At 40.4% G+C, this 144,179-nt stretch overlaps 2 protein-coding genes across 2 annotated transcripts; both read right to left on the bottom strand.

Moving 5' to 3' along the window:
• Nucleotides 1-43,541: 43,541 nt before the first annotated feature.
• IL22RA2 (interleukin 22 receptor subunit alpha 2) lies at nucleotides 43,542-60,327 on the bottom strand. The gene is made up of 5 exons (XM_068985487.1): nucleotides 60,267-60,327; nucleotides 56,031-56,166; nucleotides 52,899-53,077; nucleotides 44,934-45,100; nucleotides 43,542-43,691 (listed from the first exon to the last, which is right to left on the bottom strand). The coding sequence occupies exons 1-5, from the start codon at nucleotides 60,325-60,327 to the stop codon at nucleotides 43,542-43,544; spliced, it is 693 nt and encodes a 230-aa protein (XP_068841588.1).
• An 8,342-nt stretch (nucleotides 60,328-68,669) lies between these two features.
• On the bottom strand, nucleotides 68,670-92,887 carry IFNGR1 (interferon gamma receptor 1). The gene is made up of 7 exons (XM_068985206.1): nucleotides 92,763-92,887; nucleotides 80,406-80,520; nucleotides 79,585-79,748; nucleotides 78,071-78,243; nucleotides 75,948-76,134; nucleotides 71,609-71,736; nucleotides 68,670-69,702 (listed from the first exon to the last, which is right to left on the bottom strand). The coding sequence occupies exons 1-7, from the start codon at nucleotides 92,845-92,847 to the stop codon at nucleotides 69,154-69,156; spliced, it is 1,401 nt and encodes a 466-aa protein (XP_068841307.1). The 5' UTR covers nucleotides 92,848-92,887; the 3' UTR covers nucleotides 68,670-69,153.
• Between the last annotated feature and the right edge of the window lie 51,292 nt (nucleotides 92,888-144,179).

Below are 144,179 nucleotides of genomic sequence, written 5' to 3' on the forward strand. Positions count from 1 at the left end.
CAGGGAGGGAAGTATAGTTTGCGCGTCTGTGCTGTTCCTTGGTAACCCTGTCATGGAGCGCACTCACCTATGACCACAGTATTCTTGTGGAACCCCAGTGCCTGGGAGTTTAATGAAGCTCAAAGAAATACAAGATAAATGGGGGATGCTGACAGCCCTGAGAAGCCCCAGGTCTGCTAGAACCAGATCTTGCATTAAAAAGAAAGAACACAATGCTATTTTAAGAAAAAACAAAGACAAAGAATTATATCATATTCTTACCTACTCATGTTATTTCCTTGCATTACCCAAATGCATATGCTAGCAATGATAACATGGAAGCAATGGAAAGATAGGGCAACCCATAGTTCTTTTTCCTTTTGATCCTGCTTTTTCAACAGTAAACCAAGGGAAGAAATTGTTGGGCATGTACCAAGAAGCAAAGCAAAAATATTTACCTTAGTTCCAGGAAGCACATTCACTGTTCTGTAAAGAATGAGATGTGTATGTATGTACAAGCTATGAAAAATGAATTGTGCTATTTCGGTGATCCTGTCTGCAGCTTAAATGCTTTAATATTTGCACTTGAAACAGCCATTGCCCAATATAAAGGCAAATAGTAAAATACATGTCAAAATGTAAGCATTTTAATTTTTTTACTTACTAAGTAGCAAATAAAAGAACACGATGACAAGTTGAGGGAGACTTGGGAAAAAGGAAAAAACTTTACATTGTAGTATCTTTAATAGCATGTTTCTCTACTTTTTGAACAAGAGACTTTGCATTTTCATTTTGCGTTGAGCCTTGCAAATTAGGTAGCTGGCCCAGTTTCTGAATCAGTGATTTTAATCCTAAATAGAAACTCAACAAAACTGAATGCTTGTTTTCACCCAAATACATGTACAATAATGTTAATAGATTTGTTCATACTAACACTGCAAAAACAAGAAATGATCAAAAGTTTGTTAAAAATAGAACATATAAACTGTAGTATATCCATCAGTTCAGTTCAGTTCAGTTGCTCAGTCGTGTCCGACTCTTTGCAACCCCATGAATCACAGCATGCCAGGCCTCCCTGTCCATCACCAACTCCCAGAGTTCACTCAGACTCACGTCCATCGAGTTAGTGATGCCATCTGGTCATCTCATCCTCTGTCGTCCCCTTCTCCTCCTGCCCACAATTCCTCCCAGCATCAGAGTGTTTTCCAATGAGTCAACTCTTCGCATGAGGTGGCCAAAGTACTGGAGTTTCAGCTTCAGCATCATTCCTTCCAAAGAAATCCCAGGGCTGATCTCCTTTAGAATGGACTGGTTGGATCTCCTTTCCATCCAAGGGACTTTCAAGAGTCTTCTCCAACACCACAGTTCAAAAGCATCAATTCTTCGGCGCTTGGCCTTCTTCACAGTCCAACTCTTCACATCCACACTTGACCACTGGAAAAACCATAACCTTGACTAGACAGAACTTTGTTGGCAAAGTAATGTCTCTGCTTTTGAATATGCTGTCTAGGTTGGTCATAACTTTTCTTCCAAGGAGTAAGCATCTTTTAATTTCATGGCTGCAGTCACCATCTGCAGTGATTTTGGAGCCCCCCAAAATAAAGTCTGACACTATTTCCACTGTTTCCCCATCTAATTGGCATGAAGTGATGGGACCGGATGCCATGATCTTAGTTTTCTGAATGTTGAGCTTTAAGCCAACTTTTTCACTCTCCTCTTTCACTTTCATCAAGAGGCTTTTGAGTTCCTCTTCACTTTCTGCCATGAGGGTGGTGTCATCTGCATATCTGAGGTTCTTGATATTTCTCCTGGCATTCTTGATTCAAGCTTGTGTTTCTTCCTGACCAGAGTTTCCATGATGTACTCTGCATAGAAGTTAAATAAGCAGGGTGACAATATACAGCCTTGACATACTCCTTTTCTATCTGGAACCAGTCTGTTTTTCCATGTCCAGTTCTAACTGTTGCTTCCTGACCTGCATACAGATTTCTCAAGAGGCAGGTTAAGTGGTCTGGTATTCCCATCTCTTTCAGAATTTTCCACAGTTGATTGTGATCCACACAGTCAAAGGCTTAAGCATAGTCAATAAAGCAGAAATAGATGTTTTTCTGGAACTCTCTTGCTTTTTCAATGATCCAGCAGATGTTGACAATTTGATCTCTGGTTCCTATGCCTTTTCTAAAACCAGCTTGAATATCTGGAAGTTCACGGTTCACGTATTGCTGAAGCCTGGCTTGGAGAATTTTGAGCATTACTTTACTAGCATGTGAGATGAGTGCAATTGTGTGGCAGTTTGAGCATTCTTTGGCATTGCCTTTTTTTGGATTGGAATGAAAACTGACCTTTTCCAGTCCTGTGGCCACTGCTGAGTTTTCCAAATTTGCTGGCATATTGAGTGCAACACTTTCACAGCACCATCTTTCAAGATTTGAAATAGCTCAACTGGAATTCCATCACCTCCACTATCTTTGTTCGTAGTGATGCTTTCTAAAGCCCACTTGACTTCACATTCTAGGATGTCTGGCTCTAGATGAGTGATCACACCATCATGATTATCTTGGTTAGAAGATCTTTTTTGTACAGTTCTTTTGTGTATTCTTGCCACCTCTTCTTAATATCTTCTGCTTCTGTTAGGTCCATGCCATTTCTCTCCTTGATCGAGCCCATCTTTGCATGAAATGTTCCCTTGGTATCTCTAATTTTCTTGAAGAGATCTCTAGTTTTTCCCATTCTGTTCTTTTCCTCTATTTCTTTGCATTGATCGCTGGAGAAGGCTTTCTTATCTCTTCTTGCTATTCTTTGGAACTCTGGATTCAGATGCTTATATCTTTCCTTTTCTCCTTTGCTTTTCACTTCTCTTCTTTTCACAGCTATTTGTAAGGCCTCCCCAGACAGCCATTTTGCTTTTTTACATTTCTTTTCCATGGGGATGGTCTTGATCCCTGTCTCCTGTGCAATGTCACAAACCTCAGTCCATAGTTCATCAGGATTCTGTCTATCAGATCTAGGCCCTTAAATCTATTTCTCACTTCCTCTGTATAATCATAAGGGATTTGATTTAGGTCATACCTGAATGGTCTAGCGGTTTTTCCTACTTTCTTCAATTTCAGTCTGAATTTGGCAATAAGGAGTTCATGATCTGAGCCACAGTCAGCTCCTGGTCTTGTTTCTGTTGACTGTATAGAGCTTCTCCATCTTTGGCTGCAAAGAATAGAATCAATCTGATTTTGGTGTTGACCATCTGGTGATGTCCATGTGTAGAATCTTCTCTTATGTTGTTTGAAGAGGGTGTTTACTATGACCAGTGCATTTTCTTGGCAAAACTCTATGAGTCTTTACCCTGCTTCATTCTGCATTCCAAGGCCAAATTTGCCTGTTACTCCAGGTGTTTCTTGATTTCCTACTTTTGCATTCCAGTCCCCTATAATGAAAAGGACATCTTTTTTGGCTGTTAGTTCAAAAAGTCTTGTAGGTCTTCATAGAACCGTTCAACTTCAGCTTCTTCAGCGTTACTGGTTGGGGCATAGACTTGGATTACTGTGATATTGAATGGTTTGCCTTGGAAACGAAGAGAGATCATTCTGTCATTTTTGAGATCGCATCCAAGTACTGCATTTCAGACTCTTTTGTTGACCATGATGGCTACTCCATTTCTTCTGAAGGATTCCTGGCCGCAGTAGTAGATATAATGGTTATCTGAGTTAAATTCACCCATTCCAGTCCATTTTAGTTTGCTGATTCCTAGAATGTTGACGTTCACTCTTGCCATCTCTTGTTTGACCACTTCCAATTTGCCTTGATTCATGGACCTGACTTTCCAGGTTCCTATGCAATATTGCTCTTTACAGCATCGGACCTTGCTTCTATCACCAGTCACATCCATAGCTGGGTATTGTTTTTGCTTTGGCTCCACCCCTTCATTCTTTCGGGAGTTATTTCTCCACTGATCTCCAGTAGTATATTGGGCACCTACTGACCTGGGGAGTTCCTCTTTCAGTATCTTATCATTTTGCCTTTTCATACTGTTCATGGGGTTCTCGAGGCAAGAATACTGAAGTGGTTTGCTATTCCCTCCTCCAGTGGACCACATTCTGTCAGACCTCTCCACCATGACCCGCCCGTCTTTGGTTGCCCTGCGGGCATGGTTTAGTGTCATTGAGTTAGACAAGGCTGTGGTCCTAGTGTGATTAGATTTACTAGTTTTCTGTGAGTATGGTTTCAGTGTGTCTGCCCTCTGATGCCCTCTTGCAACACCTATCATCTTACTTGGGTTTCTCTCACCTTGGGCGTGGGGTATCTCTTCACGGCTGCTCCAGCAAAGCGCAGCCACTGCTCCTTACCTTGGATGAGGGGTACCTCCTCACCACCGCCCTTCCTGACCTTCAACGTGGGATGGCTCCTCTAGGCCCTCCTGTGCCCATGCAGCCACTGCTCCTTGGAAGTGGGGTTGCTCCTCTCGGCCACCACCCCTGGCCTCGGGCGTGGGGTTGCTCCTCCCAGCTGCTGCCCCTGGCCTCAGGCGCAGGGTGGCTCCATACAATGGAATATTAGACAACAGTGATTAAAAGATGGATTACAGCTATATGCAGCCCCATTAATGAACTTCACAGGTAATTATTGAACAGAAGAATCCGGATGCAAAAAGAGTACATGCTGTGTGATTTAAGAAGTTAAAACAACTGACTAAATAAGTATATAATGAGAGAAATAAAAATACTGGTCTCGTTTTGTGGGTAAGCTAGAAGGGGACAAAGACATCTGAGGAGCTGAGAATGTTTTATATCTTGATCTCAATGGTGGTTAAACTTTTACAAATGTAAAAACTCAAATATGTAAAAATTAAGCAAGCTGTACCGTTTAAGATAAGTGTAAGTGAAGTGAAATTCTCTCAGTTGTGTCTGACTCTTTGCAACCCATGAACTATACAGTCCATGGAATTCTCCAGGCCAAAATACCTGAGTGGGTAGCCTTTCCCTTCTCCAGGGGATCTTCCCAACCCAGGGATCAAACCCAGGTCTCCTGCCTTGCAGGAGGATTCTTTACCAGCTGAGCCACCAGGGAAGTCCAGATAAGTGTAAATTATACCTCAGAAAGAGGAAATAAAAAGAAAAAAGTATCTTTCCCGAAGTATCTTTATCATACTTTGTCAAATACTATAACGAACATAAAAAGCTTGCTCCACGCTGTGTGTGTGTGTGTGTGTGCACGTGTGTGTGTGTGTAAAACACCCTTAACTGGCTCTGGGAGCCCTGGGAGGTCCGAGTTATATTGTGAGTTAAACTCACTTTCAGTAAGAGACTGAATGAAGCATGTGACTCTCCACTTTCCTGACTTTTTGCCTCTCCCTTGAAATAATGATTTTAAATAGTAGCATTTGTTATTATATGACAGTGTTTTACTTTGGGTCTGAATTGGCTTTGAATTAGGATTCAAAGATTGACTGTAATTAACTGTTGTACTCTCCTGTATAAAATACGAAAGTTGAGCTTAGGCTCAGAGGCTTTTCATCTTTAAAAATAGAATTAAAATTGCTTTCATACATAATTACTTTTATCAACACCGACACCATTTTAATTTTTCTCTGTGTATAGATTTCGCACAATGGCTCCTTTTTAGTATTTGCCTTTTTCTATGTTTGGACTGTACTTCCCTTGATATGTACATGATCTGACCCTTTAATTCATGTTTCAGCTAAAATGTCCTCAGAGAGATCTTGTATGACCACAATGCAAAAATAGCAGCAATTCTCCTGTCAAAATCTATGTGCTTATCTTGTTTCATTTTTCTTTTTAGCATTTACCTCGACCAGACATTATGGGATCTTCATACGTGTGTGTATATGTTTGTGTACCTTACTGTCTGTCTTCCGCAAGAGGGAAAGGATTCCTCTTGTACTCATGGCTTGGCACCTAGTGGGTGCACAAAAAAACATTTGTTTAATGAATGACAAAGCTTATTTATTTTCAAAACAAAGAAAAAAATGTAATCTTAGAATTTTACATTTTCTCAAGGGTTGAGCATTTATTCATTTTTATGATGCAGTTTAAGACATTGCAACTCTAGGGAGAGATGAAAGCTGATTCTGAAAGTAAAAAAACCCTAGAATATGTGGGAGGATAAATATTATTGGTTAGAACCTGGTTGGTCTGAAATCATAACCTTCTTGGAATCTCAGAGGGTTGGGAGGCTTGGAAAGACAAAAGCAGAAGTCCGTCTCTGGAGTAAAGAGTGAACCCCATCTTTCACACTCAGTGTGCACCGCCCATCGGATATGCAGCCGGCCAGCCACTGGATGTCGCTGTTTCCCACGCGCTTGAGTCTGGGTGTCCCGCTGGTCTTTGTGTATGAATATGCAATGTCCTGGTTTATGACCCTGACAGAGGGCACAATGGTACCCCACTCCAGTACTCTTGCCTGGAAAATCCCATGGACGGAGGAGCCTGGTAGGCTGCAGTCCGTGGGGTCGCCAAGAGTCGAGCACGACTGAGCGACTTCACTTTCACTTTTCACTTTCATGAATTGGAGAAGGAAACGGCAACCCACTCCTGTGTTCTTGCCTGGAGAATCCCAGGGATGGGGGAGCCTGGTGGGCTGCCGTGTGCGGGGTCGCACAGAGTTGGACACGACTGAAGAGATAGCAGCAGCAGCAGCAGCAGAGGGCGCGGACTCACCTATACAGGCCTCCTCAATATGGGATCACTTACTGCTCCTACATCAAACTGATTTTCGGTTCTGAGCAGCACAGAAAGGTTTAGAAGAGATGAGCGATCTCAAGTGCTCCTCTCAGCTGTAGTCTCAGCCTCAATACAGTGCTTGGGAGAAGGACCACATCTGCCATTTATGTTTCAGTCAAGAGTCAGGACTCCTCCAGGGGCCCAGGTGTGAAAGCAAGGACTGGAAGTCATTTGGGTTTCATAGCTGGTTTACATTCCAGTCAAAGATAGCACCAATATTGTTCCATTTGAAAAAATTCAGAAATTAAAAACAAGGCTTAGTGACTAGTTTGGTGCTTCCCCGGTGGCTCAGCAGTAAAGAATCTCTGCAATGCAGGAGATGCAGGTTTTATCGCTGAGTGGGGAAGCTCCCATGGACAGAGGAGCCTGGTGGCCTATGGTTCATGGGGTCCCAAAGAGTTGGACGGGATTGAAGCAACTGAGCATACACGCACAAGCAGTTTATGTCAAAACAAGACAATTGCTCTCACTCTGAAAATACTTAACAGCACAAGGTTACGGTTTGATTCAGAAGTGCACCTTTAGTCAGTCCCAATCAGATTTTCATTCCATAGGCATTACTTGTTTGCCTCCCATACTTACTGACCCATACAAGTAGAATAAAGTAGGTGAGTTGCTATGGGCTCTTTACTCATTGCTCTCTCCCACTCCCTTTGAGCCTATGCTCACATTTATCACTCATGTCATGGTATGAATATAGGAACTCCAATTAGGAGTATTTCCTTTGAAGCATTTATTCAACTATTCAACCCATATTTATTGAGTGCCACCTTCTAAGTCCTGAGCACTGTTTTAGGAGCTGGAGACGCAGCAGTTACACAACGAGGAAAGTCCCTGTTTAGTGGAGCCCACATTCTAGTGTTCAAACGGAGATTAAAATCTTCATCCGAAAGGAAATCACCTGACTGTTTCTACAGACATCAACCAAACGAGTGGAGGTGCATCTTCCTTCTCATCACTGAGAAGGTGGTTTGATAGCTCACTGAGTAAACAAGGTTCTAGTGAAAGCCCCTACATCCCCATGGATCATCCAACAGCCTTTGAAAGCCTACTTGAACTCAGTCACTTCTGCAGTGAAGTCAGTCCCCTCCCTGGATTAATCAGGTTTTCCCTATTCCATAGTCCTGATAATGGGCTTCCCCAGAAGGCTCAGTGATTAAAGAAAAAAGAAATTGCCTGCAGTGCAGGAGCTTCAGGAGATGTGAGTTTGATCCCTGGGTTGGAAAGATCCCCTAAAGGAGGGCATGGCAACCCACTCCGATATTCTTGCCTGGAGAATCCCATGGACAGAGGAACTTGGCGGGTTACAGTCCATAGGGCTGCAAAGAGTTGGACACGACTGAAGTAACTTAGCATGCGCACATAATAGTGATGCTGTCCATGGAACCTCTCAGCTGCCTGAGCCTGTGTTCTGTCCTTCACGTTATCCCGTTCAGTTCACCCCAGTTGACTTCCACTATGTGCTACTTTTCAGTATCAGTGCTCCATGTACCACCCTTTGTGGGGTCCTCATTAACAGCTGGCCAGCAGACAACTTATCTATCACATCCCAAGTTAGGGTCTGATTCCTAGGATCATTTCTGTAACCAACTGTCTTTGGTTGGGTCCCCTGGAAAGAGCTCTGAAATAGAGATTTATGGGCAGTGTTTAATTGGTAAGAGCTTCAAGGATCAATACTGGTCAGGGAGCTAGGGAAGCACTGTTGGTGCAGTGAGATTAAACTGTGATGTAATAGTTGCAACAGGGGCTTCAGCCAGTCTGGTGAGGGGCCTTGGAACTGAGAGGAGTTGTCCTAATTGAAGGAAGAGACTGCTGGGTCTTGTAAGTAAATCACTGTGAACAGTAACTGCAGTTATGAAATTAAAAGATTCTGGCTCTTTGGAAGGAAAGCTATGACAAACCTAGACAGTGTATTAAAAAGCAGAAACATCACTTTGCCAACAAAGGTCCATATAGTCAAAGCTATGGTTTTTCCAGTAGTCACGTACAGATGTGAGAGTTGGACCATGAAGAAGGCTGAGTGCTAAAGAATCGATGCCTTCGAACTATGGTTTGAAGAAGGCTCTTAAGAGTCCCTTGACATCAAAGAGATTAAAGCAGTCAATCCAAAAGGAAATTAACCCTGAATATTCATTGGAAGGACTTAAGCTGAAGCTCAATACTTTGGCCACCTGATGCAAAGAGCCAACTCATTAGAAAAGACCCTGATGCTGGGAAAGATTGGAGACAGGAGGAGAGGGGGACGACAGAGGATGAGGTGGTTGAATAACATTACCAACTTAATGAACAAGAATTTGAGCAAACTCCAGGAGACAGTGGAGGACAGAGAAGCCTGGTGTGCTACAGTCCATGGGGTCACGAAGAATTGCACATGACTTAGTGACTGAAAAATAAGTGATCATGTGTGTATTAATTGCAGTAATAAAATGAAAACTAGACAAGCACCCCCCAAATATTTCCAAGGTAGTGTTCCTACTATGAATTACTTTACTATTTTTTAAGTTGCTAAACTATTTTACATTAACTTTGAAAAACAAGAACTTAATAACTGTCTTATAAGTTTATATGTGTATACTATCCATAGGTTTCTGCAAATAAGAATAGGTTTTTTAAATAAATCATTTCATAGCTCTCCAAAACCCTCCTTAATCCTATATTATGTGTTCTATAATTTAAAAAAAATTGTATTTGTTTATTTTTGGCTGTGCTGGGTCTTTGTTGCTGCATGTGGGCTTTCTCTAGTAGCAGCAAGTGGGGGCTACTCTTCGTTGCGATGCACAGACTTGTTGTGGTGGCCTCTCTGGTTGCAGAGTAGCAGCACTAGGTGCTTGGGCTTCAGTAGTTTCAGGACACAGGCTCAGGAGTCGTGACTTGCTGGCTCTAGAGTGTGTAAGTTTCAATAGTTGTGATGCACAGGCTTAGTTGCTCCGAGGCATGTGGAATCTTCCTGGACCAGGAATCGAACCTTTGTCCCCTGTGTGGACAGGCAAAATTTTAACCACTGGGCCACCAGGAAGTCTTTATAATTCTTAATTAGGTATTATTTATTTCTAGCGTCCTGTAGACCAAACCATATTAATACAACATGAAATAAATGTCACCTAGGTAGCGATGATTTTTTTTGTCTATTTGTCGAATAATCTCTAAAATCCTTAGATTATTGTATTTTGGTCTTAGAATCTGCTCACTGTTTTGACCTTTTTCCTCATATGATTTCAGCTATCCCAATATTCATTCTAGAGTGATTAGCACAGGACTAGAAGTAAAATAACCTGCATTCTAGAATGAGCTTGTTTTCTCATATGTGAAACAAAATTAATGCTTATATCATACTTTGCTGTGAGATGGATTAAGAAAAGCTGTGTAGAAGTGCACTGAAAGCCATAAATACTTTAAAAATAAAAATATCATTACTAAAAAGAGAAAAATATAAGAAGAAAGAAACATGGAAGACATTCATTGGCTGTGTGCTGAGTTCCAGGCACTTAACACAGGTTACTTCATAACTGTGCTGTGCGGTAGGTATTGTTATCCCTGTTTTAGCGATAAGGAAACTGAGGCAGAGAGAGGTTAAATAACTGCTTGATGCTGTTGACTTGTAAGTGTCTGAGTCATGACTCACACCGAGCATTTTGGATTCCAGACTAGGCCTTGTTTTCACTGCTCCAAAGCTGACTCTCAATTAGTTTTGTACAATCCATAGGGATCAGTTTACTACAGTCAACCTCAGTATCCATGAGGGGATTGGTCAGGACCCTCCTGGATATCAAAACCATGATGCTCAAGGGACTTCCCTGGCAGTCCAGTGGTTAAGAATCTGGGCTTCCGCTGCAGCGGCTCGAGTTTGATCTTTGGTCAGGGAACTAAGATCCTGCATGCCTCAAGGTGTGGCCAAAAATAAACAAACAGATCATGATGCTCAATTCCCTTATATAAAATGGCATGGTATTTACAAGTAAGCTGTGCACACCTTCTGAATACTTTAAATCATTTCTAGATTACTATGATACCTAATACAATATACATGCTATGCAAAGTGTTGCCAGTGTGGCAAATTCAAGTATTGCTTTTTGGAATTTCTGGAATTTTTTCCCAAATATTTTTCATCAGCAGTTGGTTGAATTCTGTGGATTTGGAAACTGTGGCTAATGAAGGGGTCAATCGTATTGTGAATTTTCCCATTTACTCCCCATGCTGTCTCTTTCCTCATCTCTGGTAGTGTCCCCTAGCATCTCAGGGAGGCATGCATGCTTAATTGCTCAGTCTGACTCTTTGTGACCCTTTGGACTATAGCCTGCCAGGCTCTTCTGTCCATGGGATTTTTCAGGCAAGGATACTGGAGTGGGTTGACATTTTCCCCCTCCAGGGGATCTTCCCAACCCAGGGATGGAACCTCCACCTCCTGTGTTTCATCAGTTGCAGGCGGATACTTTACCGGCTGAGCCATCGGGGAAGCCCCCTTAAGGAGGCAATGGATTATAATCAAAACTTCTTGGTTTTGGCAGTTCAGTTTACCTTATTTCCCATGTTTGTTTTAGATTAAGAAATCTGAACATCATGAAAATACATGCTATCATGGCAACTTACAGATGTAACACAAATCTAAACATCGTAAAAATGCATGCTATCTTAGCAACTTATGCATGGTTTTATATATATAATGTCAGTCCCTAAAAGGAAGAAATTGCTCTGAGGATGCATCTCACAGGTCAGTTCCAGAAGGTCAGGAGGTGCAAATGAGCTGAGCTGTTGATTCAGTTGAGGCAGTTTTGATGAGCGCATGCTTGCATGTGGGTCTATAATGTGGTTCATCTCCATAAAATTCCAAGCTTTATGGGTTTGAAAGCATTAACTCATGTCTTAGAAACATCCCACATAGATTATTATAATTCTTGGTGTGTTGCCTGACCATCTGCTTACCTACAGGAATTACAATCAGATGGAATGGCCCCGTTCAAATCTAGCTCAGGAAAGAAATACGACAATACCTGAGTCCTTTTCTGTTTTGTTGAAGCAGCACTATTTTCTTATACTCTGCCCAGCATAATAATAAAAGTATGTTAATTTGTGATTTTTCTTGCTTCAAATTGATCACAGCAGGAAAACAGTTATAGTTTCCGTGCTCTGTGGTTCTGTGAGAATAAGTCAGTGATCTCGCGCAGCAAGCCTGTAAGTTAATGATACTTAAATGCTTGCTGCCTTGTATCCTGTCAGGTCGTCTCCTCAATCTCAGTTTGTAGATTTAGCTAAATCACAGGAAAAATACACTGTAGCTCTGTTGGGTAACCTAGTTACGGTCTGAATGAAAGAGAGGGAAAGTGACCAGATTCCCTTTATTTTTCCTTCTTCCTTGATAATCAAATATTAATTTTTAAGTCATCTTGTTAGCTGAATGCTAACTGACAGGAAACACCCAGGGTGGTCCAGTAAAGAGCTTGTATGACCTTAAGAATGTCATGATTCTTAAGACCATAATGAGGTTTCTGTAATAATCATCATGTCAAATATTAATTTCTTAGTTGCCTATGAACAGCACAAAAATACCAAATTTCAACATTGCTCATCTCATTTCTCTCTTCATATAACCTCATATGACCATGTGACTCTATTCAGGTATAAAATCCAGGAGGAGTCCATTGCATATAAGAACTGTATATTTTTCCTTCTCTGAAAATATGAGTGTACAGTTATAAAGACTGATTAGAATACAGTACACACAGAAATAGTGTCACCATACAATGCCTATGTGGGTTAATGATCTCCTAATTATCTTCCATTTCATGACCACACATTACATCCTAAACAAACCTATGGGGCCACTAGAAGACAAGGCATCCATAGTCAGTCTGGGAAAATAGCTGAACCTCAGAAAGATCCCTCCTTCCTTTCTCTCTTTCTTCCTCCCTCCACTTCTTCCCTCCCTCCCTCCTTGCTTCCTCTCCCAACTTCCACACTTATTTTATTGCTTCATTCTAAGTGCTGCCACTGCCCTGGTCTGAGGACACACAGATGAGCAATAGACATTGCACTTTCCCTCAGGAAGAGCCCATTCTAGTGAATGAGATAAACAGTAAACATAATTTCACCATGAACTTGGGGATTGCTCTCTTGGTAAGTCCTATGTCTAAAAATTCCTGGATGCTGTGGGGGAAAATACAAAAGTACAACTTTTTATTAGTACTTTTCTTTCTTTTTTTCAATTGAAATACAACTGACATGGAACATTGTAGTTTCAGGAGAGTAATGTAATGATTCGATATTTGTATATATTGCAAAAGGACCACAATAAGTCTAGATAAGAATCATACCACGCACGATGTTTTCTGAAGTGAGATTATCTCCATTGCTGTTTTGCTGTCAGCAAGAAGCATTTGGCAACTCAACAGGTCAAAACTTTTCTACTCTCCTTTCTGTTTCTTGACCAGTTTCAACAATGGCCTTTTGGTATCTTGAGCGAATGCAGTTTTACAGGAAAATAGTTATAGTTCTAATGCTTTTGCTTAGTCAAAAACCATTATATTCCCTGCTACCCAAAATGACATTAAAAAATCATTTTTTAGGTTTTTATTCTAGTTATCTTAGACATATTCCTATACTGTTCTGCTTAGGTGTATGTAATTTTTCAAGTGCAGTTAACTTCCAACTAAAGACAGAGGACTGATTTTTATGGAAGCCAAAGAACTTCGAAGAGTTTTGTCCTTAAAACAATGGTGACAGGCGACCAGGGTGGGCTGCAGGGAGAACTGGAGAAGAGAATCATGGTGCTCAGAAAGGGTCTGAAAAAGTAGGGAATGAGTTGAACAAACCTCAGGGCCCAGAGTTATGTGTGATTCTGTTACTCTATAAAGTTTGGTTTTGAAGTATAGCTATAGTATTTATTATCAGTTAGTTTATCTCCCGCTTGTTTTATTTATAGAACTTTTCCCAAAATGTGTCTGTGAATACTTATTCCATGGACTGTTAACAAATGTTACATGGAAAAAAGCCACAAAATACACAAAATTATCCATGGTCAGAAAAGGCTCTTTACTGCCAGACTTCTCAGAAATTTTAAAATCTAAGGCACATTATGAATCACCAAGAGAGGAATCATAAGCAATATATATTCAACTTTATTTGATAAGCAACCTCTTTTTTTATAGAACATCTTGTAACTATTGCTTGGAATGAAGTTTGGGAAACAGGCTTAGAATTACTTTCTAAATTAATTTATTCTCTTAAGGGTAGCAATGAATGTGAGGAAAATGTTTCATCACACATAAAAAATTAGAGAATAAAATGGCTCTGGGATTAAAGTATTCCTATGACAATTCACAAAATGGCTAATTCACATGGGCAAAATAATTGAGAATTGACAGTTACTACAATATTATTTAATTTCACAACAGAATGGTGAAAATGAACACCAGTGTAGTTTACATATATGTGTGAAATTTGACAATAGCAATCTGTTCCTAGGTACTTCAGAGTCAATTATGTAGAGCTTCCCAAGTGGTTCAGTGTGTAAAGAATCTGCCTGCAATGCAGGAGATGCAGGTTTGATCCCTGGGTTGGGAAGATCCCCTGGAAGAGAGCATGGAGAATCCCTTGGACAGAGGAGTCTGGAGGGCTACAGTCCATGGGGTCACAAAGAATTGGAAATGACTGAAGCAACCAAGCGCACACATCCATGTAGAGTTAGAATAATTTTTATTTCATTTTTTCAGTCTACCAGAGTGGATTTTTCAAGTTTCACCCATTTGATGTAAACATCAATAGTCTGTAGCATTTCCATCCTTCTTTTGCTAGAAATGAATTTTCTGGTTTAGGATATGGCTTCACTGGAGATGAATAAAAGTGAAATCTAACTGAATGCTGCATGATTTCATAACTCTGTAAAAGCATATCGACCGCTTTGAATTGGTCTATGAGGATCTCTTCCTGTTTGTTTCAATATCAGTTTTCTCAATTACTCTAGCGTCTGCGTTCAGTGGGACCTTGTGGTGTCTCTTTGGGATTCTAACACATGCTATAGAACTCAGTGCCCAATTCCATTTCCTGATTACTTGATAGAAGTAAAAAGTACAGTTGTGCTTTTTGTTCCTGTGGCATCTGAAAAAGAAATGTGCTCTTTTCTGGAATTAGATTGTTTAATCTATCTTTTTTATTGAAAATCATCCTTTAAGTTATTGGCCATATAGTGAAACACTTTACTTAACAGATAAAGTAGAAACATATTTCAGATGGGTGGAACGGTGTTTATTTGAAATTTAAAAAAGGGCGGGGGAGGTCGAGAACAAGATGGCAGAGGAGTAGGTGGACCTGAAGTCCATCTCTCTGCACAGATACATCAGGAATACACCTTCAGACACAGAAGTGCATGCAGAACACCAGCTGAGAGTGGACAGGAGTACCTGACTATGGAAAAGAAAATATAGAACCATGCAAAACTTGGTGTGATGGAGGAAGTAGGGGGAAAAACGGGAGTGTTAGTAGGACTGGACCTGCCCTTGGTGGGTGGGGGAACTGAAGCAGGGGTCCAATCCCCACATCGGGACAACTGTTTGAATCAGAGTTGAAACCTTTAAGGCTGAGAGCGAAACAGCTGATCTGTGACAGCCTAAATGAAATGAGACTCAGACAGTCCTTGCCACAGCCATACATACCCCGGACAGGAACGCTGGTCCCCTGGAAGGCACAGTGGTTGGGAGCTGGAGTTTAGGGAGCAATCCCAGGTTGAGGGCTGCTGTGGACTGCAGAGAGACAGATTGAGGGGATGTGAGGGAGGAGATCAAGGTGGGAAATGCCGGTGGAGGAAAGCCAGGCAGCTATGGAAGCAAGGCAGTACTGCTGAATCACATCTAGGGGATGGAGCCATCACCATAGTCTCTCTCTCCCCACACACCAACATCAGCAGCTGAACAATAGAGAGGCTGGCCCAGCAAACACATGATGCCCTGAACTACAGAGTAGGACCCCACCCAGGGGATTCCTTTAAGTGACTGATGTGCCAGACTAAGAGTAGGACCCCAGCCAGGGTGTTCCTTTAAGTGACTGATGTGCCAGACTAAGAGTAGGACCCCAGCCAGGGGGGCCCCCTCTATGTGCCTGATGCACTGAACAACAGAGAAGGACCCCAGGCCAGGGAGCCTCTAAGTGCCTGTACGGGCAGAACTACAGAGAAAGACTGGCCAAAGAGGCCTTCTGATTGCCAGCTACAAGAGGCCTGAGAAAAGACTGATAGGGCCATAACTCCTGCAGGGGGCAGTCTGTGTCCCGGCACACTTGGCGCCACCATGGTCCCTGCAAGCCAAGCAGCCGTGCCACGTTCATGCTCAACTCTCAGTGGGGCAGAGCTGCCACAGGCAAAAAAATTCTTGCCTCCATGCATGCAAGACTTTGGTCGTGTTCAACTCTTTGTGACCCTGTGGACTGTGGCCTGCCAGGCTTCTCTGTCAGGGAGGGAGGTTCTCCAGGCAAGAATACTGGAGGGTATTGGCCAATACTGGTTGCCATACCCTTCTAGAGCACTTTATTTCCTGCTGCACTAGCCGACAACCCCCTGAGTACCTGGTGCTGCCAGAACCCCTGTGACCCAAGCAGCTGCACCACCTCCACACCTGGCCCTCACAGGGTCAAACACAAGTCCTCCAGGGTAGCCTCAGGAGCAAACCCCAGTGGATGACCCCCATGCAGAGGTGGAAATAAAACCACAATTGAAACCCAGGGGCAGTGTGGCTAAGGAAGAAGACCCAAAACTTTCCCACCAGCTGTACAAGCTGCAGATTAAATCCACACAATCAACTAGGCAGACTCTGTGTCTATGGAATATATAAAAGGCCACTGAGAGGTCCCACAAAAGAAAACACACTAATTCTGATAGCTGTGGAGATTGGAGGCAAGAACACACAGGAGTAGGACAAGATTAGAATCTGAGCTGCCTCCACAGCAGGTCCAGAGATCAGCACAGTGTTGGAGGGCATCCTAGGGAGGTGAGGTGGACTGTGACTCCCAGCGAGGGAAAGGACTCTGAGAGCAGTGACTCAAGAAAAACATTTATTATTCTTAGTTTTTGACTTGTTCTGTAGATTCTTTTGGATTTTCTTTTTCTCTTTCCTCCTCCCGCCACCCCGTTGTAGTTGTCAATTTTATTGATACTAAGAAATTCAATTAAGTGAGCTTTTTTCTCAGTCACATTTTTTATTGTTGTTATAAACCTCTGCCTCTATGTTGGGCTTTTGCAGTTCTGTGGAGTTTTCCTTTTTTTTTCCTTCTGTTTTTTTCTTTTCTCTTTTTTATAATTTTAATTTTTTAAAACCTATTATATTTTTTCTATATTTGTTCCTTTGTTTGCCTTTCCTACTGTTCTTTTCCTCTTGCAGTTAATATTAAATGTATATACATCTTCTTCATCTACCTATATTTAACTTTGCATATCTATTCTTTCTTTTTTCCTTTCCTGTCAATATATTTGTTAGTTTTGTTTTCATTGCTTTATTCCCCACTTTGCACCTTGCTTTAGTTTTGTTTTTTTTTGTGCTTTAGTTAGCTTTGTTCTTAACTGGTAGATATAAGTTTTGACTTCTTTTGTTTTCCAGGTCAGTCTCCTGTACTTTATTTTTGTTGGACTGTTTTGACTTTGCTCATGGGTATACATATGTGTGTGTGTGTGTATGCCATTATTTTAATTATTATTTGTCTGATTTTGTAACTGCCATTTGTTTGGGGTTCATCTTTGGTTTCTCGTTTTTGGATATTTGTTTTAGTCTCACTCAATGCCATAACAAATCACTTGTGGAATCTTCATTCCTGACCAGAGATCAAGCCCTGAGCCTTTGGAGTGGGAGCTCTGACTCCAAGACCATAGACTACCACAGAACTAACTAACCGTAGGGAGTATCAAATAGTGAGAACTCACACAAAGGAAGCCACTTGAATACAAGACCTGGCATCATCCAACCATCAGTAGCACCCTGTGCAAACAAGCAAACAAACAAAACAAAAACTCAGCACAAATTTCACCCTATATGAAGCTTACACAAACCACTGGACCAACCTTAGGAGAGCAGAAACCAAAAGGAAGAAAGAATTCAACCTTATTCAAGGAAAGAATTCAACACTTCTTGAAGTCTGGGAAAAGGAGACCTCAAACACAATACAATAAAAAAATAATGAAAAGGCAAAGAAATACTACACAAATGAAGGAACAAACTAGAAACACAGAAACTCAAATAAATGAAGAGAAAATAGGCAAACTACCTGAAAAAGAATTCAGAATAATGATAGTAAAGATGATCAAAAACCTTGAAAACAAAATGGAGAAAATGCAAGAATCAATCAATAAAGATCTAGAAGAATTAGAGAATAAACATACAGAGACAAACAACACAATTACTGAAATTAAGAATATTCTAGAAGGAATCAATATCAAATTATATGAAGCAGAAGAATGAATCAGTGAGCTGAAAGATAAAATGGAGGAAATAACTTCTGAAGAGCAGAATAAAGTAAAAGAAATGAAAAGAACTGAGGACAGTCTCAGAGACCTCTGGGACAATATCAAATGCACCAACATTTGAATTATAGGGGTCCCAGAAGAAGAAGAGAAAAAGAAAGGGTATGAGAAAAATTTTGAAGCGATTATAGTTGAAAATTTCCCCAACATGGAAAAGGAAATAGTCAATCAAGTCCAAGAGGCACAAAGAGTCCCATACAGGATGAACCCAAGGAGAAACATACCAAGACACATACTAATCAAACTAACAAAGACTAAACGCAAAGAAAGAATATTAAAAGCAGCAAGAGAAAAGCAACAAGTAACATATAAGGGAAACCCCATACAATTAACAGCTGATCTTTCACCAGAAACTCTGCAGGCCAGAAGGGAATGGCAGGATATATTTAAAGTACTGAAAGGGAAAAATCTACAACCAAGATTACTATACCTGGCAAAGATCTCATTCAAAATTAATGGATAAATGAAAAGCTTTTCAGACAAGCAAAAGTTAAGCGAATTCAATACCACCAAACCAACTTTACAACAAATGTTAAGGGGGCTTATATAGTCAAGAAATACAAGAGCAGAAAAAGGATCTAAAAATTCAACCCCGAACAATTAAGAAAATGGCAATAAAAACATATATATCGATAATTATTTTAAATGTAAATGGACTAAATGCTCTAACCAAAGACACAGACTGGCTGAATGGATACAAAAACAAGATGCATATATACGCTGTCTACAACAAATCCACTTCAGACCTAAAGACACATATAGACGGAAAGTGACAGGATGGAAAAATATATTCCATGCAAATGGAAAGCAAAAGAAAGCTGGAGTAGCGATCCTCATATCAGACAAAATAGACCTTAAAATAAAGAAGATTACAAGAGATAAGGAAGGACACTACACAATGATCAAGGGATCAGTCCAAGAGGAAGACATAACAATTGTAACTATCTATGAACCCAACATAGGAGCACCTCAATACATAAGACAAACACTAACAGACATAAAAGGAGAAATTGACAGAAACACAAAAATAGTAGGAGACTTGAACACCCCACTCACACCAGTGGACAGAAAATTAATAAGGAAACACAAGTCTTACATGATACATTAAATGAGATGGATCTCATTGATATCTTCAGGACATTCCATCCAAATGCAGAAGAATACACCTTCTTCTCAAGTGCACATGGAACATTCTCCAGAATAGACCACATCTTGGGTCACAAATCAAACTTCAGTAAATTTAAGAAAATTGAAATCGTATCAAGCATCTTCTCTGACCACAACTCTATGAGACTAGATATCAATTACAAGAAAAAAAAAACTGTAAAAAACACAACCAAATGGAGATTAAATACCATGTTTCTAAATAACCAACAGGTTACTGAAGAAATCAAAAGAGAAATAAAAAAATTTCTAGAAATAAATGACAATGAAAACATGACAACTCAAAACCTGTGGGATGCAGTGAAAGCTGTTCTAAGAGGGAAGTTTATAGCAATACAATCCTACCTCAAGAACCAGAAAACATCGAATAGACAGCCTAAGTTTACACCTAAAACAACTGGAAAAAGAAGAAGAAAAAAAACCCCCAAAATTAGTAGAAGGAAAGAAATCATAAAGATCCAAGTGGGAATAAATGAAAAAGAAATGAAAGAAACAATAGTAAAGATTAATAAAACTAAAAGCTGTTTCTTTGAGAAGACAAACAAAATTGACAAGACATTAGCCAGATTCATCAAGAAAAAAAGAGAGATAAATCAACTCAACAAAATTAGAAATGAAAAAGGAGCTGTTACAACAGACAATGCAGAAATACAAAGGATTATAAGAGACTATTACAAACAACTACATGACAATAAAATGGATAACCTGGAAGAAATGGACAGATTCTTAGAAAAGTTCAGTCTTCCAAGACTGAATGAGGAAGAAACAGAAATTATGAACAACCCAATTACAAGCACTGAAATTGAAGCTGTGATCAAAAATCTCCACAAAAAACAAAAGCTCAGGACCAGATGGCTTCACAGGAGAATTCTATCAAATATTTAGAGAAGAACTAATGCCTGTCCTTCTAAAACTCTTTCAAAAAATTGCAGAGGAAAGAACGCTTCAAACTCATTCTACCAGGCCACCATCACCCTGATACCAAACCAGACAAACACAACACCCAAAAAAAGAAAGCTACAGGCCAATATCAGTGATGAATATAGATGCAAAAAATCCTCAATGAAATTTTAGCAAACAGAATTCAGCAATGCATCAAAAAGCTCATACACCATAATCAAGTTGGGTTTATTCCCGGGATGGAAGTATTCTTCAGTACGAGCAAATCAATCAATGTAATACACCATATTAATGAATTAAAAGATAAAAACCATATGATAATCTCAATAAATACAGAAAAATCCTTTGGAGAAATTCAGCACCTATTTATGATTAAAACTCTTCAAAAAATAGGCATAGAAAGAAACTACCTCAACATCAGTTCAGTTCAGTTCAGTCGCTCAGTTGAGTCCGACTCTTGGCGATCCCATGAATCGCAGCACACCAGGCCTCCCTGTTCATCACCATCTCCCGGAGTTCACTCAGATTCACGTCCATCGAGTCAGTGATGCCATCCAGCCATCTCATCCTCTGTCATCCCCTTCTCCTCCTGCCCCCAATCCCTCCCAGCATCAAAGTCTTTTCCAATGAGTCAACTCTTCCCATGAGGTGGCCAAAGTACTGGAGCTTCAGCTTTAGCATCATTCCTTCCAAAGAAATCCCAGGGCTGATCTCCTTCAGAATGGACTGGTTGGATCTCCTTGCAGTCCAAGGGACTCTCAAGAGTCTTCTCCAACACCACAGTTCAAAAGCATCAATTCTTTTTTTATTTTTTATTTTTATTTTTTTAAATTTTAAAATCTTTAATTCTTACATGTGTTCCCAAACATGAACCCCCCTCCCACCTCCCTCCCCATAACATCTCAGTGGGTCATCCCCATGCACCAACCCCCAGCATGCTGTATCCTGCGTCAGACATAGACTGGCGATTCAATTCTTACATGATAGTATACATGATAGAATGCCATTCTCCCAAATCATCCCACCCTCTCCCTCTCCCTCTGAGTCCAAAAGTCCGTTATACACAGCTGTGTCTTTTTTCCTGTCTTGCATTCAGGGTTGTCATTGCCATCTTTCTAAACGCATCAATTCTTTGGCACTCAGCCTTCTTCACAGTCCAACTCTCACATCCATACATGACTACTGGAAAAATCATAGCCTTGACTAGACGGACCTTAGTTGGCAAAGTAATGTCTCTGCTTTTGAATATGCTATCTAGGTTGGTCATAACTTTTCTTCCAAGGAGTAAGTGTCTTTTAATTTCATGGCTGCAGTCACCATCTGCAGTGATTTTGGAGCCCCTAAAAATAAAGTCTGACACTGTTTCCACTGTTTCCCCATCTATTTGCCATGAAGTGATGGGACCAGATGCCATGATCTTAGTTTTCTAAATTTTGAGCTTTAAGCCAACTTCTTCACTCTCCTCTTTCACTTTCATCAAGAGGCTTTTGAGTTCCTCTTCACTTTCTGCCATAAGGGTGGTGTCATCTGCATATCTGAGGTTCTTGATATTTCTCCCGGCAATCTTGATTCAAGCTTGTGTTTCTTCCAATCCAGCGTTTCTCATGATGTACTCTGCATATAAGTTAAATAAGCAGGGTGACAATATACAGCCTTGACATACTCCTTTTTATATTTGGAACCAGTCTGTTGTTCCATGTCCAGATCTAACTGTTGCTACCTGACCTGCATACAGATTTCTCAAGAGGCAGGTCAGGTGGTCTGGTATTTCCATCTCTCTCAGAATTTTCCACAGTTTATTGTGATCCACACAGTCAAAGGCTTTGGCATAGTCAATAAAGCAGAAGTAGATGTTTTTCTGGAACTCTCTTGCTTTTTCCATGATCCAGCAGAGGTTGGCAATTTGATCTCTGGTTCCTCTGCCTTTTCTAAAACCAGCTTGAACATCAGGAAGTTCACAGTTCACGTATTGCTGTAGCCTGGCTTGGAGAATTTTGAGCATTACTTTACTAGCATGTGAGATGAGTGCAATTGTGCGGTAGTTTGAGCATTCTTTGGCATTGCCTTTCTTTGGGATTGGAATGAAAACTGACCTTTTCCAGTCTTGTGGCCACTGCTGAGTTTTCCAAATTTGCTGGCATATTGAGTGTAGCACTTTCACAGCATCATCTTTCAGGATTTGAAATAGCTCAACTGGAATTCCATCACCTCCACTAGCTTTGTCCGTAGTGATGCTTTCTAAGGCCCACTTGACTTCACATAAAGGCCATATATAATAAGCCTACAGCAAGCATTATTCTCAATGATGAAAAACTAAAAGCACTCTTCCTAATATCAGGAACAAGACAAGGGTGTCCACTTTCACCACTATTATTCAACATAGTTCTGGAAGTCCTAGCTACAGCAACCAGAGAAGAAAAAGAAATAAAAGCAATCCAGAGCAGAAAAGAAGTAAAGCTCCCACTGCTTGCGGATGATTGATACTGTCCATGGAAAACCTTAATGATAGTATCAGAAAATTACTAGAGCTAATCAGTGAATTTAGCAAAGTTGCAGGATACAAAATCAATACACAGAAATCACTTGCATTGCTATATACTAGCAATAAAAAATAAAAAAGAAATTAAGGAATCAATCCGATTCACCACTGCAACAAAATGAATTAAATATCTAGGAATAAACTTACTTAAGGAGACAAAAGAACTGTATACCAAAATTATAAGACACTGATGAATGAAATCAAAGATGACGTAAACAGATGGAGAGATATTCCCTGTTCCTGGGTAGGAAGAATCAGGATTGTGAAAATGGCTACACTACCAAACTCAATCTACAGATTCAATGTGATCCCTATCAAATTACCAATGGTGTTTTTCACAGAACTAGAACAAAAAATTTCACAATTCATATGGAAACACAAAAGACCCCAAATAGCCAAAGCAGTCTTGAGAAAGAAGAATGGAACTGGAGGAATCAACCTTCCTGACTTCAGATTATCCTACAAAGCTCCAGTCATCAAGACAGTATGATGCTGGCACAAAAACAGAAATATAGACCAATGGAACAAGATAGAAAGCCCAGAAATAAACCTATGGGTACCTTATTTTTGACAAATGAGGCAAGAATATACACTGGGGTGAAGACAGCCTCTTCAATAAATGATGCTGGGAAAACTGGACAGCAACATGTAAAAGAATGAAATTAGAACACTTCCTAACACCATACACAAAGATAAACTTAAAATGGATTAAAGACCTAAATGTAAGACCAGAAACTATAAAACTCTTAGAGGAAAACAGAGGCAGAACACTCGATGACATAAAGCAAGATCCTCTATGACCCACCTCCTAGAGTAATGGAGATAAAAACAAAAGTAAACAAGTGGAACCTGGTTAAACTTAAAAGCTTTTGCACAGCAAAGGAAACTATAAGCAAGGTGAAAAGACAATCCTCAGAATGGGAGAAAACAATAGCAAATGAAATACCTGACAAAGGATTCATTTCCAAAATAATACAAGCAGCTCATACAACTCAAGACCAGAAAAACAAACAACCCAAATCAAAAAGTGGTAAATAGACCTAAACAGACATTTCTCCAAAGAAGACTTACAGATGGCTAACAAACACGTGAAAAGATGCTCAACATCGCTCATTATTAGAGAAATGCAAGTCAAAACTACAATGGGATATCACCTCACACTGGTCAGAATGGCCCTCATCACAAAGTCTACAAACAATAAATGCTGGAGAAGGTGTGGAGAAAAGGGAATGCTCTTGCACTGTTGGTGGGAATGTAAATTGACACAGCCACTATGGAAGAAGGTATGGAGAGTCCTTAGAAAACTAGGAATAAAACCACCATATGACCCAGCGATCCCACTCCTAGGCATATACCCTGAGGAAACCAAATTTGAAAGAGACACATGTATTCCATTGTTCATTGCAGCACTATTTACAATAGCTAGAGCATGGAAGCAACCTGGATGTCCATCAACAGATGAATTGATAAAGAAGTTGTGGTATATATACACAGTGGAATATTACCCAGCCACAAAAAGGAATGCGTTTGAGTCTATTCCAGTGAGGTGGATGAACCTACAACCGATTATACAGAGTGAAGTAAATCAGAAAGAGAAAGATAAATATAGTATTCTAATGCATATATCGGCTTCCCTGGTGGCTCAGACGGTAAAGCGTCTGCCTACAATGTGGGAGACCCAGGTTCGATCCCTGAGTTGGGAAGATCCACTGGAGAAGGAAATGGCAATCCACTCCAGTACTATTGCCCGGAAAATCCCATGGACAGAGGAGCCTGGTAGGCTACAGTCCATGATCAGTGAAGGCAATGGCAACCCACTCTGGTACTCTTGCCTGGAAAATCCCATGAACGAAGGAGCCTGTAGGCTGCAGTTCATGGGATCGCTAAGAGTGGGACATGAAGTGAGCGACTTCACTTTCACTTTTCACTTGCATGCATTGGAGAAGGAGATGGCAACCCACTCCAGTATTCTTACCTGGAGAATCCCAGGGACGGTGGAGCCTGGTGGGCTGCCGTCTATGGAGTCGCACAGAGTCAGACACGACTGAGGATACTTAGCAGCAGCAGCAATGCATATATACGGAATCTAGAAAGATGGTACTGAAGAATTCATTTACAGCACAATAATGGAAAAACAGACAGAAAATAGACTTATGGACATGGGGAGAGGGGAGGAGAGGATGAGACGTATGAGAAGAGTACCATGGAAACTTACACTACCATACGTAAAATAGATAGCCAATGGGAATTTTCTGTATGGCTCAGGAAACTCAAACAGGGGTCTGTATCAACCTAGAGGGGTGGGATAGAGAGGGAGATGGGTGGGTTCAAAAGAGAGGGGATATATGTATACCTATGACTGATTCATGTTGAGGTTTGACAGAAAACAGCAAAATTCTGTAAAGCAAGTATCCTTCAATAAAAAATAAGTAAATTAAAAAAAAGGAGGAAGTGTTCCCAGCTCATACTTTAGAGTGAAGTTTGGATATTTCTGAGGTGGTAAAATTGAGGGTAATGGGTTTTGATTTAGATATCTCAATTTAAAAGTATACCACATGTGTTCAAATAGAAATTTAAAAAAAAATTAAAATGCCCTCCATTGCTGTCCTGCAAATAAATTCATCAGCACCATCTTTCTAGAGTCCATATATATGTGTTTGTATGCGATATTTATCTTCTTCTTTCTGACTTGCTTCACCCTGTATAATAGGCTCTAGATTCATCCAGTTCATTAGAACTGACTCAAATGCACTCCTTTTTATGGCTGAGTAATATTCTATTGTATATATGTGCCACAGCTTCTGTAAAGCTATTACCCTTCAGATTAAAAAAAAAATAATTTAGATGCCCTAAAATCTCGGTCATAAAGTGCTCCAGAATAGTAAGTTGTTAAAAAGCATTTGCAAATAATGCGGCATTGTCTTAACATTAAATAACAATGCAAGCCAAGTGGATTTTTTGATTACCTTTGTTCTAGGATGTCCTTAGATATGATAATCTGATTGTTAATCCACACTTTCTCCTTGTCAGATTGGATTTCACAGTCAGTTCGAAAGTGGGATTTCATCTTTTAATTTATTTATTTAAAAAATTGTCTATTATTTGTTAACTGAGCTATCCTGATAGCTCAGTTGGTAAAGAATCCGCCTGCAATGGAGGATACCCTGGTTCGATTCCTGGGTCGGGAAGATCCCCTGGAGAAGGGATAGGCTACCCACTCCAGTATTCTTGGGCTTCACTGTGGCCCAGCTAGTAAAGAATCTGCCTGCAATGGAGGAAACCTGGGTTCGATCCCTGGGTTGGGAAGATCCCCTGGAGAAGGGAAAGGTACCCACTCCAGTATTCTGGCCTGGAGAATTCCATGGAATGTATAGTCCATGGGGTTGCAAAAAGTCGGACACGACTGAGTGACTTTCACATTCACATTATTAGAGTATAATTATGATTATAATATACTGAATTTTAAGGTGTAAAGAAAGTCAGGCATTTATTCAACAATGATTGATCATTATATATCTTACATACCATAGTCTATGCATGGATCTTCATGCTGTCCAGAGACTTAGTATAATTCACTGCAAAAAAAAAAAAAAATTGGGAAAAATCAACAATAACTCAAAAACTTGTCAAAATACTTGTATCAAATTCTTAAAAACAAAACAGTTTGGACTTACTCAAGAGTCTAAAGAATCCAAAGTTAAAAACTGGGTCATACATGGCCTTGGACCTGTAAAGTGTGAGGACCAGCTTGCAAGAGTTGATTGTCCTCATCTCTTTCCAGCTCCTAGTTTAGTAATGTCAACTTGAAATGAGCCATGACAGAAATAATTACACCATACAAACTGGCAAGTTGTACAAACTGGGGACTTTTGTCCCCAGAAAACTGGTTTTGAGACATTTACCTGTACACTGCTGAATGTATGTTACTTGCTGACTGAAGTAATTTATAACCAGATCTGTGCTTATTCTAGTAAAAAAAAAAAAAAAGAAGAGGATAAAATTAGAAATCAATAGGAGAAGTAAAAGTGGTGAATTCCAAAAATTGTGGAAATTGAAAAACATGCTCTTAAATAAGCAATGGGTTAAAGAAGTAATCACAAAGTAAATTATAAAATACTTAGAGATGAATAAAAATGAAAATAAAATATACCAAAACTTATGAAACACAGCAAAAGCAATTGAGTGCTAAGGATAAATCTTATAGCTATAATCGCTGACATTAAAAAACAAGAAAGATCTCAATTCAACAATGTAACTTTACAGCTTAAAGAGCTAGAAAAAGATGAGCAAACTAGAACACACCGCAGTACAATGACAACCACTTTCCCAACGATGACACAGAGCACAGGATATATGTTACTCAGGGACCTCTCTTGCAGCTGCTGTTTGAGACCTGAAAAGCAGCTGGGTTTAACTTAAAGGTGGCACTTTGAAGTATGGCCACAGGAGGTCAGTAGTGTGCTGTGGGTCCACCAAGAAGCCAAAAAAAAAAAAAAAAAAAAAAATTGAGCCTTCTCTACTCTCTTTAATCCATAAATTCCTTACTCTAAACTAGGAGTATCTATTCCTTTCATACTTTCAGATAGATAGATAGATAGATTAGCTTTAATAAAGCTTTGCAGCTTATAAAATAGCATAGGCACTAATCTCTTCTTAAAGATTCATGTACTGTGATACCAGTGTGTTGAAGAAATGGTGTTTCATTAAACCTGTGTTTGATTAAGGGTGTTACCACCTATGTCACATTTAGATCACCACTTTTCAAGGAAAACACATGCTGTATTTGTATAACCGAATCACTTTCCTGTACACCTGAATCTAACACTACATTGTAAATCAACTATAGCCCAATAAAAAAATACACTCAAACACATATATTGTTAGAATTAGAGTATGCATAATTTCAGATTTCTTTGATATTTGGGACAGCAGTTCAGTACCTTGGATCTCATCCTTATGGATAAGTGATCTTATCTGTGCCTCAACTTCTTACCTTTAAAATGGGGATAATACAGTTACTGTCATAGTTGAATGAGACTATGTTGGTGAAGTAACCATCATTAAGCCCTAAGATTTGTGGTTCTGGATGGCCAGAGCCCTTTCTGTTTGGGGAGAATGCAAAGGTGGATGCAAGACAGGGCTTGCCCTACGCCAGTGAAAGCCACAGGGAGGCAGATCCATTTTCTACTCTTGACCCCTGACTGTTAGTGCATGGGTGGTGGCCAAAGGGTGGCCGTGAGGCTGGGGGCATGGCAGCAAGGACCCAGGATGAGCAGAGTTCAGAAGGACGTGGGCTGGGCTTTGCGGACCTTGTGTGTATCTGTGCTCAGCGGTGTCCGACTCTTTGTGACCCCACGGACTGTAGCTCGCCAGGCTCCTCTGTCCAAGGTATTCTTTAGACAGGAATACTGGGGTGGGTTCCATTTTCTCCTCCAGGGGATCTTCCTGACCCAGGGGTCGAACCTGTGTCTCTTGCCTCTCCTGCATTGGCAGGTGAATTCTTACCACTGAACCACCTGGGAAACCCTTAGTTTCTGCCTGAGCACAGTTCTCCTAACAGTTCCGGGAACTATCTATATCCTTGGAACAAAGTCCTGTTTACTTCAAATTAGAAAATCTGCTGCTGTTTGCAACCAAAAGCACTGAATAGTGTAAGTTTCAACTTTAATTTGAGAGTAAATATGCAAAATTAATAGTTAAAGAAAGATTCTGATTGGTGGATTGTTGAGTTATTCCTGAGTTTTATTTCACAAAATAATTGACAATTGTGAAAGAAAAGCTAGATAACACAAAAGATGCCTGTTTTTTGGATATACCAATGTAAAATATATTTTCTAGCCACAGAAAGCAGAGTTTCAGCCATCCTGTCGTTGTCAGCCAAGAAGATTGTCTAAGACATAGGGTCACAGATGTAGAAAACAAACATTTGTTCCCCAGGGGGAAAAGGTTGGGGGGCGGTGGGGGGAGAGGGATAAATTGGGAAATTGGGATTGACATATACACGCTACTGTATCTAAATTAACTAACCGATAAAAACCTACAGTATAGCGCGGTGAACGCTACACAGTTTCTGTAATGGCATACATGGGAAAAGAATATAAAAAAGAGTGGATATGTATATTATATAACTGATTCACTTTGCCATACACTTGAAACTAATATGACATTGTAAATCAATTATACGCCAGTACAAATTGATTAAGGAGAAAAAAAGAAGATTGCGGATGGCTGCGGGCGCTTATCATCCTGGGCTGCCTGGATGAGTTAGCTGGGTCCTGGGTAGCTTATCTTTCTTCCAGCTCAGGATGGTGTATCCCAGCTCTGTTTCTCAAGGAATCAGCAATTTCCTCTCATTCCCTCACCCCCACTAGACCTTGAAGAGACTGAATGGAAATACCTCTGAAATCCATTAATAAGAGGACAGTAGAAACATAGTGCACACTTGTGTGTTGTAGACGTGCCTCAGTATTAAAACACAGATTCCTGGACAGAAATCACATAAGGATATAGAAAGGCCGCTAGCCATTGTACCGGAAGGTGTTTGCCCTTCAAATAAAGCTGAGGGTCATTTGTTCAGTTTTTGAAGTTAAATGTCATGCAGTTTTGAAATTTTCATTGTGATTTGAAGCCAGTAACTAAAAACAAGCCAACAAAACAAAATAAACCCCAAACTACTGCTCTTTATCTCTCCAAACAGTTCTTATTCTCTCACATCACACTCACCAGGACAGTTTTCTTGACAGGAACTTCTGTTTCCTTTCTTCCTTCCTCTCTCTCTTTCTTTCTATTTTTCTTTCTTGTGATGAATATAAGATGTTTCATTTTAAAGCACTCTTTAAAGGAGAGAGGTGAAATTTTCCCTCTCTGTCCTTGGCTGCCCACCCTCTCCACGCTTGTCTTGGGAATGAAGTCAGAGAGGATGATACCATAAATGTCTGATGATTTTAAAATAGGTTTAACATAGGTTCCCCTTAAGAGGGGAAGACATTTGGATCACCTGTATTCTAGGTTGATGATAAAACTATCTTATAAAATTGGTTAATTATGCTGGGTTTCAACTATTTACTGTGCTGGAAACAAGGGCCTGCAAGGAGGTCCAAGGGGAAGAAATTGGTGATGAAGGAGGCCTTGACTTACAGCTTTTACTAGCAGTAAAATCTGAAGCCTTGAAAAATCTCAATAGTGCCCAATTACATAAAACCAAGTTAATATTTCTTACATTATCAATATTTAAAAGCCACTTGGTGGACCATGTTGGGACACCTATATTTTGTAGTTTGTAAGGAAACAACTGTGGTCACATTTATAGTATTCCATTGGATAATGTGCTTCCAATTCAAGATGTGCAGTTTCTCACTGGTCATGTTTACAGACGTGTTTGCATTCAGTTCAGTTCAGTTCAGTTGCTCAGTTGTGTCTGACTCTCTGCAACCCCATGGACTGCAGCACGCTAGGCTTCCCTGTTCATCACCAATTCCTGGAGCTTGCTCAAACTCATGTCCATCGAGATGGTATATCCAGAAAGTGAAAGTGAAAGTGAAAGTGAAAGTGAAGTCACTTGGTTGTGTCCGACTCTTTGTGACCCATGGACTGTAGCCCCCCAAGCTCCTCCGTCATGGGATTCTCCAGGCAAGAATACTGGAGTGGGTTGCTATTTCCTTCTCCAGGGGATCTTCCTGACCCAGGGATCGGACCCAGGTCTCCCACATTGCAGGCAAACGCTTTAACCTCTGCACCGCCCAGAGTGTCCCCTAAAAGTTAAAATGAAATCTTGGAAGAAAAGAGGCAACTCATTTTCCTCACCTCCTTCTCTTTTTAAAAACCTTCTCTTTGAATTTAGTGTTTTTGCATGATGATTATTTCCCTCTAATAGTTAAATATTTTTGAAAATTACTCTGAAGTCTTCAGTGACTCCTTTCTGTATCAGAGACACATTTTGCAGCAGCCCCTTCTCTTACTCACTGTAACGATCTGACCTCCATACTGACATACATCTCAGATATGATCAGAGGGATGCTATCTTTCAAAAATAAACCAAAGAGAAATGTAGTTAGAAAAATCTAATTAAGAGAATCCATTTAACATTGTGATGTAATAGAAACAAATTTCTTTTCTTGCCTTACTGTTATTTACAAGTTACTTGAAGCCATTTTCAGACACCTCTGTTTGCTGCAAGCATAGGTAACAGTTGGTAACGTTTATAGCATTCCGTTTAATAATATACTTCAGAGTCCAGATTTAGGATTTCAGATCTGTATTTTATAGGCATATGTGCCTCCAGATATCAGAAGACTTTGAAGTTGGATAAAATCATAAAAAAGAAAGCATATCATTCTACCACAAATTTTTTTTAACTTTTTTTTTGCAAGTCAAATATTACTATTAGTATGATGGCTCTTTTTTATATTGCTTTAATTTTGAATACTCTTAAGATCTTAAACCATTCTCCTTCCTACGAAAGTCATTCTTAGCAGTTTCTTTCCATACCTACCCCATAATACAAAAATGCAACCCTGAAAACAAATTTGTTTTGAAAACAACTTTTAATGTGAAATACTGTTGAATTTTATGATGTCTTATTGAATTCTCCAGTTTTTTTATTTTTTAATTTTACTTTATTTTACTTCACAATACTGTATTGGTTTTGTCATACATCAACATGAATCCGCCACGGGTGTACATGAGTTCCCAATCCTGAACCCCCCTCCCACCTCCTTCCCCATACCATCTCTCTGGGTCAACCCAGTGCACCAGTCCCAAGCATCCTGTATCCTGCATCGAACCTAGACTGGCGATTCATTTCTTACGGTGACATTATACATGTTTCAATGCCATTCTCCCAAATCATCCCACCCTCTCCCTCTCCCACAGGGTCCAAAATCTGTTCTATACATCTGTGTCTCTTTTGCTGTCTCGCATACAGGGTTATTGTTACCATCTTTCTAAATCCCATATATATGTGTTGCTGCTAAGTCACTTCAGTCATGTCCGACTCTATGCGACCCCATAGACAGCAGCCCACCAGGCTCCCCCGTCCCTCGGATTCTCCAGAAGAACACTGGAGTGGGTTGCCATTTCCTTCTCCAATGAATGAAAGTGAAAAGTGAAAGTGAAGTCACTCTGTCATGTCCGACCCTTAGTGATCCCATGGACTGCAGCCCACCAGGCTCCTCCATCCATGGGATTTTCCAGGCAAAAGTACTGGAGTGGGGTGCCATTGCCTTCTCTGATATATATGTGTTAGTATACTGTATTGGTGTTTTTCTTTCTGGCTTACTTCACTCTTTGTAATAGGCTCCAGTTTCATCCACCTCATTAGAACTGATTCAAATGTACCACAGCTTTCTTATCCATTCATCTGCTGATGGACATCTAGGTTGCTTCCATATCCTGGCTATTATAAACAGTGCTTCAGTGAACATTGGGGTACATGTGTCTCTTTCAATTCTGGTTTCCTCAGTGTGTATGCCCAGCAGTGGGATTGCTGGGTCATAGGCAGTTCTATTTCCAGTTTTTTAAGGAATCTCCACACTGTTCTCCATAGTGGCTGTACTAGTTTGCATTCCCACCAACAGTGTAAGAGGGTTCCCTTTTTTCCACACCCTCTCCAGCATTTATTGCTTGTAGACTTTTGGATGGTAGCCATTCTGACTGGTGTGAAGTGGTACCTCATTGTGGTCTTGATTTGCGTTTCTCTGATAATGAGTGATGTTGAGCATCTTTTCATGTGTTTGTTAGCCATCCGTATGTCTTCTTTGGAGAAATGTCTATTTAGTTCTTTGGCCCATTTTTTGATCGGGTCATTTATTTTTCTGGAATTGAGCTGCATGAGTTGCTCATATATTTTTGAGATTAGTTGTTTGTCAGTTGCTTCATTTGCTATTATTTTCTCCCATTCCAAAGGCTGTCTTTTCACCTTGCTTATAGTTTCCTTTGTTGTGCATAAGCTTTTAATTTTAATTAGATCCCATTCTCCAGTTTTTGAGCAGAATGTGTTGGGAAAAGCATGGTCTGTGGATTCTGACCCATCTTTTGCTCAAACAGTATTTCAGTTAGATACCCCTGCACTTAACCTCAGTGAGCTTTGCTTTACTCTTTCATGAAGTGGGTAAAACAATGCCAACTTACAGAGTTGTTTCAAGGATTAAATGAGAATGACTGTAATAGCTAATATTCATAAAGGAATTTCTACATGCCAGAAACAGTGGGGGAGGAAAACCGTTTCCTCTTAGGTTCTGTGTCTGGGGACCTGTGAATGTAACTGAGAAAGACAGATTAACAAGAGAGAAGGAATACACACTTATTAATATTTTACATGCACAGGAATTCACAGGAAAGAAGTGAAACTCAAAGGAGGGGTTAGACTTGGGAGCTCATGTAACATTTTGACAACCAAAAGAGGGTTTGGATTTCAAGGGACTATAAATTGTGGGGAAGTAACTAGGAAATATTTGGGGGAACTAGTGGAAGACACAGGTTATTTTAGTAAAGTTTGTTTATGCAGAGTCATCTTGGTTTTGACTCTCTCTCATAATAAAGGTCACTTTCCTCATTCTGGAATAGGAGTGTTGGGAGAACTTAAACTACCTTCACAAACGGAAATTTATGCCTGCATGCAGGCAAGTAAGGGGAAGGCAGAGAACTCTTCCTTTTTCTGTTGAGTCTTAATTTCCTTTAGCTTAAAATAAACTTTATGCCAAATTGGCTTATTTGTGGATGACATATCCTGATTCCTTTCAGTACTGTGCAGAGGGCTTTATGCAGATCAAGTGTCCTTGGAAAAGGTGCCACATTAATTAGGGCAGAGAAATATGAATGTCCCTTCCTATGTCATTACAAATTCTCCTAAGAGTGACTTTCGATTAGAACATAATAGTCTAAAGGACACTTCCTAATGTACTTTGCCATTTCCCTATTGTTGAAGAGCATTCAGATGGTTTCTGCTCTTTGTTTTGCTATTAAACACTGCAGTGAATATCACTGTGCCTGGATTTGTATCTGCATTTTGGAATTTTCACCCTTAGTATGAGGCCCCAAAATAAAATTAATGCGTCAAAGGATTCTAACGCTTTGAAGCCAATTTGCTTTCCAGATTGATTTGCCCTATTTATTGATCTAATTCCATCCTTGCTATTGTAATTTAATCTTTTTCTAGTTGATAGGTGCAGAATGGTACTTTGTTTCAACTGAAGTTTTTAACATTACTAATGAATTGGGCAATAAAAATTTACTGAAAACCTGTGTTTTCTCTGTTAAGAACTGTTTATTTATGTCTTTTTCCTATGTATCTGTTGCTTTGGTGTTTTCCTCGTTGATTCCAGGACTTCTTCATATGTTAAGATTATTAACTCGTTTTTCATTATCTGTTACAAAAAGATGCTGTTTGACTTTAATTCAGTTTGTGCTAAATGTGGTGATTGAGAAAATTTAAAGTTTAATGGAGTAAAATCTATCAGTCTGTTTCTATCGTAACTTATTCCCTTGTTTTTATGATCTAAAAGTCTTTACCTTCCAGAGATCAGAAAAAAATTGTTAAAATGTATTCTTCTAAGTTTATTTTTGGCTTAAGTTTTTTCCATTTAATTTTTTGGTCAATCTAGAATTTGTTTTGATGTGTGGTGTAAGGGGAAGATCAGAGTATTCTTTGGTCTGTACCATAAGACTGGGCCCACAGAACTTGGGTCCCATTAAAAATAAATGAACAAGACATCTGAAACAAGACACACAAAGCCAAGTAATCAATTAATGGATTTTTTTCTTGGAAAAAAACTGTCTTCAAAAGAAAGAAACTTAGAAAATTTTTTGTAACCCTAGGTTTAACTTAAGATTTAAAAACACAAGAAAGTCTCTTTTTTTTTTCTCTTAATTATTGAAGGCATACAAAATATTGTGCTACATTGCTTCACTCATGTCCAAGTCTTTGCGACCCTATGGACTAGAGCCTGCCAGGCTCTTCTGTCCACTGGATTCTCCAGGCAAGAATACTGGGGTGGGTTGCTATTTCCTTCTCCAACAAAACATTACTTTTACTTTATTCTAGAAAATCCATTTGAACAAACTCAGGGAGATAGTGAAGGACAGGGGAGCCTGGCATGCGGCCGCCCATAGGGTCACAAAGAGTCGGATACGACTTAGCGAAAGAACAACAAAGAAAATCTGTATCTTGGTATGTAAACACTCTGAAACTTATATCTGTATCTATATCACTTATATTTATATCTAGTCTTTATTATCCACAGACATGCGTACATTCCTCGTTTGGCCACTGCTCACCTTCTAAGGACTTGCTGGGTTAATTCTCTGCTGCCACACTGTAAGTTTGGACCTCAAGAGGGTATCCTGATTGAGACTGAAGCATATACATAAATAAATCCCCAGCCAATGCTTGATTTGAATAGATATATGGGAGTTGGGGATGGAATTGACCAGATGCTGAACCATATGATAAACACAGAGGGTCATGGTGTGGTATAAAAACTGGGCATTTATATGGTACAGCTGGCTGTGCATAATCTTCTACTAATTTATAAGGCAGGAGCATCTGGTCTCTAGCTGCTGCTCTTTCCAATTTTCTAACGGCCTTCTCCTTGAGTCTCTTGTTTAATCGAGCAGCTCCCCCCGCCCAACAAACAAGCTGCGGGAAAGAAGGGGGTGGTCACACCAGGGAAAAACAACATGGTCCTGAATATGCCTTTCAGAGAAGAAAGGCAGAAATAACTCCAGGAAGATTCTTGGTCTCATTCTAAATAAGACTTCTTTCTTGGCTGGTAGCATTTTGAACACGGTCTTTTACATGGAGCATCTTGGTTGCTATCATTGGGCAGGGTCTTCCTCTATAAGGAGAAGTTTCTCTTTGTCCCTTAATCTATTAGAGAATTTAGGTCAAATGAAAGCCTCATATTGCTTTCAACCAGAATTAGTATTAGCTTCTGTTTACTTTGAATTGACTAGCATTACTGGGGACCCTGCAGGCAGAATTGGGAAGCAGGCTCTATGACTCACTCCTCACCCTACCTCTCCCCTCAAAACATACCTTCGAGGGAATCTGCCTCCCTACTCACTGTTCTTTCCTCTGTTTTCATTTCTTCTTCCTACCTCCTGCCAGGACGAGGTGGGGTTATGGAGGTGGCATACGCTTTATTACCTACTAGACTAGGATCAGCATTCTACTCCCTATCTACCTAAACCCACTCATGTATTAGGCGATGAAGGTTTAGAATATTTTTATTTTAACAGGGACTTCCATCACTGATTTCAGAACATTCAAAGAAATGAGCATCTTCATGATGAAATTTTGTTTCCTGAGATGCATGGATCATATAGTTTAAAGAAAAGAAGCTCTTTAACTTCAAATAATGCTATTTGGGAAGAAACCCACTGGTCTAGGCTTTAGAAGAACTTCAGTCCTGATTTTGCCACTCATAGCTTTGTGATGTTGGCCGTGTCACTTAGCTTCTCTGAGTCTCTGTTTGCAGAATGTTATGGTGGGGGTAATAAGACCATCAACTCATTTTACAAGAATATCTTTTAAGATGTAAGACATTAGGCAAATATAAGTGACTAAGATTAGATCCATGGACATGTAGAGTATTAGAGCTATATATAATTTATTTAACCGTGTCCTCGACAATTCCTTCTCACCCCCTCCTTCAGCTTTAGCCATTTCTTCTGGGGCTGTATGCTGTGCTTGATGGCCCATGAGCTTCCCACCATGCCCTCATCCAACCTAACACTACCTTCACTGCTGGCACTCTGGGTTTTTATGTAGTGAACATTTTTAACTCCTCTGATCTTAAGAATCACTTGGGGTGCTCTCCTGGTGATTCTGAGTCAGAAGCTTTGTGGAGGAGTCTGCTGATCTGTATATTTAACCAAAGTCCCAGGTGATTTTTATGATCACTTGAGTCTGAGATACATGAATTCAATAAATATGAAAGTAGAAAGATGTCCTCAAGATCATTTAAGCCAGTGGTACTCAAAGAATGTCTTTCCAACCAGGAGCATCAGTATCATCAGGGACTTGTTGGAAGCATCAATTATCAACCCTCTGTTGAGTAGACACCCTGGAGGGGAACCCACTGACTTGCATTGTAACAAGCCCTCCAGAGATTCTCACATAGGCTTAAGTTCCAGACCACCAGCTTAGACCAGCCCTTTCCTGTTCTCGATCTTACAGATGAGAAATGTTGATACTCTCTTCTCTCACTTTGGGACCTTGAGTGTTGATAGAAGGACAGTACCAGAATCCCTAGAAGACTGTGAACAGGGTGGGATGACAGAAGGTAGGGAGCCACTGAGGATGGGGCATCAGCGAGTGTGGTCCTTAACTCTCTCTCTCTCTCTCCCTCCAGAGTGAGGTCTTGCCTGTGCAAATAAGGAACCATGTTTACCAAGGAGATTGCTGAAAGACACAAGCTTCTTGAGAGCCATGTCCCTGTGGTAAACCAGAGCCTGGTGTTACCAGTGACTCTCCACCGAAGAAATCCCCTGAGAACCCAGAAACCAAGGAGCCCCAGTTCCCTCCAGAGAAAGACATGCTTCACCCTTGGAGAAGTTTCAGCTCTGCTTTCGGTGGTTAGTGTCTGCTCATTCTCAGGGTGGTTGATGAATAAATTCTAATTAGTGCTGCCTAAGAGTCATCTGGAATTGTAACCTATGGGTGGACACTAATGCGGTTAGATCACACATCTTCTTACATCACAGTGGTGAGGAAGAGTGAGTGTTCAGCAGCTAGTCCACACATCCTTGGTAAGCGCAAAACCAGTGTTCTGAACTTTAGCCATTGACTACAATTTTCACAGTGTTTCCAATATTCAAGGACAATATGTTCTATTATTTAATACTTTTTATTTACTGAAATTTAGAAACTCTTTAAAAATAGTTTTGAATTTATAAAGAATTTATGAAGATAGTACAGAGGTTCCCCATATACCTACACTTAATTTCCCTTATCATTATCTGATGTTGGTAATATATACTTGTCATAATGAATGACCCAATCATGATACCTTATTATTAAAGTCCATGCTTTCTTCAGAAATCCTTCATTTTAACTTAATGTCCTTTTTTTTCTGTTTCTTGATCCCATTTAGGATATCACATTAAATTTAGTTGTCATATTATATTTGGGTTTTAACCCAGACCTATTGAACAGTGAACTGATGCAAAATGATGATATTCTGTGTCATGTTATTGCCATGGGAGTTAAAGCTCTTTGTCTCTGACCCAGGAGTCTCATGTCTAATGTCAGCATTGAAAAAATATTGACAGGCTAATTTGTTAGATTCTAATTGGAGTAAACTATCAGATCTCTTACAGTTTTTGAAAACTTGGTGTTATACAATTCAGATATTTGAAAGAATATGGACTATATTAAATTTAGAGATATCAAGAATAATTCACTTAAATTGTAAAAGCCCTCTTAAAAGTGATTGTTTAAAGGCTGCCAGATTTATAAACAGAGTATTAAGGTTTATAAGTTGAACTGAGAAACAAAGAATAATAAGGGATTTGAATTTGTCATTCTCATAAATCAAGTATTAATTGAAAACAATCCCAATATTCTCTGAATAATTTTTTTTCTGGCAAAAAAGCCATTGCTAAGGATGTCATAAAACTCATGTTTTATATCATAAAACTCATGTGTGGGCTTAGTCACTCAGTCATGTTCAACTCTGAGGCCCCATGGGCTGTAGCCTGCCAGGCTTCCCTGTCCATGAAATTTTCCAGGCAAGAATACTGGGGTGGATTGCCATTTTCTACTCTAGGGAATCTTCTGGACCCAGGGATAGAACCAGTATCTTCTGTATCTCCTGCTTTACAGGCAGATTCTTTACCACTAATGCCACCTGGGAAGCTCCATAGACTCATACAAATAATCCCAAGCTTGATCTTGGGTTACTGTCCTATGAGAACCCATCCTAGAGATGAATTTATGTCATAAACTCTTACCTCAACCCTATTTTGAGAATACTCTCTAAAATTCCTCCTCCTCAAAGTGGGCATGCCCCTTTCACATTCCCAATGTCTCTCTCTCCATCCTTTTAAAGAAAATCTGGGATGGGACTTCTGGGCTTGACCACTATCCAAGGAGAACAAAACAATGCCTAGGAAATGAGACTCAGTTGGAAGAAGAAACAATTACTCTAGGAGAGCTCTCTGCTCAGAGCTGCCCACAAGCTGCTCTGTTTATCTCCATCATTGCAACTTTGTCAAGAGTGGCTTGCTCTCTCATGCTAACTTATGGAGAAGGATAGGCCACAGCTTGTACAGAATGATAAGAAAAGCTCACATTCCTGTCCTCCTCACCACTTCTCCCATGATCTCAGTGGTTCTACTCTTGTTTCGCTAAATTATCTGACAAATATGAATTGAACATCTGCCGTGCATTGGTTTTGTTCTAGAGAATGAAGAGACAGCTGTGGGAGCAAAACCAAGCCAAACAAAATGACAGTCCTAGTAGAGGAGGGAAAGACAAACACTTAACAAGATAAATAAGTAAACTACAGTGCATCAGGTGGTTTAAGTGCTGTGGGGGAAAATGAGGAATAGAGAGAATTGTAATGGGTAGTCTGCAACTTTAGATTGAATGATGAGGGAAACCTGAGTGGTAAGGCAACCTTCCAGTAAATACTTGATAGAGGTGAGGGCATGAGCCTATGGATTTCCAGCACAGCTCTCCAGGAAGCAGCTGGTATGGAGGCCATGGGGCAAGAGCATTTTCATTCGAGGGCCAAGCAGCGGAGTCAGTGTACTGGAGCAGAATGAGAATAGCTGAAATCAGGAAATGAGGTCTGAGAGGTCACGAGCTAAGGAATTAAATCATCCAGGGTCTTGGGGACCATGAGAAGAACTTTGGGTTTTTTTTAACCTTTATGAGATGGGGAGACACTGGAGGATTAGGAGCAGAAGAGTGACATGATCTCATTTACATTTAGAAGATCACCCGGCTACCCTGCTGAGACCAGATGAGAGCCAGGCAAGAGCAAAGAGGAAGACAAGCCAGGTGGCTCTAGAAATCATCCAGATGAGAAAGGCTGTTGGCCTGGAATAAGGTAGTTGTGAGAAATGTTGTATTTTGGAGTTTAGATCCAAGAGAATTTACTGACAGATCAAATATGGGATGTGACTGAAACGGGAGAAACAAAGATGGCCCCAGAGTTTTTGGCCTGAGAACAGGGCCAAAACAGGGCCCTGTAAGTAGGGCAAGATCAGTGATGAGCTTCCCTAGTGGCTCAGATGATAAAGAATCTGCCTCCAATGCAGGAGACTGGGATTCGATCCTGCGTTGGAAATATCCCCTGGAGAAGGAAATGGCAACCCACTCCAATATTCTTGCCTGGAGAATTCCATGGACAGGGGAGTCTGGCGGGCTACAGTGCATGGATTTTCAAAGAGTCGGACATGACTGAGCAACTAACACTTTCACTTTTCTTTTTCAAGATCAATGAATGCCTCAAGTCCTGCTCAACTCTGTTTGCTCCATTCTGGCTGCAACTTAGTGTGGGTCTAACAAGTCTAATTAGGATTTCATCTGACAGGCTTCACAAGTCTATCCTTCAAAAACCCAAATAATAGATATTTCAAAATGCAAAGCAAAAAAATTGAACGATTTATTGAAAGGGATATATGTATATATATATATAGTTGACTCATTTTGCTATAAGTAGAAACTAACACAACTTGGTAAAGTAACTATACTCCAATAAAAATTAATTAAAAAATATAGATTTATTCAGCCCTGAAGTCTACAGGCTCTATAGTGGGATTGTTGGCCATCTCTGGGAGGGCTCGTGCCCAGGGGCACCTCCCAGGACTGCTGCTGCTGGTGCCGCTGTTCCCGAGGTGAGTCGCTGCTGACCCATATCTCCACAGGAGACCCTCCAACATAACAGGGACTGGTTAAGTATGCTGAGCCCACTGATTGCTCCTCCCAGTCAACAGCCAGCAGAGCAGCATCAGGATTCTTCTGGAAGCTTGAGTGCTCTGTGTAAAGAAGATGTGAGTGTGGAAGAGGACAACGAAGTGCTGACTCTGTTGTATGACGTGTGTCTGGACTGTTACTTTGATCCCCAGACTGGGAAATGCTATGAGTTGGTGTAATGCCTCCTTCCAGGGCAAAGAATGGCCACTCCAGGTGGAGGAGGACAGCAGTTCTGACTCTGCTAAGTTGGCATCACAATGAGTGTCTTGGACAGGCCCATGGAATTAAAAGGAGGGTGGCTCAGTGGTAAAGAATCCACCACCACTGCAGAAGACACAAGAGGTGTGGGTTCAATCCCTGGGTCAGGTAGATCCCCTTGGAGCAGGAAATGGCAACTCACTCCAGTATTCTTGCCTGGAAAATTCCATGGACAGAGGAGCCTGGAGGGCTACACTCCAGGACGTCACAAAGAGTCAGACACGATTGAGCAACTGAGCACTGAGCAAAAGAAATGAAGTTAGTTTGTACACAATGTTCAATGTTAAGACTACCTACATTCTTTTTGTGTATGCATGTGTTTTTTATAACTGTGAAGGAATTAATACAGAGACAAGATTATAAAAAACTTTATTGATTGAAATAGTGTGATAATATATTCCTAATACAATGAAGAATATGACATATCTTTGTCACAAGGTATTTTATAGTTGGTTAAGAATGCCCAAGCCATATGCCTAAGCATGAAAGCAAAAATGAAGTATAGCAAACACGAAACAAAACTTGATTCTACCTAATAACTTTCATGAGGCAACCATAACGTTTTAAAGCCAGACGTTAGGACTATTGAACTTCAAAAACTTAAATGCTGTTGGCCATGTATAATCCTTACTCCCAATCCATCCTATTGCTGTTAGTTACCCCTCAAGAGGAAGTAAGCCCCCCAAAAAAGCATAATTCAAAAACACAGATTAAAGTAACTTTAATTTTGAGATGTATGCTCAAATTCACTTTTTATAACTATAGAAAAGCAGTAAGGGTAATTCTCTAGCTCTTTCTCTCTTACTATCTCCCTCCTTGCATTTCTGAATACTTTCTAATATTTATTATTGTCTAGGTGGCTCAGTGGTAAAGACTCTGCCTGCCAATGTAGGAGACTCAGGAGACACAGGTTCGATCCCTGGGTCAGGAAGATCCCCTGGAGTAGGAAATGGCAACCCAATCCAGTATTCTTGCCTGGAAAATTCCATGGAGAGAGGAGCCTGGAGGGCTACAGTCCAGTGGGGTTGCAAAGAGTCGGACACAACTGAACAACTGAGCATGCATGCATACATATAACTGCGTAAAACCAGAAACTCTATACTTTCATCACATTTTGAACAATGTTTTATGAGAAATTGTATAAAGATTCTCCAATTCATATTGTTTCACAAGAAAGACAACCTTAAACACATATGCAAGGCTGAGCCCAAAGTGAGGAAGGCCACTTGAGCCCAAGGTCATAGACCTTTACTCACTGGGGACATGGAGCTGTTAGAAGACTGTTGGGGGGCTTTAATGCCCCTACAGTCTCTATCAGCACCAGCTCCTTTTCCCAATAAACCCACCACCCATGCTATGCTTTCAGCTGCTACCTGGTCCCCAACCATCCCTCATGTCCCCAATCAAACTGTCATTCAAAAGATTCTTGTATGCAGAGATAATAAAGATCCCACTGGCAGGAGACCCTTCACTGGAAGGGCTGGGTAATGAGTGTGGTATAATTTAGAGTTAGTATAATTACGTTATAATTTAACTTGTTGCTGAAAATTATTATACCTGATTTTGAGAATAAGGATATAGTCTTCTCAGGCAGTATTAAAAATCAAAACAAAAACAGAAAAAAAATATTAATGTGCTGCTGCTGCTGCTGCTAAGTCACTTCAGTAGTGTCCGACTCCTAGCGACTCCATGGACTGCAGCCAACCAGGACACTCTGTCCATGGGATTTTCCAGGCAAGAATACTGGAGTGGGTTGCCATTGCCTTCTCTGAATATTAATGTGAGTATGTGCTAAATGAGGGAATTTATATTGAGTAGGCGTTCTTTGGTGTTTAGATGTTATTGTTGATAAACTATTTAGATATTAATCCGGTGATTGTGAGAAGCTTTTTAAAAATACCATTCTTATTTACATAGGGTAGAACTTTAAATAAAATATTGATTCATTAAGTAGGAATATTATACAATGGAAAATGAATGTCTTTGAAGTATATTCATATAAAATAGAAACATATGGGAAAATGCCACTTATGTGAAAGCTGAATTACCTATGTCATGTTAACTGTCAGTAGAGACTGCAAAAGAATTATATCTGGATCACTTGTTTGTAAAATTATTTTTAAAGATTTATTCAAGAATATTTTTTTTAAATGCCCACACTTCTTTGGTTCTTTAGTTTTTATTTAGCAGACTTGGAAGAATGGAGATTATGTTAGAGATGTTAGAGACAGAAGCAAACTTCTGTATTTCAGAGAGTCCTTTTTTCCTAACTCTTTAAATTCTGATGATTTTGGGGGTGGGGTGGGGAGAGGTGCTGCTTAAATTTAATTTACAAATAAAATATAAAAGAAGAAAGAACTATTAAATAAAGTCCCTGAAGTATAATGGTGAACACTGTGTTAAGAAAATATAAAAACTAACATTGTAACATTGTAAATCACCTATAATTCAATTTAAAAAAAAGAAAATATAAGAATGGCTTTCAATAAGATTCTTCAAAACAAGTCATCTCATTCTCAGAGAGCTTTGAATTGCACTCTGCAGAGTATTTCAAGGACTTTCCACGCATCTCTCTCGGCTTCTCTGACTTTTTCTGTCTAACATGGGCTGGTATATCTCAGCCACTACACAGTAACCAGTGTGAGGTGAGGTAACTTTAATTTCAACAACTCTGTGAACTCCTTCATACACCTTTTGCTCCTGCACACAAGGGGAAAAAATGAGATGATAAACAGTTTTCAGTAAGTCATTGGCTTGCTCTGTTTTTGATAAAGCTAAGTTGTTCATGACCACAGCAGTAGTGGGCTCTAGAGCTATCTCCCAGACACATCCTCCATCTCCCGAGTCCTAGTTCCCAGACTGAGAAAGGGACAGGTCACATGGCTGCGGAGGAACCACACGACTCCTTCCTGAGTGATGTCCATTGGTTGCCCCAGTGGTCAGAGTCTCTTTTTTAAGAATTTGAACTGTGCAGTGAGGAGAATGGAGTAGACTTGGAGACAACTGTAGATGTGTGACTTACTTCTCCAGTTCTCCTTCCCAGTCACTATAAAACCTGGCAGCACTTTATTTCTTGCTTCCAGCTGTCTTAAGATTGATCTTTGCTGCTGCTGCTAAGTCGCTTCAGTCGTGTCCGACTCTGTGCAACCCCATAGATGGCAGCCCACAGACTCCCCTGTCCCTGGGACTCTCCAAGCAAGAACACTGGAGTGGGTTGCCATTTCCTTCTCCAGTGCATAAAAGTGAAAAGTGAAAGTGAAGTTGCTCAGTTGTGGGGTCGCTCTTAGCAACCCCATGGACTGCAGCACACCAGGCTCCTCCGTCCATGGGATTTTCCAGGCAAGAGTACTGGAGTGGGGTGCCATTGCCTTCTCCGAAGACTGATCTTTACCTCCTAGTAAAAATCCTCCTCTCCCCTCCACTTTCCTATTTGAACCGTTTGAATGGATTTCTGTTGTTTTTATAGCCAAAGGAACCCTGTCTTAGATGGATATCAAAAAGGGGGAACATTCAGTTAACCACCAGACCAAAATAAAGGCACCAATGGGATATTATAATATCACAGCAAAATTGGCACAACTATGTAATGCTCTGATCCAAAAGCCACTTTAAAAGGTGTATAAAGATTCCATAAAAATGAATATTTGTGACCATCAAATAGAATTGAGTATTGTTAATATCAATCTTTAGATATACAGGGAAGATCAAACGGAAATCAACTGAGAGATTAAAAAGGTGCAAGCGTGCACACAATTCTGATGGTGATGGTAACCATCAACTGCTTATCAATGAGGGTGAAAGGGAGAAGGAATTAAAAAAAAGATAAGGAAAAATGAGAGGGGGTAGAGTAGCAAAAGACAGGACCTGTTCCATGGCTAGAATTTTGCTTAAATAAAATAAAAATACCAAGAAAAAATACTAAATTTATCTGTCTGAACTTACCTTTTCCAGTGAATTGTTAATTATGAAGACTCGATATACTAGCTCATAGTATTCCATTGACACATTTTCCCCCTTTTGGTCTCTGTATGGTAAGTTGGGAGCATGGAGATTTACCAACAAAGATCCATTAATGTGGGTTATATTCATGACTGGAGGATCTATTTTTGCTGAAAGAATAGGAAATTTTGACAAATCACTAAAAATGTAATATTTCACATGAACACATAATAACAAATCATTATTAAATTCAGGGATCAGGCAAAAGTTATCATGGAGGGATACTGCCAAGTCACTTCAGTCGTGTCCGACTCTGTGTAACCCCATAGACTGCAGCCCACCAGGCTCCATCGTCCCTGGGGTTCTCCAGGCAAGAACACTGGAGTGGGTTGCTATTTCCTTCTCCAATGTATAAAAGTGAAAAGTGAAAGTGAAGTTGCTCAGTCGTGTTTGACTCTTTTCCACCCCATGGACTGCAGCCTACCAGGCTCCTCGGTCCATGGGATTTTCCAGGCAAGAGTACTGGAGTGGGGTACCATTGCCTTCTCCTGGAGGGATACTGGTGACACTCAAAATATAGATATCTGAGAAGTTTCTTTGAAGATGATTTTTTATTTGCAAAGACTGATGTATTCTGAATCAGCTTTAAGAGGATATTAATCAACCACTTCCATAGCCTGCAGTGATTGTTTCAGAAAACGAACTATAAAAAGTTATTTGGGTGAATATTCTTGGTGTAAGGCAAATATTTTGTAGGCCCTTAAAGAGGTAAAATTTCAAAGCAGCATTAAAATCATTCGAAGACTTGTTTGTATAAGATTATTTCAATGGAACTATGTTATATACTATAGAGTAGCTGGAGAAGGATTGAGAGAGAATTTTTGTTTCTTGAATTTTGGTGTCAATAATCAGATGATCATTAACTAGGAAAGAAAACCAAATAAACTGTCACTTTAATTTCCCCCAGGTTAACTATTTGGGGGCAGAGTTTAAGGTCTGTTTAATTTAGCAAGTTAAATTCATTTAGTAATTTTAAATGAATTAATTCATTAATTGATTTTGTTGTTGTTTTCTTGTTTGGCATTCATCATGTGTTTTAGTTTGTAGATTTCTATCTTTTATAATTCTTGAAAATAAGCCATGATCAATAAATTTATAGAGAGATAAATTGATATAGAGATCGGGATACATATGCTTTTATTCTAGAATTTCAGTTCAATATCTGTCACTATTTCTTATTTGATTTTTCCATGTCTTAATTTCTTTTTTATTTTTCCATCTTTCTTTCTCAGTATTTTGAATGGTTTCTTCAGAGCTGTCTTCTACTCCGTTGATTTAAGAGTTGGAGACCAGTTAGCAACTGAACAAGAACAGCATTTCTAAACTGATCTTTGCGTGTGTGCGTGCTAAGTCACTTCAGTCATGTCCGACACTTTGTGACCCCATAGACTGTAGCCCACCAGGCTCCTCTCTCCATGGGATTCTCCAGGCAAGAACAGTGGAGTGGGTTGACATTTCCTTCTCCAAAACTGATCTTTAACTCCTCTTAAAATCAAATTTTTAATTTAATTGATTATATATTTTTGTTTCTATGAGTTCAATTTGAGTACTTTCCAGTCTATTTGGTCTTAGTAATATTTTGTCCTTTGATTATGTTTTTATTCTCCTCTGTTATTTCTTTAAACTTATTTATTTTATTATCTGCTTTCAATAATACGAATCCTTAAAGCATTGCTCCAGCCAAGTGCTTGTTTCTTACAAACTTGCTTGTGTTGATCTGCTTCCTTGTGTTTTTATTGTGAACACATGTTGAAAGTTGGTACTCATTTTTGTTGCTTTGGTTTGAAGTTTTAAACTTTAAATAAACTTAAAAAAATCAACCTATAAAATAGATGCAGACAAATAAATCATGACAATATGGCTAAACAAATCTTTACAGATAAACACCCCTGTACAGCTACCACCCAGATAAGAATAAGGACATTACCAGCACTCCAGAAAACTCCATGTTTTCTCCAATTACTTAACCCCAGAGAAAAACCACAATTGTCCTAGCTTTTATTTCCATGTACATTTGTTTTTGGAATCATGCAATATACACTTTTTTGTCTGTCTGGCTTGTTTCACTCTTTCACTTTTATTTGTACATATATAATTATGGGCTGAATATGCCCCACCTCAGACTCAGAGGTTGAAGTCCTATCCTTAGCACCTCAGGATATGACTGTATTTGGAGACAGGATCTTAAAAAAACACAGTGAAGATAAACTGAAGTCATATGGGTGATCCCTAATCCAGTGACTGGAATCCTTATAAGACTGAATACAGAGGGATGACCGTGCAAGGACACAGTGAGTGAGGTGGTCAAGGAGCATGGCTTCAGAAGAAACCAAACCTGTGGATACCTTGATCTTGGATGTCTAGCCTCCAGAACTGTAGGAAAATAAACTTTTGTTGTTTGAGCCACCTAGCCTGTGGTACTTGGCTATGTCTAACACATACATATCCATCCATGATGCATGTATCAGGAATTTGTTTTTTTGATTGCTGTGTGGTATTTAACTGTATGAATAACACAGTGGATGAACTGTGATGAACAGTTCATCCACTGTGTTATTCACAGATTCTTAGTTTGTTTTTAGTTTTCGGATATTCTGAGTAAAGTTTAATGAACATTCTTTTGTATGTAGTTTGGGAAACAAGCATTTTGTTGGGACTATAACTAAGGGTGAAATTTCTGGGTGATAGAGTTGATATATGTTTAACTTTTATAAATACTTACATTTTTTCCACAGTAAAGACACCATTTTTATTCCCATCAGCAGTATATGAAAGATTCTGTTTTTCACTTGACATTATTATATTTTAAAAAGTTTAATTTTGGTCATTCTAGTAAGTGTGTAGTACCAGTTAACTGTGTTTTAAAGTTGCATTTCCTGCTGACTAGTGGAATTTCATGTTTATTGGCCATTTGAATGTTCCCTTTTGTGAAAAGACTGTTCAAGTCTTTTGCCCCTTATTATTGATGTGTAAGAGTTCTTTGTACATTCTGGACATAGTCCTTTTTCAAAAACATGCATTGTGAATATTTTTTCTCTGTGGCTTGCATTTTCATCATTTTAATGTTATATTTTAATAATCAGAAGTTCATAATTTTAGTGTAGTCCAATTTATCAGTCATTTCCTTCTTCATTAGTACTTTTGGGGGTCTACCTATCTCCAAATCATAAAAATATTCTTCCATGTTATTTTACAGTGGTGGTTTAGTTGCTGAAGTTGTGTCCAACTCTTGCAAGCCCATGGACTGTAGCCCACCAGGCTCCTCTGTCCATGGGATTTCCCTGAGCCATCAGGGATTCCCATGTTATTTTATAGAAGTCAGCAAAAGTTTTCTGTAAAGGGCCAGATAATAGATATTTAGGCTTTGTGGGCCATATATGGGGCTTCCCAGCTGCCTCAGTATGTAAAGAACCTGCCTGCCAATGCAGGAGACATAAGAGATGTGGGGTCAACCTCTGGATTGGGAAGATGCCCTGGAGGAGGGCTTGGCAACCCACTCCAGTATTCTTGCCTTGAGAAACCTATAGACAGAGGAGTCTGGCGGGCTACAGTCCATAAGGTCCCAAAGAGTCAGACATGACGGAAGTGGCTGGGCACGCACACGCATACATGAGCCATATATGTCTCGTTGTAACTGCTTGACTTTACCATTGGTGAGTGAAAGTAGTCACAAACAAAGTGTAAATGAATGGGGGTGACTTTGCTCCAATAAAATGTCATTTTATAGAAACAGAAGTAGGTCAAGTTTGGCCCACAGTCTGTAGTTGCCAAGTTTTACTGTTTTCATTTCGCCATACTTGATTTTGAAAATGAGGGATGTAGGGGACCAAGATTTCTTATTTTTCCAATTGATCCAGTCTCCTTCATTAAAAAGGACAATGGTTACTCTACTGAACGGCACCATGGACATGGATCACACGACCTCATCTGTGTAGTGCTGCTTCTGAACTTGGGTCTGAGCATTTGCTTCTGCAAGGTATCCCATGGCACCGTCAGCCTGGTACAGCCTCAAAGTGGTGTTTTCTGGAACATAAGGTTGTATGCATTTGAATCTCAAAACTTTCTGAATTTAGGAAACATTTGATTCCTAACAGTCGAGACTGAAACGTACACCTTTCTTTGTTTCTCTAAAGGGCTTTTCCCTAGTCTGCACTTTTATTGAGAGTAGAGCCCTATGTGGGGGCAGGAATTTCTGGGAGTACACCCCCCACGCTGTGCTGTCTATGACATTGTCTTCTGTTCAGGGAATGGCTGTTTCCCCTCCCAGGGTCTAGTTACTACTAGTTACTAAACTGGGCAAATGTCCTCAGGGCAGGGGGACTTCACTTTGTTTCTTCTCTGGTTTCTAGCTGCTCTGTTTTGGCACCTGGGGATTTCCTTCCTTTTCTTTCATGTTCCTCTATAGAGTTAAGAGAATGTGGTATATTATATTCAGAATTTCTAAGCCTCTTAGAAAAGGGGGATTCATTTTAATTTGTAACCAAAAAATTGTTAATTCACTTTTCAATTATGTTGGAAACTTTGCCCAATTGCCTGAAGAAGGAATTCTTGTTTGTTTACGTTTTAATCAGGCAAAGTGGTTGATATTTAATTCTGTTTATGGTTTTCATGCTCCAAATTCTGGTGACCATAGACCTCCTGCCTATCACTTGAAAGATGAGAAGCATGAGTCAGTTTTGTAGGCCAGTATAGGCCTTCCTGGTAGCTCAGCTGGTAAGGAATCTGCCTGTAATGCAGGAGACCCTGGTTCAATTCCTAGGTTGGGAAGATCCCCTGGACAAGGGATAGACTACCTACTCTAGTATTCATGGGCTTCCCTTGTGACTCAGACTGTAAAGAATCTGCTTGCAATGTGGGAGATCTGGGCTTGATCCCTAGTTTAGGAAGATCCCCTGGAGGAGGGCATGGCAACCCACTCCAGTATTCTTGCCTAGAGAATCCCCATGGCAGAGGAGCCTGGTGGGCTACAGTACATGTGGTCACAAAGAGTCGGACATGACTGAGTGACTAAGCACAGCATAGCACGATATGCATAACTGATTTTCTCCTAGTAATATTTGTTCTTTCTGGCCTAAGTTATGACTGTTGAAGAATTTTCCTTGAATCATGTGCATACAGACCTCATCCTTTGAATGTATCGACTTATTATTTTAGATTCTGGTTGTTTGATGTGTTATTTGATCCTACATACAGATGAAGTACATACTGTCAAGCACTGACCTAGGAGCACCAGTGATGCTGACTTACAGACTTCCTAAGGGCTCCTGATCTGTGATTTGTGATGGAGGAATCTGTGACTCAGAGACCATTATCAGCCTTTTCACTGGACTGCGATTGTGTTACAATGGCCAATTTAAGATTACTTGACCTCACAGCACTGTTTTATTCATTGACTTCGCTCTCCTTGAGATAGTCACAAATAATGCCGTCCCCTGATTTCCTCCTATGTCTTTGGCTGTTTCTTTTCAGTCTCCTTTTAAGATTTATCCTCCCTTTCTTTAGGGTTGACTGGTTGGGTCTCCTTTCAGTCCAAGGGACTTTCAAGAGTCTTCTCCAACACCACAGTTCAAAAGCATCAATTCTTTGGCACTCAGCTTTCTTTATAGTCCAACTCTCACATCCATACATGACTACTGGAAAAACCATAGCCTTGACTAGAAGGACCTTTGTTGGCAAAGTAATGTCTCTGCTTTTTAATATGCTGTCTAGATTGGTCATAACTTGGTAATCCTTGGGGACTCAGAATACTACTTGTGAACACAAAATGGATCAAAGATTTAAATGTAAGAGCTAAACTATAAAACTCTTAGAAGAAAACTTGGGATAAGTCTTCATAGCCTTAGATTTGGCAAAGGATTCTGAGATATAATGCCAAAAGCATGAGCAACAAGAGAAAAAATAAGTGGACTGGACTTCATCAAAGTTAAATACTTGGGGCTTCAAATGATGCCATCTAGAAAGCTCAAAGAGAAAACACATAATGAGAGAACATACTTGAAAATCACATATCTGATAAGATATTGTTGTCCATAATACATAAAAAACTTCAAACTCAGTGATTAAAAACAAAGCATTCAATTTCAAAATGGGCAAAGGGTCTGAATAGACAGTTCTCCAAGGGAGATATGCCAAAGGCCAATAAACACATGAAAAGATGCTCAATATCACTAATCATCAGGGAAATGCAAATCAAAATCACATGAGAGACCACTTCATATCCACTAGGACTGCTATAATCAAAGAGTCAGATAGTGGTGCTTAGGATGTAGAGAAATAGGAATCCTCATACTCTGCTGACTGGAATGGAAAACGGTGCATCTGCTTTGGAAAACAATGCAGCATTTCCTCAAATGATTAAACAGAGTTATAAGGTGACCAAGTGATTCCACTTCCAGGTATATACCCAGGAGAATTAAAACATGTCAACCCAAAAACTTGCATATGAGTGTTCACAGGTACTCTATTCATAGTAGCATAAAGGTGGAAATAACTCAAACAAACATGCATCAACTGAGGAAAGTATAAACAAAATGCAGTGTATTCAGGTACTGCAGTGTTTTTCAGCAGCAAGAAGAAATGAAGTACTGATATACATTACAACATTAATGAATCTTGAAAACATTAAATGCTAAATGAAAAAAGCCAGTCACAAAAGATCACATATTATGTGATTCTATTCATATGAAATATGACCAATAAATGGTGCTATTTCTTCCATGGACAGAATTCACTGGTCTAGGATACAGGAAGTAAAAGATGGAGGGGCAATTCTCACTTTTAAACACAGTGAATGATTCATCAAATGGTTTGTTTCCCATACACTTGATCCTTTCCTTCTTCTGGGTTATAACAACAACAGTTTCTAAGAATTGGAAGTTAAGGCTGCCTCCTGATGGTTGGGAGATTTTTACGCCATTTAACCAACAAGGAGGAAAAGAGGTCCTTGTGTTGTCTAGGGTGACTGGTTCCAATTATCAAAGTGAAATAGAGCTGTTATAAATACATTGGGGTCAAATATGCTAGGTATCCTCAGAAGTGCTTCTTAGAACTCCTATTTTCAGAGATAAAAATTAATGTAGGCTATGTTAAACTAATAGCAGAAAGATCGAAAGGACACAAACTCCTGAAAAAATGAAAGGCTGAGGTGCTGGCTGAAAAGAAAGCAGACGTTGAGTTAATCATGAGAGGAGAAGTTATAAATATTAACTACAGCTTCATGACTAGTGGCATTGTGAGGACTATAATATCTGTATTTTTGTTCTTGTTTTGTTCTGCATATCTTTGTACATACACTTTAGACACATTTTTCTCATATATTTTGTCTACTATTTTATATGAAGTCCATTAGTTTTTTAAAAATAATTTTCATCATAAGTTATAATACATTATTCTGAGATTATGACTAAATTAGAAGGAGAACAAACATTATTGAGAATTGGATACAAGAGAGTATTTTGGATCTCTTGTTTTGGAGAGGTAACTAAAAGCCTTAATTTTCTCAATAGAAAAATTGTCTAATGTATATTTTCAAGAACGTAACCCTCATGCTTAGGAAGGGCAATATGAACCCTTTCTGCTATATAAAAATACTTTCTTTTCTAGATGGCAACATCCTGGCAGTAGGATGGAGTGTCAGCTTCGTAATCAGAGGCAGCCCATTTTGAATCCCAGCTTGGCTTATATAGGCTGTGAGACCTGGGCTATTTCCAAAGAGTCTGTCCCTTGATTTCCTGGATAGTAAACGAGAACAGTAAAACCCATCTGCTAGGGTTGTTTTGAGAATGAGATCAAATGAGATGATGGTGTGCACCTCAGCAAAGCCCAGGGCCTGGTAGCTAGCTAGCCAGGCTCCATGAGGGCTATTGAAGGTCAGGGAAAGCAAATGCAAAGAAATGCCACGGAACTCACTTTCCCACCATGGAGTGAACCGCTGTGTCATGGTCCAGCCTGAGTGGATCCCAGCCAGAGTTGTCTTCACTCTCCCATAATAAGGTTCCCATATATCTGACGTTTCATTGGTAAGGTCACAGAAGAACTCTCGAATCCCCCAGCAGTTCTCTTTATTTTTCCACTGTCTCTCTCCATACCTAGAGACAGAAGAAGACAAAATCTGAGTTCCTTTATTCCACTGGAGAAGTCTTCAGTTTTTTTTCAGTCTATTCAGTTTTCAGACTGGTTGGCATTTGTCCTCCAATATCATCAACACCCCTGTGAAAGCTGACAGTTGCTCCTAAGTCTCTTTAAATGTTTTTTTCTTTTTGTTAATAAAAGTGCTATCTTGTTGAAAGATAAATTCAAGCCTGATAAGCTTCTGTCCCTAGCATAAGGGTTTTTGAGTTTTTAGTACTTAGGCAAGCTTTTCTTCTGGTGTCTGAACCAACTTCCATTTTTGACTACGTCCTTCAGCCTCCTGGGGTTTCAGTGCTTTGTGGTTTTCCTCACTTCTCATCAGCCTGCTGTTGAGTAATGCGGCTGGTTCTGAGAAGTTGCTACCACTTTTCATCTCAGGTGATGTTTACTCAACACCTAAGGCCAATCTCTTTTTTTGACAACTGATCAGGGGTGGTAGTGAGGGTTAGCTGAGTTTTGCAATTAGAGGGTGGGAGAGAAGGAGGAGAACCCAAGAACAGAGTATAATGTGTCAAAGAGTCAGATACAGTAATTCAGCCTAACACTCTGGGATGGTGTAACAGCAAAAGGGAAGATTATTAGTCACAGATCAGAGAAAACGCAGTCAGGTGATGGTGGGAACAGAGGAGGGATTAGATGCTGGGGAGAAAAGCCCCCAAAATATTTGCTGAAGGACTTGAAATATAATTCTATAGTCATATAAGGAGGAACATTGATGGTATTTGTACTCTGCAAACTATATGTTGACAATAGTTTCATTATATCAAAAGATACCATATGGGCAGAACCAATAACATATATCGAACACAATTTAATGTTTTCTAACATTTATTGATGAGACATTGTCTTTGCTAGCTAAATTTAGCTGTAATGACTGGCTTATTTTTTTGGTGTAATACCTCATCTTTTGTCCTATTCCAGAGGGACAAATCCATGAGTATATCTATGTCTAACAGGGATATATCCATGAGTATATCTATGAGATATCTAACAGTATATCCATGAGAACTGGATAGACCCAAAGCAAAAAATTTCAAAAATATAAATCTGCATCGTGCTACTGAAAATACCACATAGGTAAGAAGGGATCCAGATATTCTGAATTTTATACAAGTCTGGGAGCTCTATTTAAGAAAAAGAATTAGAACTATGAAATTCTTCTATGGGGCCCTAAAGTCTAATCTTCATTAATTTCATGGTAAAACAACTTCTAATCCACTGTTTATATTGAACCACAAATAGGCTCATTTTGGACATGTTTATACTGCCTAAAGGGGAAGCATAAAAAGATCATCGATCCCCACTTCCTATATGCAAGGAGCATTTTCAAAATAGATGCACAAGTCTATTTCAGAAGTGGAGAAATTTTTATGATAAAGATTCATAAAGTTTATAATTGCTGCACAAAACATGTTGAAAAAAGCCACCAAGACTGAGAAACCTTTGGAGATAGTCCTTCTGAAGTTAGAGAGATTGATTAATGGAAAAATTTGACCTTGAATCTATCCCATGCTAGAGAGACAGAAATGAATTTATGGCATAAACACTGCCATTTTGGTCCATAGCTGCATCTGATCTTCTGAATTTCTAATAGAAAACCATAAAAGCTAAACAGTAATATTGCCTGCCTCGTGTTCAACTAGCATCTCAATCTATGAAAGAGAAGGAAGAGCCTCAATTCCCACCTTGTACTCCACCGCCCCACCATGTCCAGAAAAAGATGTGTGAAGGGGAACCTCTACTATCGGCAAATCAGAAACTTCTGTTCCCAGGCCTTGATCCAGGAAAGGAGTAGATTATATCTGAGTTTTTGCATGGATCCATCAGAATTAGCCTGAAGATCATGCAAGAGGAACATGCTGTGGTGTGTTCCAATTTGCGTTCATGCTTACAGGAGGCATTCCGTTTTAAAAGGACTTTTCAGAAAGCTGTGATACATATACACAATGGAGTATTACTCAGCCATTAAAAAGAATGCATTTGAATCAGTTCTAATGAGGTAGATGAAACTGGAGCCGATTATACAGAGTGAAGTAAGCCAGAAAGAAAAACATCAATACAGTATACTAACACATATATATGGAATTTAGAAAGATGGTAACGATAACCCTGAATGCGAGATAGCAAAAGAGACATAGATGTATAGAACAGTTTTTTGGACTCTCTGGGAGAGGGAGAGGGTGGGATGATTTGGGAGAATGGCATTGAAACATGTATAATATCATATAAGAAACGAATTGCCCATCTAGGTTCTATGCAGGATACAGGATGCTTGGGGCTGGTGCACTGGGATGACCCAGAGAGATGGTATGGGGAGGGAGGTGGGAGGGGGTTTCAGGACTGGGAACACGTGTACACCCGTGGAGGATTCATGTTGATGTATGGCAAAACCAATACAGTATTGTAAAGTAAAATTTAAAAAATTAATTAATTTAAAAAAATAAAAAAATTAAAAAAATAAAAGGACTTTCCTAAATAGCAAACTCACCCTAAATTTAAAAAGACTTTTAATTAAAAATGTACTTTACACACTCACTTCCACGTGTCCCACAACTTATTTTTCAACTATCAATAGCATCAGTTTAATTGAGATTGAGTACTTATTATATGCTAAACAAGTCTCTTCTAGCACTCAGTGGACAAATGTATAGTAAGAGTCAATTGTGAAGCTGAAGGCTGAGCCTGTGAGGCCTCAGTGAGGTCTCCTAGGGATGAAGTACCTCCCTCCACAGACTTCACGTCATCATGCATTTTGTGTCACCTTCAGGGGAGACACTCTCCTGCCCCTATCTCTGCTTCTTCTCAACCCTTTTGAAACTGACAAAAGCTCAGATCCTGGCACACCATCGCTTTCTAGGGCATGGAATCTCAGCAGCCATCTACTAGCTGGAGGAAACTCACACTACTTACACTTTATACTGCACAAAATAGATACTGTTGTTCCCAAGACAAGCCCGCCCAGGCTGCCAGTGCAAAATGTTGTGAAAATTTCGGGATTGAAAATGGACTCGTTGAGGTTTCAGAGACTCGTTGGCTGGCTGAGTTTCTAAAATAACAAGAAGAGAGACAAAACTGAACATTGATACAAGCACCATTGTCATTAGCCATAACTGGCAGGGTAGTAATATCTCCACTGGGATTCTTTGGAAGAGCTGCTATAAGAGCAGGTGGTAGAAGTGGAGCCCAGAAATCAACATTTTGGATCTTTGATGTGATGGATTTTGATGCATGCTAAAGTCTCAAAACAGTTGTGATCCAGACTGTAAAAACATATGTGCTAATCTCCCACATCACTCCTAAACTGGAGAGGAAGTAACAGTAGTGAGAAGATACTGTCTTTTGATCTGTCCCTGGTGGTGATGAAATATAATGACTCAGATGCCCATCTTCCTAGGAGGCCTTGTATTACCACCCCTCAAGGTTTCACCTGGGATCAGCTTGGCCTCCAGGACCTCACCCTAGCACTCATTCCTCCTTTTCTCTGGTTTTTCCTCCATCTCCAGGTCCTGCCTCATTGTCTTCTGCCTGTCTAGTTGACCTGGCTTTATTCCATGTAGGTTGCATCTACTCCTGAGTAGATCCTCTTACCTGCCTGCATCCTGGTTCCAAGTGCCCGAGCATAATTGCTCAGGTGACTGGTTTAAGCTATGGAGGGAGACTGCCTGTGCCAGGAACTTCCCTGAGAGGCATCTCATCAGGGGTCATGACAGGAATGGGCATAATTTCACACTGGCACAGTTTGTGCTTTCTTGCTCAATTAATGGGGTGTGAGAGCTCAGTCTCACCAGCCTTTAGTCCGCTGGAGATAAAAGATCTTTGACAATTTTTTTTCTGGAGTCTGAAGGAAACCAGAATATATCACCCCCAGAAATGTCTCTTTGACATAAAAATTATTTTGAGCTGAAGGCAATTGAGAAGCAGCAAATGCAGTAAAAGCTTTCTTGATCCCCTCCTTTTCTGCCTAAATGCTATGCTATGCTGTTGCTCAGTCATGTTCAACTCTGTGACCCCTGACTGTAGGCTGCCAGGCTCCTTTGTCCATGGAATTCTCCAGGCGAGAATACTGGAGTGGGTTGCCGTGCCCTCCTCCAGGGGATCTTCCCAACCCAGGGACTGAACCCAGGTCTCCTGCATTACAGGCGAATTCTTTACCCTCCGAGCCACCAGGGAAGCCAGCATATAAATTCTTCTTTTACTTTTACTGGAGACAGACTCTTACCGGCCCAAAGAAAACACTAGAAGAATCTGCAAATGAAACTTCTCCATTAGTTTCCTCCCATGTATTTACTTTCCCACAGATTGCCACCTTTGGAAGCCTAGAACTGCTCTCCTTTGTCCTGTCATATTTGCACAGGTATATCATTCCTTGCTGAAGACGCTACAGAAGCTGGGACTTTCAGACGCCATTTTGAGTTCATCTTCGTTTAAGTTCCTCACTAGTGACGTGCTGTGTATGCACTCATAAACAGTTTTTCTTTTATTAATCTTTTTGCTAGAGTCCTAGTTGACTTTTTTACTGAATAAATTTGTCATGTAACATTGTGTAAGCAAAAAAAAAAAGAAGAGAGTACCAGATGAAAACGTAAAAGAGGCAGAATTAAAGCTTTGCCTTCCTGACAGGCCCAGCGTTTCTGCTGAAGGATAGGAGATAGGCAGAAGCAGGAGTCAGGAGGCATGTCTCCCCCGCCTGTCTCTTCCTCATCTTCTATCACTTGCCCCCTGGCTTCTCCAGGGTGTCCTCCTTTCCCCTGCTCTACCATGCGGGGCGTGGCCCCATCTGAGGTCTCTGTATTGGCCCTTTCCTTTTCCTCGAATACTCTTCTCTGGATTTCCACAAGCCTCATTTCTTCACCCCCTTCAAGTCTTTGCTCAAATGTCATTCAAAGGGAAGTGAATATTTTGATGCCTATGATCTTCGCTCTGAACTTTCGAAATTTGTTATTCTCGGGGCTTCCCCGGTGGTCCAGTGGTTAAGAATCCCCCAGCCAATGCAGGGGACACAGGTTTGATCTCTGGCCTGGGAAGATGCCACATGTTGTGAGGCAACTAAGCCCGTGCACAATTACTGAGCCCACATACCCTAGAGCCCACGCCCCACAACAAGAGAAGCCATCACAATGAGACAGCAGCCCCTGCTCACTGCAGCTAGAGAAAGCCTGCAAGCAGTGAGGAAGACCCAGCACAGCCAAACATAAGTAAATAAATAAGACATGTGCTATTCTCTAATGAGTAAGGCTGCTTCCTTAGGTATTTATTTTTACCAACCAAATAGTGTCAATGCTGTTATTTGGTTTTTGTTTATTTTTTACTTTTTTGGACTTCCTTTCATCCAAAGTACAGGAACATATCTCTTGGAAAGAGTCAAATGCCATGATTGGTTTCGCTCACACAAGTCACTATCGGATCAATCATATTTAGCACATAAAAACTTTGAAAGTTTTCAGGAGTTGATAGGAAGTGATAGGCACAGTTTCCTAAAGACCCTGCCTACAGTTGATCTGCTATCCTGAAAACAAATGGTCCAGTGTCCTTTATCTCGTCTGTCTTCAGGCTTCTTCTCTCATTTTTGTAACACCGTTGGTAAGCACCATCAAAGAAAATAACAAGCCCTCTGTGCAAAACACTGCAGGTCTTTTACCTGCAAGAACTCATTGAATTTGCCCAGCTCACCTATGAAAAGGATAATATTATGGCCTTTCTCTTGCAGACCAAAATCCAAGCCTTGGGGAGGTGAAAGAGCTGGCAAAGTGGCAGACAGTGAAGCTGATTTTATACCAATGCTGTCTGGCTCCAGAGCCTGCCTCTCAGCGGCTACAGCAAACCAAGAGCAAAGCCTGGGGGGACAGGAGCCAATGGAGGAGGCAGAACAGTGAGAAGTCAAAGATAGTCCTCCCTTTTGCCCTCTTCCTCCTCTTCCTGGCTGGCATTCAGAAAACACATTTTGAACATTAACCATCTATCAGGCACTGTGCTCAGAGCTTCATCTCTTTTTTCACTCTTACAACCACCCAATAAGGTAGAGTACTTTTATTAGTACGTTTTACAGATGGGAAAACTGAGGTCTAAAGAAGTTGTGTGATTTGCCTAGGGTCGGTAAGATGCAGCACCTAAGTCATTTTGGTGGCACTTAATTCCTGTCATATTCTTTTAATTGAATCCTTGGTATTATCAAAGACCAAAGGCATAGTCTACCCAAATCCACACATTTCTGGGAAATGGAGGCTTGAGTTGTGTTTAAATTATCAGTCACTGGGCAACTGTAGAATGCTGGGAAAGCTACTTGAGCCACTGACACTGAAGGGTACACATCCGTTAACTGGGGCCCCCCATGGTTTTGCTCAGAGGTAAGCTGGGGTGACAAGATGCTCTCTGCTCTTGAAGACTTCTCCATGAATGCCAATAGCAAATTCTCACATGTTGTTTATGATCTATTCTGTGCTAGGCACGGTGCTAAGCACTTGGCATATATTATTAACTCATTTAATCCTCACAGTGACCTGCAATCCCCATTCTACAGATGGAGTAATGGAGGCAGAGGCGGTTTAAGCCAATCAGCCCAGTTTTTCTAGATAATAAAGAGATAGAGTTGAAATCCAGGTTCAGGCAGTCTGGTTTAGGAGCTCTGCACATCCCTTGAAGTTGAAAGACATGCTAAGGAGACAGAGAAGGGTGTGTATTTGTCCTGTGTGGAGTTTTTTGAACCCACTAGAGTGCCTCCTCTTTAGTAGCTACTCATGAAGTCTGCATGTATTTATCCAGGCTATAGAGGGAAACTGGGCTTCCCAGGTGGCAGGCAAAGAACCTGTCTGCCAACGCAGGAGACTCAAGAGACATGGGTTTGCTCCCTGGGTCAGGAAGATCCCCTGGAGGAGGGCATGGCAACCCACTCCAATATTCTTGCCTGGAGAATCTCCATGGACAGAGGAGCCTGGGGGGCTACAGTCCATAGGGTCACAAAGAGTCAGACACAACTGGAGCGACTTAGGTCACTGAGAAACGGACCCCATGTCTGTTCTGACCAATTTGTGACAGGAGAGAGCTGAAATCTTTACAAAGCCCAGAAGGGCGCGACTGCCATGTCTAATAGTCCCCTGGAGCAGACTCTGATGACAACACTGAGAAATTAGGAAGAAAGGAAGCACTTACCTACCACACCAGGCAGGAGGACACTGAGGAGCAAGCCTAGAAAGCAGTATTTCGGCGTCATGGTCGCGAGTGTGACTGGTCGGGTGGCCAGCGTTCACCTCAATGAGGCGACAGCGCTGGACAAGAGAGGGAACCAGAATCCTCTCACTCAAAGATCCCCTTTTGGGTTTAACCATGCTTCTTGAAGTAAATACAATTTCATCCTGTTCGTGTATTATCATTTGAGAGGAATAAGTATTAGGAATCATTTCAAAAATATTGTCAGTTAAGTCACTTTAATGTTGGGTTGGTGGGCCGGGGGCAGGCGGGGTGAAGAATTATGCAAGGTTCTTGCAGGTGAGTGGAGGAGGCCTAAACGGCATCTGGCAGAGGGGGCAGAGAGGCTGCCAGTGACTCTGAGTAACGGGCTTGGCGGTTGCAGTGATCAGGGCCCCTGGCAGTGGTTCAAGCAGGTGGGGTCTCTGGCTAGTTTTTCCTTTTCCTCCCTTCATGGGAGCTCCTCGAGTAACCTCCCGGATGTAGACCTCATACCCTCTGTCCGCCTGGCCTCTCCGCAGGACTCCCTCCCACCTCTGCGGCCATCCCAGTCCGTAACGTCCTGGGCCCCACGCAGCTCATGCTTCTTCCTTTTCCATCTGCACTCTCCATTTCCAGCAATCTAGCTGGTCAAGATTTTGAGCCCAACAAACCAAGTAAACCCTTAAAAGGAGGAAGACCAAGGACAATCATTTTGAACTACGTTAAATCTTCGTCATATCTTCTTGGAAATCTAATCAAACTAGGTCATCTGTTCTTTGCCCATGATTCGCTACATCAGTTTTCTTACCAAACTTTTTTTTTTTACTGCATGTTTTTAGCAACACTAAGATTATACATTAAAGCACAAGAAACTCAAAGATTTTTTTTTAGAGAGGCTTTTGGGGTAAAAGAAGAAATACATGCTGGTTTCTTTTTCCTCTTGGGAAGTTGAACTTTCAAGCTCTTGGTAGCATAACCCCTTCAGTTGGGAATAGTGATGGCTGCCGAGCAGTATCCATTAATTAATAATTATTAGAGTAATAAGTAAGTAAATACTTGACTCAATAACATAGTTTCTGCCCTACCATGAGATAGGCATTGTTCTCAGCATCAAGGATGAAGAAGCAAATAACATAAACATTGTCCCTACTCACCCGAAGATGAGTTTTAATGGGGGAAGTAGGCACATTCCCTAAGCAGGATAGGGGGCTTTGTGGAGACAATGCTGGGTTTTCCAGCACTTTCTGGCAAGGTCAGACTTCTGAATCCAAACTCCTTACCTCCTCCAGGTGAAGTTTCCACTGCTTCTAAGTTGACTAAGGCTTTCAAAGAAGAAACAGCAGCCTACCTCAGGTGCCCTTTGTATGAATACTTTCTGAGGGATCTTTGTCCCTTAGCATTTTCAGCATCATCCTTCATTTCCTTGCTCATGATTCACCACTGAACGCTAGACTTTTTACTCACCTTTTAGGTTTGAACCATTGATGTTCAATATCTTTAATGCCAATAACTCATGTATTAGAGCAACCAAATTGCTCCAACGAATTCAAGGTTTAATAAGTAGAGAAGCAGAGAAGGAAATTGGGGTTTCCAATGTAGTGACTTTTTGTAGGAACAAATAAGGGGAAAATGGAGGGGAGAAGGTTGGGAGAGAGCAGAGAATATACTAAGAACCAAATTTGCTCAAATATCTTTGAATGTCTGTGCTATGTTAAATTTCAGAAACTGAGCTCATCTTGTCACCCTCAGATGAGCTGTCTGATTGTCTGAGATCACAGTCTGCATAAAAGCCGACACTGCCAACCATGCCTCAAGTTAATGAAAAGATACAATTAAAATACCACCAACTGGAAAGCAGAGGAATTTGTACAGAATTATTTCAAATCAAATGAGATTGCTTTGGGAAGTAAGAAACTTAAAGACAACGGGAGACCCCTGCTTTACTCGGCTTCAGGCACGAAATGCTAGCTGCAAATTTGTTCCCTCCCCTCCCAAATCCCCCAGTCCCAGCCAGCAACCCCTTAGCAGGAAGAGGCCACCTCGACAGTGACCACGGATGCCTCTACTGTATTGGATCTGGAGAGAGCTTGCCTAAAGCCTTGCCTTGGACAGACCTGATTCTCTTCTCCTGTGGCTTCCAGCTGACCAACAATTCATCAAATTAAGGAATCTTTATTCATTATTTTTAAGAGTGATATGAGATTTTAGTTATTATTTTAGAAATACATATTGAAATATCACAGATGACATGACATAGTGTCTGGGATTTGCTTCAGAATAATCCAAGCAGTTGGGGAAGGGGGATGACCAGCGATGAGCTGAGAACTATTGAAACTGGGTACTGGGTACGAGGTAGTTCATTATACATTGAAACAATTTGTAACAAAAGAAAATAATTTTAAGTTTATCTACAAGGTGTCATCTCTGTGAAATTTCTTATAGTAATTTTAATGCCATTTTATTGATGATAATAGTATCTGATAACTATGAGGCAGTATGTTGGATCCTTTTTGAACATTACTTTAGTTAATCCTCACAACAAGCCCAGGAGTTTGGTATTATTATCCTGATTTTGCAGATGAGGAAACAGATGCTGAGGGGCAAGAGAAGCTGACCAGGCTCGATAGCATGCAGTAACACAGTGAGCAGTGAAGCCAGGTCTGCCTGCCTTCAGGATCTGAGGCTTATAAAAATCGGAAGTTGCTTTTTCTTATAATGTTGATTCCATAAAGGGATTGAATGATGTCAAAGAAGATTCAGCTATTTATTCCTTTGTTTATTCACTCAAACAAATCTTTACTGAGTATGTGCTGTGTGCCAGGCACCCGACTAGGCGTGTGGTACTGAACAAGCCAGCAGGGCCAGTCCACAGGGAGCCACTGTCATTGTCTTCAGTGCATCTTGGTAATGAAGGGCTATATGTTTCTTATTATCTTCAGAAAGGTGTTTAAAAACTGATGTTCTGCCCTATTTCAGTGGGTTTATCCAAGGGGGTCGGATGGATTGGGTTTCTGCTTCATGTCCTATCCCTCATTCTATGACTTGGTAAGCAGCAGGACATCTTTCAAACTTCAATCATGAATTACATCTCGAACAGCACTCTTCTCAACCTACAGAGAACCACATGCCTCTAGTACCCTTAACTGGGAAACTATTTGTTCTTTCTTATCCACTGGGCCCTCAATAACGCCACTGAGTAATAACCATGACCTTTAAGTACTTCTGCATTCTGGAAATAGCTGGCATGAGTTTTAAAATAGTTTATGGGCTTGAATTCAGAAAAAAAAGGAACTGCATTGTTCAAATACAGGCAATAGGCACAATGACCAATTTGATCAAGTTTAATTTTATTTTTGGACTTTGTACACTAATAGATTATTCTCAGTCTCCATTAGGAGCCCTAATAGGATTTAGGGCTTTATTAAGATAACTTTTTCTGCTCTTCTCTCATATTGTTTGGATAAAAGATGCTACCGATTTTGCTTCGATTGTTCTCGACCGAGGTTGGGTGTCATCAGTCATGATACTTAAGCGCTAGCATATGCCTGTACCTTGTTGCAACTCTGAAAGGATTCTTGGCATAGCCAGATCCCCCTCTTGATCGCAACCATGTAGGTCTCTGCTGCCATCATCTCCTTCCTGGGTTGAGGCTGTCTCCTTGCCATTCTCCCTGCCTCTGCTGCTGTCCTCTGCCTCAGGCAGATTGTTTCTCTGAAATGTCAGATCAGAGCCATTGCTCAGAATCCTCCCATGTCTTCCCATGCCTCTCAGAATAAAAATAAAAATTTTGATGCTCTCCTCTGAAGCTCTGTGTAATCTGGCCCTGCTAGATTCTAAATTCATCTGCTATAACTCTCCTATGGAGAAGGCAATGGCACCCCACTCCTGTCCTCTTGCCTGGAAAATCCCATGGACGGGAGAGCCTGGTAGGCTGCAGTCCATGGGGTCGCGAACGGTCGGACACGACTGAGCGACTTCACTTTCACTTTTCACTTTCATGCATTGGAGAAGGAAATGGCAACTCACTCCAGTGTTCTTGCCTGGAGAATCCCAGGGACGGGGGAGCCTGGTGGGCTGCCGTCTATGGGGTCGCACAGAGTCGGACACTGTGTGCAGCATAACTCTCCTCCTAACCCCAAACGCTCTGGACCTGGTGGACTTTTCTGCTGTTTGTCAAATACATCAAGCACATCCTCCACTGAGACTTATTTTTATTAGCTGTCCCTTCTGCCTGAATGCTCTTCCTGAGATGTCCAGCCTCACTCACTCACCTCCTTCATATCTTAACTTGGATATTATCTTATCAGTGAATCCCTCTGTGACCACCCACCACGGCAGCACTTCATCTGCTTCATTTTTCTCCATCACACTTTCGTTTGATGGACTGTGTTATTTTATTCTTGCTGTCTGTCTCCTCCACTAAAATACAAACTCCATGAGATCAGGAACATTGTATGTTTTATTTGCTGCTTCCCTTGGGAAGGATGCTTGGCATAGAGTAAACAGAATACGTATCTAGTGAATCAGTGAAAGGAAGTGATATAGCAGTTTTCATGAATTTGCAAGATTGAAGTTAAAGGAATAAGAAGATGCTTCTCTGTTTTGGGGGGCTTCCCTGGTGGCTCAGACAATAAAGAATCTGCCTGCAATGCAGAAGTCCTGGATTAGATCCCTGGGTGGAGAAGTTCCCCTGGAGAAGGGAATGGCAACCCACTCCAGTATTCTTGCCTGAAAAAATCCCATGGACAGAGAAGCCTGGTGGGCTACAGTCCATGGGGTTGTGACGAGTCAGACACGACTGAACGACTAACACTTTGCTTCTTATGGTCTGAGTTTTGGAGTCCTGGTGGGAGAGGGCTGAGATTCTCTGATGCCTGGGGTCACTATAGTTGTCAGACACAGAGGAAACAATGACCTTCACCGTATTATGTGGCTATGAAGCTGGACAGATTAATCTATGTGACCTGAGAACTATTTGCTTCCTGAAGGTTGGAGCGATTTCCCTGAGAAATCATCTGGGTGCTTTCCTGGGTGGGACATGGGGGAACTTGGGGGTGGCATTTCTTTAGCAATTTTCTTATAATTCTCGCATGATCATTAGTCTGCTTAGATTTTCTGTGTCTCCTAGGTTTAGTTTCTACAAATTGTATTTCTTTAGAACAGTCAGTCTCTACTTCATTCATGCTTTTAAATGTATTTGCAGAGAGTTGAGCCAATTATTCCCTTATGGTACATGCAATTTTGCCTGTTTCTGTAGCTTCCCTTTTATAATTTCCTATTCTGAGTAGTGATATTTTCTCCCTTGTTTTGTTATTTTTAGTTAGGTAAGCTAGTTATTTATCTTTACCACTCTTCAAGGAACCAGACTTTGTGATTAGTTATATATATTCTGCTTTTTGAAAATTTCATGTCTCATTCATATCTCTTTTACCTTTTAAAGTTATTTTCTTCTATATATTCTTTTTAAAATTCTTTGTGTCAGATGTTTATTGCATTTGCTTTGTTCTTTATTTGATAACAATACAAATATTTGCACTAGGAATTTATTCTGGACTGTATCCCACAGGTTCTCCCTTTGTTTCTGAAATGTGATTTTTTCCCCCCTCTATTATTAACAATTCTGTAACTTGGATTACTTTTTCTGATCCAAGCGTTTTTAAAGAGAATTAAAAATAAACTTTCCAAGTGGGAAAATTTTTTGATTTCAGTTCTCATTGCTGCTTTTTCGTGATTCCCAGGGAAGAAAAAGATGCTGATTTTGGCAACCATTTGCAACTTGGAAACCCCCTTTATTATTGCTTTGCTTTCTGGGAGGAGTGGAAGAGCAGAGAAGCAGATCAGTATTATTATTCATGAACAAAGATAAAACATGGCCAGACAATCCAACAAGAAGGACATTGAGCTTCTTAACAAAATTTAAAAATCCTCACGAACCTCAGAGTAAGCAAAGGACCTTTCCCATTTTAAAATAATGACTTCATGTACTATTTTATGATAGCATTGTGAGTAACCACCATAAGTAACGTATGCCAGTATATTCCCAGCTTCATCGAAGGCTGTTTCTGGGGGTAGGTGCCAGTTGTCAAAGAATAACACATATTCAAAGACAAGTGGAAAGGTTAGTGTCCCCCCTACCCCTTTGGTTTTGAATAATAGGAAGCTAGAGACATCAGACCACAACAGAAAAATCCTGGACTTTGGAGACAAGTGACACTTGAGTTTGAGTCTCTCAAAATGAGTTTCTCTGAGCTTCATTCACCAGTGTAGTCCCCAGCCAGGTGCTCAAAGGCCTGGAGGATGCCATTTTTTATCCCCCTCCACCAAATGCTCAGAAAAACCCAGAGCACTAATTTTTGATTTCTGGAGTCTCTGGACTTTTAGGCATCCTAAATTCCCCAAAGTCAGGGTCCCACGTTATACTGCAGAGGTGACCTGCCTTCCCTGACATCTTGTCCTTTCCTCAGCCTAAGAGGCTACCACAGAGGTTCCTGCCCAGGGTCATGCTGGGCTCCTGGCTTCCTGACTCCTTCACCTCCGAGCTGCAACCCACCCCCACTCCCAGCTGCACTGGTCCCAGGGCTGCTGTCCTCCAGGTTTTATTGGCTTCTGAGTGCCTACTGTGCTGTGTTCCCAAGATACACCTCTGTGATTTCTAGTTTACCTAACAACTTTTAGCAACTTCCCTGTGCCCCAGTTTCTTTACTTGGAAGAAACGTAGAATACTTTTCACATCAGGTCACTTGGGGATCAGTAAGAAATTTGCCAGACATCTGCTTAGAGCAGAGACTTGATAAATATCAGCCCTTCCTGCAGGCTGGGGGAGTCTGAGAGAGAGCTGTTGCAGTTTTCCAAACATTCAGGCAGGAGTCAAGGGGGATTCCTGCTGTGTGAAACAAAGGATCCCTACAGATCTAGAGACTGAGTCATATCTTGTTCCATGTAACCCTGCAAGACACTGGGAATGATGGAAAAGAACAGTTCTATAGATGGCACAACACAGGTGGAAATGTTGAGGTAAAATCAGTTCACTGAGTTTGATTCCCTGTTACAAAACATGGAAATTGGTGCTCTTAAAAAAATATAAAAGAGACTTCCCTGGTGGTGCAGTGGATAAGAATCTGACTGCTAATGCAGGGTACATGGGTTCGATCCCTGGTCTGGGAAGATCCCACTTGCTATGGAGTAATAAAGCTGATGCACCGCAACCATCGAGCCCAAGCTCTAGAGCTTGAGAGCTGCAACTACTGTGCCTATATGCCACAAATACTGAGGCCTGTATGCCTAGAGCCCAAGCTTCACGAGAGAAGCCACAGCAATGAGAAGCACTGCAATTGAGAGTAGCCCCTGCTCGCCTCAAGCAGATAAAGCTGGAGTACAGCAGAAAAGATGCAGCACAGCAAAAATAAACAAAAATTATAAAAAAGAAGAGTTGTTTTGTAACATGTCTAGCTTATCATCTGACTTTAATCCCACACCTTTATTCCAGATTTTAACTCAGTTCTTGCTTGCAAGAATTTGTGGTTCTGCAAGTTTTCAGATTTTTCTGGAATCACAAAAACAGACTTCTCTCTACACACACACACACACACACACACACACACACACACATACATACATACACACTCTTTATGGCAAAAGGAGTAAAACTGACATGGACATAATCATAAGCCAAATAGAAGTGACTGTGTAGACAATTCATTCATCAGTAAGTATTTACTGAACACTTGCTGTGTTCAGTAACACTTGCCAGGCACTGTCCTAAAGTCTGGAAATATTACAGGGGATTAGAAAAGTTCTTCCTCTGAGAGAGCTGATATCCTAGCATCTACATGTGGAGGCAGACACATGACTGCTTCCTCAGGCAAGGATCAGTGCCGTAAAGATGAAGCAGGGGGCAGGGGGAGAGCTTGTCAGCAAGGTGCTGTTGCCAATGGAGGTGAGCAGAGGCCTGAGTTGGGTGAGGCAGGGAGCCCTCCACAACCTAATTTGCACTTATAGGTGAGAAGAAATATGTTTTTCTCATGGCTTGTTAATTTACTCATGTAATTTGCATTTGACATTTTTGGGGGTCAGTTAATTAGTCTTAAAATTCCTATCCTCTTAGTAATTCTCCAAACTTCTGTGTAACATAAACTTTTGGTTTTCCTTGTGTGTGTTCTGCACACTGATTGCTAAATATTAAGATATAGATACAAAAAGACCATTTTTAAAGATTAGGCGATTTTTAGGATGGTTTTAAAGATATGAATAATTAGAAAATGATTCTATGATATTAATGGATAGAAACAAGTGAATGAATAAAAAACATCCCAGTTAAATGAATAAATGAAAACAAAAATGAATTTTTAAGTTACTTTATTAAAAAATATCCCTCAATGGTAACATTTCATAAAAATATACATACATGCTTTTACTTACACATTCTATTTAATACTATGGATTTCAAGGCAATTTTAAGTGCAGTTTTGAAAAGCATTCAGGATTTCTCCTGAAAGTATATATACACAGACTTCCAAAAACAAATACCATGCTGAGGCACAAAAAGGAAAACAATCTTTATTATCTCTTAAAGTGGTTAGAAAGGACCCTGGAGTTAACACCTACAGGAAGCAGGGTTATGTTCACCATTAACATGTAGACGCAAAGGTTCACATGTGACAATGGCTTTTTTTTTAAAAAGAGATTGCAGTTTTCAGACGACAAGTGACAAGGCCAAACAAGTTCTTTACACTTTTATCTAAACCATGACACTCCATCTGATTTCTATCAAGATGACGCCATTTCTGAAATCATGGATCTGTTCACGGAATCAAAGTGGAAAAGCTCTTCAGGAAAACAGCTCCTTCCCAGTTTGTGATCTTGGTTCATCTCATGACAACTCTCTGGAGTCTGCTGTAAGTCTGTAACCAATTAAGGACTCTTTACCACCTTCATCCACAAGCAGATCCACTAACACGTGCGGTTTATCGTAACCAAAGGAGGTGGTGGTGTTTCTCAGCGTTGTGAAGTCCTGTCCTTCAGTCTTTACTTCAGTTTTATTACTTGGGGGAAATTCTGAGCTGGAGCAGTTGTCTAACACCACCAGGCCACTATCAGAGCCATCTCTGGAGTGATACGCATTCAAAGTGATGCTGCAGGATTCAGACTGATTGCTGCTTGCGTGGATAGAATCCTCTCTCTCTGGGGTCAGAGGACTACATGGGGCCAAGTCAGAAATATTTTCTTCAATGGTCACCACTTCCATTTCACTAGAAAGATCTCCGTGTTCCACTTTTTCTGGATTGTCCTCAGTGTGTAGGCTTGAAATGGTCCCTGGGGACAGCTGTTCATTTTCTACAGCAATTGGCTGGTAGGTGATGGGTGATATCATTTTTGAATCAAATTTTGCCTCTGAAGAGGCATTTTTCACCACAGACAGCTAAGGGAAGAGAAATCAGTGATTAAACATAATAAATTATTACACTTAAGTGCTTAACCTCAAAAAAAAAAGGTCTAAAAGGGTAGAGGGTAACTAAATGTATCACTCATTGGCATATTTAGGACAACAGTGGAATAGTCTGCTAATTGCCTTTCTTTTTAATGGAAACACCATTAAGATTAAAAACAAGTTTTTAGAAAGTCACTATCTCACCAACATATGTTGCTTTTTGTGTGCTACCTTCAACAACCACGCATGTTACATTTGTAATAGGAGTACAGTTACTTATTCTAGGTAATGTTTCATCATTTGTCTTTATAGTCTAATTTTCATAGGCTCAATAATTTTATACTGATGATATCATTTATCTAAGTGTTAAGGTGTTCGAGTTTTTACCATTTATAGCACATGCTGAAGTTAATATTTTTATACTTCTTTTTATTTATGAAACTATCTTTTTAAGGATTAATTTTTTAGAGTGTGGCATGCTTAGGATGCTGCTACTTTGTACACCCATTGCATACTTATCAACTCCTCAGGATTAAAATTTCTTTTTTGCCAGCATACACTACTTTTATTACAAGGTACCAGGGGATATTCAGGTTTATTTTTCCTTCTCTAGTAGGTGTAAAATAGCACACTGCGAGCTTCGTTTGTGCTTAACCACTGCTGCTAAGTTGCTTCAGTCGTGTCTGACTCTGTGCGACCCCAGAGACGGCAGCCCACCAGGCTCCCCTGTCCCTGGGATTCTCCAGGCAAGAACACTGGAGTGGGTTGCCATAACCACTAGTAGTTAATAATTCATATGTGAATTGTCTGCTAACTGTTGACAGTTCTTATCCCCTCTACTTAAAGACAGTGTTTCCATAACAAATTTAAACGTGCCCTTTACATATCACAGGTATGATTCCTATCATATCTGACTTAACTAGTTATCATTCTGGCACCTTTAAATGTTCTTTTCATCATACTTTAAAATGTCAGGCATTAAAATGTCAACCTTCTAGTTTAGACTCACTGCTGGTCATCTTTCCTTCTACTCTTCAACTACCATGAAGCATTTCTGTATTTGCAGGTTTTCGAAAGCCACACCTTATTGACAGTGGGCCTTAGCACACACTGTCCCTTGGTACCTGGATGAACTCCTCTGCCTCTCAAGACTGTTTAGCTATCACTGCCCCTGGAGAAGCCATAACTAACCCAATCCCACAAAGATGGACCAAGTCCTCACTGGCATGTATATAAACCTTGATCTTCAACCCTCAGATTGCACTGGACAACCACTGAGTCCTCATCATTTTCCCACTTGACTTTAAGCTCCTGAGCACTGAGGCCTAACTATGCCTCTGGCCCTCATATAAAAAGGTACCCGCTGCATAGTAATAAAACAAAAAAGTGGTTTTGGGTATGTGGGAGATTGAGTGATTTATGACAGGTGACATGCAGCTGAACATCATTCTACTTAAAAACAAAATTCGAAGAATTATCAAAAAGGTTTAAATTAACATTTTAGTGTCCAGTTCACCCTTGAGCAATACAAGGGTTAGGCACACTGAGCCTCTCTTGCAGTCAAAAAATTTATGTATGACTTTTGACTCTCTAAAAACTTAACTACTAAGAGTCTGCTGTTGGCCAGAACCTACCAATAACATAAATAGCTGATTAACATATACCCTGTGTATTATATTTACATGCATTTTATACATTTATGACATACCTAACTTCACTTAATTTTTCCAATACTTCTAGGCTATATGGTGAGTTTTTTTTCAAACTGTCACAAATCTCCAAAAAACTTTCCAATATATTCACTAAAAAAATGCTGAAGTGGCCCTGTGCTGTGCAAATCCATGTTGTTCAAGAGCCAACTATAAATAGATAAAGAAAAAAAATCTAAATATATTACCAAGGATTTGGGTAACTTGGTGCCTTCTCGCTTAATTGGATGCAACTTCTTAATGATGCAACATACAACTACCGCAGCAAATACAAGAAAGAGGAGTAAAGCAGCAACGACAGGAATCCAAACAGGATCTACGAGAAGGGAAACAAATCACAAATCAGAATTGCAAGTGAACAGTGCTGGATCCATCAAATAGTTACACAGTCTCAGTGCTATTCTTTAATGGATTTACATATCCGCCAATTAATATGGTCAGAGTTTCAAACAACACTGACACAGAAGTCAGAAGACATGAGTAAAAAATTAGGTACCTGTCCAAGATACCAAGGAATCCAACATGCGATTCCTCCCAGCTTTCAGATTCTAAACTTTATGCAACTATACTGTCATACAGTGTGCCTAAAATGACTTTTTCATAATAATTTCCTTACATACCCCAATACTGTATGTCTTTAGTCCCACCCTTCTGAATTGTTACATTTTGTTATTTAAAGATTACAAAACTTAATAAAAAACACAGATGTACACAAATACACACATATAGGCAAGCTGCACAGGGATAAAGTCCCTTTGAAGGTAAACCAGATATAAAGAATAATATAAAATAGGGAAGGTTTGTTTCAGAGCACAAACACCTACAATCACGACTGTATATTTTTCTCTAATGCTGCCTTTTATTTTCACAGCACAATCTTCAATTTTTTTCCCCAGTCTTCTCTTCAAATTAACAGTGCTCTACATGCTGTGGTGATGTTTGCCATCCTTCACAGCATTTTATTACCTTTAATTTCTATTCCAAAGTTACTTCTTTGAAATAATAACTCTGACAGCAAGATCTTTTTTGACCCATTTCCTAGAGTAATGAAAATAGAAACAAAAATAAACACATGGGACCTAATGAAACTGAAAAGCTTTTGTATGGCAAAGGAAACCATAAACAAGACAAAAAGATAGAAAGGGACAAAATATTTGCAAAGTAAAGGAAAGAGGATTAATTTCTAAAATATATAAACAGCTCCTGGAACTCAGAATCTAAAAAACAAACAAACAAACCCCCAAAACCAGACCAATTGAAAAATGGGTGGAAGACCTAAACAGACATTTCTCCAAAGAAGACATACAGATGGTCAAGAGCACAAGAAAAGATACTCAACATCACTAATTATAAGAGAAATGTAAATCAAAACTACAATGAAGTTATCACCTCATACCAGTGAGAATGGCCATCATCAAAAATTTTCAAACAATAGATGTTGGGGAGGGTGTGGAGAAAAGGAAACCCTCTTGCACTGTTGGTGGGAATGTAAACTGATACAGTTACTGTGGCAAACAGTACGGAGGTTTCTTAAAAATAGAACTACCATACAACCCAGCAATTCCACTACTGGGCAAATACCCTGAAAAACCGTAATTCAAAGTGAGATGTATGGAGACAGTAACATGGAAACTTATATCGCCATATGTAAAATAGACAGCCAATGGGTATTTGCTGTATGTCTCAGGGAACTCAAACAGGGGCTCTGTATCAACGTAGAGGGGTGGGATGGGAAGGGAGATTGGAGGAAGGTTCAAGAGGGAGGGGACTTATGTATACCTATGGCTGATTCATGTTGAGGTTTGACAGAAAACAACAAAATTCTATAAAGCAATTATCCTTCAATTAAAAAATAGATAAATTTTAAAAAAGGACATGTGTACCCCAATGCTGACTGCAGCACTATTTACAACAGTCAGGACAGAGAAACAATCTAAATGTCCATCAACAGAGGAATGGATAAAGATGTGGTAAGCACTTACAATGGAATATTACTCAGTCGTAAAAAAGGGAATGAAATTGGGTAATTTGTAGAGATGTGGATGGACCTAGAATGTGTCATATAGAGCGTAGTCAGAAAAACAAGGATGGTACGTTAATGCATATATGTGTAATCTAGAAAAATGGTACAGATGAACCTATTTCCACAGTAGGAATAGAGATGAAGACGTAGAGAACAGACATGCAGACATGGAGGGGAGAGGGTGGGACAAACTGGGAGATCAGCCTGACATACATAGATCACCATGTGTCAAACAGATAGCCAGTGGGAACTTGCTATAAGGCACAGGAAGCTCAGCTCGGTGCTTGGTGATCACCTAACTGGGTGGGATGGGGGTGGGTGGGGATATATACACACACACAGTTGATTCATCATGCTGTACAGCAGAAACTAACAGCAATCGTACTCCAACAAAAAAACAGAATAACTCTGGAAGTTACTAAAATAAATGCCTGTATCACACCTGTTAGAGGACATGAAAAAAATTTTTATAATAGGAAAAGATAAAATAACCATATAAGCAACACAGCACCCTGCTCAAAAGCACTGGAGTGGACAGGCAGAGAATGCTGCCTGCATATGAGCCACAGAGGTACCACTGTGCAGCCACCTCTCAGTCTGGTTTGTAACTCAGGATTTCTTTTTTTTTTAGAATAAATCTGGGGTATTTGCATTATTTCAAATTTTATGCATTTTCTTACTCAAAATAGCATAACACAAAAGGATATTAAATGCACTGCATCATTTTAAGTTATCTATTTGGAATCCTAACATAATGGCCTAAAAAGTTTTCAGTATTTATTAAAGTGTTTGGTCTGATTCTTCAGGCTAGATTTTCATTCTTCGAAAAGAAATTTACAAAATTTTTTGTACATTTTTAACCTAGGAAATATATTCTAAAAACACCTGAACAACATAATATATATACATACACAGACGCACACACCCAAAGACAGTCACCAAAGTATGATTTATAAAGACAAATCGACCAGTTAATCCAAAAATTGAGAAACATTAAATATGATCTTTGGGCTTCCCTTGTGGCTCATCTGGTAAAGAATCTGCCTGCAACGCGGGAGAGACCTGGGTTCAATTCCTGGGTTGGGAAGATCCCCTGGAGAAGGGAAAGGCTACCCACTTCAGTATTCTGGCCTGGAGAATTCTACAGACAGTATAGTCCATGGGGTTGCAAAGAGTCGGACACGACTGAGCGACTTTCACTTCACTTATGATCTTCATAATAAAATATTTTAGAGACATCAAAAATACTATTAATAAAGTATGTAAAATAAAAAATATTTATAGCATATGCTTAGCGTGTGTGCATGTGTTCAGTTGTGTCCAACTCTTTGTGACCCCATGGACTATATATAGTCCGCCAAGCTCCTCTGTCCATGTGATTTTCCAGGCATGAATACTGGAGTGGGTTGCCATTTCCTACTCTAGGAGATCTCCCTGACCCAGGACCAACCCACGTCTTCTGTGTCTTCTGCACTAGCAGGCAGATTCTTTAACACTGAGTCACCTGGGAAGCCCCATATACGAAGTTATATTTGTACTACAGTATGATCATGGCTACAAAGCAAAAGAAAAAACAGGATGGAAAAAGCCCCACCAAACTGTGAATAACTGAGTATTCATTTGGATGGCAGAACTACAGCTTTTGTTTCCTTCTGGCTTTTTATATTTTAAAAATTATCTATAATGAACATTTAAATTTCATAACATCAAAAATAAGCCCGAAGTTTTGTTAAGGTACCTGCCAAATGAGAATGCCTGTTAAAGAAAATAATAATGAAATGAAAACATTTATTTTAAGAATGTGTTATAAAAATGACCTATAATCTATGATTTAAACCAATCTTTATCTATTTTTGAATGTTAATTTCCAGTGCTTGTCCAGTTCCCAGGTAACACAATTTTAGTCAGTGCACATCCCTACTTTTTAGTTTATAAACTTACTGTCCCCAGGAAGAATATTTTAATGGATATATAACATCTTGCTATATTAGAGTAACAAACTGATGTATGTCCTTACTCATAATCCTGAAATGCAGAAATTTATGCACACAACTTTATGTGTTACAATTTTTCTTTGCTGGGTCAAAGGTCATCACATGGCTTTCTAAATTGGTTGTTTTGTATCTTTTAAGACTGAAAAATGGCCTTATTTTTAATTTTAAACTTCTGAAAAATGGAACTACTAAATATTTTTTGTAAAGAGCAGAGATGTACTGAAATTAAAAATCAACTCTTTTCACATTACCATTTTAGTGATCACTGCTTATACTGGGTTTCCCTGGTGATTCAGTGGTAAAGAATGCACCTGCCAATGCAGGAGATGTGTGTTAGATCCCAGGGTCGGGAATATCCCCTGGAGAATAGCCACTTCAGTGTTCTTGCCTGGGAAATCCCATGGACAGAGGAGCCTGCTGGGCTACAGTCCACAGGGTCCCAAAGGAATCAAACACTACTTAGGGACTAAACCACAGCCCTATATTTAGGAAAAAATTGTAACAAATTACCTTCTGTGTTGTTATCATCAGAAAAGGTAATACAAAGTTCATCAGACTTTTCAGTTGTAACAGCCCATAATTCTGAGACTCCTGCTGCTGAAACACAGTACTGAGAATTCAGCGAGGACATAGGAATATTTAAGAAGCACTGAGTCTCATTACAGTCCTCTTCCTTTGTGTACATTTTATCCGTGGTCTGGACAGAAGAAGAAAACAAAGAAAATGCACGGCACCTTTTAATTTGGGAAAAAAAAAAATCACCATACTTATCCTGGTCGAACATTTGAAGAAAAACACAGACATGATGAGTGCTGAACATGTCTGAACATACTGTTGATATTCAAACAGTAAGTCAACCTGTTACTTCAACACAGCATGATGCATGATGCATGATGGTATAAATCCATTAAAATGTTCTTTATAGAGATTATAAATTTAAAAATTAAAATATGGATTATGAATATAAAAACTCAAATAGCAGAAACGTTCAGTGTTAGCTGTCAAACCAACAAATGCTCACTGGTCCTATTTCTATAGTGCCTGAAACTTAGCTGGTGAGAGAGACGAGCATCTCATACGAAGAATAACTCAGGCATCCTGCCGGAGCATCTCTTGGCAATAATACATGGAAGGGACTGAAGCAATCTCTGGGAGCTTATTATTCATTCAACCAGCCACAGTGCACGGATCACTGTGCTAGGGCCTAAGGACACAAAGGTAAGAAGTGGTGCCTGACCTCCAGTAACTTATGATAGTACAAGAGACACAAGAAAGAAATGCAAGTGAGTGACGAGGACTGTAAGAGAAAGCCCCACTCTGTGAAATGAGGAATAACCGGACCACAGAGGAGGAAACAGTCCATGGGGTCAGAAAAGACTTCAAAGGAGAGCTGATTTGCCAGCTGAATACTGAAGAATAAATAGAAATTCTCCAGAGTAGACAAGGTGGAGAAGGGCATTCTGCAAAAGAGCAGGGTACCTGCAGGAGACCAAGAACAGTAAGCAGTTCACCAGAGCACAAATGAAGATGAAGCTGGAAGGCTGGAGACATGTAGCTGGAAAGGATGCAAGAGGCCAAATTATGAAGGCCAAGGGGACATGCCACGGAGGAGAATTTAGAAATGATTTTGTACTTAATGGGGACTTGTTAAAGGGTTTTAAGCAATGAAGTAATGTGGTCAGGTACGCACTTCAGAAAGACAACTCAGCTGGCGACCAAAGTGATGTTTCACAACCTAAATCAGATGTCCTTCTTCTCCTAACATCCTTCCATAAGGCACAACGACTCAGTGAGAAGAGTCAGCTCTCTCCAACGCCTCAAGAGAAGTGGTCCCCAGTGAACCCTGCAATGTCAGCTGCCCAGCGCCCTGCTGCTCCCTTCGCGTGCCTGGGTGCCTCTGCGAGGCTCTGCCGGAAACTTTCCCCAGGTACGTCCAGGAGCTCACCTCCTCACCTCCCCCAGCCCTGGCTCCAGTAACACTTCCCAGTGAGGCCTGGCCACCCTGCTGGAAATCACAACGGCCCCACCCTGCGCCCCGCCCTCCTCCCTGCTCTGCGCTTCTCCCACAATACTTATCACTGGAGCTTTGTCTGCACTGCTCACGGCTACTCCTAGAGCCTAAAAGGCACCAGGCATGTGCTTGACAAATGCTGTTAAGTAAAGGAATGGCAGTGCTGTGGAGAGTGGATGCAACAGAAGAATTCTAGGCAAAGTGTGGGCTGCACGGCACTGCCAGGGTGCAATCATGTCCTACAGAAGTACTTCTTTCAAAGACAGCGATTCCAATTAGAACTTCGTATTACTTCACATTACTATCAATGAGGAAGAAAGGATTAAAGCTATCCTCATCTTACCAGTGGAGAAATGGAGATACACAGGTTAAGAGTCTAGATTAGAACCACACTGTTGGCAAAGAAAAAACTTAAAATGTATTCACGTGGCCAGTGTTAAAGATTAACTCCAATACTGATTCTCTTCAACACATATTTCTTTTTTTCTTACTAAAACTGATGAGCCATGAGTCTTGACTGAATATTCATAAACATTCTACTTTCATTTTACCACATGTAAAACAACTTATGCAAACAACAGGAAAATTTCAATGTAGAAAAAGATGAGATGGAAACACATACCTCACTTCTATTGACGCTCACAAACACATGGTACGTGAATGTATAACAAGTATTTTCATCATCATACATAGGTTCTGGCTCTTTTCCATTTACAGTAATTAAAGGGTGAAATATATCAACAATGATTTGGTTTTCCTTCTTTCTGATACCCAGTTTAGGTGGTCCAACTTTCCCTGGGGGGTGGGGAACAAAAAAGAAGTACAATTTGTATCAGCCTTGGAACTGTGATCCACAGCATATAACATTACCAAACTCAATCCATCAATCTACTCTTTTTGTTGCTGTGTTCTAAAGCAGGACTGCATTTAAATCATTCCACAAACACCTAGAAAATATTTTAACTGTCCTTAATAAATCTTGGTAAAAAGCCTTGACATAAAAGAAGCTATATGAAGTTATCTTTCCTTTATTTTTGTTTCTGTAGATTGAAAATCATTAAACAGAAAACAGAACATGCTTTTTAAAACACATTTCAGAAAAGGCATTGTAATTATCTTTGAATTCTCATCAAAACTCTTTATATTTCCAGTGCCTATGGACACATGGCACGAAGACATCATGAAAGTTTGCAAAATACATTCAATTTTTACTACGAAAATCAGAACTAGCTATTCACTGATTCCATAATATTTATTATTATGTCTTTGATGCCTGGAACTTTGTAGGTGAACCATTTATCTGTTCTTCACATATTTATTGCATGCCTCCTATGTGCCTGACAGATCTGTTTTCATTCACCAATATACCCTAGGGCCTAGCATACTTTCTGGCACATAGTATGACCTTGATAAATCTGTGTGGGAAAAATCTGACATAACAGATAGTATAATTATCAGGTGACAGAAGCGTGGACTCTGGGGAATGAAACTACTTCAAGGGCAGGTAGAGGCAGGGCTTTTAGAAGAGACGAAGTAGGCACAAACCAAGAGGAAGGAGCAGAATCCAGGCAGTGGTTGAAGTCATGAAGCACGGAAGCTGAACAAGGATGGAAGAGAAGCCAGAAGGCAAGGCATTAAAGAGCTACAAGACTGGGAAGGAACCATGTGACTAGACTTCTCTTACCCATGAGTGACGGTATGAAAGCTACAAGGTAGGGTGTTAGCCAAAAAAGAAGAATGGGCCCTGCAGAGTCTGGAGCTTGAGGTGACAACGAAGCTCAGGCAGATCATGGGAATGGGATGTCAGCAGCGTGAAGAACTGAAAAATCACTGTGATTGAAGAGATTACAGAGCTGTAAAATTGTCATGTGTTAAAAATGTTAAATTTAATGTGTTAAATTGCCAGAGGCCTTGAGGGGAAGACTGACCGCAGTTCTCAGGTTTAGAAGGGCAAAGTGACGGGCACCTCTTAGCTCTATTTTGTGTGGCTTGGGCGAAGAGAAGACAGGAACTCCCTAAATTCCTCCAAATGTTCCTGAGGGCATTGTGATAATTTTTAGCAACTGCTTATAAAAGCAAATATATATAGAAGACACGAATGAAATTAAAATTCAGACATGTATACATTCTACTCACCTTCTTTGCATAAAATAAATTCTCTGGACTGTGCATAGACAGATTCTTCTTGTCCAACCCTGACCTTAACTCTACCCCAGACAGAACTCGATGGATCATTAATTACAGAAAAGATATTACAATAATGTTCGGAGGTATTGCAGGCATCAATCCATTTCCCGTCCCTAAAATAAAGAACACAAAGGTAACTTTTACTGTTAATACATAAACCATTTCTGTCCATGCTGTGCTGTTCATTCACAGCACGGAGCTGATAGAAAGAGATGAATAAGAACAGGATGAAGAAGCTAGATAGAGTGGGGAACTTTTACTCTTTGGTTAGAAGATCTAGAAAATAATTTACAATAAAGAGGCTCAATTCAGAATAAGACCTGCAAAAACTACATTCCACATGCAATTTTAAAAAAATCTGTGCTTTAAACAAATCAAAGTCCATTAATAGTCATAACTTATAGAATCCAACATATAATAACCCCTGACACTTGTCAAAAATTCTGTTGAAATTTTTCTTTCTACTTCATACATACACTATAAGAAGTAAGACGACTTGGCTGTTTTAACACAGAACTGCAAGCTTTATTCATCATGTCTTAACATGTCAGAAGTTAGTGATACTCCTCTACCCTAAATCTGACACAAAGATGAACTAAGAGGCAGGAAATATTCTGAAAAGAATTAGCTTGCATCCTTATTACATCTGGATGTCGTTAAGCAGTTCAGGCAGTTCTGCCACATGGGAAGGAATGATGATGGAACAATCAGTTATGAGATGTGCAAAGGCCTTGGCAAAAACAGGATAAAAAAATAAAAGTGACACTCACTCATAGTTCATCACTTGTACGGTAAACATAGGATTCTGTAGCATAACAGGGTAATCCCAAAATATAACAGTGTTCAAGTTGTAGGCTTGTATTGTAACATTGGCTGGTGGTGGAACTACAAGAGATGCAAAAAGTAAGGATCATAGTGAGCAACAAACACTAACATTACAAAACCTTAATGTAAGAAGCCAAACATACACTTAAAGAATTCACCAGGATAGTAAATTTATTTAAATTCAGAATTTCTAAAAATTAATTTTATTAAAGTACAGAAGCATTCTAATTCATTTTAAATTACTGAAACAACATTGTGACATAAGGGACACACAAATACAGTATGAACAATGGTGGTTACCAGGGGTGGAGGGAGGGGGAAATGTGAGATTGTGTCCAATGGGTAAAAAAGTAGGCATACAAGGTTAGTAAGTTCTCAGTATCTGCTGTATACCCTTGTGCCTATAATTAACAAAACTGTATTGTTTACTTATAGGAAGACTCTTGAGAGTCCTCAGACAGCAGGAAGATCAAACCAGTCAAACCTAAAGGAAATCAGTTCTGAATATTCACTGGAAGGACTGATGCTGAAGCTGAGGCTCCAATACTTTGGCCATCTGATGTGAAGAGCTGACTCACTGGAAAACACTCTGATGCTGGGAAAGATTGAAGGCAGGAGAAGTGAGTGGCAGAGGATGAGATGGTTGGATGGCATTATCGACTCAATGGACATGAGTTTGCACAAACTCCAGAAGGCAGTGAAAGACAGCTAAGCTTGGCGTGCTGCATGCAGTCCATGGGGTTGAAAAGTTGTACATGACTTAGTGACTGAACAACAACAACAATTGCTGTATTTAAAATGTTTTTTATGAGTGTAGATCTCATTTGAGTGTTTGTACCACAACAAAAAATGTGGCATATACATATAATGGAATGTTACTCAGCCTTACAAACGAATATGATGATTCTGATACCTGTTGCAACATGGATGATCCTTGAAGACATTATGCTAATTGGAATAAGTCAGATACAAAAGGACAAATACTGTATGATTCCACTAATATGAAGCATACAAAATAATCAAATACATTGAGACAGAGACTAGTACGGTGGTTATCAGGGGCGGGTGCGGGGGTAGGAGACAAAGGGGAGTTAACGTTTAATGGGTACAGAGTTTCAATATGGGATCATGAAAAGTTCCAGAGATGGAGTGGTGGCTGCACAACAATGTTAATATACTTAATGCTACTGGACTGCACAGTTATAATAAGAAAAATGGTAAATTTTACATTATATATATTTTACCACAGTAAACATAAAACACAACTGACTTAAAAAAATACTAATATAGTATGAGCAACACATTCCTAGAATGTCTTAGGAGTTTTTATCAATAATTGCACTGCAATAATAATCCTCAATTCGTTTAATCACTAGAATTTTCTCTATTTGGTACCAAAGACTGTATTCAACGTCTAGAGAAGAACTGGCCACCAATGGGATGGTCAATTTCACTCTCAAGTGCTACCTGGGCTCTCAACCCTCCACTCAGCACTGTTACACCTTTACTGCCTTTTCTCCAGCACAGCAACAGATACCGAATGACTGCCTGATGGAGCCATCAAGCAGTCCAGTTTCATCAGCATTTTGCTCTCTGAGGTGTACAAGGCTTTTTTCAAAACATACCCTGTATTTCCTCCTGCCTTTGCTCTTTTAAACCATTTTAGAAAATGTCTGTTGATAAGATGTGCAAGTGTTACACAAGAAAATAGGGCAGAAGTCACTTTAACATCTTATAATCAAACTCTACCACAACCATTATCTAGTTACTAAAAGCTGCCATTTGTTCCCCTGCTGGGTGTAAATGGTTATTGTCCACCACCCCATAGAAAACTGAACACACACCTCCCTTCCTCCTTTTCTCTCTTGCTCTATCTCCCTCTCCTTTCTTGCCCTTCTCGGTGAACAAACATGAAGTTATAGAGTTAGCAATATGACCTGAAATGTAAGAGCATTCAATCCTACCTATCTAGAAAACTCCATCAAACAATGATTTGCTTGTACAGCTAAAATAAATGAATGAATAGCAATGTGGTCAGGTGCAGTGGCTTTCAAACATAACCTGTCATCCTAAAAACCTCAAAGAGAGCCAAAAGTTTATACTTTTAAAAAATGTATTCCAGATAATAATGATAATCACTTAGATTTATACCGAATTATTTGTTGTTTATTCACTAAGTTGTGTCTGGCTCTTTGTGACCCCATAGACTGCAGTCCCCCAGGCTCCTCTGTCCATGGGATTTTTTAGGGAATACTGGAGTGGGTTGCCATTTCCTCCCCCAGGGGATTGTCCTGACCCAGGGATCAAACCTGCATCTTCTGCACTGCCAGAGGATTCACTACCACTGAGCCACCAGGGAAGCCCGATACCCAGTAGCCTTATACCTAGTAGACTGTTCTAATAAGAAATATATTCCCTGGGTTGGACCTTAAGAAATCTGGATTCTTTCCTTGCTATATTACTAAAGAGTTGTTTCAGAATCCCTCACCTATCAAGTGAGGTGTTAACTTCACATACATAGGGTATTTGCTTACTGCTGAAGAAAACACCTACTATATTTTTTCCCAAAACAAAAATTCCAGTATTTGAAGCCAAACTGGTACACTGTCTTAATTTACAATTATTTAGCAACTGCATTATTGTTCCAAAGCAGAACACGGATCAAGAGTTACTTAGGTAAAAAACACAGTGTATGCCTGCATGCTTAGTCACGAAGTCATGTCTGGCTTTTTGCAACCACCTGGACTGTAGCCCATCAGGCTCCTCAGTCTATGGGATCTTCCAGGCAAGAATACTGGAGTCGGCTGTCATTTCCTCCTCCAGAGGATCTTCCCGACCCAGGGATCAAACCTGTGTCTCCGGTACTGGCAGGCAGAGTCTTTTCCGCTGAGTCACCTGGGAAGTCCTCAAGGACAGTGGGATTCTACTGTCATCCCCCACCCCTTTTTTCATTATTTTTCCCTTTATTTCAGTGGTTTTCCACAAGAGGTGCTATGTCCCCCAGGGATATGCAGCACTGTTGAGAGACAGTCTGGTTCTCCTAACGGCATGGTACTAGTGGGGTTCTACTCGCATCTAAGGGACAAAGGCTGGGGATGCTGCTGATATCCTGCAATACACAAGACAGCCCTCCACATTTTGGCAGTCCAAAACACTATCAGTGCCGAACACTGAGAAACCCTGCCTTATCATAATTTTAGGAATCATTTTTATTTAGGAAGAAAAATTAAAGAGAGAATGGAATTCAAAATCACCCCACACCTGTCAGAATGGCTATCATCAAAGTCTATAAATAACAAATGTTGGTAAGCACGTGGAGAAAAGGAAACGCTAGTACACACTGTTGGTGGGAATGTCAATCAGTGTAGCCTCTATGGAGAACCGTATGAAGGTTCCTCAAAACACTAAAAATAGAACTACCATACGATCCAACAATCACACTCCTGGATATATACATATATCTGAGGAAAACAAAAACACTAACTTGAAAAGATACATGTACTCCAATGTTCATAGCATCATTATTTACAAAAGCCAATATATGGAAGCAACTCAAGTGCCCATCAGTGGATGAATGGATAAAGAAGATATGGTGTTTGTGTATGTATATATAATATACATATACACATATATACAAACACATATAATGGAATACTACTCAGTCACAAAAAATGAATGACATTTTGCCATTTGCAGCAACATGTTTGGACCCAGACTGTATTATGGTTAGTGAAAAAAGTCAAACACATGTGCAAGCTAAAAACAAATGGATGACTGTATCAAAAAAGAAACAGGCTCACAAATATAGAGAACAAACCAGTGGTTACCAATGGTGTGGCAGGAGTAAGAGAGGAGTAGGGGATTAAGAGGCACAAACTACCATGTCTAAAATAAATAAGCCATAAGAATACACTGTACAGCACAAGGAATATAGTTGATTAATAAGTTTAAATGGAGTATAATTTAAAAATATTGAGTCACTATTATATACCTGAAACTAATACTGAAAATTAACTCCACTTCAATAAAAAATAAAAGACAAACAATTTTTTGATAAACTAATATGTTTTACACTTCCTGCTCAGCAAATAGCCTTGGTGTCTCTTGAAATCTCTAATTTCCATATTATTCACCAAAGTGGTAGAACAATTTGTACCTAAAGATTGAAATTATGAAGTTGGAAGGATGTCTCATGTTCAAATACTCAATATGCCCTTTGACCTGTAGCCAGTGATCAGTCAGCATTTTTCTACTTTCCCTTTCTGGAATAATGTTGATGGCTTTTGGTATCTATCATCGCTAGTTCTCTAAGCAATTTTCTTGCAGGTAGTCAGGAAGCACTGGACTTGCCAGATTTCGCCCCGGTGTTAGTTGAGTTCCCGTGGCCATACACAGCAGGGTGGACTGAGCTTCCTTAACAGGGCTCCTTCCAAGGTGTGGTCACACCTCAACTTCATGAAGCAACCTGTCTCAAACAGTTTACATTCTATGGTTGAGAAGGAAATCAAAGGCATCCCCCTCTAGGGTCAATTCAACATTAGTATCAAATATCAATCACACATATAAATATAATTTTGCAACTACATAAGATACCTAATGTTAAGAAAACTCATAATAAATCAGAACGTCCCTCAGATGCCATTTCTTAATTTTAGCATCTTTTGCTGTTCTTGTTGTTCAGTCTCAAAAGTTGTGTCCAACTTTTTGTGACTCCATGGACTGCAGCTCTCCAGGCTTTCCTGTCCTTCACTATCTTCCTGAGTTTGCTCAAACTCAGGTCCATTGAGTTGGTGATGCCATCCAACCATCTCATCCTGTCATCTCCTCTCCTCCGCCTTCAGTCTTTCCCAGCATCAGGGTCTTTTCTAATGAGTCAGCTCTTCCCATCAGGTGGCCAAAGTATTGGAGCTTCAGCTTCAGCATCAGTCCTTTCAATGAAAATTCAGGGTTGATTTCCTTTAGGATTGACTGGTTTGATCTCCTTTCAGTCCAAGGGACTCTCAAGAGTCTTCACCAACATCACACTTCAAAAGCATCAATTCTTTGGCGCTCGGCCTTCTTTATGGTCCAACTCTCACATCCATACATGACTGCTAGAAAAACCATAGCTTTAACTATATTGACCTTTGTCGGCAAAGTGATGCCTCTGCTTTTTAATACACTGTTTAGGTTTGTCATAGCTTTTCTTCCAAGGAGCAAGTGTCTTTTAATTTCATGACTGCAGTTAGTAGCTGAGAAATTTACAAACCATCAGGTCCTGGTTTCTTTTGTTTAACAGCCCTTCCCTTGATTACTCTCTCTAACCTTGTATTTTACAGTAAGAAATAAAAAGACACCACATGGCACCTTCAATCTGCCTGGAAACCTTTGCTAGGTCACTGGGCTCACCAGGCACATTTCCTGCTTTCCCTGCTATTAAAGGTGATGGGTGTTAAGTTTCCTGCCACTATGTAACAAGGATCCTCAGTTTCCAGTAAAGACAAGTCCTTCACTTCCTTTTAAGTCCCTTTTAAAAAATTATTCCCAGTAGGAATATGTATGTACCCAATCTGAAATTAGTTTCTGCATTTGAGAGAAAGGCATATAGAAATAAACCTATGTACTAGAATATAAAATAAAGTGCGTCTATATTTAAGAAGAGGTTACTGAATCATACATTATGAAATACAAACAGCAGTAGACTTGTGTTGCATTCGTCTTTAGAGTGAATCAAATATTTCCCAAAATTTAAGTAAAAGCCTGGCATGATTAGACTAGGACAAGGGCTTAAATCACAGCTTTCAAAGCAATCAAGACAGGTAGTAGGAAAAGAGGTTTCAATGGATTCTAAAACACAGAAATTGCTACTAGATTATAGAAGAGACTTTTGAATATTTACATCAAAGGATGTAATCTGTGGTTTTAATGCTACCAGAAGAGAAACCATGTGGTGATCAGACATCTGCTTTTGTCATCCTTGCCAAAATCACATGATAAAGTAGACATGAGCAGTTTTCTCCTTAAGTTTCAGAATTTTGTAACCTAAAGTTTAAATGGCTACATAATCAGCTTAAAATAACTGAGGCTTACAGCTAACTTCTATTCATAATAAATGCACTCTGTCAATAAAAATATGTGTAGAAATAGCAAGAGAATGGAGTTAAAGGAGTATCTCATGAAGTAGGATCATCTTACAGATGTCCTCATCTCTTAAAAATGCCCAGAAGTTTTCTGTAACACTTGTTGTTTTTGGAAATTGGTTCAGAGTCCTTGTAGCATTCTATCTGCATACAACCCGGAGTCAAGTTCAGCTCTTTCTTAAGATCTGCTTCCCCAAACTCCTCTAGAGCTAGCAGCTGAAGGTTAAACAAAATCAAACAAAAGAGAGAAGAATCACTTTTCATAACATTCTAATTACAACGCAGATAAAAAGGAGAGATCTGGTTACAGCGGACTGTTTCCTGGTGATAAGACATGAAAAAAAGAGCAAGGATATGGAAAAAACAGCAAGGGAAAGGACAGAAAAGACAAATGAAGTTCAGCACGTGGTGAAGCCCTGCCGCTAGATGGGGCAATGGAGGTGTCACCGAAGCCCCTAAACCAGTAGCTAGGACAGCTCTATGATCCTCACTGGGAAAGGCAGCAGGGGGGAAGCACACCATTACAGACACCTCCAGATTTCCTGTGCAGGGACGGGGACAGGGGTGCAGGCAGCCTCCTATGCACCATCCCGTAGCCTCTGAAAGCATCTGTGCCTCGACCGAAAGTCGGACAGTCACAGCAGTTCACCGATTTTTACATAATAGCATTCAAAGACAAAAAAATTATGTGAGTGCATGTGAGCGTGGTCAATTATATTTGACTCTGTGACCCCATGGACTGTGGCTCACCAGGCTCCTCTGTCCATAGGATTTTCCAGGCAAGAATACTGGAGTGGTTGCCATTTCCTCCTTCAGGGGATCTTTCCAACCCAGGGATCAAACTGGCATCTCCTGCACTGCAGGCGGATTCTTTACCACTGAGCCATCTGGAAAGCCCCCAAAGTTGTGTCCATCTAAACGCAAAACAGAGCTCTGCACTGCATAGACACCATTCAACTATCTGCTCACAACCTCTCTAGGGGAAGGACAAACTGAGAAGCATTAAGAGGTTAAGGAGACAGTGGCCGGTAAGTAAACTGTTTTGGAGGATTCAAAGTCATCTGACACTACAACTCAAAAACAAACTCTCTAACTTAAAGCATCCAGACTCTTTTTTGAGTGAGCAACTCTCAAAATATCTAACAACTTCCTCATGTTAAAGATGCGGGGTTATGGACATTTTCACAAAGGTTTCTTCTTACACAGCAAACTAAGAAATAGCATGAGAAATCCAGGCAGAAAAAGGGAAAAACATCAAGACTTCTGCATTATTTTCAGAATATATTTATGATTATGATCTATCTACTGGTTTTACAATGCTGATAAAATAACTTTTTCTTAGTGCTTTCCAACTTCTCTTAGCAAATATTGATAGCACCATCCTCTAAATTTAAGCTGAATAAAGACATTTAAGAATTCTTGCACATGGTGTTTCAAGCATTCATAAAAGTTTTAAAACCGAAACATTTAAATACTGGGGGGCTTCGAAAGGAATCCTATGTATCACTTTGTGAAACGAAAGGAAAAATGATCCTATTTAAAATTCCTTTATTATTTCCTTGTACCTTTGTAAAAAGGGTGTTAGAACTAAGGGTTCAAGTGAGTTCATTAAAATATTTCAGGTCTGTTTCACCTTCCAGAGTTCCTTAGCTGTTTCAAGACCTCTGCTGCTGCTGCTGCTCCTGCTGCTAAGTCGCTTCATTCGTGTCCGACTCTGTGCGACCCCATAGACGGCAGCCCACCAGGCTCCCCCGTCCCTGGGATTCTCCAGGCAAGAACACTGGAGTGGGTTGCCATTTCCTTCTCCAATGCGTGAAGGTGAAAAGTCAAAGTGAAGTCGCTCAGTCGTGCCCAACTCTTCGCGACCCCATGGACTGAAGCCTACCAGGCTCCTCTGTCCATGGATTTTCCAGGCAAGAGTACTGGAGTGTCCCTGAAGTCTTCTCTTCCTCCTGTCTGCAGGTTTTATCACTCACTCTCTCTTCCTTAAAATGTAGGGCCCATGGCATTGAAACATGTACACTACCATGTAAGAAACAAATCGCCCGTCTATGTTCAATACAGGATACAGGATGCTTGGGGCTGGTGCATGGGGATGATCCAGAGAGATGATATGGGGTGGGAGGTGGAAGGGGGGTTCAGTATTGGGAACTCATGTACACCCGTGGCGGATTCATGTCAATGTATGGCAAAACCAATACAGTATTGTAAAGCAAAATAAAGTAAAACTAAAAATTAAAAAAATAAATAAAATAAAAATAAAATTAATCTGAGATTCTTAAAAAAAAGAAAAAAAAAATGTAGAGCCCAGAAGTAATGGAACTGATGTGAATGAAATACTTTTCTGAAGAGATGGTTCTATCAAATTGTGGCTTACGCTGAATTTGTAATGAACTAAAACTCCCCAGGTCTTTCGCAGAAACCACAAGCAAATTAGGGCTTATCCAATGAACTTCTTCCCAGCCACTTTTCCGATCCGAAATGCAGTGCTGTATTATTGTTCCTGTTTATTCAGTTTCATCTAGTTGGGTTTGCTTGGCATGCCAATAAAATTCTAATTGAACCAGGTCCATCTAGTCCCTGAGAGAACTCATTTCTCACGACTAATTCTCTTTTGGACTGATTCACTCTACGCTGAGAAATAGTTTAGGAACAGAAAAAATGAAACAGGACTTTTCAATCTTAGGAAGGATGGGAAAAAGTTGGAAGAAGGAGTTAGTCATGGAGCTTATTTTAAATTTTTCATATTGATCTGGATGAGTTTGTTTTTAAAGCTGACACAATTTCTCATTCATATCTAAAACAATGCAATATTTAAAACATGTATTTGTGAAAATGATGCAAATAACTGAATGACAGTCACCAACATAAATGAAACATTTACTGGACAAGCTATGAGCTCAACTTTGTTATGCATTATCTCAGTTAAACACCACAACCGTCCTAGAAGGGAGGTAGTATTTACATCTTTTTACCGAAAAGAGAGGGGGGGAGAAAAACCTTAGAGAAGTTACTCAAAGACTTGACAGTGTGCAAAGTTTTGTCGGTTTTAATTAATAAAAGCTGTGTAAGCATCATCTTTGTGATAGTTTACTAAAAGTGGGGAAAAAATATAGATAGAAACTGGAGATAATTGTTTTCTGATGACTTCATAAGCATTTGCTTCAAGTAATTTTGCCTAATTTATTATACTATCACAATTACAAGACAGTCACCGAAAATCTGAACAGTATACTAAATTATTTATTTAGCATGGACATGATTGAAATGGATATCTACTATTGGGATAATCTAAAACAAAGACACTCCCTTAATAAGAAAATTACAAGTAACTGATTCCTTTTTGTTAGGAACTCATTTAATTCTGGCTCATCTTTCATTTTCTTTGTCCAGTTAAGATGGAGCCATTAATTATCCATTTAGCTCAGTCTTTAAAGGGGTTATTTCTCTCTTGAGTTCTTTAGGTTTTCCTTTATATAGAACCAAAATGTGGATCTTTCAAAAACCCATATAAATCATGAATCAGAATAAAATGAAAACAAATTATTAATACCCTCTTCAATAAATATAATTGAAATGCACTGACTTAAGTATTCTGAATCTCTGAAATACATATCGAATCTAAAGTAATGAAAATTCTCAACACACCCAGAGCATTACCTAAAGTCAGAGAATGAACAGCTAATAATCAAGTGGAGAAGGTGAGTTAAGAGCCCCACTCCTGTTTTAAAGCAGTCTGCTCTTCAGATAATACCCAGAGTGGAAGAACAAACTGGAAAAAGGTAGCTGACAACTGTACAATGCTAAAGTACAGAAGGCCACAGATCTTCCTGTGGAGAAAGGCAGGCAATCCTCCTCCCAGGGCTGGTATCAAGAACGCAGGAACTGTGTAGTCACGAGGGGCCCATGGTCAGGAGGGCTCCGGGCTCAGAAGGAAGGGACTTGTACTTGGTTTACTGCTCTGCCCTAGCCAGGCACCTCAGTTACTCTCTTCCTCTCTTCCCACATCCAGTCATCCCCAAGTTATGCTGACTCTCTATTCTAATTTCTTCTTTTCCATTTAAACTTACCACTGTCTTCTCCCAGGCTTAAGTAGCAGCCTCCTATGTGGCCTCCCTCCTTTGAAACTATCTCAAAACTATCCTCTAAGATGAATGGTCTTTCTAAATGGCGTATCTGATCCTGTATAAAATCACTGATCTCCTGAAAATAATCCCATGGCTACCCACTGATTTGAGCAAGAGTGAGCCTATTATTTTGTTGGCTCAGCACCTGTACTTCTTTCAGGAACATTATGGCTCTCCCTGCTGGCATTCTCCTACTGTTACCACCTGCAACAGTATCCTTCCCATAGCTGGCACCTGACCGAAGCTGGTCAGGAGCATTCTTCTGGGATTTTGCCAGGGTGGAGGAAGCTGCAAGATGTCAAAATCCAAAAGCCTGTCAACATCCATAATTCCTGCCAAGTAGAGAAGGCTGCCAATAGCCAAAGTAAGTAATACAAAATGGAGGGTCTTGGCACTTTGAGTTTCTGGTTCAGCCGACATCTCTACATTTCTGTTTTAACTCTGGTTTGGATTCTCTGAGTCAATAAACTCCTCTTTTTGTCGAAGTGAGCTGAAGCTGTGTTTCTGTCCTTTGCTGTTACACATGATAAGGTACTTCATTAATTGGTTCCTACCAACCAACTGGTTCCTAAACAACAATTTTGCTGTTGTTTAGTCGCTCAGTCGTGTCTAATTCTTTTGAGACCCCACGGACTGTAGCCTGCCAGGCTCCTCTGGCCATGGAATTCTTCAGGTAAGAATACTGGAATGGGTTGCCAGTCCCTTCTCTAGGGGATCTTCATGACCCAGGGATCGAACCCAAAATGCTTAAATTATTCCACAAATTCAACTTGCTGTTTCAGAGCCCTTCCTCTGCACACACAAGTCTCTTTGCACCTCCAGCTCCAACTCTGGGGTCACCTTCTCAGTGAAATCTTCCCTGATTCCCCTTCTGAGTCAGGCACCCATGTGCTGCTTTCCAGTAAACTATGTGTAAGTTCTAGCTCTTATCACAATGGACTGAAACTGCTCTTATGGGTGACCAACTCGCCCTAGTAATGGCAGAGAACAGAGTTAAGTACTTCGGACTCTGGAACCCAACTGCCAAGCTTCCCAGTGAATAGCAGCAATTTAGTAGATTCCATGCCTCAACTTCTTATCCATAAATAAGAGAGCTAGAACAGCGTCTACTTTATAGGACGTTTGGGAAATGATGTGATAAGAACTTACAACAGTGCCCAATAACAGTTAAACCATCAGGATCCTTTAAGGCAAAAACTGAAGTTATTTTTGTATTTCCAACACAAATGGTGCAATGTCTCTTCCAAGGAATGACTTAACTATTTGTTTACTTGACTTCTAAAGAGCAAGCCAAAGGAGAGCGGGATATGAAGGGACCGCGTCTAACAAGTGTCACAGAGGAAGTCATAACACAGGTGCAGACCCCGCGTTCGCCAAGAGTAAAGGAGGCGGGGTCGCCCTGACCCCTTCCAGGCAGCTGCTAACAGCGTACACAGAGGAAACGCTCCAGAATGCCCCGCTTTCCGATAATCTAGGTTTGCCTCTTTTGCAGAGTTTACTGATTTCACCGGAGCGCCTAATTATCACTACACTGAGCTTTAGAAAAACATGTTTCCTGGGAAATCTCTTTAAGCAGGCGGAGATAAAGGAGGAACTGAGGTCTGCCAAGAGACCTGCCTGACAAACGGATTCGACAGTACATGCCCTGAACCACGTCCAGACTCGCACGTAAGACGGCCACTTAACTGCCTTTTAATAATTCTCAGCTGGCGAAAGAACGTCTAAGAATTCGGGGCCGACCTTACGAATATTTACATCATGAGCTGTGGCCAGTGTGCAACTGCTCACCAGGTAACTCACTTATTTAAAAACGAATTAAGAGAACGCGTTTTGTTTCGGCAACCGCGGAAGAGGCCAGAAAAAGGGAACTGAAGGCTGCAAACCGCGGACACTCGGCGTCACCTTCCCACGGCCGCCCCCTTAGGACCCGAAGCCGCCGCCGGGCGTCGAGGACAGACGCTGGCGCGGCCCCGACCCCGGGCGGGGCTTCCTGGCCGGTGGGGCTCCCTCCTTTCCCGTCCCCACCCGCCTGCGGCCCTGCCGCGAGCGACAGTACCCGAAGAGAGTCCCGGATTCGCGGCGCTCATCTCAACCCAGCTTCCGGTCAGCAAGACAGGGACGAGGAAAAAGAGGAGAGCCATGCTGCTCCAGACTAACGCCGGTGCTGCCCAGCACCACCGCGGGTGTACACCCGCGCGAACCTCGGGCTTAGGTCTTGCGTCACTTCCTCCGCCGCCGACCATCCCTCCAGCGGGAGGCGGGGCGTGGACGGGAAAGTAGGGCGCGGACCTGGAGGCCGAGACCGGGACTGGGCGGCCAGCCTGGCCCGGGAGGCGGGGCCAGGGCCGGGAGGCGGGGCCTGGGCGGGGAGGGCGGCCTGCGTGGGGGTAATTAGGGATCCTGAGGGGAGGCTGAGGTGCCCGAGAAGGTTGAATCGGGTAGGCGAGCTGGAATACAGCGGGAAGTCAAAGAGAGGTCGCCTCTGTGGAAGCTCAGCGTTAGGGGCACGGCAGTCTGTGGCGATCTTGGCTCACCCGTTTGTGAGCACATTTGGGTCCACAGGTTATGTTCTTTAAGCTTGGCACTACTTGCCGTAATTCATCTTCCTCTTTTTGCAATCCTTTTTCTAGGATTGCTAGAAACTCCAATAGTTTGGCCACCTGATGCGAAGAACTGACTCATTTGAAAAGACCCTGATGCTGGGAAAGGTTGATGGTGGGAGGAGAAGGGGGCGACAGAGGATGAGATGGGTGGATGGCATCACCGACTCAATGGACATGAGTTTGAGTAAACTCCTGGAGTTGGTGATGGACAGGGAGGCCTGGCGTGCTGCCGTCCATGGGGTCGCAAAGAGTAGGACACGACTGAGCGACTGAACCGAACTGAGGATTGCAGAACTTTGTTCTACGCCACAACCTAGCCATAATTCTTCCTTTACCACGTATTAGCCTTTGCCATCAATGCCTCTGGGAATTTGAGAGTTTCGGGCAGAAAGAGTCCTTACATGGCTTCTGGAATCCCTGCATTTGTAGTTGAGGAACCAGAAGCTTTGCCGGAAAATGGTTTGTGCAAAGTGTCACAGCCCAAATCTAATTGGCTTGGGCAAGAACTACTTTATTCTTGGAGGAAAAAGAACTTGTATTACCTTTTCAGCTATTAAATAGCAGCCTCTCATAATTAAGATCTGCCTTTTTACCTCTATGACCACATCTCCTATTACTCTGCGTTGCCTCACGTATTCTACTTCAGCCACATTGGCGTCTACCCTTCTTAGATCATGCTTAGATATGCATATGGCTAACCACCTAGCTTGCTTCAAGTGTCTGCTTATGGCTTTCGGCAAAATTTTGAGATTGCAATCCATCTTCCCATCCTCTTTACCTTGCCCTACTGGTTTTTTGTTTTGTGTGTGTGTGTGTGTGTGTGTGTGTGTGTGTGTGTGAGGCATTTATCACCTTCCCTCACGCTCTACAATATGTATTTTGATGTTTATTTTCTCATCTTTGTAGAATGTAAGCGCTATAGGGTTGAAATCTTTGCGACTCAGTATTTGTTGGATGAAAGAAGGCATGATCACATTAAAGTTAATTTTTTTTAAGAAAACATTATGAAGATGTACAACGTTGAGAGGAAATATTAGCAAGATCACTTAATTTATAATAATAAACCCCTTAGCTCAGTATTTCTGAAAATCAGTATGAACGACCTGGGATCTTGTTAAAATGCAGATTTGGATTCAGTTGGTCAGATTCAGGTTGGGTCTTGAGAGTCTGCATTTGTAACAAAATACGCAAAGAATGCCAATGGCCATAGCTCTAAGATCATACTTTGAATAGGAAGAGTTTAACACAAGTAAATTGTTTGGGGTAATATTTTGTTTGTTGAGTTTATGGTGTTCACTGTCTTAGTCTGCTTGGGTGGTTATAACAGTATACCACAAACTCAGTAGTTTGTAAACCACAGGATTCTATTTCTCCTAGTCTTGAGGCTACAAGTCCAAGATGAGAATGCCAGCATGGGCAGGTTAGGGCTGCAATATTCTTCTAAGTTGGGCTTCCCTGGTGGCTCAGACGGTAAAGCGTCTAACTACAATGCAGGAGACCTGAGTTCAACCCCTGGGTCAGGAATTTCCCCTGGAGAAGGAAATGGCACCCCACTCCAGTACTCTTACCTGGAAAATCGCATGGATGGAGGAGCCCGGTGGGCTACAGTCCATGGGGTCACAAAGAGTCGGACACGACTGAGCGACTTCACTTCACTCTTCTAAGTGGCAGGCTTCTAACTGTTTACTCACTTGACAGAAGAGGGAGGGATCTCTCTTTTATAAGGTGTTAATTCCATTCCTGAGGACTCCACCCTCATGACTCCAGCACCTCCCAAAGGTCACGCCACCTAATATTATCACCCTTGAGGGTTAGAATTTCAACATGTGAATTTTGGTGGTATATAAACAATCAGACCATAGCACTCCCTTTATAAAAGTCACCTTCTAATCAGTGCAAGGATACAAGGATAAATAAGTTCCCTGGTGGCTAGGACAGTAAAGCGTCTGCCTGCAATGTGGGAGACCTGGGTTCAATCCCTGGGCTAGGAAGATCCCCTGGAGAAGGAAATGGCAACCCACTCCAGTACTTCTGCCTGGAAAATTCCAGGGACAGAGGAGCCTTGTAGGCTACAGTTCATGGAGTCACAGAGTCGGACACCATTGAGTGACTTCACTTCACTTTGCTGTATAGGAGTTTATGGAGTATAACGTTCAATTCAATTGAACATAATATTCAATTCAGTTCAGTAAATATTTTTGTAGTAGCCGTCAAACGCTGAGTTACCCATGGAGTAGACTCTTAGGGGAGATTAGTGTACAGACATGCTCTTGTGTGCTCTTGGGATTGACTCCTGTGGAAGGGAGGTAGAGGAAACAGGATTGAGCAGAGGGAGATGAGCTATGATGCCATCCTAACAAAGACTTCAGCTGATCCCTTCCAGGCCTTTTAGAGGTATCTTTGAGTTGGTATGAGTGGCTGGGTCTTCAACTCTCAAGACTTATTAGTCATTGAATATCAACCACCCAGAAAAGGGACATGTTTGGGGTTGCCTGTTTCTTTCAGTGGGGCATTCTCTTCAAAAAGATACATATACCCGCAATGTTTATTGCAGCACTATTTACAATAACGAGAACATGGAAGCAACCTCAGTTCAGTTCAGTCACTCAGTCATGTCCTACTCTTTGTGACCCCCTTGAACTGCAGCACGCCAGGCCACCCTGTCCATCAACAACTCCCAGAGTTTACCCAAACTCATGTTCATTGAGTCAGTGATGCCATCCAAACATCTCATCCTCTGTCACTCCCTTTTCCTCTCGCCTTCAATCTTTCCCAGCATCAGGGTCTTTTCAAATGAATCAGCTCTTCACATCAGGTAGTCAAAGTATTGGAGTTTCACCTTCAACCTCAGTCCTTCAAATGAACATTCAGGACTGATTTCCTTTAGGATGGACTGATTGGATCTCCTTGCAGTCCAAGAGACTCTCAAGAGTCTTCTCCAACACTGCAGTTCAAAAGCATCAATTTTTCGGCACTCAGCTTTCTTTACAGTCCAACTCTCACATCCATACATGACTACTGGAAAAACTATAGCCTTGACTAGACAGACCTTTTTTGGCAAAGGAATGTCTCTGCTTTGGTGGCTCAGAGGTTAAAGCATCTGCCTGGAATGCAGGAGACCCGGGTTCGATCCCTGGGTCGAGAAGATCCCCTGGAGAAGGAAATGGCAACCCACTCCGGTATTCTTCCCTGGAGAATCCCATGGAGGGAGGAGCCTGATAGGCTACAGTCCATGGGGTCGCAAAGAGTCAGACACGACTGAGTGACTTTACACTTTCACACACACTAGGTTGGTCATAACTTTTCTTCCAAGGAGTAAGCGTCTTTTAATCTCATGGCTGCAATCACCATCTGCAGTGATTTTGGAGCCCCCCAAAATAAAGTCTGACATTGTTTCCACTGTTTCCCTATCTATTTCCCATGAAGTGATGGGACCAGATGCCATGATTTTAGTTTTCTGAATGTTGAGCCTTAAGCCAACTTCTTCACTCTCCACTTTCACTTTCATCAAGAGGCTCTTTAGTTCTTCTTCACTTTCTGCCCTAAGGGTGGTGTCATCTGCATATCTGAGGTTATTGATATTTCCCCTGGCAATCTTGATTCCAGCTTGTGCTTCATCCAGCCCAGCATTTCTCATGATGTACTCTGTGTATAAGTTAAATAAGCAGGGTGACAATATACTGCCTTGATGTACTTCTTTTCCTATTGCAACCAGTCTATTGTTTCATGTCCAGTTCTGACTGTTGCTTCCTGACCTGCATATAGGTTTCTCAAGAGGCAAGTCAGGTGGTCTGGTATTCCCATCTCTTTCAGAATTTTCCACAGTTTATTGTGATCCACACAGTCAAAGGCTTTGGCATAGTCAATAAAGCAGAAGTAGATGTTTTTCTGGAACTCTCTTGCTTTTTCAATATTGCCCATCAACAGATGAATGGATAAAGAAATTATGGTACATATATAGAATGGAATGTTAATTATAAAATAAAATGAAAAATTTGAGTCAGTTATAGTGAGGTGGATAAACCTAGAAGGTATTATACAAAGTGAAGTAAGTCAGAAAGAGAAAAACAAATGTTATATATTAACACGTATATATGGAATCTAGAAAAATGGTACAGATGAACCTATTTGCAGGGCAAGAATGGAGCGGCAGACATAGAAAATGGACTTGTGGACACAGCAGGAGAAAAATAGCTTGGGATGAATTGAGAGAGTAGCATTGACATGTATACACTACCATGTGTGAAATAGAAAGCTAGTGGGAAGCCATTGCATAACCCAGGGAGCTCAGCTTGGTGCTTAGTCATGACCTAGAGGGGTGGGATGCAGGTGGGGTGAGAGTGAGGTTCAAGAGGGTGGGAATGTATGTGTACACGTTCACTTTGTTGTACAACAGAAACCAGTGTGACATTGTAAAGTAATTATCCTCCAATTAAAAATAAATTAAAAAGTGAGGCATTCTCCAAAGAGAGCTGGCAGATGAGGGTGTCTGCCAGTAGCACTCTTAGCAGCAGGGAGAGAATGGTACGAAATTTTCTATTCCTGGGCAGAGCTCTGCAGTCAACATCTGCTGCAGTATCTATTTTTTGGCAGCATTATGCTAGTCACTTGGAGACTAAAGTTACTTATTAATTCATTAAATATGATTGAGTGCCACTGTGTGTATCCAACACTGCTACATACTGAGGTGTAGACTTAAACAAGACAGAGATGGCCTCTGTGTTCATGGAGCTTGCAGTCTAGTGAGAGATTGAGCAGGTATTAAGCAAGCTATTGTTGTTGCCGTTTAGTCACTTAATGAGTCTTGACTCTTTTGTGACCCCATGGACTGTAGGCCACCAGGCTCTTCTGTCCATGGGATTTCCCAGACAAGAATACTGGAATGGGCTGCCAGTTTCTCCTCCAGAAGATCTTTCTGACCCGGGGACCGAACCCATATCTCATGCCTTGCCAGGTGGATTCTTTACCACTGAGCCACCTGGGAAGCCCAATAAGGCTATTGTAAGTATTGAAATTGTAAGTTTTATCAAGGAGAGTGATGGGTTTACAGGAGCATGAACAGGAACTTAATCTAAGTTTTAAGGACTCTTTCTTTAGGTGGTTACAACTTTGTTAGAACCTGAAGGATAAAAGGGTGTTAGCCTGAATAAAGCTGGGTGATGGGGGAATCACAGGCTAGTAAGAGAGGTAAGAGGAAGATCAGTAGAATAATTTAGGAATTCAATATATAAATCTTATATAGTCACACAGAGGTCACATGAACAGTGCCCATTTCCTTGGTAAACGTCTCATGCCTAATGGCCAGAGAATATCCAAGTATATGTTGGTTCCCATTATATCCTCTGGTGAGTTTTTAAAACCAAGAAAATTAATGTGGTGTGGGGGATGGTTAAATCTCAGGTCAAGTGCATAGAGAAGTGCTGCTCAGGAGTAAAGCTACACTTTGTAGGCCACATTCAACATGTCCTGCTGCTGCTGCTGCTGCTGCTAAGTCACTTCAGTTGTGTCTGACTCTGTGCGACCCCATAGAGGAAGTCAAATAAAGGCCAAATAAAGTAATTTTAGAAGTTAGAACTATGTTCTAATGAGAACCGGGACAGGGTGTACAGCAAAAACTATGCTTTTGGCTCCTGGCAGTGTGCATTTCCTTCCTTGTTTCTCTAGCACAAAATGTCTGTCAGACTCTCTGTAAAGGGGACAGACTGAAAAGTCTGTGGCTAAAACATTCAGTTCTGAATTCTGATTGTTCTATAAATTAAAGCTAGTATGCCCTCCACACTGCTCCTTACTTAACTGTGTTTTTGTCATTATATGTCCGCAGACACGTAAGCACTGGAATTATGGTGATCATTACAAAGAGAAGAACAGGATTATTGGAGCCTAAATTTTCTCTGTCTTCCACTAGAAAATAAGCTCAGTGTTTTCCTCAGTGTTGTAGTCCCTGCACCTAGGCAGATGCCTATCATTCCTTTAATATTGAATATTATGAGTGGATGAATATATGAATAGACAATGCAAGCTTGTGGGAATGTAGAAGGTAGTAAACTTACAGTTGATCAGCTATAATTGGATCATTGATGGGAATTTAGACACGTGTGGATATCATACCAAACCAAGTACTATCCGTTCTTGCCCTGCACACAGCCCCATTTTGAGGAAAGCCCTTATGCTGATGTCTGATTGTATCAGATGAACCCCTGACTCCAAGGCAGCTTCTAGGAGAAGACTACAGTCTTCTAGGAGATGGCTTGTTTTGGAGCACTGACTAAGATCAATGTCATATGCTAGATGCTGACTGTGGCAAGCATTGTTCATTGACTGATTGCTAATTACTGGAATTCAGCTCCAGCAGCCAGGGAATCAGCCTGAAGGGATGAGCGGTGTTGGTGGAAGATGATGTAGCCTCTGACTCAAAGTACAGAGCTACATGTTTATTTCAAGCTTCAGGTTCTCTTTTATACTTTGACAAAAGCATTAAGTCAGAGGTTTTTAGTTTCCCCCACCCAGATTTACTGTACTTAACGTGATTACATTGTAACTCATGCTACACTCCTCAGTTTATTTCTTATCTTTCTAAATATCTTTGCCCCTAGCATCTTAAGATCATTATCTCCTAAAAAGACTTCTAGCTATTCTTAATTAATCCTAAACCCTAAACTCCAAACTTCTTTTGCCATAAACATTCCCCTCACAAACAGGTCTCAGATAATAATCCTTCCGATCCTGGGGACGTTTTTTTGTAAAGATCCTTGAACAAATGTCAATGGTTATTTTATAGATTATTTTCTGGGCACAACTGCAGAAGGCTTTATGCTTTCTCATGCTTCTCTCAAGCACCTTAACACGCTTTCCAGCCAACTCAACTGAAGAAAGGAAAGAACAAGTCAGAATCACAAAGGCCTAACTCCTTCATCCTGGAGCCGTGCCTGTGAGGAGAGGGGGTTGGGGCCGTGCCTCCATTTTGTCAGTAATGCCTAACAGCTAATAACCTTTCCTCTTGTTTCCTTCCCACAATGGCACCCCACTCCAGTACTCTTGCCTGGAAAATCCCATGGATGGAGGAGCCTGGTAGGCTGCAGTCCATGGGTCGTGAAGAGTCGGACACGACTGAGCGACTTCACTTCCACTTTTCACTTTCATGCATTGGAGAAGGAAATGGTAACCCACTCCAGTGTTCTTGCCTGGAGAATCCCAGGGATGGTGGAGCCTGGTGGGGTGCCATCTATGGGGTCACACAGAGTTGGACACGACTGAAGCGACTTAGCAGTAGCAGCAGCATAGAGGCTATAAAATCTCAGTAGTCACTTTCAGAGCCTTCATGGCAGCAGCATAGTCATATGACATAGTTCTGGTTCATGAGACATAAGCAGAAGTCTGCGAGCATGTGTATGTGCGTGCTTGTTTGTGTGTGTGGGACAGGTGCAACAAGAGAGCATGCTGGCTTTGACCCTTCTCTAATCTTTATGCCTTAAATATTGGCACATGGTGGCTGGATCTGCAGCAGGTATCATAAGGCTGGTTTTTCACAATTAAGGATGAAAAGCCAACAGCTAAAAATGGAAGGCTAGAAAAAATAGAAAGACTGAGATTTGGGTGTTAGCATTGAGCAGGTGAACCAGTATCTGGTACCACCCAAATCTGGGTTCTTCTTTTAGGAGGAAAAATAAAATCCTATGGATTTAAGTCATTGCCAGTTGGATTTTTTGTTAATTAAGCTTTAATCAAGTTAATTAAGTTTTCTGTTAATTTTTCTCACTCAGTGTCAGACCAAGCTGAATAAATGCTCTTTCAGAGAGCTGAGATGTAAACCATAATGGAAGGAAAGATGGCTGGACAGAGGGGTGGGAAAGAGGGGAAAATAAAAAAGAAGCAGCAAGAAACTCAGGGACAGAAAATAGAGCACTAGAATAGTAAGCAAAGAAGAACCTTTGTTGAAGGAAAACAAGAGGCCCAAGCCTTGGAGCTGCAGCAGTAACCCAAGGCTTTGTAGCACTGCTGTGTACCTGAACAGTACTCCCTCACTGTGATCTCTAAGGACCCCTTCAATAGTGACTGTTTCCTCTTTTGACTTTCCCATACATTTGCACCAAAATTCCTTGTCACTTAAGGTAATCAGAGTCTCTGTCTCTTGCAACTAAAACAGCCCACTTGTCATAATTTCTAGCCAGTGTGTGGTCAGTTCCGTAAAAAACAGCTACCATGTTCTTTAGAAAACATTTCTCAGCATCCCACGAAACACTGGTCTGGGTAAACTGTTGCTGAGCAAGAATCAAGCAATGTAAAGAAGCATGCAGTTTGTCTTGGGTGCCTTGAACTTCCTCTTTCAGAGTTTCTTCCTCTTGAAGTGCTTTCCTGTGTCTCACCAACGCCTGGTCCCCTCTCACTGCTTTTCAGACAAGAGTCCTTCTGCTTTGAGAATAACTAGAACTGCCTTGGTTCACAAGGTTTCAGCTTAAGGTTTCTCTCCACCTCAATCTTTGAACAACATTTAGGTACAGTAAATGGTTCTTTAATCTGCAGGCCGATGTTCTTTGCTGGCTGTGAGTAAAGATGGGTAAACAGATTAGTTTATAGATATCAGCATTTTGATAGCCATTTTTGGGTTAACACTCCTAGATATTTTAGCATTATAGACAGTTTCTAAGTAGCAAAACAATGTATTTACAGTGACAGTGTAACAACAGTGACATTGGAAGTCTTGACAAGAAGCGTAAGATACTTTGCTCTGAAAGAGGGATCTTTTAGGTACCTTTAAAATGATGCTATGACAACCCACTTTCCAAAAGACAGGGCACATCTAATACTAGTTACTGCAGACTCACAGCTCATGAACTAAAGTCAGCTGATAGACATGTTTTGTTTGGTCAGCAGGGCTGGTAAAGTATGCGTGCATGTGTGCTAAGTCATTTTAGTTGTGTCTGACTCTTTGTGACCCCATGCACTGTAGCCTACCAGGCTCCTCTGTCCATGGGAGTCTCCAGGCAAGAATACTGGAGAGGGTTGCCATACCCTCCTAGAGAGGATATTCCCAACCCAGGAATCAAACCCACATCTCCTCTGTCTCCTGCATTGCACATGGATTCTTTACCCGCTATTGGGGAAGCCCAGGTAGAGTATAGATTCCTTTTAAGTTTTTAATACCTACATTTATTAATATTATCCTGTACACCAATACTGGGTTTCTAGAGCAAAGCAGAATATTATTTACTTACAGCAAATGATCATTCCATCTTCTCTCTGTCCCAATTCTTATCTCTGGGCCATGCAGTGAGAACCAGATGTCATCCTACTCAAAACAGTGTCTACTGTAGGTGAGCAACTCACTCCCCAGAATCAACCTGTACATTTATTTATCTCTCCCATTCTGAGAGATAAAGTAAAATCTTTTGCTTCATATTGCAAGCAAATTCTCCTTGAGGAACAATGGGAGCAGGATCCTGGATTTTTACCCTTTGGGATGTAAATAAATTTATTGACACGGACGATAGGACTAGAGTTTCCAGCTTCACATCACAGAAGATGTCTGCATGACCCTGAGTTGGGGGTTGGGGGGATGATGGGGATTGGGGGTGGGAGGGAATTGCATCTCTCTTTGACATTTAAAAAAACCCACAGATCTAAGTAAATCTCTCTGGAATTCACAATAAGTAATCACTCATAAATTCACATTGAGTCTTATTCTTTTAGCTCAGATTACAAAGGTCCTCAAAATTTGCTCAGAAAATCATGACATAAAAATATAAAACATGAGAACTTTCTCTACTGTTTACTGTCCCAGTTGAACCACAGTCTCACTGTCTCAATCACTTCACACATTGCTTGATTTATTCTATCTTCTGAGTTGTTGCAGGAATTTGAGTTTGGGACCCCCTATTTCATATCATCCTTTACTTAATTTATTTTTAAAAATATTTAGTTGGCTGTGCTGGGATCTTTAGTTGCAGCATACAAACTGTTAGTTGCAGCATGTGGGATCTAGTTCCCTGACCAGGAATCTAACCCGGGCCCCCTGCATTGGGAGTGCAGGGTCTTAGCCCCTAGACCACCAGGGGAATCCCTCATTCTTTGGTTTAAATTAACCTTTAATGTAAGTTCTCCACCAAGCTAACACAGTCAGTACTTTGATCAAAGAATGTATATGTGCTACCATCTAGACCTCTAAAAGGAGAATTGAAATACATTATGTGAAAGAAGAATTTATAATATAATTTTTTGGACTAGAAATAAAATGAGAAGAAAATTTCTTACTACTTGCTAAAGACAGAATGTCTCCCCCACCCCACAATTCATATGTTAAATCCTAACTCCTAGTGTGATGTATTAGGAGGTGGGCCTTTTGTGGGGGTGATTAAGTCACAAGGTAGAGCCCTCATGAGTGCCATTACTGCCCTTATAAGAGAATAGCATTGAAACATGTATATTACCATAAGTGAAATAGGTCACCAGTCCAGGTTCCATGCATGAGAGGGCGCTCAGGTCTGGTGCACTGGGATGCACCCTGAGGGATGGGATGGGGAGGGAGGTGGGAGTGGGGTTCAGGATGGGGGGACACATATACACCCATGGCTGATTCATGACAATATATGGCAAAAACCACTACAATATTGTAAAGTAATTAGCCTCCAATTAAAATAAATTAATTAATTAAAAAAAAAAAAAGAAAGAAAGAAACCCCAGAGAACTCGCCCCTTCCCTCATGTGAGAACCCAGCAAATGACTGGCTGTGAGCCAGGAAGAGGGTCTTCTGCTTCGGTGAAATGGTCTTGAACTTTGGTCTTGGACTTCCCAGTCTCCAAAACTGTGAGAAATAAATTTCTGTTGCTTATAAGCCACTCAGTCTAAGATATTGTCCTACAGAAGCCTGAACAGGCTAAGATATTACTCCAGAGTATGTAGCAAACAATTTTATCTGCATGGAAATTTTTCATACAGAAGTGTGTTAATTTTGTTAGAGAATCCTGGCTGCTGCTTGGGAGTGAGCAAGACAGTCTTTTCTTCAGTCAGTCTACCATCAGACATTTCATCAGTACAGTGCACTGATTAAACATGAAGCCTCTGAAGTTGGTCTGCCTGGGTTCATCACCACTGAATAACTTAACTTCTCTGTTCCTCAGTTTCCTTACCTGTAAGTGGAGATAGAATAATGTGTACCACATAGGGTCATTGTGAAGGTTAAATGAGATAGTTGTGTCCGTGGCTTAGCCCCAGGCCTGACAGGAAAGTAGATAAATATTAGCTGTATGTTATTATTTGCTCAATATCCCCACCACAGTGATATAAATAAGAATAAGCTGTCATTCCTTTTCTGAAGGAACTTGTTTTATGAGAGAGAAACAGAGGGGGGAGAGTTGTAAACTAAAAATGACACTACAGCTTTATTTGTCTTGCAATAAAAATTTGTGCCAACTCTAGTAAGAACACAGCAGGGAGTGGCCAGTTCTACTCAAAGGGGTGGAAAAAATAATCAGGAAGCTCTTTACAAGATGCAGGGATCTTTGAACTAAATCTTGAAACCAGTTTTTTTCCCACCATCTTGATCTCCTAGCAACCACCAAATACTGGTGGAGAAAGTAAAACTGAAATTTTTAATAGTACATATTTTCCTAAATGACTGTCTTTGACAAAAAAAAAAAAAAATGCTTACTGCTACAGATTTCAATGATACAAGTACTCTCTGCTTGCATTTCCCCTGTTATTGTCTTTCATGGCTCCTGAACTTACAGACCCACAGACTCTACACTTCTACCACACCCAATTCTTTAGTCATTCATGTCAGATTCAAGAACATTGGCAGTGTGGTAGAAGACTATAAGAAGTTGATCTTTTTGTCTTATTGAGGTATAATTGACATATAAAATTTTATTAGTTTCAGATGTACAACATGATTTGATATTTTATACATTGTGAAATGATCACCACGATAAGTCTAGTTACATCTATCACCATATATAATTACAACATTTTTTCTTGTGATCAGAACTTTTAAGAGCTACTACCAAAGAAAGGCAATGCCAAAGAATGCTCAAACTGTCACACAATTATACTCATCTCACTTGCTAGCAAAGTAATGCTCAAAATTCTCCAAGACAAGCTTCAACAGTATGTGAACTGTGAAATTCCAGATGTTCAAGCTGGATTTAGCAAAGGCAGAGGAACCAGAGATATAATTGCCAACATCTGTTGGATCATCAAAAAAGCAAAAGAGTTCCTGAAAAACATCTATTTCTGCTTTATTGACTATGCCAAAGCCTTTGACTGTGTGGATCACAACAAACTGTGGAAAATTCTGAAAGATATGGGAATACCAGACCACCTGACCTGCCTCTTGAAAAATCTGTATGCAGGTCAGGAAGCAACAGTTAGAACTGGACATGAAACACTAGACTGGTTCCAAATAGGAGAAGGAGTACGTCAAGGGTGTATATTGTCATCCTGCTTATTTAACTTCTATGCAGAGTACATCATGAGAAATGCTGGGCTGGATGAAGCACAAGCTGGAATCAAGATTGCTGGGAGAAATATCAATAACCTTAGATATGCAGATGACACCACCCTTATGGCAGAAAGCAAAGAACTAAAGAGCCTCTTGATGAAAGTGAAAGAGGAGAGTGAAAAAGTTGGTTTAAAACTCAACATTCAGAAAACTTAGATCATGGCATCTGGTCCCATCACTTCATGGCAAATAGATAGGGAAACAGTGGAAACAGTGTCAGACTTTATTTTCTTGGGCTCCAAAATCACTGCAGATGGTGACTGCAACCATGAAATTAAAAGATGCTTACTCCTTGGAAGGAAAGTTATAACCAACCTAGACAGCATATTAAAAAGCAGAGACATTACTTTGCCAATAAAGGTCCATATAGTCAAAGCTATGGTTTTTCCAGTAGTTATGTATGGATGTTGAGAGTTGGACTATAAAGAAACCTGAGTGCCAAAGAATTGATTCTTTTGAATTGTGGTGTTGAACAAGGCTCTTGAGAGTCCCCTGGATTGTGAAGAGATTCAATCAGTCCATCCTAAAGGAAACCAGTTCTGAATATTCATTGGAAGAACAGATGTTGAAGCTGAAACTCCAATACTTAGGCCACTTGATGTGAAGAACTGACTCATTTGAAAAGACCCTGATGCTGGGAAAGATTGAGGGTGGGAGGAGAAGGGGACGACAGAGGATGAGATGGTTGGATGGCATCACCGACTCAATGGACATGAGTTTGAGTAAACTCTGGGAGTTGGTGATGGACCAGGAGGCCTGGTGTGCTGCAGTCCATAGGGTTGCAAACAGTCTGACACAACTGAGCGACTGAACTGAACTGAACTGAACTCTTAGCAGCTTGCAAATATGCAATACAGTATTATTAGCTAGAGTTACCATGCTGTATGTTACATTTTCATGACTTATTTATTCTATAACTGGAAATTTATCTCTTTTGACACCCTTTAGCTATTTCCCCCACCTCCACCTCCCGTTTCTGGCAACCCTTCAATTTGTTCTCTATGAAGGAACTTGCTTATTAAAATCAAGATATAATGAAGTTATCACTATCTCTTAGGCCAAAAGAGGGAGGAACAATTTAATCCTGACCTAAGTGAAGATATTTAGCATAATTTTTCAAAACCACATCTAAAAAGGAGGAATGGTTTTGATGGAAACACAGAAAAAATGAAGAGTTCAGGTAGGTAAAATCATGGAGGGTGTCACCAGCAGTGTCGGGAAAAAGAGATGTCATTTCCGGATTGTGCATGCATGTAGTCCCTTTGCCAGAGAATACTATGGTTAATTAAGAGTGTGGGAAGCCAGACTGTCTGGGCTCAGATCCCAGCTGCATTACTTAATAACTCTGTAACTTGAGTACGTTATTATACTCTGCATGCCTCTCCCTTCTTGTCTCTGAAATGTTGAAGAAGAGTCATACTCACCTCAGTAGGGCAGATCTAAGACTTCAGTGGATGGGGTTAAGAGTGTTAGCCCAATGGCTGGCACACAGAAAGTGCTTGAGAAATCATAGCCAGTATTTCTCTTTTCTCAGCATTATCTGGTCAGTTTCATCATCTTTCCTCCAGCCCCAAAGGCCAGCACACTCTGTAACACAAGTCTGGTCCATTTTGACATTTCTGATATTAACTTTGGTTATTTAGTGGGACTGAAGCTGAACCTGGCTAGTGGTGTTAGGTGTGTTGGAAGAAATTGTCAAATATTTAATGTATGTGGAAGTCCTTCTGACTTATACTTGATTTAGCTTGAGTGGAGCTGGGTGGCCATTGTGGGTGTGGTTTCAGTCATGTTCCTACATTTCTGAGAACTTGAGTTTTTTGAACTGTATCAGATTCAAGGACATCACCAGTCATCCTCAAAACAGTATCTGCTAGCAGTTGCCAGCTGCAGCCTTATGATCTCAAGGGAACTAGGAAACCAGTTCGAATCCGAGCTAATCCTTGCCTAACAAGCACCCTTATTTCTTGCCAGCTCCAGTGGTAATTCGTGACAAACATCTTACATAATTTTGCAGGTTTTGCCTTTAGAAGACTCTCCCAGTGCTTCCCGAATCCGTGTCTCCCAGGCTATATAGTCCTCAGTCTGATTAAAATAAAACTCTTTTCTATTCCTATTATAGATTGTTTATTATTTCTATCAACAGGTGAAACCCTGCTACAACTCCTCAGATTGCAGGAACAAACAAGTTTAGGTTTATCACAGATTGTTGAGGACTTGTTGACTGTCATGAAATATTCATGAGCCTGAAACAGCTACTAGGCCACATCCAGACTTTGCAGGTGGCTCAGTGGTAAAGAATCAGCCTGCCAAACAGGAGACCTGGGTTAGATCCTTGGGTCAGGAAGATCCTCTGGAGAAGGAAATAGCAACCAACTCCAGTACAGTCAGTTGGGTCTCGAAAGAGTCGAACACGACTGAGCGAGTAAACAATAACAACAACAGGCCTCATCCTCTGATTTAAATGGAACTGGGACTCTCTTGAGATGACCTTGTTTTGTTGTTTAGTTTCTCAGTCATGTCCAACTCTCTGTGACCCCACGGACTGCAGCATGTCAGGCTTCCCTGTTCTTTACCATCTCCTGAAGCTTGCTCAAACTCATGTCCATTGCATTGGTGATATTATCCAACCATCTCATCCTCTGTCACCCCCTTCTCCTCCTGCCTTCATTCTTTTGCAGTATCAGGGTCTTTTCTATTGAGCTGGCTCTTCAAATCAGGTGGCCAAAGTATTGGAGCTTTAGCTTCAGCATTAGTCCTTCCAATGAATATTCAGGACTGATTTCCTTTAGGATTGGCTGGTCGAATCTCCTTGCTGTCCAAGGGACTCTCAGGAGTCTTCTCCAGTATTACAGTTTGAAATCATCAGTTCTTTGGCACTCAACCTTCTTTATGGTCCAACTCTCTACATCCATACATGACTACTGGAAAAACCATGTCTTGGACTATATGGACCTTTGTTGGTAAAGTAATGTCTCTGCTTTTTAATATGCTGTCTAGGCTGGTCATAGCTTTCCTTCCAATGACCTTGAACTCTGCCTGAAATTGGGGCTCAGGGACATAGACCCTGATATGAAGGACCGAGGTGGAGAGCAGGGCTCTGAGAGAAAATCCTGAGAGAGAAGGCTGGCAGGGGGACCCATGATAGGCCGCAGGGCCCTACATTAGTGAGGGCCTCATTTGATCAGATGAACATCTTAATAGATCAGTGACAGACCTCCTCCTCTAAGAAGGAATTCTGCTAGCAGACAGCCTTCAGACTTGAACTGCAACCTCAGCACCTGGTTTCTCCAGCCTTCCAGTCCCACCTTGCAGATTGCAGATTTGCCAGCCTCCATAATACGAGCCAGCTCCTTAAAATAAATCTCTCTTACTTAGGCAATTGGTGCTTAGCATTTCACAAGTTGATTTGGTTACTTATAGACTATGCTGCTAGCTCTTTCTGCCCAAGTCTCAGAGACTGTGGGGCTCTGCTCTGAACATTATGGTTGTCCTTGTAACCCCCAGCCCAACAGCCCCTGCTACACAGCAATCATGGGTTGTGGGTTGAGTTGCCCTCGCCCTACATTCTAGGCCCACATCTATTAGGTAGGGCCATTTGCTTTCTCAAAGTCCACCAACTTAAATGTAAATCTCATCCAGAAGCACTCTCTCAGAAACATCCAAAATAATATTTGATTAACTATCTCAGCGCTGTGACCCAGCAAAGTCGACACATAAAATTTACCATAGAGACTCAAAGTAGAGTTAGGCACTGAGCACTCTCTCAGGATCACTGGCTTCTAGGTTTTCCCACTTGCTCAGGTATTGGTTTGTGATATGGACGGAACTTGGTCTTCCTGTTGCAGATTGGGGGGTAGTTGTCTCTGAGAGGGCTGAGGGAGGGAGCAGGGACTGGCAGAACACCAAATTCCCAGAAGCAGGCCTAGGAGAGTAAGAAAAGGCTTACCTTACTAGCTACACGGTTGAACTTGGACCTAATTACCCCTGAGAAGTAAAACATCCAGAAAAAGGCAAATTAGTAGAATCTGCTTCAGAAAGAATACAATTAGTGTCCAGTGCAGCTTTCACATATGTACTGGGCATAGTGAAAGTGAAGTTGTTCAGTCGTGTCCGACTCTTTGTGACCCCATGGACTGTAGCCTACCAGGCTCCTCTGTCCATGGGATTTTCCATGAAAGAGTACTAAAGTGGATTGCCATTTCCTTCTCCAGGGGATCTTCCTGACCCAGGGATCGAACCCGGGTCTCCCTCATTGTAGACAGCCGCTTTACCGTCTGAGCCACCAGGGAAGTGCTGGGCATAGTACCTCAGGAAAACTGGAAATCTGAGATGAAGGCAAAATTAGGGAGGTGAATGGTATCCTGATGTTTCCTTGTAGGACCTGGGCCCCATTTCTGACTAGGTGGGGATAAAGATAAAACCCTCCGTTCTTAAAAATTTTAGTAATGTAGTAGTTTCTTTATAAAATGATTATTGTAATGATGCCTGCATTACATTTTTTTTAGTAAAAAAATGAAACTAGAGAAATAATCATATTTGATGGCAAAACTTGTCATTTTCTCTGTTAAAAAAAAAAAAAATTAGAGCCTAGAAGTTTATGTAGCTCTAGTGAAGTTTCCTTTTTAGAAGGTGTTAAATTCTAATCATTACTTCATTATCACTTCAAAAGATTTATGTTTTTCATCTCTGTGGTTGAAAATGTATGTGTTAATGTGTCAGCAATAAAGAGCTGGGGACTTGGTTGAGTTCCACAATGGTAGTTTTTAACTGGACCACTCACTGTTCACATTGCTTTAGTCCAAATTTCTGTGAATGAAGACTTCTCTTTTACATGGAAGATTCTGGAACAAAAAAATGGACTGGGCATACAATATAAAAGGTTTGGATTTGAAAATCTGTAAACCCAGTGTGGTTTGGAGGTTAGGAAATGAGAAAAACATCTAAAGATGTTTGAAGAGCCTAGACTTGCCACTAGTTACTGTGGCTGCAGAGCTTCTTTAATGTGGCTCCTCCAAGAGAGATGTACAGAATGCTTACTGGATTTGGGAGACTTAAAACAAAGTAAGGCATATTATTAATATTCTTTTAACATTGATTATATGTTGAACAACCATATTTTTCATGTGATATCACATATCATAATGTGATATGCTATGCTCAGTCAATCAGTTGTGGCTGACTCTTTTCGACCCTTTGGACTATAGCCCACCAAGCCTCTCTGTCTACAGGGTTTTTCAGGCCAGAATACTGGAGTGGGTTGCCATTTCTTCCTCCAGGGGATTTTCCCAACCCAGGACTAAGCCCCCATCTGCTGCGTCTCCTGCATTGCAAGTAGATTCTTTATCTGTTGAGCCATTGGAGAAGCATTAGGTTAAATAAATTTATTATCTCTCTAATTTCATCTCTTTCTTTATACTTTTTAATGCCTATTTGATATGGCTACTGGGACTCAGTGGTAAAGAATCTGCCGGCAATGCAGGAGACCAGGGTTTGATTGCTGGGTTGGTAAGATCCCCTGGAGAAGGAAATATTAACCCACTCCAGTATTCTTGCTTGGAAAATTCTATGGGCAGAGGAGCCTGGCAGGCTATACAGTCCATGGATTTGCAAAAGAGGCAGACACAACTTAGCCACGAAATAACAACAATGTGGCTATTAGAGAATTTTAAATCACAAAAATGGCTTGCATGAACATCAGCTGAACTGAAAATTATGTGCTTTGTTTCTGCCATTTTCTCTACATATCTCTGGTTACCATTTCGGTCCTAGGCTCTCTTGCTTGGTTAGGACAACAGCCTGCCGTCTGCCACCATGTCACTTCCTCCTCACTCCGTCATTCCTTCTTGCTGGTAAAATCTTCCTCAATCAGTGTGTCATCCTTGTGCGTAAGGCTGACAGTCTTCTTTCTGCCTGAACTTCCTTGGCATCACTCTGAGGCTTTTTAGGAAATTGTACATCATTTTAGTCCCCCACATAGAATTCGTGGAAAAGATACTGGAGCATCTCAGAGTAGGGGACAAATATTGTTTTAGTTCCCCAAGTAAAAGTTTTGGGGAGGATAATGGGGCATCTCGGTGAAGATGGGGAGAGGACTCCAAAGACTGAGCCTTGGGAAAAGAAGCAGGGATGAGAGCCGGGTGGGCTACTTGGGAGAGTTGTTTCAGTGGTTTTTTGTTCCTCTGCATGTGGTTACAGAGGCTGGTTAATGGCTTCTGATGTTTACCCATGAGTCTGGTTCAGCTACAGGTAGAAAATGGCACCTGTCATCTGTCAGCTGACACCTGTCTGATTCTAAAGTGGAGATGTCTAGCTTGGAGCCATAGTCTGGGAACTCTAGCTAAAACTTCTTTAAATCTTCCTCACTACAGTTGGCCTGAATATATGGCCCATCTCTCAATACTGACTGACTCATATAACAATAGTAACAGGAACTTACCACTGTTTGCTTTGCAGTGTAAGAAACGGACATTGTATTCTTTTAAAAAGTCATTATGTCATCAGATTCTCACAACTGTAGGCAGCACCAATATTGATTATGGTTATTTTGTAGATGTGGTCACAGAGATGCAGACCAACCAACTGACTTGGCAAGGTCCCAAGTCAGATGCCTCAGTTGTTTCAGCCCACAGATTGGGCTCTTGAGCACCAATCAAGACTCTTTCCACTCTTGCACACTTTCTGCTGCTGAATTTCTTCAGGAAACCCCTTTGGCCCTGACCTCTGAAAGAAAGCTTATCTTTAAAGTTCGTCAAGTAGCTTGGTCTGGTTTCTATTATCTGGATTATAAGAAGAAGAAAGCATGCGCTGTGCTGAAAGGATGAGTCATGGTCCAAGGCTGAGGAAGTAAAGATTTGTATCTTGGGGATTTTCAGGAGGATGATGAGAGTTTCATGATGTTAAAAACAAATAAGCAGAGAGAAGAGAAAAATAGCCTCTGAGATTTTATTTTCCCTTCCCTCTTTTCATGAGCACTCTCCCTATTACATTTCTTTTAAGCTTAAAACTTTTTTAAAATTGAAGATTAACTGCTTTAAAATGTTGTAAATGTTGCTTTCTGTTGTACAACAACATAAACCAGTCATAATTATATATATATACCCTTTCTCTTTAGCCTCCCTCCCCCTCCCATCCCACCCCTCCAGTTTGTCGCAAAGTGACAAGCTAGGCTCCCTGTGTTATATAGCATCTTCCCACTAGCTATCAGTTTTACACATGATAGTATATATGCCAATTATTCTTTCTTAATTTGTCCTACCCTCTCCTAGTACATTTCTTACTTGACACATCACTGTTCATAGGGTTCTTGTCGCAAGAATACTGGAGTGGTCTACCATTCTCTCCTCCAGTAGACTGTGTTTTATCAGAACACTTCACTATTACCTGTCCATTTTAGATGACCCTGCATGGAATGACTCATAGCTTCACTGAGCTATGCAAGCCCCTTTGCCAGAGAGAAACATGTATGCAGGTCAAGAAGCAACATTTAGACCTGGACATGGAACAACTGACTGGTTGAAAATTGGGAAAGAAGTATAACAAGGCTGTGTATTGTCACTCTGCTTATTTAACTCAGTTGAGGAGTACATCGTGTGAAATGCTGAGCTGGATGAACCACAAGTGGAAATCAAGATTGCCAGGAGAAATATTAACAATGTCAGATATGTAGATGATACCACTCTAATGGCAGAAGAGAGGAGGAACTAAAGAGTCTCTTGATGAGGGTGAAAGAGGAGAGTTAAAAAGCTGGCTTAAAACTCAACATTAAAAAAAAAAAAAAGAAGATCATGGCAACTGATCCTATCACTTCATGGCAAATAGTAGGGGAAAAAGTGGAAGCAGTGACAGGTTTTATTTTACTGGGCTCCCAAATCACTGTAGACAGTGACTACAGCCATGAAATTAAAAGATGCTTGCTCCTTGGAAGAAAAATTAAGACAAACCTAGACAGCCTACTAAAAACAGAGACTTTACTGACAAAGGTCCATCTAGTCAAAGCTATGATTTTTCCAGTAGTCATGTATGGATGTGAAAGTTGGACCATAAAGAAGACTGAGCACCAAAGAATTGATGCTTTTCCATTGTGGTGCTGGAGAAGACACTTGAGAGTCCCCTGGGCAGCAAGGAGAGGAGATCAAACCAGTCAATCCTAAAGGAAATCAGTCCTGAATATTCATTGAAAGGATTGATGCTAAAGCTGAATCTCCAATACTTTGGCCATTTGATGTGAAGAATGGACTTCTTGGAAAAAACCATGATGCTGGGAAAGATTGAGGGCAGACGGGGAAGGGGCTGACAGAGGATGAGATGGCTAGATAGCTTCACAGACTCAATGAACATGAATCTGAACAAACTCCAGGAGACAGTGAAGAACAGGGGAGCCTGGCGTGCTGTAGTCCATGGGGTCACAAAGAGTCAGACATGACTTAGTGACTGAGCCACAACAACTTGCCCCATATCTAATTTTAACAACTTTTTGTTAAAGAAAAATGCTCATTGGTTAAAAATGAATTCTATTTCCCAGCATTGTAGTTTGCTTTCTCTACCATGTTCTTAACTGATTCCCTCTGTATAGGTGCTGAAACATATACTGCACAAGGTAGTTTTTCAAGAATCCTTTCCTGTTAGAGTTAGGCTGTGGCCTTAAGTAAATAAACCCATGGTTCAACACTTTTTTCTTCCATTTCTGCTTGGCTGTTTTCATTCTCCTCCAGCATTTTACCCATTTGCAAGAAAGTGTTATGAAAGGTGACCTACTCCTTGCCAGGAAGGAAGAGCGACGTGTTTTCTCGCTAGTAGAAACACATAGATGAGTCATGCTAACAGTGTAATTCTTTTTTGCCTATATATGTTCCCTAAATATTTTCTTATCAGCCTTTAAATGCTCTTTTGTGTATTTAGTATTATCTGTAAGAATCTGCAGGACTGGTTAGCATTAAGTTCTGAACAGTTATTTTCTTACATGGTTACTTGCTGTACTGAGATGAATGAAGTCTCTGCTGAGAAAACAGATGAATTGGCCACTGTTATGTTTGTGTATAGTTTTATGAAGACTTGGCTACTGTTACTGTTTAAACTTGCTACTAATTGAAGCATCCTACACCAAACCATATACCATACCTTGGGACCACAGGAACTTTTCTTTTGCACTTAATATAGCAGAAGTTTGACACATAGCACACTGATTAATTAAAAGATTTAAGAATTTTTCATCTCTTTTAAATCTAAGATATTTTCATCTCTTTAAGATTTCACTTCTAGATCCTCAGTTCAGTTCAGTAGCTCAGTCCTGTCTGACTCTGCGACTTTATAGACTACAGCACTCCAGGCTTCCCTGTCCATCACCAACCCCTGGAGTTTACCCAAACTCATGTGCATTGAGTTGGTGATACCATCCAACCATCTCATCCTCTGTCATCCCCTTCTCCTTCCACCTTCAATCTTTCCCAGCATCAGGCCCTTTTCAAATGAGTCAGCTCTTCACATCAGGTAGTCAAAGTATTGGAGTTTCACCTTCAACATCAGTCCTTCAAAGGGTCATTCAGGACTGATTTCCATTAGAATGGACTGATTGGATCTCCTTGCAGTCCAAGGGACTCTCAAGAGTCTTCTCCAACACCACAGTTCAAAAGCATCAATTCTTCGGCGCTCAGCTTTCTTTATAGTCCAACTCTCACATCCATACACGACTACTGGAAAAACCGTAGCCTTGACTATATGGGCCTTTGTTGACAAAGTAATGTCTCTGCTTTCTAATATGCTGTCTAGGTTGGTCATAACTTTCCTTCCAAGGAGTAAGTGTCTTTTTATTTCATGGCTGCAGTCACCATCTGCAGTGATTTTGGAGCCCAGAAAAATGAAGTCTGACACTGTGTCCACTGTTTCTCCATCTATTTGCCATGAAGTGATGGGACCAGATTGCCATGATCTAAGTTTTCTGAATGTTGAGCTTTAAGCCAACTTTTTCACTCTCTTCTTTCCTCAAGAGACTCTTTGTTCTTCTTCACTTTCTGTCATAAGGGTGGTATCATCTGCATATCTGAGGTTATTGATATTTCTCCCGGAAATCTTGATTTCGGCTTGTGCTTCTTCCAGTCCAGCGTTTCTCATGATGTACTCTGCATATAAGTTAAATGAGCAGAGTGATATTATACAGCCTTGATGTACTCCTTTTCCTATTTGGAACTAGTCTGTTGTTTCATGTCCAGATCTAACTGTTGCTTCCTGACCTGTATACAGATTTCTCAAGAGGCAGGTTAGGTGGTCTGGTATTCCCATCTCTTTCAGAATTTTCCACAGTTTATTGTGATCCACACAGTCAAAGGCTTTGGCATAGTCAATAAAGCAGACGTAGATGTTTTTCTGGAACTCTCTTGCTTTTTCAATGATCCAGCAGATGTTGGCAATTTGATCTCTGGTTCCTCTTCCTTTTCTAAAACCAGCTTGAACATCTGGAAGTGCACAGTTCATGTATTGAAGCCTGGCTTGGAGAATTTTGAGCATTACTTTGCCCATGTGTGAGATGAGTGCAATTGTGCGGTAGTTTGAGCATTCTTTGGCATTGCTTTCCTTTGGGATTGGAATGAAAACTGACCTTTTCCAGTCCTGTGGCCGCTGCTGAGTTTTCCAAATTTGCTGGCGTATTGAGTGCAACACTTTAGCAGCATCATCTTTTAGGATTTGAAATAGCTCAACTGGAATTCCATCACCTCTACTAGCTTTGTTTGTAGTGATGCTTCCTAAGGCCCACTTGACTTCACATTCCAGGATGTCTGGCTCTAGGTGATAACCATACCATCATGATTATCTGGGTCATGAAGATCTTTTTTTACAGTTCTGTGTATTCTTGCCGCCTCTTCTAAATACCTTCTGCTTCTGTTAGGTCCATACCATTTCTGTCCTTTATCGAGCCCGTCTTTGCATGAAATGTTCCCTTGGTATCTCTAATTTTCTTGAAGAGATCTCTAGTCTTTCCCATTCTATTGTTTTCCTCAATTTCTTTGCACTGATCACTGAGGCTTTATCTCTCCTTGTTATTCTTTGGAACTCTGCTTTAAATGGGTTTATCTTTCTTTTTTCCTTTGCTTTTGGCTTCTCTTCTTTTCACAACTATTTGTAAGGCCTCCTCAGACAGCCATTTTGCTTTTTTGCATTTCTTTTTCTTGGGGATAGTCTTGCTTCCTGTCTCCTGTACAATGTTATGAATCTCTGTCTGTAGTTCATCAGTCTTCTGTCTATCAGATCTACTCCCTGAAATATATTTCTCACTTCCACTCTATAATCATTAGGGATTTGATTTAGGGCTCAATAATGTTTACCTGGAGAAGGCAATGGCACCTCACTCCAGTACTCTTGCCTGGAAAATCCCATGGACGGAGGAGCCTGGTGGGCTGCAGTCCATGGGGTCGCTGAGGGTCAGACACGACTGAGTGACTTCGCTTTCACTTTTCACTTTCATGCATTGGAAAAGGAAATGGCAACCCACTCCAGTGTTCTTGCCTGGAGAATCCCAGGGATGGGGGAGCCTGGTGGGCTGCCGTCTATGGGGTCGCATAGAGTCGGACACGACTGAAGTGACTTAGCAGCAGCAATGTTTACCTTGATGAGACTGTATAGAGAAATATAACTTTGAATAACTAATTTTGACTTCTAATTTAAGTAATTTGAATAGAAAATTCTACAGTTATATGCAAAGGTAACTTTGTTGTATGTTCTTTTAGACTCCCAACCAATTTAAAAAATGTACTATATTGTGAGTTTTCTTTTTTGTTTTATATCTATATTGTATCAACCAGAAATATATATAATTTCTTAGTCTTTATATTGACCTTGCTCTGCTCTAGACTATAAATTGGAAATGAAATATTCAATAAATCAGGGCTGTAGGATGGGCTACTTACTGTTTCCAGAATTTTGTACTAGAAAACCTAAAGAATATTCAGCCTAAAATCTAGAATTAGATCATCTCCCCCATATCTCTTCCTGTTCTTTCTTTCTTTCTCTTTTTTCCTTCCTTTCTTTCTCCCTCTGTCCTTTCCTTCCTTCTTCCTCTCGTTCTTATATTCTTTCCTTTCTATAAATACTTACTAAGTGCCAGTCTCTGTTCTAGGTGCTAGGGATAAAGAAGTGAAAATAACAAAGTACTTGCCCTCATGGAACTTCTTTCCAGATATCAGGCTTATGGGGGTATTGATTACAGGTTTTACAGTGTGTAAAATTATAGGGTATTTTCCAGTGGTAAAATTATCCACTTTAAGGTATATAGTTTTATGGTTTTTGACAAAGCTATACTCTCAGGTAACTGGCACCACAATCAAGTTACAGTAATTTTTCCTTTCCTGAAGGAAGTTCCATACAGGAACTCCTTTGTAGTCAGACCTCCAACCACCCACCAGCCCCTGGTAAACACGGATCAGGTTTCTACCTCTTTAGTTAAACCTTTTCCTGAATGTCATATAAATGGAATCGTTCAGCATGTCCCCCTTTGTGTCTGGCTTTTTCCACTTAGCAAAATGCTTTTGGCATTCATCCATGTTGTTGCATTAGGATTTTGTTCTTTTTACTCCTAAGTTGGATTCTATTTTATGAATGTAAAACAATTCATCTGTTCAACATTTAAGGTCATTTGGGTTGTTACCCATTTGGGGTGATTATGAGTAAAATTGCTATAAATATTCACTTATGGATTTGTGTCTGTGTGTGTGTGTGAATATGAGTTTTAGTTTCTTTTGGGTAAATACCCAGGAGTGAGACTGATCAGTCCTATTTTAACTTTATAAGCAGCTGCCAAAATATTTTCCAAAGTCGCCATATGGTTTTGCATTCCCACAGGAAATGAATGAGAGTCCCAACTACTTTTTGTCCCTGCCAATATTTGGTGCTGTAAGGTTGGCTTTGTTTTTGCTTTAATTTTGCTTTAACCATTCTACTAGGTATGTGAGCTTTTTATTATTATTATTATTATTATTGTTGGAAAGCATCAGTCCTTTGCCTAGTTTATTCGGTGTTGGTATTTTTCAATTTCTCACACTTCCTGGTAGATTAAGAGAGTTCATCAAATTGTGGCAAACAGAGGGGCCCAATCATTCTACTGGCAGTTTGAACTGATGCTTCTTTTCCATGGGGTCAAGTCAGACCTTTGCCTTTCACAGGTTCATCGGGCTTTGCTGAAATCTGGATGACGTGTTCATGCACCAGTGTGGGGAAGTGGGTGAGCAAAGCCTCTTGTTTCTGATGAGAGCCTAAGGGCCTGGGGAACCCCTGAGAAAAGCTTTGTTCTTGGATGACTAATCAAGATGGAATGCTAGTGAGAAGACTAGAGCTCAGGAGGCACTGTAGAAATGGACTCAGGAACCCAGTCTTGCCCTGAGCTCACAGGGGCTTAGATTAGATTGTACTGTTAGTAAAGAAAGGCTGGATAGGATTTTAGAAAAAAAGAAGATGGATAGGATAATTTATATTAGTATAATTAGTATAATCTATATCAGGCTGCTATGCTATGAAGCTGAGGGCTTCCCTGGTAGCTCAGATGGTAAAGAACAGGGCTGCAATTCAGAAGACCCAGGTTCAATCCCAGGGTTGGGAATATTCCCTTGGAAAGGGAATGGCTACCCACTTGAGTATTCTTGCCTGGAGAATCCCAAGGACAGAGGAGCCTGGTGGGCTAAGTCCATGCGGTCTCAAAGAGTAGCTAAATAAGAAGGTGTTGATTTGCATGAAGTTTCACATTTAGAGAATAAGGAGAAGGATTCCACTATTAAAGAGAAAGAGCATTTTTGCAAAGTCCCCATCTTGCTAAATCCAGTGGTCAGGCAATCCTCCAGTTGTGTTTTACTTGACTTATCAGCATTGATGTAGGTTAACTAACACATCAGACACTGCTTTTTTCTCTTAACTTCATTATATTACTCTTGGGTTCCCTTTGGCAACACTGCCTGCTCTTTCTCATTTTCCTTGTTCTCGTGCCTCCCTCTCTCCTCCTCCTCTGAATCTTTATATCTCTAGCCTGAACATTTCTCTGGAACTCAATTTGCATATCTAACTACTGACCCAACACCACTGCCATGGCATCTAATAGGCATCTCAAATGGAACACCTCCATGGCCAAACTCCTGGTCTCCATAATCCCAAACCTCTGTCCCTGGCAGGCTTCCTCTCTTCTAAGCACTCAGGCCCCAAACCTAGAGATCAGCCTTGACTTCTCTTTCTCTCACACCTCCATCATTTCTATCAGCATTTGCTTTTGGCTTTACTTTCAAAGCATGCCTAGCATCTGACCTTTTCTGTTGGCCTCTACTTACTACCACCCTAGATCAGATCACCTACCCTTTGGGCCTATGTTTCTCACCTGTATAATAATAATACTAATAAATAATAATAATGTCTTCTTTATAGAACTGTGCAAAGAATAAATGAGGTAACTCATGGAAAGTAAGATAGCATCTTGCACAGTAAGCACTAAATAATTGCTATTTATTATTTGTACAGGGGTTTCCCAGGTGATGCTAGTGGTAAAGAACTTGCATTGGCATGTAAAAGATGGTTGGGAAGATCCTCTGGAGGAGGGCATGGCAACCCACTCCAGCATTCTTGCCTGGAGAATTTCTTGGCTGGAGGAGCCTGGTGGGCTATGGTCCATAGGGTCACAAAGAGTTGGACATGACTGAGACGACTTAGCATGCACATTATTTCTATAACTTACAGAAAGAGGTATTCCATATCAGAAAACACAAAAAGTTATATGAAAAAAAAATTGGTCCTTTTCCCTGGTCCCCACTTTGGATCAACAATTTTCAGTTGCTCTTTTTTAAGGATATGACTATTTACACTGTGACAGTTTGTGGTTTGGTTGAGGGAAGTTGCACAATGCACTTATTTATGCTGACCGCTTAAAAAGTTTCTGTGTCATTACAAGGAATTGCATAGCTCTGAATAACCTAAAGCATGGCTTAAAAATGGGAATTTGGGGGTTATTGAGAAGAGCTCTCATGTTTCTGAATTGTTGCTCAGCTGTTCTTTCTGTTTAGAGAAGAACAAGAAATGCTTTTGGTGGGCAGCCTGTTCTCCTGATTGTAGAGAAAAGAACAGGTGATATTTCTTGTCTCCTTTATTTTGCCTCTAGTCAGATTTCTAGCCCTTGCACTAGATGTTCCTTCATTAAAAACTGGCGGATGGTTTTATTATTTATTACTCAGTAAAGAAACTTATTTAGGGAAGACTTTGGTAGCTCAGTTGGTAAACAATCTGCCTGCAGTGCAGGAAACATGGGTTCAATCCCTGAGTTGGGAAGATTCCCCTGGAGAAGAGAATGGCTACCCATTCCAGTATTCTTACCTGGAGAATCCCGTAGATAGGGGAACCTGGTGGGCTACAGTCTATGGAGTCATCAAGAGTTGTGTGTGACTGAGCGACAAACTTTTTTTAAATTTAATTAACCATAGTTACTGAGAAAGAGAAGCTAAGCATGCTTTTATTTAAACTCCCCTAAACTTTTCATTCCAGAAGATGAGAGGTTTAGATTTTGGAAAGATATCCCACATAAATTTTCTATTGGCCACTAATAAAGTCTTCATTACTGACTCCTTATCCCTTGGATATAGGTTGTTTTTCTGGTTATGATTTAAAAAACAACAACAACAACAACACACACACACACACACACACAAAAGAATGTTCTCTATCCCAAACTTTCTCTCAGTTCTTCTTATGAAAACTGACCATCTATTAGAAGAGGGTGACCAGGATGTGAGACACACATGCCAGCCCCTCAAAGGGAAGCTAACTGGTGGTGAAAGAGATGTGTGTCTAGCTGGAAACAATGTGCCCTTGTGTTCACTCTTACAGCATCTAATCTGTGGTAGCCAAATATTTGAGGGATCACACCATAGAGCTGTGCTGTCTTCTCAGAAGTTCTTTTTGTTTGTGGATTGTCTTGACTGGCTGTGACAATTGCTATTACTGTGTGTTTGCAAGAATTGCACCAGTTGGAATCAGTGCTGGGAATACACATATATTAAAATGAGGATGTGTCAGAATCAACTGAGCCTTGGTTCATGGTCCAAATGAGGGGTGATCATGTTTAGAGCTAAAATTCAGATATGAACTTTATTTTTTCCTATTACGTAATTATAAAGCTTAAAGCTTGAACATCATTGTTTTCTTTTCCTTCTTATTATTTATTTATTTTTATTTGTTAACTTTTTTGAAGGGATTGAACCTGGGCCCACAAGAGTGGACCCACTAATCACTGAACCACCAGGGAATTCCCACATGATTATTTTCCTGATTTTTTTTGAAAAATATAATTGGAACAAGGAACAAAGAAATATAGATGCTTAAATATAATTAACATTCTCTTTTCTGTTTCATAAATGCTGGTTCTTCATTCATTCTTCATTGAAAAAAAAAATTCTTTAGTTTCTCTCCAGACCTCAGGCTTCATGCCACAAACTCTCTCATGTTATGCAACTTTCAGAGCCTTGAAAGTTTAACCTTATCTGTGGGTCAAAATAAGTCACATTCTTCTTTCAACTTTCTGACTGCTGAGTACTAAAATTCTTGCCAATTTGCCCACCCTCTCCTCAAGGTAATAATCAGAGGTTTTCATTTTCTTTCATTGAATTTCTTTTTTTCCTTCCTTCCATAGAGAAGAAAGATGAGAGATTGCATTTTCCTATGGTGGGCTTTACAGTCACCTGGATGAGCCCAGTAGTTATTGTTTAATCAGGAAATACTTTCTCTCTTCTCTCAGGCTCAGCTCCGGCTCTATTGTTTTTCTAGTATATATTAAATAGTCTCTTCACATCCATCCCTCTCAGAAGTTGGAGCTACAAAAAACAGTTCTAACAAATCCTAACTTTAAAAAGTGTATTTAAATGGTTCTTTTTAACAGCAAAGTTTGAAAACATATATAAGTTATATCCCTCCACTGGCTTATTTTATCATAAGTCCCATGGCACATAGTCATATGTATTTATTGTTTTCTCTCTCTCCCCATCTTCCCCCTCTCAGTTTTGTCTGTTTTGATTAACTTCTGAACTCTCAGCACCTAGAATAGTGCCTGGCACATAAAAATATAATAAAATATTTGTTGAGTATACAAGCTAATATATTTTCATTCCTTTGTGGTTCCTATAGATATTAAGGGTCTTACTATGTTGTATTATATTGAAAAGAGGAGTTTGAATGAGAGGTGAGATGTTTCAAACAAGAGACCCATATATTTTGGTTATTAGTCACAAAAATATATAGTTATATGATAGACACATCTTCTGAGAATTCTGCATAGGAAAATTGAACCAGGAATATTTATTTTATATCTCATACAAATATACGGAGAAGGCAATGGCACCCCACTCCAGCACTCTTGCCTGGAAAATCCCATGGATGGAGGAGCCTGGTTGGCTGCAGTCCATGGGGTCGCACAGAGTCAGACACGACTGAAACAACTTAGCAGCAGCAGCATACAAATATAACGTTTTGACACATAAAAGAAATTGGTGCAAGTGTTACAAGTTCTATATTCTGGTCTCAATTCTCTCCTTAATTAGGTCTGGGACCATGAGCAAATTTACTTTTCTGGACTTCGTTCTGCTGTGTCTGCCATATTGGATTAACTATCTCCATTATCTCACATGGCCATGTTCTCACTGTTCTGTGGCCATCAAGCATACATGTTTCTCTACACTTCTGACATTACATTGAGCATATCTACTTCTTTGTGTTTCCCCACTAGATTTAAGATTTGGACTCTATCTCATAAAAACGATTGCTACTGATTTTTAGTACTTTCAAGTGATACAATCTATCTAACTGAATGTTTTTAAAGAAGACCACTAAATAATGTATCTTGTGAGTCCCTTGGACTGCAAGGAGATCCAACCTGTCCATCCTAAAGGAGAGCAGTTCTGGGTGTTCACTGGAAGAACTGATGCTGAGGCTGAAACTCCAATACTTTGGCCACCTCATGCGAACAGTTGACTCATTGGAAAAGATCCTGATGATGGGACGGATTAGCAGCAGGAGGAGAAGGGGACGACAGAGGATGAGATGGCTGGATGGCATCACTGACTCAATGCACATGAGTTCGGGTGAACTCCGGGAGTTGGTGAAGGACAGGGAGGTCTTGCGTGCTGCAATTCATCAAGTCGCAAAGAGTCGGACACGACTGAGTGACTGAACTGAACTCCATTTTGCAGAAGAGGAAATTTATGATTTTGAGAACTTAACCATTATGTCACAGTCAGTTCCTGGTCTTGTTTTTGTTGACTATATAGAGCTTCTCCATCTTTGGCTGCATAGAATATAATCAATCTGATTTCTGGTGATGTCCATGTGTAGAGTCTTCTCTTGTGTTGTTGGAAGAGGGTATTTGCTATGACCAGTGCATTTTCTTGGCAAAACTCTATTAGTCTTTGCCCTGCTTCATTCTACATTCCACGGCCAAATTTGCCTGTTACTCCAGGTGTTTCTTGACTTCCTGCTTTTGCATTCCAGTCCCCTATAATGGAAAGGACATCTTTTTTGGCTGTTAGTTCTAAAAGGTCTTGTAGGTCGTCATAGAATGGTTCAACTTCAGCTTCTTCAGCGTTACTGGTTGGGGCATAGACTTGGATTACTGCGATATTGAATGGTTTGCCTTGGAAATGAACAGAGATAATTCTGTCATTTTTGAGATTGCATCCAAGTACTGCATTTCGGACTCTTTGGTTGACCATGATGGCTACTCCGTTTCTTCTGAGGGATTCCTGCCCACAGTAGTAGATATAATGGTCATCTGAGTTAAGTTCAACCATTCCAGTCCATTTTAGTTCACTGATTCCTAGAATGTTGATGTTCACTCTTGCCATCTCTTGTTTGACCACTTCCAATTTGTCTTGATTCATGGACCTGACATTCCAGGTTGCTATGCAATATTGCTTTTTACAGCATTGGACCTTGCTTCTATCACCAGTCACATCCATAGCTGGGTATTGTTTTTGTTTTGGATCCATCCCTTCATTCTTTCTGGAGTTTTTTCTCCACTTATCTCCAGTAGCATATTGGGCACCTACTGACCTGGGGAGTTCCTCTTTCAGTATCCTATCATTTTGCCTTTTCATACTATTCATGGGGTTCTCAAGGCAAGAATATTGAAGTGGTTTGCCATTCCCTTCTCCAGTGGACCACATTCTGTCAGACCTCTCCACCATGACCCCCCCATCTTGGGTTGCCCTGCGGGCATGGTTTAGTTTCATTGAGTTAGACAAGGCTGTGGTCCTAGTGGGATTAGATTGACTAGTTTTCTGTGAGTATGGTTTCAGTGTGTCTGTCCTCTGATGCCCTCTTGCAACACCTACCATCTTACTTGGGTTTCTCTTACCTTGGGCGTGGGGTATCTCTTCATGGCTGCTCCAGCAAAGCGCCGCTGCTGCTTCTCACCTTGGACGAGAGATATCTCCTCACTGCCGCCCTTCCTGACCTTCAACGTAGGATAGCTCCTCTAGGCCCTCCTGTGCCTGCGCAGCCACCGCTCCTTGTGGTTGCTCTTCCCGGCTGCCGCCCTGGGCCTCAGGCGCTGGGTGGCTCCTCCCAGCTGCCGCCCCTGGCCTCAGGCGCTGGGTGGCTTCTCCTGGCCACCAGCCCCTGCCTCAGGCGCTGGGTGGCTCCTCCTGGCCACTTCCCCTGGCCTCAGATGCGGGGTGGCTCCTCTAGGCCGTTCCTGCGCGGTAGCAGCCTGGCACTCTCAGCCACTGCCCCTTACCTCAGACGTGGGGTAGCTCATCTCAGCCATGCTTAGTGCTCTATACAGTCAACAAAAACAAGACCAGGAGCTGACTGTGGCTCAGATCATGAACTCTTTATTACCAAATTCAGACTTAAATTGAAGAAAGTAGGGAAAACCGCTAGACCATTCAGGTATGACCTAAATCAAATCCCTTATGATTATATAGCGGAAATGAGAAATAGATTTAAGGGCCTAGATCTGATGGAAAGAGTGCCTGATGAACTATGGAATGAGGTTCGTGACATTGTACAGGAGACAGGGATCAAGACCATCCTCATGGAAAAGAAATGCAAAAAAGCAAAATGGCTGTCTGGGGAGGCCTTACAAATAGCTGTGAAAAGAAGAGAAGTGAAAAGCCAAGGAGAAAAGGAAAGATATAAGCATCTGAATGCAGAGTTCCAAAGAATAGCAAGGAGAGGTAAGAAAGCCTTCTTCAGTGATCAGTGCAAAAAAATAGAGGAAAACAACAGAATGGGAAAGACTAGAGATTTCTTCAAGAAAATTAGAGATACCAAGGGAACATTTCATGCAAAGATGGGCTCGATCAAGTAGAGAAATGGTATGGACCTAACAGAAGCAGAAGATATTAAGAAGAGGTGGCAAGAATACACAGAAGAACTGTACAAAAAAGTTCTTCACGACCCAGATAATCACAATGGTGTGATCACTCACCTACAGCCAGACATCCTGGAATTTGAAATCAAGTGAGCCTTAGAAAGCATCACTACGAACAAAGCTAGTGGAGGTGATGGAATTCCAGTTGAGCTATTTCAAATCCTGAAAGATGGTGCTGTGAAAGTGTTGCACTCAATATGCCAGCAAATTTGGAAATCTCAGCAGTGGCCACAGGACTGGAAAAGGTCAGTTTTCGTTCCAATCCCAAAGAAAGGCAATGCCAAAGAATGCTCAAACTACCACACAATTGCACTCATCTCACATGCTAGCAAAGTAATGCTTAAAATTCTCCAAGCCAGGCTTCAGCAATACGTGAACTGTGAACTTCTTGATGTTCAAGCTGGTTTTCGAAAAGGCAGAGGAACCAGAGATCAAATTGCCAACATCTGCTGGATCATTGAAAAAGCAAGAGAGTTCCAGAAAAACATCTATTTCTGCTTTATTGACTATGCCAAAGCCTTTGACTGTGTGGATCACAATAAACTGTGGAAACTTCTGAAAGAAGGCACTCTATCTATTAGATCTAGTCCCTTAAATTGATCTCTCACTTCCACTGTATAATCATTAGGGATTTAAGTCATATGTGAATAGTCTAGTGGTTTTCCCTACTTTCTTCAATTTAAGTCTCAATTTGGCAATAAGGAGTTCATAATCTGAGCCACAGTCAGCTCGGGGTCTTGTTTTTCCTGACTGTATAGAGCTTCTCCATCTTTGGCTGCAAAGAATATGATCAATCTTATTTTGGTGTTGACCATCTGGTGATGTCCATGTGTAGTCTTCTCTTGTGTTGTTGGAAGAGGGTGTTTGCCTTGACCAGTGCATTCTCTTGGCAAAACTCTATTAACCTTTGCCTTGCTTCATTCTATATTCCAAGGCCAAATTTGCCTATTACTCCAGGTGTTTCTTGACTTCTTACTTTTGCGTTCCAGTCCCTTATGATGAAAAGGACATCATTTTGGGTGTTAGTTCTAGAAGGTCTTGTAGGTCTTCATAGAGCCATTCAACCTCAACCTTTTCAGCATTACTGGTCAGTGTATAGACTTGGATTACCATGCCATTAAATGATCAACTTAGACAGCATATTAAAAAACAGAGGCATTACTTTGCCAACAAAAGTGCATCTAGTCAAAGCTATGGTTTTTCCAGTAGTCATGTATGGATGTGAGAGCTGGACTATAAAGACAGTTGAGTGCCAAAAAATTGATGCTGTTGAACTGTGGTGCTGGAGAAGACTCTTGAGACACCCTTGGACTGCAAGGAAATAAAACCAGTCAATCCTAAAGGAAATCAGTCCTGAATATTCATTCGAAGGACTGATGCTAAAGCTGAAGCTCCAATACTTTGGCCACCTGATGTGAAGAACTGACTCACTAGAAAAGACCTTGATGCTGGGAAAGATTGAAGGTGGGAGGAGAAGGGGATGACAGAAGATGAGACGGTTGGATGGCATCACTAACTCGGACATGAATTTGAGTAAGCTCTGGGAGTTGGTGAGGGACAGGGAGGCCTGGCATGCTGCAATACATGGGCTCATGAAGAGTCAGACTCGACTGAGCTACTGAACTGAACTAAAACGTTGCGTAGTAGATCCTCAGCTCAGGATAGACCAATAGATTAGAAAGCTGATGCTCAGTGATGACACGTGAGTAGTACAACCATGTAACTAGTACATGCTGATTAGTCTAGAACTTCTTTCTGCAAATTATCATATTTATGCTTCACTTTATGTATTACCTATTCATGTTCTCTTTCCCATTAGCAAGCAGCTTGCATGCGTGTGTGCAAAGTAGCTTCAGTTATATCTGAAGCTTCTCAGTCTATGGGATACTCCAGGCAAGAGTACTGGAGTGGGTTGCCATGCCCTGCTCCAGGGGGATCTTCCCAACCCAGGGATGGAACCCACATCTCCTGCAGCTCCTGAATTGCAAGTGGATTCTTTACCCTTGAGCCACTGGGGAGCCCCTAGCCAACAGCCTAGCTAGTTGGAATCATTTACAATACTGGATGATTTTTTACTTGGTTAAGTTTTTGAAATCTTCATTCCTGAAAGGTCTGAGCTCTTAGTGGTCCTATCCCTATTGAATTATTCTGATCTTTCATGAAATTGATCACTTAATATGAAAATTCTGACAGACAGTCCCTTCCCCCAATGACTTGCTGAGACTGAGTTGGGTTGATTTGCTTCAGGAAAGACTGGACTTGTAAAAAAACAAAACAAAGAACAATCCTTACTGAACTTGTCCCATTTACAATTACATTTATGATAATTAACAGTCATTCCCAAAACACATGTCTCCTTCACAAGCCAGAAAAGTGAATTAAGTGGAGATATAATAGGATTTACCCTCCAACCCCACATTTTCCACATCTTTGATATGGGTGGTACTGATTTCTGTGATTCCCTTAGGGATGTGCTATTGTTTTGATTGATATTTTAGGAGGAAGAGGGAGCCAGAAGGGTTCCTACTTTGTGTTTTCTACCGTAATATCCCTTACTCTGGGGTAGAAAGATTTTTATTATAGCTCTTTGAACTATATGCGCAGGGACTGGAGAAACAATCACAAATTGAGTTTACAGATTATTTGAGATCAATTCAGGCCAAGACTTTGCTTTCCTCTGCCCTGTTGGCCTCCACCAGTAGGTTCTACTCTGACAAGTGGACCGAAGCAGAATTCTGGTTCCACTGTGATTAGGGTCAGCTCAAATCCAATGTCTAATTATATCTCCAAAGTCTGGGAGGATTCTTTTTCCTAGTGCTTAGTCACCTGGTAAAGGACCTCATGGCCTATGTGTTGGAGATTTAGGAAAAGATTTATGGTACACAGTTATGGCAGTAATGAAGCGTTCTTGCTCAAGGGAACTCTATTGCCTCTTAATTTGAGGTCTCTACCTCCATAACTGGCCCATATCTGGGAGCTGGATGAGAGATGGTGATTCCTCATTGTAATGGTTCAAGTTAGGTTCCTATTTGCTGGTCCTAAACAATTTTCTTTTTGTTGTTGGGGGGTTTGGGGGAGGGAGTTCCCTGCTGGCTTAGACAGTAATCTGCCTGCAATACAGGAGACCTGGGTTTGATCCCTGGGTCAGGAAGATACCTTGGAGAAGGAAATGGCAACACTCTCTAGGATTCTTGCCTGGAGAATATGATGGACAGAGGAGCCCGGTGGGCTACAGTTCATGGGCTTGCAAAGAGTCAGACACGACTGAGCAACTAAACACAAAGTGTTTTTAAAAACATACATGTATAGAAATATGTTACGTTGCTGATAGTGTGTAAATATATCTTTAATTTATGAAAATAGCATTGGGCTGTGATCTTTTTCCTTACTTTGGAGTTGTATTCATATTCTTTCCAACTGCTAACAGTTCCATATGAGATTTTACTCATCTGTTCCTCCAGTATTGGACAACCGTAATGCCGTTAGCTTCCTGCTCTGTGAAGGAGCTCCTGTGTGCAGACCCCAGACTGTGGACCACTCTAGGGATATATCCAGGGGAAGGAATGCCTCTTCATGAGACCTGCTGAGGACTACCTATGTCCTGTCCTGAATTGCTAAAATACTACATTCTCGCCTGTAGTACATAATCATTCCCATTTCCCTTTGTTTTTACTAAAACTTAACCTTTTATTTGATTACTTAATTATTGTCTGTCTAATGTCTAGTTTATCCACTTACATTTACCTAAAGTTCAGGACTTTCCTGGTGGTCCAGTGGCTAAGACTCCATGTTCCCTGTGCAGGGGTCCAGGTTTGGTCCCTGACCAGGGAACTAGATCCCATGTGCGGCAACTAAGAGATCCCTCATGCCACAACTAGCACAGCTAAAATTTTTTTTAAATTGTTTTTTTATTACCTAAAGTTTAATCTTTTTCGTTTGTATCTAATTAATAATATGCTGGGTTGAGCATCTGTTTATATACTTGTTAGAGTTTGTATCGGAGAAGGCAATGGCACCAAACTCCAGTACTCTTGCCTGGAAAATCCCATGGATGGAGGAGCCTGGTAGGCTGCAGTCCATGGGGTCACTGAGGGTCAGACACGACTGAGCGACTTCACTTTCCCTTTTCACTTTCGTGCATTGGAGAAGGAAATGGCACCCCACTCCAGTGTTCTTGCCTGGAGAATCCCAGGGACGGGGGAGCCTGGTGGGCTGCTGTCTCTGGGGTCGCACAGAGTCGGACTCGACTGAAATGACTTAGCAGCAGCAGCAGTAGACTTTGTATTTCCTCTTCTGTAAATTGCATCATAGCCTTTGTCCATTGTCCTATTGTTTCCTGTCTTTTTTTGACATCTGCTCTGGAAGAAGCCCTTTTTGATTTCAGATATCAAGGATATTTTCTCTGTCTGTCACCAATGGGGTAAACTTGTCTGTCATTTTTGTTGTTGTTGAAAGAAAGCCTTAATTTCAATATGTTAATCCATCATTTTTTTAACCATACTACATAGCATCTGAGTCTTATTTAAAATATGCCTCCTCACATTAAATCTGCAAAAATATTCTACATTTGGCTGTTACCTTTACAGTTTCTGTATACAGTTCTTTAAAACATGTACGGCTGACCTTCATGTACAGTGGGAAGTAGAAATCTAGTTTTTCTTTATAATAAGCTACTGTCATAAAGAGAAAAACAATTACCTACTAAACAATTCTACTAAACAATCCATCATTTCCTTATTGGTTACATGTGAATATACAAAGGACTGTTTTTAGCTCTCTGTTCTGACCCCATGCTATTTTCAAAACGTTGTTACAGTGGCTTACAGTATGCTTATTATCTGTTAGCAGGAAGTCCTTTACTTGTTCTTTTTTCAAAATTGTTTTATGTATGCAATCTTTTATTCATTCATATACTTTTTGAAATTTGTCTGTTTATTCTTCAAAAGAAACCTAACTGGAACGTTCATTAGAATTGCATTAGATCAGTTTGAGGAGAAATGACATCTTAATAAAGTTAAATTGCTCTATTGGTTTTCTATGGTGTCCTTTAATAGACTTTTAAACTTTTCTCCTAGTACAACTTCTTTTGCTATTTTTATTGCTCTATTATTTTCTATCACATTTTTCTTTAGGAATTGTTTATGTAGAGGAATGTAAATTTACCTTAATTTTGGCAATCTTACTAAATCTTATTATTATTTCCTGACGTTATTCTGTTGATTCTGTACACCTTTGTTTTTGCTAGTTGATATTCCTTGTAAATAATAGCAGTTTTGCCTTTTCCCTTCTAATCATTAAACCTTTTGTTTCTTATTTCTTGTATGTTGACTAAGGTCTTCAGTACTGTCAAGCAGAATCTGTATGGAAGGTTTTGCTCCTGACCATAAAATGAAAGCATCCAAAGTTTCTTCATTAAGTAGGATATTTATTAAAAGTTTTGTTAGATGAACTTAAGGAAATTCTTAATATTCTAGTGTTCTGAGATTTTAAAAAATAATAAATAGGTGTTGAATCCTTAAGATTCATCTAGTTGGTCTCTTGTGTACCAACAACCAGAGACAGCTGGTCTCTGGTGTGAAACATCAACTTTTATCCATCTGCTCCACCAATAGTGAAACCTGGGCTGCCTCTAGCTCTATGATACAGAGACAGTGCTGCAAAGTACCTTCTTGGCCAGATTTTCCAGAAGGCTTTCCTATGTAATTTTTCTGAAAGTCTATTTAGGATGCTATTTTACCTATGCATTTATTTTAAAAACTATTTTATTTTATTTGGTTTTGCTTTATTTCATAATTTCTAAATATATCTTTATTGTTTCTGTTATTGTTGTTTTTCTTTGTCTTTTCTTTATTCACTTGTACTCACGTTTTTCCTTCCTGGTTTCTTGAATTTCAGATATTCTATTTTTCAATAAAGGAGTTTAATCAGTTTTCACTTACTGTAATTCAGTTCAGTTCAGTTCAGTTGTTTAGTCATGTCTGACTCTTTGCGACCCCATGAACCACAGCATGCCAGGCCTCCCTGTCCATCACCAACTCCTGGAGTCCACCCAAACCCATGTTCATTGAGTTGGTGATGCCATCCAACCGTCTCATCCTCTTTAGTTCCCTTCTCCTCCTGCCCTCAATCTTTCCCAGCATCAGGGTCTTTTCAAATGAGTCAGCTTTTCACATCAGGTGGCCAAAGTATTTGAATTTCAGCTTCAGCATCAGTCCTACCAATGAACACCCAGGACTGATCTCATTTAGGATGGACTGGTTGGATCTCCTTGCAGTCCAAGGGACTCTCAGGAGTCTTCTCCAACACCACAGTTCAAAAGCATCAATTCTTCAGTGCTCAGTTTTCTTTATAGTCCAACTCTCAGATCCATACATGACCACTGGAAAAACCATAGCCTTGACTAGACGGACCTTTGCTGATAAAGTAATGTCTCTGCTTTTTAATATGCTGTCTAGGTTGGTCATAACTTTTCTTTCAAGGAGTAAGCGTCTTTGAATTTCATGGCTGCTATCAACATCTGCAGTGATTTTGAAGCCCAAAAAATAAAGTCTGACACTGTTTCCACTGTTTCCCCATCTATTTGCCATGAACTGATGGGACCGGATACCATGATCTCAGTTTTCTGAATGTTGAGCTTTGAACCAACTTTTTCACTCTCCTTTTTCACTTTCATCAAGAGGCTCTTTAGTTGTTCCTTACTTTCTGCCATAAGGGTGGTGTCATCTGCATCTCTGAGGTTATTGATATTTTTCCTGGAAATCTTGATTTCAGCTTGTGCTTCATCCAGCCCAGCGTTTTTCGTGATATACTCTGCATGTAAGTTAAATAAGCCGGGTGACCATATACAGCCTTGACGTACTCCTTTTCCTATTTGGAACCAGTCTGTTGTTCCATGTCCAGTTTTAACTGTTGCTTCCTCACCTGCATACAGATTTCTCAAGAGGCAGGTCAGGTGGTCTGGTATGCCCATCTCTTTCAGAATTTTTCAGTTTATTGTGATCCACACATGTTACACTGAAATTTATTTTTGTGATGACTTGAAAAACAATACAGCTTTATCATGTAAAGTCAAACATTTGTACAGCTTATGCCCCAGCCATTTCTCTCTAGCTACAGGCAAATGAGAAACTCCAGTACTGATGAATCAGGAGAGAAGCAGAAAAATATTGATAGAATCATGCTTTCTAATAGAAAATAATTTGTGGACAACTCAAATTCTCGTTTACCAGACAATAGATAAATTAGTATGTTTTCATGACAGAATAGTATATCACACAGAAAATGAATCAAGTACAACTGCATACAACAATGTGAATTAATTTTAGGAATATAATTTTGAACCAACAGTTCAGAGTCCAAAAGGCAACACATAGTATAACATCCTTTTTATAAAGTTCAAAAACCACATAAAATCACATGGTATTTATAAAGGTATCACTGGTGGTTCAGCAATAATGAATCTACCTGGAATGCAGTCCAATCTCTGGGTCTGGAAGGTCCCTTGGAGAAAGAAATGGCCATCCAGTGCAGCATTCTTGCCTGGGAAATCCCATGGACAGTGGAGCCTGGGGGGCCACAATCCATTGGACTGCAAGAGTCAGACACCACTTAGTGACTAAACAGCACCACCAGAACATTTATGCATCTGCTTATTTTTACTTCACGTATATTTACTGTAAAACAGAAAAGGCAAGGGAAGCATGAGCATAAAATTCAGGATAGCTATTCCTTCTGAGGGAAGAGAGAGGCATAAGGTAGGGGAAGAACAGACAGGAAGATGCAGATCATCTGTAATGCTCTAAATGGTGGGTGATGTGTTCATGAGTACTCACTGTATTATTTAGAACTTTGTATGTATTAATAAATTAAAAAATTAAAGAAGGTCATGTATAGAGTGATGAGAATGTGTAGGCCATGTACACATCTGGTACCTTAAATCTGTAGATCTAGTCTCAGCTAACAACAGAGAATATTTGTATCCAAAGCATCTTGTGTGTTTAGTGAATTCACCAGAAAACTGTTTTGAGTGAACCTAATTAAATTATGCAAAAAAAGTCCAATTGAGACAACAGATTTGATATTAGTTTAAGTAAAATATTAACATTTGTCCTTTGTAAGATTTGAGTTCTTGCCCTTTATCAAATTAGGTCACCCAAAATTATACGTCCAGTCTGAATTAGTATAGCTTCTTGTTATGTTGCCATCAATAATGTAACTTGAAATTGTTGTCTTTGGCATTCTTGCAAATTGATGTAAGAAATGGTCTTTACTGTTCTGACCTTAGGATTAAGGTTTCTGCAGCTTTTTAGAGGTTTCTGTTGCAAAGATTAATAATCTAGCAAGAGCTACCATTCAGAAAGCACTCCCTCTGTTTTAGACACATGCTATTACTGAATATCATTTTCACTGTAATCTTCCTAACTAGATGTTATAATCCCTCCTTTAAAGATGAGGAAACCAAGATCAATTTAAACAAGCTGCCCACAACTAAAAATTGCTTGACAAGGATTCAAACCCAGATCTGTTTGATCTTAAAGTTTGTTCATTGTTACTGTACTATTCAGTTTCTATAAGATATGGCTTTTAGTAATCAATTATTTGTAAATTGGGAAAAGGTAATCTACAGAAGAGAGGCTATAGACATAACAGAGACTGAAGTCTTGTTGGGAAAGCCACAACCAGGATGATGTCCAGTGTCGGAAAGAAAGAATTTTCTTCTACTTTTCAAAGGTTCTTTTAACTGGCTTTGTCATCAAATCAACGTGAAATGGATTGACAGGAGAAAAACAAATTTAACTTTATACATATAGGAACCCCACATACGTGAGAGGTTTTAAGACAGAAAGACAAAATAAGGTATATATGTCATGGTGAGCTAAGGAACAGGACCCAGATCTGGGGTTTCAAAGAAGAAGAAGTAATTCATAAGATAATAGAAAGAGCAGATGTTTGATAATTAGATTATTTGCCTTGTCATATAGATGAGTCACTCAGATAAAATTTATCTCTGGTAATAATCCTCATTCTAGGAAAAAACCCCAATTTAAATTCTCATAGGTACTTAAAAGACACGTAGAAGTTTCTCTTGCACTCTACGAGTCTCCACTGCCTTTAGCTCCAAAATAATTCACATGACAAAGTGGCACATTTTAAGGAGGCTGGTTCTGAACTCCTTCAGTGGACCATGTAAGTTTGCCCAGAAAATTTCTTTGGCCAAGAAACTAGAAATAGAACTGGACTTTGGTCACTCAGTCATACTGGTGACTCAGACTATTCATGACTTGGATATCAAACAGAAACTGGGTTGCACAGACAATGATGTATGGGACATTGAGGTGACTCATATGCACAAGAGTTTACCTATGATTTCAGAGTCATTAGGAAACCGTGGGTTAAAAACTCACAATCTGAGCTCCCATATTTCCCAATGTTTCTTGGCTTCTAGGAAACCTAGTATTGGAGGTCAGGGCAAGGTGCCCCAAAATACGGTATGAAAACATATGTGTATCAGTCAGTCAGTTCAGTCGCTCAGTTGTGTCCGACTCTTTGTGACTCCATGGACTGCAGCACGCCAGGCTTCCCTGTTCATTACCAACTCCCAGAGTTTGCTCAGACTCATATCTATCGAATCAATGAAGTCATCCAAGCATCTCATCCTCTGTCACCACCTTCTCTTCCTACCTTCAATCTTTCCCAGCATCAGGGTCTTTTCCAATGAGTCAGTTCTTCACACCAAGTGGCCAAAGTACTGGAACTTCAGCTTCAGCATCAGTCCTTCTAAAGAATATGCTGGATTGATTTCCTTTAGGATTGACTGGTTGAATCTCCTTGCTGTCAAAGGGACTCTTGGGAGTCTTTTCCAGCACCACAGTTCAAAAGCATCAGTTTTTTGGTGCTCAGCTTTCTTTATGGTCCAACTTTCACATCCATACATGACTACTGGAAAAATCATAGCTTTGACTAGATGGATCTTTGTTGGCAAAGTAATGTCTCGGCTTTTTAATATGTTGTCTAGGTTGGTCATAGCTTTTCTTCTAAGAAGCAAGCGTCTTTTAATTTAATGGCTACAGTCACTATCTACAGTGATTTTGGAGCCCAAGTAAATAAAGTCTCTCACTGTTTCCATTGTTTACCCATCTATTTGCCATGAAGTGATGGGACCGGATGCCATGATCTTTGTTTTTTGAATGTTTTGTTTTAAGTCAGCTTTTTCACTTTCCTCTTCGCTTTCTGCCATAAGGGTGGTGTCATCTGCATATATGAGGTTATTGATATTTCTTCCTAAAATCTTGATTCCAGCTTGTGCTTCATCCAGTCCAGCATTTTGCATGATGTACTCTGCATATAAGTTAAATAAGCAAGGTGACCATATACAGCCTTGACATACTCCTTTCCCAATTTGGAACCAGTCTGTTATTCCATGTCCAGTTCTAACTGTTGCTTCTTGACCTTAACACAGATTTTCTAGGAGGCAGGTAAGGTGGTCTGGGATTCCTATTTCTTTAAGAATTTTCCATGGTTTGTTGTGATCCACATTTTCAAAGGCTTTAGCGTAGTCAATGAAGTGGAAGTAGATGTTCTTCTGGAATTCTCTTGCTTTTTCTATGATCCAACAGATGCTGGCAATTTGATCTCTGGGTTCCTCTGCATTTTCTAAATCCAGCTTGAACATCTGGAAGTTCTCAGTTCATGTACTGTTGAAGCCTAACTTGGAGAATTTTGAGCATTACTTTGCTAGCGTGTGAGATGAGTGCAATTGTTCGGTAGTTTGAGCATTCTTTGGCATTGCCTTTCTTTCGGGTTGGAATGAAAACACATTTTCCAGTCCAGTGGCCACTGCTGAGTTTTCCAAACTTGCTGGCATACTGAGTGCAGCACTTTCACAGCATCATCTTTCAGGATTTGAAATAGCTCAACTGATTGCATCACCTCCACTAGCTTTGTTCATAGTGACGCTTCCTAAGGCCCACTTGACTTCACATTCCAGGATGTCTGGCTCTAGGTGAGTGATCACACCATCATGGTTATCTGAGTCATTAAGATCTTTTTTGCAAGGTTCTTCATTGTATTCTTGCCACCTCTTCTTAATATCTTCTGCTGCTATTAGGTCCATGCCATTTCTGTCCTTTATTGTGCCCATCTTTGCACAAAATGTTTCCTTGGTATCTCTAATTCTCCTTCTTTTCTCTTCTATGTACACATACATGCACACACACACACGTATAGTTGTTGTTTAGTTGCTAAGTTGTATTGTTGTTTTGTTGCTAAGATGTGTCGAACTCCTTGTGACTATGGATTGTGGCCCTCTGGGCTCTTCTGTCCATGGGATTTCCCAGGCAAGGATATTGGAGTGGATTGCCATTCCTACTCCAGGGAATCTCCTTTGCCAAGGAATCAAATACACGTCTCTTGCATCTCCAGCATTGGCAGGTGGATTCTTTACCACTGAGTCACCACAAAGCCCAGTATGTATATATTTGGTCGCACTAGGTCTTTGTTGCTGTGCACGGACTTTCTCTAGCTGCAGTGCACTGGGGCTACTCTTCATTGTGGTGCACAGGTGTTTCATTGTGGTGGCTTCTCTTGCTGTGCAGCACAGGCTCTAGAATGTGGTGGCTTCAGTAGTTGCAGTACTCAGGCTCAGTAGTTGCAGCTCATAGGCTATAGAGCAGGGGCTCAGTAGTTATGGTGCATGGGCTTAGTTGCTCCTTGGCATGGGAATCTCCTGGACCAGGGATTGAACCCATGCGCATTGCATTGGCAGGCACTGCATCACCAGGGAAGTTCCTGAATTTTGTGTTTTGACAGCCTTCTTCTACTTAATTTTTATTTAGTTGTTATATCATTTTCATATCAAATGGGATCTGATTTATTCCGTCTATTGATTTTGAGCAGCAAATTGCTTTCCTTGAAAATGATGAGTTCTCCCTGACTCTTCCCAGTGAGAAACTTGGAAATTGCCTTTATTTTTTGGCTAGATGATCTGATAAATGAGATTGTAATTACTTTGAATATTTTTCTGTTCAATGTGCAAATGAAGAAAAATGAAAGCAATGCAAAAGAGCTGGCTAATAGAGGAAACCAATGCATGTTACTTGGTATTTAAGGTTTCTTACTTTCCTTGCTCCTTGTTTCTGCATTTGAAACATCATTAAAGTAATAGTTCAATGAGGAAGGAAAAAGTTCACATTATCTTGTTGCATTTTTTCCCATTTTTGAGCTGTAAAATATACCATGCATATGTGTGTGCATGTGAAGTTGCTACAGTCATGCATCTTGATCATGCTTCAGAACCTGCATCTCATTATGTCTCCCACATTGCAGGTGGGTTCTTTTCTACTAGTGCCGCCTGGGAAGCCCAGTATGCATATAACTGGTAAAAAAAAAAAACATACATTTATTGATTGAAAAGGAGGATGAGTCCCATTGTGTATATACCTTCTGTTTCCCCTTTACCTTGACACCCTTGCTCCATGTACTCTCTGCTCTGGGAAGCTGGGCCTGACCCCAACAGTCTCCATCCACAGCTTCCTTTGCCTTCTGACTTCTGTTGGCATAGGCCAATGGGGCAATGCACTGACTTGTTTTCTACACACTGTCCCTACCTTTGTAAGTAGTCCCTTTGGTAAATTCCTCTCGAATACATTTGAGTATATTGTCTGTTTCTGAGAGGAAGTGGCTATGGAGGTATTTACCAGTCTAAACTTTGTGTTTCTCATTCTCTTGCTTTTTAAAAAATGTAATTTCACCATACATGTATTTTAAAACATGTATTATTTAGTTCTGCAGTTTTTGACTTATGTAAATGTATTGATTTTTAAGGTATCCCCTTGCCACATTCCATTTTTTTTCTTTGCTAATTTGGAAGTGATACATTCTATTTATAAATATTTAGTAGTAATTCTAGAAAAGTTAATATTCACATTTAACTTAAGTGTCAGTCACTCAGTCATGTCTGACTCTTTGAGATCCTATGAACTGTAGCCCACCAGGCTCCTCTGTCCTCTGTGGGATACTCCAGGCAAGAATACTGGAGTGGGTTGCCATTTCCTTCTCCAGGGGATCTTCCTGACCCAGGGACTGAACCTAGGGCCCCCACATTGCAGGCAGATTCTTTACCATCTGAGTCACCAGAGAAGCCCTCATTTAACTCAAGTCTCAACTTAATCAAACACTTACCTTTTCTAACTTCAATGCTTTTTTAATCCAGGATTTTGATTCTGTCTTATCTTTATATTTGCAAAAAGTGAGCACTGTTGTTATTAATATTCTGTGTAATCAGTCTCCAGATTTAGTCATGAATTTATTATTTTCTTCATTCACCATTCTATTTTGCATCTGAGACTTTCTTTCTGGGATCATTTTCCTTCTTCCAGAAAAGCATAGTCATCCTTCAGTATCTGTAGGAGATTGGTCCAAGACCACCATGGACACAAAACCCCCTGGATACTGAAGTCCCTTGTATAAAACCATGTAGTATTTGCATATAACCTATACACATCCCTCCTGTATAATTTAAATCATCTTTAGATTACTTATAATACCTAGTATAATATAAATGCCACCTATATAGTTGTAAATGCAATGTAAATGCTATTTAAAGAGTTTATGGCCAATAAACTATTTTTCAAGTTTTTCTATTTGAAGCTTTCTGGAACTTCTTTTTCTTAATTTTCTGAATATTTTCAGTCCGCAGTTGGTTGAATCCGCAGATGTGGAATCTGTGAATGCAAAGGGCTGACTATACTTCAGAAGTTCTTTAGTGAGTTTCTGTTGCTGGTGAACTTTGTCTTTATCTTCAAATGTCTTTATTTGACCTTTGTTCTTGAAAGAGAGTTTCACTGAATATAATATCTCTTAGCACTTTGAAGAAGAAGTAAACGCTTGTTCTTTTTTGGCAGCTTTGGGATAATTTGTGTGTCCTTTTGTTTCAATACATTTTCAGTAGGTATAGATTTATTTTTGTTTGTCTTGCTTGAGGTCCCTTGGATTCACTGAATCTGAGAATTATTATTCTCTATAAATTCTAGAAGTGTCTCTACCATGATCTCTTCAAATTGTTTTCTCTCTCATTCTATGGGCTCATTCTGGTATCCTTTACCTTTTCTCATTCGATGACTGAACTTTCAGCCTCTTTCCTAAGTTTCATCCCACCACTTTCTAACTGAGTTTTGATAATCTTTTGTTTGGTCATGTGTAATCTGCTGTGCAGTTGTCTGTCAGCTAAAAGAAAAATGCAGTGTGAAGAGTTGTGAGTTTCAGTTTTCTTCAGGGGCTGTACTGAGGACTTATAGTCTTGGAAACAACCTCTCAGTAGCTCTGAGGGAACCACTCCACAGAAGTAGGGGAGAAGTGAGCAGATATATGTTTTTTTACTTGGAAAATCTGTAATCAAGCACACATCTCCATTAAAGATTAAAGTCACAAGGAACTGATATCTCAGGTAATGATTTCAGTGCTTATCTGTGTATGGGAAGATGCAAGGGTCTTCCTGAGTCATATATCTAACTTTCTAAGGGGGTTGTTTTTTTCAAATGGCTTGGGCCATTCTGGGGAGTTACTCAGTTTTCCTTGGTATTCTCTCATGTATATAGGAGACATACAAGTTATTAAATTTCTGTTTGTTTCTCTCCTATTAATCTGTCTTTTATTACAGGGAGGAGTTCAGCCAAAAAGCTGAAGGAGTAGAGAGAAAATTATTTTTCTTGTCCTACAGTAAGCAATATGCCATTTGATGATGGATGTGGAATAAATAATGTGATATTTAAAAAACTTTAGTAAAGCAATGATGTGAAAGAAATGAGTTTTTGGTTTAAATATTTTGATTTGAACTTTTGAAATAATTGTAACCATTTTTCTGTGGTGGAATGAAGAATATATCTTTTAAAATATAATTTTATCTGTCACAGTTAGAAGCACGTAGCCATGCTCATGCTGGTTATTCAGAGAAGAGAGAGGATTTATATCAATTCTTGCTGGGATTTTAGGACCAGGGCCTATGCAGGTAAGATATTAGGGAAAATTATTTTTAATACAATTTTCCCTAAACTGCACTGAATTAATAGCATGATTCTCTGAGGTGAGCATTCTCATAGCCTGCTATATTGATGGATTCACTTCCCACATTTTGTTCCCTAAATCTTAACGACAACGCCTCTTAGAATGAAAGCTGAAACCAAAAAAATTGTTAGATTGTAGATGCAAATTCCCTATTGATAGAATTCTCTTCTCTCTTCACTTGATGAGAAAAAGGCCTTTTGAATTCTCAAATTCAGTGGTCTTTTTGGCAAAAGGGCAAATGCTTAGCAAATATAATTTTTTTACTTATGAGGGTATGTTTAAGTTAGTGATAACAGTGAGTAATAACAGCCTGCCTCCATGGAGGAGGAATGGTTATTCTCTTTAAAAAAACTGGACAAAGACTCATTTTCCTTAAGGCTATTGTGCATTGTTTTACAATTTCCTTTAAAAAGGAAGTCATAGAATGTTTAGTGCTTCATAGTACTTCAGAGTACTAATATAGTATATTTCATTTGTAATAACTTCTGTGAGTCAAGTGCTTTATACATTTTTTTTTTCTGATAACTCGGCAGGGTAGACATTATTGTAGTCACAAACTGTGGATCAGAAAGGTTAAGTCATTTGCCTAAGGTAATACAGCTTTTGAATAACAAACAGATCAGAGATGAAAACCATGTTATAGCTTGTATTATACATGCCAATACCCTCTCAAGCATTAAATATCTATACCCGCTTAAATGTAGAAAACTTAAGAGCAGGGAAACTTCTATAGTAGTCTACCCTCTGAATTTTACAAGTCAAGAAGTCAAGACCCAGAAAAGTTAGGCAAATAATCAAGATCACACTGTTAATTAGATCCTAGCTTCTTTTGATTCATGGGCCACTGCTTATTTCTGCATACAAATCTGTAATTTAAAATTCATGAACTATGAATGAAAAACATTTTAATAAGTATTCAAAAGAAAGAAAAACTTTGGATGCTGGTTTCATATAGGGATGTTTTTGTTGTTAGCTGCTCAGTTGTGTCCAACTCTTTTGCAACCCATGGACTTTAGCCCGCCAGGCTCCTCTCTTTATGGGATTTCCCAGGCAAGAATACTGGAGTGGGTTGCCATTTCCTTTCCCAGGGGATCTTCCCAACCCGGGGATCAAATCTACATCTCCTGCATTGCAGGCGAATTCTTGACCACTGAGCCACCAGCAAAGCCCAATGGTGGGATATATGCCACATAATACTGATACTGATATTATGAAGGTGTGGGGAAGTGGCAGTGGAGTTGAGAAGTACAAGGCCTTGACCTTCTTCCCTGGTGGCTGACCTGCTCTGGAAGAGGACGTCAGTCGTCCCTTCTTTCCTTTTCCATTCTGGCTCAGGGCCTTTACAAGCGCTATTCTTTCTGCCCTGCATGCTTCTCCACCCGCTTACTGAGTTAACCCCCATTCTTCCTTCAGAACTCAGCTCAAAGCATCACTTCTTCAGAGATGTCTCCCCAGATTTCCTTGGTTTGGAAATGTCTTTACTAGGCACTCGTAGCACCACATCTTGCTTTTGGATTACAAATCACAATTGAAATCACACTGGGATTTGCAATGTTTTGGTGAATGTCTGTGCTGCCAGTAACCCGGGAGTTCCATGAAGTAGGATTCGTGCATCATGAGTGTTCCTGTTGTGTCCTCACTGTCTCACACATGGCCTGCATAGAGGAGGCAATCTAACATCTATTTATTGATGAAATGAATCAAGGCCCCCAACAAATATTTATTGAGCATTTACTAGTTGCTTTGTGATAGGCACTATGGTAACCTCAAAGAATCTATGAAAATGATCCTTTGCCTTGAGTAATTAACTGTACAGTGAGGGGGAAAAAAAACACAACGCATGGCTGGAAGTTACACACGCAGTTTTGAGGAGATCAGAAATTGCCTCGGGAGAACTGGCTTTTAGATGGTGGATTAGAGCCAGTTTATAGATGAAGCTTTTGAACTGAGTGTAGTGGATGCATTTCAAAATCTGCCTTTGAAAAATCTCCTGTCAATTACCTAAGATGGCATATACTTTAGGTGAAAAATCAGTTTTTTAAAATTGAGATATAATCGACATACATTATATTAATTTCAAGTGTACAACACAATAATTCATTATTTTTATCTGTAGGTTTCCCCATCATCTGAAAGGAGAGCTTACCTATGACAACTTTAGTTAACTTGAAATGGCCTAAAGCGAAGAAGCAGTTACCTTAGGACACATCTTGCTGACGCCTGCACAAAATGAATGGAAATAAGACACAGATGCTCACAGACATGGTTCACAACTAGGGCAGCTTGCTGTTGAGATGCTGACGGTAGTGCCCAGGGAAGGAGCATGGTGGTGTCACTCTCACCGCTTGGGGTGTCTGCTGTTTCTATAAAGTTCACTGCAAAACAATCACCAAACCCTAATTTTGCCCATTTTCATAAGAATGAAAATCCTCTTTGGATTTCTTTTCACTAGACAAAACATGCACTACTGTAAGTCTTTTGTGAAAGCAAAGTGGTGTAAAGAGCCTTCACAGAGCCTTCACAGAGTGGGATACCGTTTTGTATTGTGGAATGATCACCATAGTAAGTCTGCTGTTGCTGCTGCTGCTAAGTCACTTCAGTCCTGTCTGACTCTGTATGACCCCACAGAGGGCAGCCCACCAGGCTGCTCTGTCTCTGGGATTAGTTAACATTAATTACCACGCAGTTGCAAATTTTTTCCTTGTGATGAGAATGTTTAAGATCTATTTTCTTCAGTTCAGTTCAGTTCAGTTCAGTTCAGTCGCTCAGTCGTGTCCGACTCTTTGTGACCCCATGAATCGCAGGACGCCAGGCCTTTCTGTCCATCACCAACTCCCGGAGTTCACTCAAACTCAGGTCCATGGAGTCAGTGATGCCATCCAGCCATCTCATCCTCTGTGATCCCCTTCTCCTCCTGCCCTCAATCCCTCCCAGCATCAG

This window comes from Capricornis sumatraensis, chromosome 13, assembly GCF_032405125.1.
Source record: "Capricornis sumatraensis isolate serow.1 chromosome 13, serow.2, whole genome shotgun sequence".
Classification (NCBI taxonomy): domain Eukaryota; kingdom Metazoa; phylum Chordata; class Mammalia; order Artiodactyla; family Bovidae; genus Capricornis; species Capricornis sumatraensis.

Bases quoted from the DNA above. Each gene is read 5' to 3' on its own strand.
- IL22RA2 (XM_068985487.1), bottom strand. From the start codon at position 60,327: ATGACGCCGAAATACTGCTTTCTAGGCTTGCTCCTCAGTGTCCTCCTG. The intron at 53,078-56,030 runs GTAAGTAGTGTG...TTCTGTCTCTAG, and splicing joins TATTTTGTGCAGTATAAAGT to GTATGGAGAGAGACAGTGGA. The intron at 43,692-44,933 runs GTAAGTTCAGAC...CCTTGTGTGCAG, and splicing joins TTAACAATTCACTGGAAAAG to GAGCAAAAGGTGTATGAAGG.
- IFNGR1 (XM_068985206.1), bottom strand. From the start codon at position 92,847: ATGGCTCTCCTCTTTTTCCTCGTCCCTGTCTTGCTGACCGGAAGCTGG. The intron at 78,244-79,584 runs GTGAGTAGAATG...CCCACCCCCCAG, and splicing joins ATTTATTTTATGCAAAGAAG to GGAAAGTTGGACCACCTAAA. The intron at 69,703-71,608 runs GTAATATATTTA...CTCTTCCCTTAG, and splicing joins CCAAGTTACCCAAATCCTTG to CTGTCTGTGGTGAAAAATGC.